This window comes from Microchirus variegatus, assembly GCF_963457635.1.
Source record: "Microchirus variegatus genome assembly, chromosome: 5".
In the NCBI taxonomy this organism is placed as follows: Eukaryota; Metazoa; Chordata; class Actinopteri; order Pleuronectiformes; family Soleidae; genus Microchirus; species Microchirus variegatus.
This window is the reverse complement of record NC_139806.1, coordinates 20,192,420-20,309,356: the sequence shown is the minus strand read 5'-3', so window position 1 is coordinate 20,309,356 and position 116,937 is coordinate 20,192,420. Positions and strand designations below refer to the sequence as shown.

Sequence of the window (116,937 nt, the reverse complement as noted above, 5' to 3'; positions counted from 1 at the left end):
ATCTCTTTAATCCAGTGTTTCTCAATCCTGGTCCTCAGGCTCCCCCGATCTGCATGTTTTAGGAGGGTCTCTGCTCTAACACATCTGATTCAAATGGTCCGTGTGTCCATTTGCTTGATAACAACCCATTCATTTGAATCAGGTGTGTTGGAACAGGGACAAACCTAAAACATGCAGATCAGAGGACCGTGGGGATTGAGGATTGGGCTTGCACACTATTGTCCTTCTTAAATTTTCTTATTCCTGTCAGCCAGATATTTGGTCAGCTCCTGCTCCAAGACCTTTTAAGATATCTCCAACTCTGGAACGTCTGGCCGGAACCGGTGTAGCCATATTGGATTGAATAGAAAGCGAAACTAAACTTTCACAGGTCACAGATTTTGTCCGATCTTCACAAAACTTGACGTACGTGATCCTTCCACCAAGCCTCACAAAAGTTTCCAGAGGGAATTTTTATTTTCGGAAGCATTTGCCCGTCACAGCCAGATGAAAGTGGCGGTGTAGCCACCAAACAGGAAGTTAGCTCATATATCAGGAACGCTTTCACGTATCGAAACCAAACTTTGTACATGAACTCGGGACTCCAATGAGGAAGTACAAGATCTGAAAAAAAAATCATAAACATTTTATGGGTATTTCACAGATTTATTTACCTGACCAAACCAAGGCAACTGCACACCTTAATCACTGCCCCTACACTATCTAACCGTTCACTGACACAAATGCAACTCTGCCTTGCCACACATCAATGGGATCATGCCATGGGGTTGTATGGGATTACAGGCAACAGGGAAGTCGAACCATGTGCTATATAAACCCAGCAAATTCAATACATTTAACAGTCATGGTGTGCACTTGTTTCATTGTGATGATAGTACAAAAGTTGATAGGAGAGTAATATTCCAATGTTTACATCTATAAAAGCATACAAATTAATATATTCATGGAAGATTATGTATTGTGTTTCTTTGCTGGGTAGGCAGCGGCCATTTTACCGAAGCTGTAACTTACTATTACCCGTACAAACATTATTAAGTTGGTTTGCATCCACTGGGTAAAACAGGCATATTTATATAACCATAGACATCCTTTCCTGTAGGGCAAGATTTGCGATTACATGTTGAACCTGTCAGTATCGAAAAAAGAAATTCATCTCACACTTTTAATGTTAATGCATTTATACACTAGGTGGCACTGTTGTGTTACATTTCACATCTAAATACGGTTAAATCATTACAATTACTGTAGATATTATGGTATACAAATATGTTCTGTGTGTCTATAAATCCAGAGGTGGAAAAAGTACAAAAATATTGTACTCAAGTAAAAGTATCAATACTTTGATGAAATATTACTCAAGTAGAAGTAAAAAGTAGTTCATTTGAAATGTACTTTAAGTAAAAGTTACTTAGTTACTTTGCGTGGGGTGTGAGGGTAGTAGAAACATGACAAGGGCTCAGAAATCCAAAACTATTTTGGAGCTCACGCGCCCGGCACGACACAGGATATTACGTCACTTTTGGCCCGCGCCCTCTATGTTCACGCGCCAGTGCTAGTGCTAATCACATCATCATTCGTCTGGTTCTGGTGTATATTTTCCCCCTGTAAGTCTTCATTGTGCTGAATTTTTAGTTTTACTCAGTAAAGGATAGGATTTATAAAGTAACTCAGTACAATACTTGAGTCAATATGTACTCAAGTAAAATACGAAATCCTGATTTTAAATTGTACTTAAAAAATACAAAATACACACAAAAAGTATTCAATAAGTAACTTGAGTAAATGTATTTAGTTACTTTCCGCCTCTGTATAAATTGAGAAACAGCTGTTTAGTTGTATGTGTTAATGTATAAAAGGTGGAGTCAGTCTAGTTCATACACTTGAGTTTACTGAGTTATGAATTTAACTTCACACTTGATGTTATAACTCATTGCCTGATCTTTCTGTCACCTGCTCTCATGAGAATCCCATCTGGTTGGATTCTCTTTTTCATGAGTTGTATGCAGACAAGTTCAGCTCTGCACTTTTCACTCTCACTCACTGCTTTCCTGCAGTCTCCAAATGTCATTAGGACTTCTCTAATATTGATTTACAGAGTATGGTCACCATTGCAGTTCTTATTTCACCTTGTGCCTGCCTCTTGTCCTTTGTTTTCAATTTGCAATTATTATACAATTATACATATTATTGCATTTATAGTATCTGTTAGTAGTATTGAAAGTGATTGTACATTGTCATTAGGCACTCACTAATGTCTATTTGAAATTGGTGGCCAAAACATGAACAAATGAAACCTTTGATGATATTTGTTGTATAATTTCTGTTCGGTTGTAAAGGCTTGATAAACCTTTCACAATCCCTTTACACTTCCACTTCAGGGATTATGAGCACTAATCTCTCCAGTGTCGTCCTCTTGGAAATAGGTCAGACATTTACGGCGCAGTGTCTTGTCTTTGACTAGGGTTAGTGTGTAATAAGCCGAGACGACAAAAGCCAGATACAAAGGCACAACTCCAAGTAGCAGGCTTTAATGCATATAAAGGTTTGGTAAGCAGGCAGTCTGACAATAAGCTCCAAACATTTTGATGTAATTGGAATGAGCTGAAAAACATTATAGTTGGGAAGGACAACTGGGTATCACATTGTAGCCGGTAATCAGGTTGATGGGAAATTAGATGAACCTGACTCAGGGCACAAGATGTGATTGTTCGTTTTATCTTCTGTACCCTTTTTTTTGGTAAACAAATCTGTTTTCACAACTCATCTGTGATTTAGTTCACACATTATGTTGCCAAGAATCATGCGTGCTGCTCTTGTGTTTCAGTTATGTACCCCAAGGTGCGTGCAAAATTGGCAAATCTCTCTCAGTGAACTGATTTCTACATATACAAGGTCTATGCCATGATATTATCTAACTGTAGGACACACACACATGCTTTATATGCCTTGACAACAACAAAAGAGAAGCAACGGCTAATTCTACACCTTGCAAATGAGAAAATCGAGTTGTGACCAAAGAAGAAATGGGCATTAAACACAAGGTCAAGCAAAACCAGTTACAGTGTGAGCAAAGGCAGATTCTATCTCAGGCTACAGGGATAAAGGACACATGAGAGTTTGAAAAGAGCAGCTGTATAGGAGCATGACAGAGCAAGACAACAGGACAAGGGCATCTATAGGAAATAGAGCGTTCAAGGATAAGCACAGATCAATACCAGCCATATAGGTGTTCCACAAAAGATAATACTGCAGTAAATTAACACTGTATCTTTAGTACACTATCAATATTGATGCGCCTCAGCACATCACGTAATTGAATTCTGCTCTCTGGAAGCTATCTCTATGGGATAAACTGTCTGATAATTTGATTTATTCTTTGACCTTTAAGTAAACTATTGCGAAAGTGACTTAATTAAAGCAGCATATCATAAATTATGGTGTATTTTTGCCGAATACTGAATTTGTGTTGGTTATATGCCTTGTCAGCTATAATAAACATTTTAAGGTGAATCATATGTTTGGCTCCAACTCCAGACTTTTTAGGGAAGACAGACAATTTGATGCATGCCATTTGCGAAACATGCCATGACGCTATAAGGCAGAGGAAACATATCTGATCCACGCTGCGTCAACCTGATTTGATGTTGCTAGAGACAGAGAACAGGAATAAAGGTCTGCTTTAAGGCTATGTCCAAACCTGGCTGTTTTTTCCTTCTTCTGTTTTGTGTGTGTGATGTTTTTATAGGCGACACTACAAAGGTTTTGTGTGAAAAGGCATGTTTGTGAAAGGGCCAAGTCCTTTTTAGAAGTCAAAAAGAGGCAACATAAATTAGAAGCATATTGCGTTACCATAACAAGTATGTGAAATAAACTTTTTTGTTGTTGTTGTTTGCTTTGCTTCAAAACGTATTACTTAAAAACAGTGCATTGAATCAAATGATGTCACATTCCATTATATCACTGCATCAATCAACCTTGTTGTGTCACAAAAGCAGTTGTTTTGTATGCATTTTTGAAGTTCTGCATCACTAGCAATGCATCAAGATGTGATATCAAATCAGCCTCGTTGATGAAAGAGCACATCCTCAGGTTACATTAACATTATGCTATTTTCACTTAAACACATTCTACTCTATCTATGCCTGCTTTTCAGACTACCTGGATGAATTATTGTGCTGCAAACAGAGAAGCTGCCTCCATTTTGTGTTAACTCCAGGACAGGTAGAAATGGACTGAAAATGATTATTGTTCTTGACTGCTTATTTTGAGCCACAACTCACTTCCAGTTCCTCTCAATTGTTGGTCTTCGTATTCTTTCACCATTGTTGTTACTTGATACTTTTTTAAAACCAAGCAAACCATTGCAGAGGAGCTAATCTGCCTTCTTTAGGTGGATGTAATACACGGTACTATACAACAGTCTTAGGCAGGAGTGGAAATTAAAAGTGCTTTCAAACACCTAAATTGCAATTGTTTATTTTATATTAATATGCAAAATGCAAAATAAACTAACATAAATAAATCTAAATCAAGAACTCCCTGGAAGAAGAAATCTTGTATCTCATAGGGACATTCCTGGCTAAATAAAAATCAAATCAATATTTCATGTTTGCCTTCAAACCAGCACCAATTACAGGTGCACTTGCACAAAGCCAGGGATTTAGTAGGATTCTAGTCAGGTGTATGATTAACCAATGAAAACAAACATGTGATGATGATCATCATTTTCACATGTGGTTAGGGAAACACAGTCGTTAAGTGAAACAGAAACAGCTGTGGAGGAGGCTTAAAACTGGGAGAGGAACAGACTCTGCTGCCAAAGGTGAAACTGTGGAAGACAGTCTCGCGTCACAGGTCGTGCACCATGGCAAGTCTGAGTAGAGCAACAATTATTCTACATCGGCAAGGTCTGTCCCAGGCAAAGTTTTCAAAGCAGACTGTGGTTTTAAGATGTGACGTTCAAGCTCTTTTGTAAGAAGCACAAAGGATCAGGCAACACTGAGGACCATAGACTAAGGGGTCGGATCAGAAAACTTAGTGTGGTTCCTTTAAACGTTTAAAGTTTGAAAATGTTAACTTTTTCTGTCCTTAAAAATAAACATGTAAATAGTCATCTTTATGCTTCAGACTTGACGAGGAGGTTGGTATAATAGGTTACTACAGCAGCTTTTAGTCTTCAAAAAACCATTGTTGAAGGGACTCTCCCACTCTCCTTGATTAAAAGACAATGCAAGGAATTGGGATGCAGATATACGCAATCTGAAAAGAGGTCTTTGTGATGCAGAGAGATCAGACCGCACAATAGAGAAATGCGTCAGTGTTTATCCCTTGATTTTTCTTTCTCTTTCAATGAAGGGAATTTAGGATTGCTGCCAGTGCACGCGAAATACAAATCAGACCAGAGACCACTTAGCTCTTGGATAATCAAACATCTCTTTAGGTGTTGCACAGATTTCAGTAGTTTATCCAAATTACAGTTAAAGATAATTGTGTTTTGTTTTATTCATGTTGCAGTTTGAAGACACATGGATTAAAATGCACGAGAATCAAATTCCTTTTGAAGGTGGCTCATCCAAAAACAACACACTGAACAGACAGAAGAATGTTCTCTGTCTACAGGACAAACAAGGCTGGAGATACGCAAATTTAACTCGGCTAAGTCTCACTTCTTGTGTGACTCACTTTGCGTATTGGAAGTTAAGAAACGTTTGGTGAATGACAGAAAATGACATTTTGTGCGATTTTAAATGAGGCGTTCATCGCCGCTTGTTTCTACACTGCATGCGATAAAATCAGCCATTGTCTGCATGACGCCGCTCACTTCTTCCTACCTACACTGACAATTTTGCCAGCTGGAAAATGAGAAAGCAGCGCTCTTTCCCTTCCCATGCACACCAGGAGCTCCTACAAATCCTGTCTCTGTCAGAATCATTGGTGACAGATGTCGACGTCTTTGATGTTGTTAAATCAGCAGCTAGAACTGCGCAGAGGGAAATGTTTGGTCTCCATGCTGTCTACCAGTTTCTTGGTAATGAGCAATGGCAGTGCTGTATATCCTCCTGAGGAGAAGCTGGTGGGTGAGGAAGAGATTTGGGATGTAGCTTCCTCTGAGTGGCCTTGTAGTCAGAAGAACTGTCCTTGAACCACATGGGGAAAGAAGCAGAAGCATCTGTGTTTAACAGCGTCTGACTTCAAGTGACTTTAAACAAGGGTTACCACATCCCCTCCAACTCCTAAACTGATATAAGTGCCGACAGGAGTTAATAAGACATTACATGAATTTTACATTTTAAGTGAATTCACTGTACCTCTTGATTGTGCATATATTCAAACATGAAGTTTTGCCACCTGCTTGAAGTGAAAATTTGTCCACTTAGTTTTACATTTTATATTCCTTTCTTTTTGCTATTCAGATCCCATGTGAAGGAATGCTAAACGAGTAAACGTTTCTGTTAAAAGTTTCTGTTAACAAGGAAACCTTTTCAATCAACTACACACATTTTGTGTAAATAGAAAATTGCAAAAAAAAACAAAACAAAAACTGAATTGCTCACTGAACTCAACCTCGGGGATTACCAAATGATCATTCAAAGAAAAACAGGAATACCCACGACACAATCGTGTAATGTCTATTCCTCCTGAATCCACAGACAGATCATTATACCACATTGAAAGCATTTCCTTATTGCCTGAATGTCAGCATTAAATCTTCCATACAGAGCATTGTCTGCACCGTGGTGGAAATCATCTAGCGCTGATAATCAGTGAGGGTCAACAGTGGAACTGGAGTGGGAGTGCATGGGTGGCAACAGGGCAGGTGTTGGCTCCAGATCCACAGGATCTTCTCACACAGTGCTGCTCCCGAGGGTGCAAAAAGGACTCCAAATCTGTAGTAGCTGCTGCTTATCAAGGGAAGGAAGTAATCTGGGAGCTGCTTCCCCACATTGTGTTATTGTTCCCTCTAGTGAGAGGAGGCTGTATTAGTCAGCAGGAGATGCTTAGGGGGACGTCACAAAGAAAGTTTATTTGTGCTTTTGAGGAATATCAGCTCATAGGAAACAAACAGGAAGGAGGAACGTGTGAGATTATGCCACAGGTTGTTACCACAGAAACTGACACTCTTGTTCCTGTTGAAAATCTCTAGGTGATTTTTTTGATTTTTTTTAATCCCTAACTATAAGTGATTGTCCCGCCAACTGAAATCCATTTAACAGCTGAGTTGTGTAGCTGCATAGCAAGAGGCCCGTCCTTTCACTTTCTCTGGCAAACATTAGTGCCAAAAAAAAATGCCAACTTGGTAGAGGAACAGAGGATGTTCTTTTTTCATTTATTGGATGGATAACTGCACAGTGGGCTTCCCTGTTAACAAAACACTGGCATTTTTTTTTTTTTTACCAGATATCATATTGCCACACTACTACACCTCCACCTCCCGGTCCATAGATATATATGCAAGCATGAAAACAGTTGATGATTCAATAGTTAACTTAACAGTAAAGCTTGGAGAACCACACTTTACAAAGATCCAAGGAGGAGCTGTTAACAGGTTGAATGATGAGGACCTTATTAATGCCCTCCTGTTAATGACATCCAGTTACACAGCAGCGTGGCCAAAAGGCATTCAGTGAGTTGAAAGCTTGACACTTCCAAATTCAGCCAATCAGCCAGAAGACTCTGGGGAATTTATCAGTTCAGTCTTGGAGAGGACTAAATCACTTCACGATGCCCTTAGATTCTCAAACTGTAGTGATGCTATTTTAAAGCCACTCTTTTGTTGATGCTTTTATCATCTCGCCAAGACCTCCCAATATTCTCCAGTGTTGCGTTAGCAAACCAAATGACATCTGTGTAGATTCCTATAGGCCATAGTGTGAATTGACCGTTTGTTTGGTCAAACATAGCCTTTGCTCATGAACAAGGCACACCTTTGTTACCCTCTGTAGCATCATGTTCCAGAGACACCATCTTCAAATCCTTTTATCTACACTGTTTTTAGACATGAACTTGGTAAAATGTGGCTGAACACTTGCCCTCTGCCTTGCAGAAAATTTATCCTCATTGCTGCTTTAAGACATGCACTGATGCCCAAAAATCCATCCATCTTGTACTGGTTTATCCTCCACATGAGGGTCACGGGGAACTAATTGTTCAGAGGGGCTGTGGGTGAGAATGTTTGAACTGTCAAAACATTGCGCTGGAGATTTTCTGGGATTTCTCCTGCCAGCTCCTGATTCACATTACAGATAACGTCTGAATCAGTCCATGTGAGAACACAGCAGGATATTACACAGCGATTGAGTGGATGAGCGTCCGACTGCATCCTTGAGCCAGATTCTGTTTCTCACCTGGATGCTGTAGAAATGTTACTGCTGCTGTACAACCCAGACAATCTCCTGCTGTATTCATCACATAAGTCTCAAAAACTCAAGAAAAGGTTCCAGACATCAATTTCCCAGACATTTTCAACAAAAAGTCAGTTACCGATATAAGTTGGGTGTGTTAACAAAATTCAATGCATAACACAATTTACTTTCAATTGGCAAAGTTAATTAAAAATGCATGGAGTCTCATAGTTTACTCTGTGAAATCAATCAGCATGTAAAAATATAATGAATAGCCACCAGGGGGTGACTCTGATAGTTGTAAAAAGAAGTGTAGGTGAACCTTGTTGTAGTTTGTATTCTATGACTTCAAACTTCATATAAAGTGCAAAGGAAACTAATACAAACAAGGCAGTCGGAGATGGCAGACTTCACCCCATTCACGCAACAAGCCTCTGGCGGCCTCTGTTGATCATATTGGCAAGTGCAAGTGTGGAAGCACAAATAAACAAACAGAGCCACTAAAAACAGTGATACATGCAAGTAACAACAGAGAGCCTCGCACATCAACCCTCTCTACAGCTAGCCCAAACACATAAAGCAGCCACAGCTTTGCTTTGCCCAGAGGCTTAATGGGGTTACAGGGGTGCAGTTGTCAAGCAATTAGTTTGAATGTCACACCACTCGATGCAGATCAGATGTACAGCCCCTCCTGCAATCACAGCAGCACTCATTTGCCAAATGATCTTTGCTAATTTCAAGTTGCAGAGAACAAGGTTAGAAATCTGCAACTGGCGTGGACATAAAATACCCCGACTGTTTTGGTCCACCTTTGCCTCTTTGAATGAGAGCAGGTCAGAATATAAATATCACAAAGTGTTATTACAAAATCCCTGATATTTGAAAAGGTCAATTCTAGATTTCATATTGAAACCACTGAAGGGATGCTGGGTCTCTCTCCTGAGCCAGAGCAATGGAAGAACCTGCAACCGTTTTTTTTTTAAAGTGCGTTTTCCAAGCAAACCGCCTATTGTGAGGAATGAAAGCTTTTGAGGCAACTTGGGTGTAAGGCCCCTTGAATAAAAGGGGATCAAAATGTGTGAGCAGAATGCTGCTCCAGACCTCTATGCTAATGTGAGAGAGCTCTGCCAAGAGGCTGTTGCAGCAGCTCAGAGTTTGAATATGCAGAATGAAGCCTCAATCCATAAACATTTGTCATTCACCTCCCAAAGACCACTTTTTACAATTTCACATAATTAGTGCATACAAGTTTTTCAGCTACACAAAGGGCTTTTGAAATGAAGCACCTTTCTCTCAAGTTAAAACGCTTTTCTTGGTCACATTTCATTGATGACAGTCTGTCAAAATCAAACCTTGCCATTAAGAAAACAAGTGGTCACTCTCACTAAAAAAATGCAAAGAGGGGCTATCCATGTAATCTTTGCCGACATGACAGCTTTGATTATAAATCTCTTGAATGGGTCTTAAAGAGGGTTTACTTCAAGTTACACAAAAGGTCTGAAAGGACGAGAAAGCTCTCACGGACAAAGTCAATCAATGGCAAAACCTGAATCTTGATCTCTAATGATAAAATTATACACATTATGCCTGCAGTGTAGATGTGCACATACACACTCCGCTCCTTGGAACATTTTGTTCTGAGGCTTAAGCAGCTGTCGTCTACAAATCACAGCCTATCAGGCATGAGGCCAGTCATTGTGACAGACTTTTGCCAAGTTCGAAACACGCCTCCAAGACTGGACTGATTGGCTTGTTTTCTTGTGTAAAGCCAGATATGTTTTGTTGCATCCTGTTGTATAGCTTGTTAGCTCTGTCCACCATCATGCAAGTTGTCACGTTTGTCACTTCTTAATTTACTTCCATCAAGTTTGTGAAAAGCATAACTCAAAAAAAGGTAAAGGACAGTTTTTGATGACATTTTCTGCAGATGTTTTGTTACAGATTTGGCCACAGATCCAGATTCAGGTTTAAAAACAAAACAAATTCACTGCAGGTTTACTTTGGATTGACACTGTTGGTAACAGAGGAGCTTAAGGGTTGGTCCTCCCTTTTTCTAGTTTGCAGATGTTTTAGTGTCTGGAGAAAAATATAGTTTAAGCTATTCCTGCCTAAAAAAAACAAACAAAAAAAAACGTATTCAGCTCCTTCCCAAAAAATGGCGGAATGATATCACTAAATCAATCAAAAACTTAGGGAGGGTTTGAGCACATTCACAAACGTTAAGCTGATCTTGTTCTTTTGTATCGAGGCAACAGATAAAACATTATCGTGTTTTCTTATGTAACAATATTGGAGCTTGCCAACCATAGCATTACAGACCCAAACAAACCACAAACCACTCAATTTGATTACATGGTCTCTGCACAAAAGTCACCACATCTTTATCACACTCAACTTGATTTCCTCCAGGTTCTACGGCTTCCTACCGCAGTCCAAATAAATGCAGAGGTTAGTTTGGACACTCTGAATTGGCTGTAGGTGTGAGTGTGAGAGTGAATGGTTTTCTCTGTGATGGACTGGTGACCTGTCCAGGGTGTACCCTGCCTGTCACCCTGCTTACCACCCTGTGTGAGCTGGGATTGGCACCAGTGGCCACACAGGCCTCATCTGGATTTTTTCTATGAGGCCACCAACGGGGAGAGGCACATAATCAGTTAAGCCATTTGCTGGAAGATGAAAGTGGTTCTCTCACAATGATGGAGCAATAGGTGGCAGGCCTCATTGGTGCAGCCTGGCGAGGACGGACCCTTTCATGTGTGAATCAGCCCCCCTAGATGACACTCAATGGCCAGGGAGTGTGTCTGGGTCAGTGGTTCTAGAGCCAGAGGCATCCAGAAACTGCAGGAGAGGGCAGAGGGAGAGGGGCCAGGCTCTAGGAGGCTGCCTAATTTATTAGAAAGGAAAGCATCATTGACTAAATACAATAATCTGTTTTTATTCATAATTCTTAATTGAGTCAAACTTTTCAACATGTATAAAATGTACAATCAGCACGTGTATACTGTGTAAACAAAAAAGAAATGACATATATTTTTTTGGTTGCGGGTTGTTGTCCAAACTTCCAGCAAGTATGTTTGCCACGTCTCTATTTAACATATGTACATAAATGATGTGGCTCCAAGGAGTTTCTCTCATTCATTTCCATAGGAACATTTTCTGCAGTTCCTCATGGTTTTCATAGGCATGGATAGCAAACTAAATAGCACACCATTCTCAACTGAACAACAGTAATATGTAGAGCAAGTTCTAGGAGCTGTATAGAATTTGCCAGCTACCGTATGTGGGCTGATCGAAATGCACCCTGGACTTATTAGTTACCTATGAAGCACACAGAGCTCTAAGATAATCAGGAATAGATTTACTGTGTGTTTCCCACATGCAGAACCAAACAAAGTGAAGCAGCATTAAAGTTCTCTGCTCCTCACCTGTGGAACAAACTTCTTGACTACCTGAGGTCTCTCACACAGTCAGCTCATTTAAATCAGGCCTGAAAACATTATTATTTCCTGCAGCTTTTTCTTATATTCTTACATAAACATCTTAGTTATCAATTCAATCTTGTCTTTAAAATGCACTTTTTATTAGCACTTTTTATCTCTCAAGATTTTAAGCACAATTTTAATTTTATTATATCATTTTGACCTCTTGATTTTATTCTTTAATGTATTTCTATGCCCCTGTAAAGCACTTTGAGTTGCCCAGTGTATGAACGGTGCAATACAAATAAACTTGCCTTTAAGTTGTGTTTTGCAATGTGACATTCAGCAACAAAGTGATGTGAAATATAAATGCGAGTGTAAAATTCTACCACGAAGAAGCCGAAGCAGCTGTCACAGCTGAGTTTGAGCTATATTCATTCAGAGCAGGGAACAGTCGTCTGTCAGGGGGTGCAGGTCTGCAGGTCAGTGTGGAAAGAATGAAGAAACACAAACTGCTTGAATGAACCTGAATCACAGCATCACTGATGCACAGGTGCTTTCCAGGAGTGTCAAATGTATCCATGGAGGAAGTACTTAATAAATGTTTTTAATTAACTGATTCTGATTCAGTGACACTGAAAACAAGTGCTTTACAAGTCACCAGTCACTCGTTTGTCACGGCAGTTTCATGCAGCCGTGCAGTGATGACTCCGCCCACGTTGAGTAGGTACTATTTTTGGAGCTGAAAAACAAACTGTGCCGTGCCGTGGTGAGGCGAGGCGAGCTGGGACCATAGTGGAAAAGGGCCGTAAATGTTTTGTGCCTTCCACGCAGATCCACTCTGATCTGTAAGTTGTGTAACTTAAGCATAACATTTTCAGGTTTTTCGTGATGTTTTGTGGAAAGATGAATAAAATGTAAAACATAGGGGAAACATTGGAGTTCTTGTTGTTTGTAGGTTATTATGCTATTATTTTACTCGTCCAGCTCACTTGAGATCAGACTGCTATGGCTCCTGTCTTACAATGCGTTGTGACGCACCAGCTTTTCGCACAAGAAACGCAAGAAATCACAGAGCCTTGAGCAATCACACCCACACAGTATGGGTAAACTAATGTGGTCACAGAAGTGAGATATGCAATTATAGACTAATATGATGATAGTATGATATTAATATAACATTATACTCATTAACTCAGAGGAGACCATCATTTTCAAGCAACATCAGGGCAAAACAGATTGGGGGGGGAAAAAATCCACAACAACAAAACTCAATCATGAAAAACCACAAGAGTATAATTTAAAACAGTTGCAGGCTGATCGTTGGTGATTAAATAAAGGCAGAGAATGTCCAAGCAATAATAAAGATTCCAAGAAAGTGCTGTATTGATAGTGAAAGCGATATTTCCTAAATGTGTCCTGGAACAACTATCACACAGATGCCACTGGGCTGAGAGGTAAGTAGAAATATATCTCCATTCCATAGTCTGTAATTTCTAAAACAGTTAATTCACTGAGGGCTGGTGTGATGTTTAGGCCCGAGTTTTATCCAACCAGATGCCTAACCAGATAAGAGGATTGACATGTTTGTTTTTAAACTTGTGTTGTTGTGAGTTAAGTGGTCTAGACTGCCGCTAAAGCCTCCTTCTCTCCTCTGCTGCCTCCTTCTTCTGTTTTTCCTAGCCATCCAAAGAGAAACACGTGAAACAAAAGAAAGGATTAACCATCATTTTTTAACCAACTTAAGTGACCACTCATTGTTCCTTTCGTGAAGTGAAAGTGCACCGGTCACATTTGGCACGACAGGTTTTCTCATGGTTATAAGCAAAACGGGAGGACAGGAAACACCTCTATTGACAAAGTATTTTGTGCAAATATTAGGATAACACTCTGCTGAACTCAAAATAAGGAAGGTATGGGCTGCATGTTATTTCAACTCTGTATCCTGCCATTGTGAGATGGGATGGGATGGGGAAGGCACTGTTAAAATTACAAATCATGATTCAAATACATGGTGATACCCATTGCCCCCAACAGATCACAAGAGAGACGCTGGGCTTTGTAATCTTTGATAAATGTGATCGTTTGACGGGGTGAAAGACACTTTTTTGATCCCTGACAGCATCACGTAAATCTAAGCTTGGAAAACCTTTATGCCTTTACATACATCCACATTCAGAGGAGACTATGGCCTCACAGGTCGGTGGGGTCTGTATAGAATTCACTTTATCTCTGCTGCTATCAGGACATACCTTGCATTCACCTATGCCACACACAAAGTTCCCCCCGTCAGTCTAAAGAAGTTGCATAGCAAGAATGTTTATTATTTATCAGTGTAAAGTGAAATGGAAAAGCTCAGTCATCACCCTCCTCTTATTTTGGTCCATGATAAGCTTTCGATGTTGCATCCGAGCAAAGACCGGATGCAGAGAGAGAGTCAGTTTCCAACTGCTGAGGTGAGCTTGCTTCGTTTATTTTTTTTCTTTTCTTTTTTTTTTGCTGTTAACATGTCCACAGTAATGGAAAAGATCATGTTTATGATAGCTGACTGAGGAAAATGGAGAAGCCGACATCTGTCTACACCCTGAGAACTGATAAAAATGATACTGTGCTAGATCCTCGACAGTTGAGTTTCAAGGAAAAATAAAAAAAAAGAAGATTAGGCAGGAGAAACTTTAACTGCATGCAGGAGGTATCCTGATATGATTCATTGTGACAAATGACTGCATTTCTGTATTTACTATGTAGTGAAAACTCTGTGGACCTCCTTAATTCCACACATTGTTGGATGTTCTTCTATCAAACATGTACTGCCTTGGTCTCGTGGGAGTGTGGGTCCGTCACTAATGAAATGAGTCTGTTTTTTATTTATGCCTTCAAAGATGCCTCCCTGGGGTCAAAAACTGCCTCCCCCCTCCCGTCTATCTCTAAATATCTCTCTCGGGTGGTCAGACCAGCCTGACAGGACTCTCTTGTTTCTAGATAATGTCTGGTGCTATGAATTGCTTACGCTGACTTACTGATGATTCAATAATTGGCCTCGGACTGTGCTCGATTGTATTCCCGTGGGAGTTGTGTGGTATGTATATTTTGCCTCCACGTATCCTCAATGAGGTAAAAGATAAATTATGTACAACATACCTGCTTTTCTTCCAATCTAAGGTACTCCCCCTTCACCTTCCTAAATGACCGACTGGGGAATAAGTGCTTTTCTGGCCCCCCCCCCCCCCCTCCACCAGATGGTGTAACCATTGAAGTCCATGGTGACATTTATAGCAACAGGGTGGGGGGGCTGGCATGTGACCAAGATTGGAGTCTACTCGGATACAACACGCCACACAGTGCTAACTCCATGTGACACAGGTCAGATTGACCATCGCCTCTGAAATCAACATAATGCCCCAAACAATTTCCCCCTGAATAGGTCTATTGTTTGCTGTGGTGCAAAAACTTTAAATAGAGCAGAGCGCTTGGACTTCCTCTGCATTATACCGTTTGAATGCATCTGACTGCAAAACATGGCCAAAGATGTTTCCTAACTTTTTTTTTCCCATTTGGACAACTAAGGAATCTCACAACTCCCTGATTTTCATCCAAGTTTCAGAATACAAAAAAAATGTGTACACCGTGTTCCTGCAACACTTCACAAACTCCTGGGGGAACTTCTCTGAAACTAATTTCCTAACCTCTCGGCTGTCATTTACTGAGAATCAATCAGTTTAATCAAGGTGCATTTTTTTGTTTTATTGGAATCAAAAGCTCTGTTAAGTTGCAGCAACCGAGTCACATAAACAGGTACAAAACCAATTATAAACCTGGCCACAGTGTTAAAAAGTGTGAACAAATATAAATAATGGGAAGTGAATATAAGTTTGCTTTCAAAGGGAACCCTCAAACACTACAAGTACTACAGAAAGTAACATAACCAGTGTTACATGGTGTTCAAACACTGATTTGATGATTTTCCACACTAGTCACTCTGACTATGTTTGTAGAACCGCTTCACTTCATTTCATTATTCTATCAATGTTGCTCACGTTCATAAAAACAAGTAAACAGCTTGTAAAATATTAATTATAAATATTTTCTGTGTAAAAATGTTTCTCTTCCATCTTCCCCTGCTGCTTACACTGTTATTACATTAATCAAAGATAATAAAATTAACCATTGTAACAGAGAAACGTTGATTATCTCCCTGTGCATCTCTGCAGGTCTCTCTCTCCGAGTCCATTCAACCGCTGCAAATTTAGCTGAATCATTCCAGCGGGAGTGTTTTGTTCGGGCTCACGGGGAAATTGATTTCACTCGACTTAAGGCTGTCTGCATTTAGAGTCCAAGTGACTGGGCTTTTAAGTCGCCGACAGTTGTAATGAGACACAAGAGTGAAAGCCAGAAATCAAGGAACACGGAGCAACTGCAACAAAATCAGTGGTGGAGAAAAACAAATCTATATCATCAATGTTGTTATGACTTAAAGGCTTTTTAAGACGCACATGTGCACTGTTTAAAATCCATTCAGTGCAAACACCAGTAAATGTTGTCATTATTTCATTGTAATCTCTCTTTATCTCGCTCTCCATCTGTTTTGCTCTTCACTGGCATTAAGGCCACTGTCCACCAGAGGGCAATAATAGATTGACATTTTTTTTTTATTTCTCACACCATTCAAAAATGTTTCTCACACTCATGACATGATTGTTTGAAACATTTCTTATATAATAGGTTCTATTCCATGTTAAAAAGCTTGAAGTGATCAAGTTATCTGTAAATCTCTGTTTGTACTTCCATGCCTTCTTTTGCTCTCTCTGTTTTGTGTTTTCTCTGTTTTTGTACGCACGCACGCACGCACGCACGCACGCACGCACGCACGCACGCACGCACGCACGCACGCACACACACACACACACACTTTCCATCACTATTCTTCCTTGACCTTTAGCATGACTATAAATTACTTTTTAGTCATCTTGCCTGTTTTACTCCCACCCAGGAATGTGGAACTCCAAAAATGAAATATTTAGCAAATTGATTGTGTTTCCTGTGTAGATCATTATTGTCTATTGTTAAAATAAAAAAAACTAATAAGATATGATCACTGAGCCTTTCATCGATCCATCCATCACAAAGGTTCATTGTCTAGATGTTTGTGCATGTGATGTATCATTTTCATTCATCTCAATTTTCATTCCACCTTTTAAAGTGACATTTGTTTTGTATTTGATCTCTTTTTTTTTTTTTAAAGCAGAACTAGACCGGAAGTTCCTATTATCGCTGTTTTTTTTGGTGTGTATCTGCGTCATTACCTTGTTTATGAAGCCCTGACGGTTCGAAACAAAAAGTTCAGCCATTGCTGAGAACGTTGTGTTTTATTGTAATCTCGGGGCTCAAAGAGATCACTGAAAATCCCGTAATAGTTACGTAAGCAGCGGTTCTCCTGAACAACCGATCGTCCTGCTCCGGGCGGTAGTCCGGGCACATCCGGTTGCGTACATTGAACCGCAGAAGAAGAATAACGTCCGTTGTGGAGGTGTTTCACGAGCAACAGTGTCTTCTGACTCTGGGTCTGACTCCGGTTTAAAGTCATAAAAGGGACTGCGGCGGGATGTCGTGACGAAGCTATTTTTAAACACTGTTAAAACAATGTTTTGATAATGAGGAGCAGTGCATCCGCCGTTCCAGAGGGGGGCGCTGCGCTTCTGAGAACGGATGTGCTGGATAGTACTGGCCAATCACAAGACTCTGTCTTCTGGGGGTGAAAGTTCACTCTGAAATCTCGCAGCAGAAAAACACTGTCAGAAAAGAGGATTTCTATCGGCTAGGTTACAGCAACTAGGAGGTTTTTGACCTTCAAAACAAGTTAATATATGTAAGTAGACCTCCATAACTAACATTTATGTGCAACAGGACCACTCTATGTGACCTTTAAAGCATGTACTCGGAATCACAGATCTGACCCCTTACTTTATTTAGGTAAATACAGTAGATTAAGCTTCTTCTTTGTGTACTGACTGATTGCAAACCAATCTGTCTGATGGTGATTGGATGATCTGTGTATCATGATAATCCAACATGGTGTCATAAATAAAGAATTGTACAGCACATTGAACAGATGGATTTTCATCAATTTCCCCTACGCGCCCAAACTCCATGCAGAAAGTTCCTTGTTTTGACTGGGTCGCGAACATGGGTCTTCTTGCTGTAAAGGCAAGAGTGCCAACCACTACACCAACTGTGTGACCTCATAATCTTACCCATAATCAGTTAATCCATAACCGTAACTCAAATCTTATGAGGTTCTGCCTCATTAGGGCCAAATATTGTACTGACCAGGTCAATATTTATGCAAGAGCAGGTTCTAAATAGGTAATAAAGGCTCACACAATCACGCACACCATGCATGGACAGTCACTTACAATAGCCACAATACCTTTTTTTTTTTTTTTTTACAGTGTCTGGCGAAGGAGAAACACACAAACAACAAATCTCTTGACAAAACAGCAGGGAATCAGCACTTCAGTTCGTCAGATTCACCAACCAGCAATTTCACATGATCACAAATAGAGCCAGATTTGACAAAACACCTTTGTGAGGCAGATGTGTATGTGTCCTTCACTGTCTTTCTGCCCCACATGTAATTCTCAAGGTTCTTGATATTTTTTTATGTAGGTACTTTTCAAATCCACTCCTTCTAATAATTTCTCTATCAGTCTCTTCTGATTTAAAATAGTAATACCGATGAGGAAAGTATACAATGAAAGTCTGGAACATATTTTATTAGGCCATATGTTGCCACAGATAATGTGTTGGTAGACGACAAGTCAGTATATTCAGTCATTTGGAGACTGTGAATGTTTTCGCAAGAAATGTGTTCACCATAGAGAGACACATGTAATCATTTGTCCATTTCTGGATCCATTATCTGTGGCAATCACAGTTGACACCGGGTACGCAGAATTAAAATGTCATGCAATATGCAAAACTATGCCACTTGCTGACATGTGACATTACAGTACTGGGATCCATGTTTAGCATTTGCTGTCTCCATGCATTTATCGTGCACTATGAATCTCCATAAAGGCACTTCCATCTAAAGAAAAAAAAGCGCAGATTCAGTGGCACATTTGGGAAATGGCATCAGAGTGGCTAAAATGACTCACTCAGTTAATCACTCATTCAAATATCAGCATGATGGAGGAAAGTGTTACTTTACAGAATGTCAACTGCAATTGTATTTTTGATTTTGTCTTAAGTCCAATGTTTGGTCATTGAATGTGAAATGTACTTATAGTGTAGTGCCATAGTAACGTCCAGCTTTTTCACTTAAAGGGGAAATAAGTTGTTTATAGTGCCATCTAGAGGAGAGGCTGAAATTTACAACAAAGACCTGCTGCTCTGCTCACCCCCTCTCTTCCCTGAGCGCTACGGTATCCGCAGCTGGTCAAATGTCGTCCTCGTCGTCTTTCTCCGTGTCAGCAGATGAGGCCGTAGCAGACGAAGCGGAGAGAGAGGAGGCGGGACTTCCGCTACAAGTAAAGAGACGCTTGTTTTGTTCTCTCGCGTTTGTCCTTTCAGGCGCCGATAGAAACATGGCGTCTCGCTGCTAACAGTGGCTATGCAACCGCATGTTATTTAACATGACTTTTTGAAACACTACGAAAATGAAACAAAAACTATTATACAGCGACTAGACAATGCAGGAGCACATAATATGTATATAAAGTGGATTTTGGGTTATATAAACCCATAAATACTACATATTGTACCTTTAAGACAGTTGGCAAAGGTAAAATCTATCCCCCAAACAGCACGTTGAGACAGTAATACATGCCTTTATTACGTCTTGCCTGGATTACTGCAGCACACTGTATTTTGGAGGGCCACACGGTTGCCTTACCTTTCCAGCAAGAAGACTCGTGTTTGTGACCTGGTCAGAAGAAGGGCCTTTCTGCATGGAGTTTGTTCTCCCCGAGTGTGCATGGATTTTCTCCCGGTTCTCTCGTTTCCTCCCGATTGGACCCTCAGGGGTCTCGAACCAAATGACCTGGGGGCCAATGCCCATCTATTGTGGTCAAGAGGGGGCCGGTCTAGAGAACAAAAAGTGGCATCATATCACATGTATACTTAATAATACTATTACTATATATACTATACTATTAATAATACTATTTATGATGCAAAATGTATGTATTAATATCAAAAACAGACATTTATTTTAAATTATATTAATAATAGTGTGGACAACTGCCATTTCAGCCACTGCCATTCGCGGATCGGGCCCTAACAAGTGTATTTATATATGTAATTGAATGTTGTATGTGATACATTTAATAATGGGATAATTATGACCAAATGTCTTATTATTACTGTTATTAATAGCACTGCTAGCAAACATATATTATATTCTATCACCTCGCTGGCAGCTGTGCCTCAGCTACACACTGTGTTTAAAAGACAGTGAGGTCGTGGGCTATGTTTTCATTATAACATGATATTAAGTGTGGGGCCGCATGTAATCAATTGGGGGGGGGGTGCGCCAGTTTGAGACCCCTGCTCTAAATTGACTGTAAGTGTGATTGTGATTGTGTCTTGGTTGTTTGTCTCTATGTCTCTGTGATGGACTGGTGATCTGTCCAGGGTGTACCCCGCCTATATCGCCCCATGTCAGCTGAGATTGGCACAGTAACCCTCATGTGAAGGATAAAGCGTTGATGGATAGATATTAATTTGTCAGTCAGACTTCCCCCTCACGTCTCCAGCTTGTCCAAAACGCTGTTGCGCATCTTATAACTGGAGCACGTAAGAGGGAACACACTTTTAACACCACTTTTAGCCTCACTCCACTGGCTGCCCATGCACCCTAGAGCTAATTTTAAAATGGTTTTATTTGTTTTTAAATCCTTAAATGGTCTCTCTGAGCTGCTTCATCCGTACACTCCTGCCCGGTCTCTGAGGTTAGCTGATCAGCTTCTCCTACAGTTACCTTAAACGGAAGCTCAGAGGGGACAGAGCTTTTTCTGTTGCTGCGCTAAGACTGTGGCCCTTCACTGTCTCCTTTTAAAAACGCATCTTAAAACCCATTTTCACTTTTTGGCTTTTGACCCAGTATGAGACGTTGGTTTTACGTTGTTTATAGTTTTATTTTATGACTTCTGACTATTTTCTACCGTATTTTATTGTTGTATTGTATGTTTTAGGTCTTAGGTCTATTAGGTCTCAAGTTGTTATATTTTATTTCTTTTATTTATCTCTGATGTACAGCACTTTGCTTCAGCTGTTTGGTCAGGAAAAAGCAGACCATTCTGCAAGTATATCATCACCCACAAAGATCAGATACTATATCATACAGTATATACACAAGGCTTTTCCACACGGGTACATAGATAATGTAGAGAGAACATTCACACACAATGCTGTGTTACAAGCCAATGCTGAAGCCAAAGGTCTAACAGGTAAAATAAATAAGTATTTTATTTCCAAACAGGGCACTGGCTGATGGTCAAACAGGCCAGTGATCCTGGAGACAAGAAGGACAAATGTAAAGTGAGAATGACATGGAGGCAAATAAGAGATTAAACTACAAACGAAGGAAGAGTCTCACCAGAGCTAGAGGTTTATGTCGGTGCAGGGTTCTCTGGTCTGGTTTATACTCGCTCCTCGTGCTGTCTGTGCACCGTGTGCACAATCATGATGCTTGCGGGGGAAAACTGGCTGAGTAGATTTGTGTTTGTGAGCAGCTGTTTAGACTGGAGGGACAGGTTGTGGGGTTTTTATGGAAGTACTTCATGAAGCAACACAAGGAAATAGTTGCATGTATGATTGTACCAAACACTGTTTGAGACACAGAGCTTTCCCACATCTAGCACACTGTCTGGAAAACAAGTGATCGACTCTATGTAGTACAATTTAATACATTTTATTTGTATATCGCTTTCCATTAAAGTGCAATGAAATTGTCACAAGGCCTCCGATCTGCTAGTGTTTTTGTTTGTTAAGTCAGTTCTTGTTAGTTTATGGTTTTAAGTCACGTTAAGTTTATGTCACTTTTGTTGTTGGGTTTGGTTTCACTTCCCCTTTTATTTTGGTAACATTCAGTCTTCCTGTCGCGCTGGCACTTCCTTGACCTCGAACACCTCCCCTAATTCCCTCATGCACGTCACCTGATCCTCAGTGATCACACACACCTGCCTGTGATTCCCTCTCCCCTACATAATGTTCCCAGTTCCCTCAATCATGCGCCAGTGCGTTGTTTATGCTACCCAGAGAAGTCATTGGTCCAAGTCTATCTTGCTGAAGTTTGTTCTTGTAGCTCAGTGCTAGTTTTTGTTTTGTTCTTTTCTATTTTTGAAGACCCAGATCTCCTGCGGCATTGCTTGTTTCCTTTTGTTAGAGGAACAAATAAAACCTCTTAATTCATTCATCCTGACTCCTGTCTCGTGCGTTTGGATCCAAGCAATGTGAACACCTTCCTAATAGAAATATAGGTCAAACAAACCACTTAAGACTGTTAAACCACAGTGTACAAGTGCGTCTTCAGCTTTGATTTAACCCTTAGAACACAGAACATTTCAGCTGCATTACTCCATTACTATGTTTAACCATACAGTATATACAGAGGCTATAAGAATGTGCAAGATAGAGAGTTTTATATCCTTTTTTCAGCACAACCTAGACACCAACTATATATACACACACGAGCAAAAAAGTGCTCTAAACAGTAAAAATGTTTAGGATAGGATTGAATTTGTACGAAAAGAACAAAAGTAAACACACTCCCAGGATGTCCATATAAGGAGTTGTGTATTATTCTCACGGCCATGGGTGTGGATCATCATGTGGCACAGATCCATGCCGTATAAGCACTAAAGGTTAACAATCTCAATAGAGCCTGATATCAAGAGGAAGACTGGAAAGAAGGGCATGGGGAGAAAAGGCACGCTCACCAAACGCCTTCTCTCTGACTATTGGGACTGCCAGAAGACCACTGTACTGAGATCAATAACTGTGCCGAGACGTAAACACATAAAATATGAGGGTGCACGACCGTTTAAAATTTTACAACTGAGTAGTAGCACTAGAAAAAGCCCTATTCTGGACAGGTGAAGAAAAGCCGGCACAGCAGCCCTGACAACATAAGCATATTAACATGCTGACCATAAACCTCCAGGCTTCTCCCACTGTGTGTGCGTGCTGTTTAAATAAGGCTTTATTTTTGTTTGGTAGAAGACAGGCATGTTGATTCCTAATGAAGGGAAAGGAGAAGATAGCATTAACCCTTTAACACCAAGCGTATCACTGACGACGCGTTGGCACAAGCGCACTTTGCGTTGCCGTAGAGAGGAGAGGAGAGTTGGAAAAACGCCTGAACATTTCTGTTTCCATTTGTTTTTGTTTTTCTGTTTTTGGACATTGAGACAACAACTCAAACAAATGTTTTGTACCGTCTGGTGTTGTGTACAACTGCAGTGATTTCCTACATTTTTAGTTTTTCTTCATTATAAAGTGTTAACACACAATTTTAACATGCAGTAAATTGTAAATAGCCAGATATTGCAAGTTATTCTGGGAAAGTGGACAAAAGCACTTGGATACAGGGCATTTTCTGGGCCTTTTATGGTTAAAATAACCAAAAAATCCAGACGGACATTTTGGATATTGGGTTAGGTTTTAAAGTTTAACTTACTTTTTCTGTTAAATATCAAAATGTAGCTGCATTGGCAGTTCTGTGCATATTGGATTTTTTTTTGTCCGCCTCAGCAGCACCACACCCAGAGGCCTAGACGGAGCAATCTGATCATCTTCCTTACTGAATGACTTTACTTTATATAATATAATAATAGACACAGACAGGGTCAATGTGAGATAATTCATGTGACGTGAGAAAGGACATTTATAGAAACTTTTTTTTTTATATAAGTCTTGTTGAAAGTGTTTTAATATATGCTCCTGACATAGGCATCTGGGACTGAAGGACAAAAATAGACTGTGGTGAATTTCAAACATGGCCAGCAAAATTATAGGGAACGGTCTGAAGCAATTGGGATGGATCCGTGAAAAGGCAGGTTAAACGCAGAGCACAAAGAATTCATTATTTTCAAAGAAATCATAAAAGTGCCCTCGGGTAAACACTACAGAGCTGCAGCGTCAACATTTCGAAGAAGTGCAATAACCTTTCTAAACATGTAATCATGTACTGTGGGTATGATGTGTTATTTATTACTATTACTATAATTATTATCATCATTATTGTTATCACGTGGCTTATTTTGAACTCACAAGATAACTAAAGCAGTTGAATACAACAAACATGCTTTAAATCCGTAATATTATTTTTAAGGCGATGATACTTAATCAGCATACCAGAGCGTATAAACAGATTATATAGTATTGTTCTAATAATTCTCAGGGTGGTCCGAGATCTAGCATCCACCTGCAGTGATGTAGCAGGACACAAGCAGTATAACGTGCTTTAATTGTTTAAAAAGACAAGATTTTCTGTCATTTTGTGCATATTTCCGTAGTTATCCTTGCTATTTGGAGAGCGTTGTTGTCTTCACATTGACAGTTTTAGCAGCGTGCAGAGCACAATAATTATCTGCATTGTGAAATATATAACAGTGGGGGAAACACACAGGAGTGTGAAACACATGGGAAGTTTTCACCCTCGTTAACTGTGAGGAGGAGGGAGCGCTAATGTATTTATGAACCTGTGAAAATGGCAGCTGACGAAGTAAGAAGAAGTTGTTTGAAGTAGTTTTCATGGTGTGAGCTGGAGGAGGTACGAACAAAAAATTACATTTTCATCTTAGTGTCGCAGTGTGTGTTTACTAAACATGTTTTCAATTAGAGACATTTGCCTTTTACACTCCTGAAGGTTTCACCTGAATCGATCCATCACACATCTGTTCAGACACATGAGCTTGAGCCATCATTTTTTAATCCGTTACCTCAAATTTGACAGATGGGTCATAGCATTCAGTATTGTATCCTTTATGTAAATCAAGTGCTATTTATCAGTATAAATAATGATTCCAGGACTTATTCGAAATTACACTCTTACGCAGTGACAATAAAATGAATCATCCTAATCACTCAAGTTTTGCATTCTTGATGTTTCTTAAATGGAAAACATGTGCACAGTTGATGAGCTTACTTTCTCATGGACTGCATTGCACTTGGTGCTCGGTCATCATTAGCATCATCACCATCATCATCATCCATCTAAATTCTCTGATTTCCTCTCCAATCACTCCAAGCCCTTGGAAAGAGATGCCATCTGGACGTTCTTTTACATCGAATAAAGATATTCAAATCACCAATCAGTACGGTTTAGTTAAGATGCATTTTGTATGCAGTGCATTAAGCAATTATTTGCTTTCCCTTGTTAAAACTTAAGGATACTGAATAACTCATCATTATTGCCGCACATTAGGCTGTTGGGATACTGACTGAGCACAATGACCTAAAGGATCCACAGATAATAATTGTTTTTTAACCCTTTAACCCCGAGCGTATCGCAAACGACACATTTGCATTACCGTAATTACGTGACAGTTTCAGCTTGCACGCCAGAGCCAACATGTGGTTATTACAGTAATTTCACTCACGTTGTTGCAGGACGCTGGCGAATCAGCGTCTTTGTCACCAGAGAGGTAAAAAGTGGGAAAAACACCTGTACATAGTTTCCATTTTTTGGCCTGATTTTGGTCATTGAGACAAACATACAAATACAACAAATACAGTGTTTTTCCCTCATTTTAAGTTGGTTATTACACTATTTTAACATGCAGTAAAGTGTAAATAACCTCCAGATATTGAAAGTTATTCTGTAAAAATGGGCAAAAGCACTTACTCACAGGATATTTTCTGACTCTTTTAATAGTTAAAATAAGCAAAAGAGTCAAACATTTTGAGGCTTAGGTGTTAAAGGCTTAACCAATAATTGATTTAGTTAGCTACATTGTGTCAGGCTTTAATGGGTATTGCCATGCTTTCATTTATGTTCCATTAATTAGTTTTTTTATTTGCTATGTGTCTGTAATGCTTTTATTTTGTAACGCACTTTGGTCAACTGTGGGTTGTTGTAAAGGACTATGGAAATAAAGTACATTACATTGCATGTGCATTGAGCTATGGATACAAGGAAATAATCATTGAACATTGCCAGCGTCAAGCAACACAGTGAATTGCAATTGTTGTTGTTGTCTTTTTTTTTTTGTCCTTTCTCAATTTGCAATGTGGACCAAACAGGAAGGAATGAAGAGGATTTATTGAAAGAGTAACTGGGAAATGGAGGAGGAATGAGCAGGGAGGTGTAGCTGGTCGAGACTGAGGGACTGTGAAGAATGGCTGCATTCACTGGGCAGGTTAGATGAAGCAGGGAGAGCGGATGCTGTGGCAGGCTGGAAGTAGGTGGTCATAAAAGGGAGAGCTGGTGATCAAACAGGCAGTCTGGCCTGCTGATGACTATTGATCCTTAAGCACAGGGACGATAGATAACAATTAACTTGGACTATAACATGAGGACACTGAAGAGACCTGAAGCATTTACGACCACAGAATGTGAAGCAACTCTTGGTCTGAAAGAGAATGACAGACGACTGAATGACAAATAGGTGAGTGAATGAGTCAGGGGAATCACTCCTACATACACACTTGATGTTTTAGCAGAATCCCTGCTCATTCAGTATAAATGTGTACATTCTTGCACTGGCACAAGCCAATCAAAAGGCATTTATCCTAAAATGGGTCTATAGACCGTATAGTCCTGTTTGACATTTAACGCCAAAATGGAGGAGAGATTGATTATTGCACTCAGTAATTCATCTGTCGAGGACAACGACAGGAAATCTAGTATGTGTTCATGTGGTTGTGGAGTTTACTGTATGTCCTCTGTACCTTCTTTTGGTATTAATTCAATACAAAATGTATTTGTATAGCACCGAATCACAACATACATTATCTCTAGGCACTGTCCATAGACAACATTATAGAGAGCAGAGGAACTCAACAGTTCACACAAGCACTAGGCATCAGTGGAGAGAAAACACTCCCTTTTAACAGGAAGAGATCTCTGACAAAAAATATGCAGCCAGTTGCCTCGACCGGCTGGGTTAATTATAAGCTTTATCAAAAAGGAAAGTTTGAAGTCTAACTTTAAATACAGAGAGAGTGTCTGCCTCCTGAACTGACACTGGGAGCTGGTTCCACAGGAGAGGAGCCCTTATCTTACAGACTCTGGGAACAGCAAGTAAGCCTGCATTTTGGGACTGAAGTCATCGTTTGGATGATAACGTAAAATTAGTTATTACAGGTAAGGCGGCCTGATGATTACGTTTTTTGTACGTGATGAGGAGGATTTTAAACGAAAAATAAACATTCTAAACTGTATGGGGAGCCTGTGTAGAGACGCTAACGCTGGGGTGATCTGGTCTGTCTTTGTAATTCCTGACAGAACTCGTGCTGCAGCATTTTGAATTACATTTTTATACACTTGTTGGAACATCATGATAATAAGGAGTTACAGTAATCTAATCTAGATGTAACAAAAGCATGAACCAAGGTTATTATAGTTAACGAAAACTTCAATTGAAACAAAACAAAAACATTTTTCTTTAACTGAAATAAAATTAAAAACTAGAGTTAAAAAAAACCCTGATAACTAACTGAAACTGAATTGTGTGTTTATAAAACTAACTACAAGTGCTTAGTTTCCTCTTTTTACATTTATATCATACATAACCCTCATGGGTTCATATGAAGTGTATTTATTTTTTTCTCTGCTGGCAATTTTAAAAGGTTGTATTTTCATTCAGGGATATTTATTATTATTTATGTTATGTTCATGTGTGTTTTTAGTCTGATGGCTATTTGATTTTTACCTTTTACACTAACTGCACCCAACATCAGCAGTGCATTATTTACACTACAGTCTACTTTCTTGTAGACCAATATTTATTATCACCTTACACTAATAAAAACCAAACTAAGCATTTACAAAAAAACAAAAACTAATTAAAATGACCAAACCCACTCTAAAAAACAATTAAAAGTATGTACTAAAGTTAAAACAAAAAGTAATGAAAAATCTTTTATAACCATGACATTAACTAGTTTTTCAGTCTCCTTTAAGGTCAGAATGATACTAATTCATAATTGAGTTGAATAAAGAGTTGGACAACCTGATTTATTTAATCCGGCCTTTTTGCTGTGTGTCATCTGCATAACAATGGAAGTGTACAGTATCACCACACAACAATACAATACAATACAGATAAATGCCTAATTATGTGCTCTTAGCTCCACGAGGATCAAGCATCGGGCACATTTCCGTCCAAGCATTACAAGGAAAAGGAGCTACAGTACAGAAGTACAGAAAACATTCTTCTGAGTGACATGTGTGGCTATTAGTGAACTGCAGCCTCCTTGTAATGCTCGCACTTGCAGGAGATCAAGACAGCCGTGAGCGAGCATCCTTCGCTCAAGTCCAAATGGTGACAGAGGAGACTACAGTATTTTATTCAGGGATAAGATACACACCAGTGAAGAGTCTGAAGCAACTCGTCTTGCATGGTGTTGGCACCTTGCCCAATGGGCTGCACTTGATAAAACTTAATTTTAGTGTTTTATGCTTTTTGTTGGAGCCTGTCCTTTATTGATATAAGATCAATAAAGGACAACTCACTCACTGCCTTAGTGACAGTGGTCAGAAGTCAGCTGATGATGTTTACCTGAGGAATTCATCCTTTGCATTTGCAGTTCACATAAGACAGATCACAGGTCTTGTTTGACCTTGAAAAGGTTATCCCTGCCTTTGTTACATGGATTACATTATTGTAACTCCCTGAACGTTGGCTTGGACCAATCCTCTATCAACCGCCTTCAGCTCATTCATAACATTGCTGTTCGACTTCTCTCTGTAAGAAAAAGCGCAACCACATCATGCCAGTCTAAGGGTGCTTTCACACCACTAGTTCGATTATTTGATCCGCACCAGGCAATACAATTGTTATTATGTAACATATGACTCCAGTGTGGTCTGCTTTCACACCAGCAAACGAACCAAAATTGGCCCGATTGACGTTTCATATATCTTCCGGTAGAAAAGCGCCACTTTTACGATTTTTTACTCACTATGGAGCAACACGTTCGCACATTGCTACTTGCTCTGATCTTCGTTTATTACATTCTCTGTATTGGCCATTTTTTGGCAAAATATCCAATTTGAGAATGAGTCGCGGCTGCGTCTGGAGAACAATCTGCTGATGCACTAGAGTCGGCGAAGACGTATAGCGCGTCATTTCAGGCAGAGGAGACGCGCTATTTTCATGAATGTGACGAAGATTGCTCCAAAGACCTACAAGGTAGGCTATGTCCATGGCATTTACTGCAGAATATGATTTGGAACCGAGTTCGCGTTCTCACCTACTCACCAGAGTCTGACATTTGGTGCGGAGTCAAGCGGACCGAGACCACCTCTTTTTAGCGGTCTCGGCCCGCTTGATTAGGTGCGGACCCGAGTGCGATTGATGCTTTCACACCAACGAAAACAAAAAACGAACTAGAGTTTTTGGTTCGAATGGATCGTTTGGTGCGCACCAACTGCTGTTGGTGTGAAAGCACCCTTAGCTTCCCTCCACTGGCTCCCGGTCTGTGGTTCATATGGATTTCAAACTTTCTATTAATTGTTTTTAAAGCCTTCAATGGTATGGCCCCTCTGTATCTTTCTGAGCTCCTGCATCGCCGCGCCCCAACCAGAGCCTTAAGATCCTCTGACCAACTGCTGCTGAAGGTTCCTAAAAATCAGACTAAAATCTCGAGGTGACAGGGCATTTGCCTGCGTCTGCTCCCAGACTCTGGAACAGTCTACCCCTCAATATTAGAACCTCCCAGACCCTAGAGACCTTTAAATCCTCCTATAAAACCCACTTCTTCTCTCTGGCGTTTCTTAAATGAGCACATGTTTTTTGTTTTTACTTATTACTGTAATTTTATTGTGTTTATTCTCATCTATTTATGTATTTTTGAATGTAACCTGTGTCCCCTTCTGTACAGCACTGCTGTCCTTTCAAAGGTGCTCTAGAAATACAGTTTGGGTTGAGTTGAGGTGGGAGTCAACAGAGGAGACTGTAGTAGTTCAGGTTATGATCTGTTCATTCATCAGCATTAACGAATGATTAATACATGAATAATGTTTGGTGCTCACAATTAAACAAGAGATGCAAAGAAAAAGCAAACACAGCAAGTTCATTTAAACTAGAAGGCTGACAAAATAAACAAACTCTCTGCACTGTGACCATCAGAATGTTTGAATGTGGAACAATGCAATTATTTATAAAGTGTCACAGTTTCAACTATAACATTTATCATTGTCTGTTTGATCTTGATCACTAACTCTCCTGTCATTTCAGACCCTGTCACTCACTCCTCCTGCCACTCCCAGTCACCTGATCTACTCCACCCCTGTCACACCCCTGACCCTCGTCAGCTAATCACTCTGCTCCCATACCGGCCCAATTCCCCTTGTCCTCTGCCAAATTGTCCAGCTTCAAACCCTAGTAGTCCAGCGTTATACTCTCTCTGCCTTGATGTAACCTGAACCTGCTTATGACCCCTGGACCTTCCCGTTTGCCTGCCCCATTATCGGATTTGTTTTCCTAGTGGACTGATTTCCTGGTTTTGATACCTGCCTGTCGTCTTCTTGTCTGCTTTGTTTGCCACCGGACTGACTTCCTGGTTTGAACTTTGTTGAATAAACTCGACCTGCTATTTCTGAACTGCTCTGTCTCCATCTGGTGTGTCGTGCTATTGGGTTCTCGGCTGCCATTTTGTGAAGGCCTGACATAAAGTCAGTCTGACATTTGATCAGCCACAACTTCAAGGTACAGTCAGCATTATTTATCAATGGTGAGGTTTGACTAAGCAGATTGTATTGGCTGTTCCACTAAAGTGGGTAAAAGTCCTTTTTGTTGGAGGATCCCCAACAACATCCTATGCTGCAATGAAAGTGTCTAAGGTTGCATTCACACCAGCCCTTCTAAATCAAATCCTAGTTTGTTTTCTGGGAAAGTTTGTTGGTGTGAATTGGTTGGTGGGGAGGTGTGAATGTACAACCAAACTCTGATGCGCACGAAAGAAGCAAACTCTGATCCGCCTTAAAATGTAGGTCTCAATTCTCTTCAAGTGAACCAAATGCAGGAACTGGACTACAATACAGACCATTGTGGGTAAAAACAACCAGAGCATACACGAGTGTAGAACGATAGCCGGGAGAAATGGCTGAGCCCATCGTTGCAGCGGATGTGTCGTATGTTCACATAAAACGATAGGATTTGATGCAGCTCCACATTTTGCTCTTCTGTGCAGGAAACAGAAGTTGTCCTACATTAACCAACAGATGAGCGAGTTTTTTGTTCTTTGTCGTCTTTTCTTTTTGATGCAGGGCCACCTAAGGCGAGGAAGGGAATACGTTATTCAAAAAGTTTGGTTTGTTTCAATAAAATGCGAGAAAGTGTGAAAACAAACTCGGACCGGCTGAATGCCGCAATCCCCAATTGAACACAAAGTCCCCAAATTAGTCTAGTCAAGTCTTGCGGACTATTAGGTGTGAAAACGACCTAAATCAGAGTTGGACAATTAACACAATGGAGAGAGTTTGAGATGCAGAAACTCTCTGAGGTCATCTGTGGCATATTCAGTACAGAGAGTTGTGATATTAACATGAACTCAACAATCTTGGAAAGTACAGCTTAAACATACTGAGTTAAGGGAGCATTTTGATAATCTGTTCACCTCTCTTCACATCTGCTCTATGGTAAACAAAGCAGCATTATGTGACAGATAAATGCGTATGAACAGTGCTGTTGTCATAGCCTCAGCCACATTTGTAAACCATGGTCCCTCATGGGTATAGTAGAAGGAATGCAGGCTTCTGGTGATTGGTCATTTGTCAAAAATGTTGATTACTCAATGTGAGACATGCAAACTGATTATACATGGTCAGAGGTGGCTGCCTCCAGTGATCTCATTTGAAAAGAGAGATAATTAAATGCATCATAAACACCATCATTCTCTCCAAGGACTGCGATAACAATGGATTTGTAATTGCTTGACACCAGTCAGTCTTCCATTTATGCATTCACCACTGTTCATTCAACTGCAAGTTTGAAGTTTCAACAGTATTTTAACAAGGGCATGTAAATGCAAAAAAAAGATGTATACATCACGATATAAGCTTTCACGGGTGAACATTGAAGGCCATTAAGGGCATCACACATTTTTTTTCAGGGAAAATGATCTTCAGTCAAACCACACTTTAAATCTAAATTTCACACGTTGCTCACCAGTGTTTATTATTGTTGAAAAAAACTCTTGGATTTTTTCGGGCCCATATAGGAACATCAAATTAGTGAGTTGAAGACAAGAATATTACACAAACAGGATAACCCGATAGTAATCAAGGGCAACAATAACAGGAGGGGAGTGAGAGATACTAATACATGTCAAAAGTGTTAGTGTGGATTTGTGGATTATGTGCTGTATCTAAATATGACTACACATTTTTTCTACAACAAAATCCCTGGCTGATAATTGTTTTTGTTGTTGTTTTTTTGTAGGTGGATGAAAATACTTGAAGTTAATGTCATGTTCTGAATGATTAAACTTATTACTCTTGCTTTTCTGCAGGATAGGTACTCACTGGTGGAAACTTGAGTGTGGAGCAATTGGTCTAACTGACTCAGCAAGAGTCAAACAAAAGATTTACTGTACTACATCAACCAGTCATTCCTTTATTTATTTTAAAATTGTGTTCATTGTAAACTAAAAAGAATCAGTTTCAAAGTGCAAGTGTGGATGTATGTTATATATGTACACATTTGTGCATTCGTAAAATGATACTATTTGGAGAATTTTGCTTTAATGAAGTTGATTCTTCAGATTACTTGTATTTTTTTTTCAGCCCCTGTGGGACGGATATCACTCAACCTTAAAAGGCATAAATTACATCCTGATTTCCTACATTTCCACTCCCACCACAACCTTTTGAGTGAACAGATGATCTTATCAAAGCTTATTAGCATATTAATTAGATATGAAGCTGATAGAGAAGTGAAAGGCACAGCTTCCGAACATTTTTTCTCTGGGGGTTGAAAAGATTTTCACTTTCTCTTTAGATATCTGCATAGATTGTACTTTAGGTCCTCAGAGTATTTTTTCCCTTGAAGGACAATCGCAAAAGAAATTCATTATGCCTCTTCCCTCATGGCCTCATCTGGCTATGACAATGAAACCGAGCCAACTGTGTTATAATAATAATAATAATGAAAACAAACAAACAAGCAGTGGACAAATAGAGATTTGAAACTGTTTCATAAACATCATTCCCTCTGCCAAACATTTACATAAAGTCTGCAAACTGTCTGGAAAATTGTCTTTTCACACCATATTCTCACATAACTCTATACTTGGGGGAGTTAGAGGAACAATTCCAGAAAATATATGCAGCTCAGCTCAGTTTTCACATACAGGACCTCTCCACAGTATCAGCTAAAATGCTGACTTCAGAACACATCTGAAAAGCACCATTTACACCTCATCTGCATAAACTTGCCACAGTGTAGTCTTTGTTTATTTCAAAATGCTCTCTTATTATGATGAGACTGCTGTTCTCTGTGTGATTGAAACACCTGCAAATGCATGGAATTTGGATTTTAAGCAGTGAAAACAAAAGGAAATTCCAGCACCCGGAAAGTGCTAACGTCTGTGGTGATTCCTGTGCTGTCACGAGTGGAAAGTACCTGAGGGCACATTTTGGGAATTTTATGAAGCAATTGAATATTTATCTTTCCCTCGCTGAGGTTTTTATTTGTGTGTATATGTTTGCTCTGTTTGAAACAGTGGAGTTAATAGTAAAGTCAATTTTAATCTTCACTTCATATTCAGTGATTCAGATCAAAGAAAATGAGCCGAGCGTGTAACTGCTCCCTCCGTCCATGCCCCACAGAACAGATTTTCAGAAAATGTATGCACATTCAAAAGACATCCCAGAATACGTCACTTAAAAGCTTCTACTCTTGGCCTCAGGTTAGTTTATAATCCACATTTGTGGCAAAGCTTTAAGTGCACAAGATTAGTGTTATAGAGTCACCTCCGGTTTTTGCGCCAGATCTACTCCACGTGACTAACCTCCACATAATTTAATCCAGAGAAAAGTATCAGATGGACACGTCATCTCTTCATGACACAAAAGCTGATTAGCAAGTCTCTTGTGATTGTTGTATACCAGACTAGATTAAGTGTACATTCCTAATTGAATTTCCAACCTGAGTTGTTACTCTGCATACAAAATTGAGATTGGAGATTGGAGATTTCAAGGGCAATGCTCATCGAGCCTCATTTGAATACAAATGATCCTAACATGTATGATCACACAAATGACACGGTAAACGCGGTCTCTGCATTGTACACAATGACAGGGGCAGCAAACATGGTCTCTCCTCCATGGAAGGTTGACTACATCAGAGTAGGCTGCTGGTATAGAAAAGGCAGCGAGGAAAGATCCGCCTACCGCTCAACCCTGTCATATTCGTAGTATTGTCTACACCAGTGCCATAAACATAAGGCTGCTTGCCAAGCTAAATGTTAAGTGTAAATAGCAGCTTGCCTACTGGCAGAGAAAGCATGCTCCATTCATCAGAAACATCAGGCAAGGCTGCATATCCCATCTTTCAGATAAAGGTAAAACCTAAATTAGTAAAGAGAATCAATATTTTTAAATTAAATCCTGCTGTTGCACAGCTCTGATTACGGACAATAATTAGATTTGTGGTATGGTGTGATTAAAGGTTTAACATGGATTCCAGTAAGCCAATTTTCCCAGTAAGTCGTGTTTACGTGAACGGTTTGGATAATGTCCAGAAAGACGTACAAAGCCACATAGTACACAGTAATTGAAATGTATCTCTCTCTCTCTCTCTATATATATATATATATATAAAAAGAAAAGTGTTTTCCAGTTCGATTTGTTTTCTTCTGCTGTGATTTTTACATATTGTGCCACAATTTCATTTTGATCTCCACAAGCATTATTGACCACAACACTCTTGTGGGGGCAACCAATTTGTCTTTTCTCACTGCCACTTGTCTGCTACCAGGAAATCACAGACCAGTCTTAAAATCAATTTCCATACAAACAAATATCTCAAATGACAAACATTTTTTGTTTGAATCGTCACTTGAAGGGTCAGCTTTGTGGGTGTGCGCGTGCAGCTGCACACGGCTTCCTGATTACCTGCTCCTGCCAGATCTTCTACACACTTAAGACTCATCACCAATCCCCATAATCATCGCTCACTAGCTTCAGAATAAAAACCTCCCTCCCCCATCTTTGCCCAGAACATTCAATCACTTCTCTGGCAATGTTACATTTCTTGAGATGCTCTTCCAGTCAGTTTCTTGAGCTTAATTTATTACCTGAGGAGTTTCAGGGGAACCTGTTTGTCTCAGACAATATCCTGCACCATCCAGCCAGGTTTTTGTCCGCTTGCCCTTTTTGGAGAAACAATCTGGGAAAGTGTCCGCCTGACCCACTCTCCAACAAATCAACTCACCCCGCTTACCTCAGCTCCAGACTATGCTCTGAACTCCAGTCTGCTGGTTTGTATAGATAACCTTTATAATGGAAGCTCTATAACTCCATCTGAGTCTGTGCTTTGTGCCTCAGAGTCCAGTTACATGAACAAACATAACAGAAGCTACAGAACCTGCAAACAGTAATGTTTACATTTTAATGTTGGTTTTATAAAGGAGGATTGTCAGTGATTGCTGGTGCTGAGTGAACAATACTCACGTGTGTTACCTTTAGATTACAGTTTAGTAACTCAGATTTCATGAGCATTGTGACTGTCACATGTACAGTACATCTGTCTGGATCAACACTGACGGCACCATCACATTGTAACATGTATGACATTGAAATGGCAGTGCTGAAGTTTGCATGGATGGGAATATTTCGCCCCTAATTATACTTCTTTGAACATGAACACACTCACCATGTTCCTGCAACATGGCGTTTAACCTTTGCCATACATCATATTTGCAAAGTTAAATGCCATTTCACCTCATTTTTTTTCTGCAGGCACCTTTGTGACCTGTTACGGCCAAAGCTGACGAAATATGCTTATTCTACATTGCTTCCATCAACACAAAATGTTTCCTATTTTTTATATTCAATTCATCTTTGTTAGTATGTCCCCAAATGAATTATGCAAAATTGTCTCCATTTCCTATTCTTTCTGTCGCTATCAATTCAGTATTCTCATAGGGGATATTACAAATGCATAGGCTTTTCTCAGTTTGTTAATCCAGGAGTTAAACACGGATACACCAATATTGGGACTATTTTCTGCTACACACTGCTGGAGTTTTTGTCCAACTTAATTGTTCTGCTTCAGAAACTGGGGCACATTAATGTATTTGATACAAAGTGATGGCACTGTAGCAGGAAAAGGAAGCAAATTGCAAAAATCTGATTTTTCCAGTTGCACTATTGTGAGCATCTTTGATTTGGAAGGTTCTACCATGAGATTTACTGAAACCAGGTTAATGTCAGCATCTCTATGTGTGGTCAGTGCATCACGAAAGGACTTAATCTTGAGGTGGCATGGATAAATGTAGTTCTGAAAGAGATTATACAAATGGGAAAATGTGGTAGGAAGGGCAGTGGATAACATAAATGAGGAATTCAGTATTTAATGTAGCAGATTAACTCAAAGATAAACATTTTGTACTCAGTCACAGAAGTCTATTGGTAGACATAGGAAAGAAAATGATGAAAGCCGATGTGATAAATATCCAATTAATACTTTTTTTTTCTTTCTGCGCCGTCGTCTTTGTATGCTTTATTAAAGGAACTTCATTTAATTCAATGTGGCTGAAGAGGACCTGTGGTTGCAAATTGAACATCTTTCTTTATGCTGCTCCCGACAGATCCCAGTGGGTATTTCAGGTTTAGCTTGGTGTTAAGCTGTGGAGGTTTTTGTAGGGATAAGACCATGAAATCACAAGTCTTTACAAGTATATGTGGGAACTATTGAGTTGCTGACAAAGTGGAGTTTAATCATCTACCCTTTTATATGTCGTCTGCAGACTTCTCTCAAGGAGAAGTGCCGTACGAAACTTTAGGTAGATTAGAGGAATGACAGCTGAGTGCTAATGGACCAAGGCTCAACCACAGAGAGGGGAGAAAGCAGGGAGACGGACAGTTTTAAGGATGAGAGTGACACACAATTGACGTCTTGGGAAAACAAAAGTATTTTGTGCATGTCAAAGCCGAGGTGTGTTGCAAAGGGAAATGGCAAACACTGGAGTGCTTGCTTGCATTTAAACAATGGTCATGAGCAGTGTAGCATCTAATATTTGCAGACAGAATACTACACAGGTGGTACTTTATTATGGATAGCAGCTGGTTTCCACGTGTGATCTTACTACCTTAAGCACTTGAGCACGGTATGCATGGAAAATACGATGAACACATGTTTTGTTTACTTGATAAACGATGTCATTGCTGTGTTTGGTTAAGCTCCTTTGCAAAGATCTGGCTCTTTTGAAGCTTTGTTCATCAGCATCTTCAATATAATATGATATAATATAATATTATAATGTAATTTGTCTCTGAACTCAAATGTATAGCTCATTTTTCATACTAATCTCTTTGTGACTGGATCATGAACTTCTCGTACTTTGTACATGGCATGTGGCAGATAAATAAGGCTCATTTCAGGACAAGGATATCATGGAGATTAAGCTCTTTGGAATTAAGCACATCCATTTATTACAAATGAAATATTCAGTTATAATCACATTTAAAACTTAGTCACACACGCCTTGAATTAATTAACTAAGGAGGAAGTAATAGACAATACTTTTTCTATTTCTGTTTGTCTAGTGTTTATAGTGTTTTTTAGAGTCTGAAGCGGGGCAAAAAGTAGATTAATGGGGGATTTATTCTATAGGTCGTAGGTTAGGTAAAGGTCTGCAAATAACCTGCTTTTGTATCCAGGAGGGCAAATTATATGAAATTATTACATCACAGTGTTTTACCATTGAATAAAACATGGCCCACTTCAATTTCCTACATTACATGCTAAATCCTAGACGTAAAATGCATCGGGGATTAGCTCTGTAGCTTTATCTTTATCTTGAGAAATGGGAGAACAGGAAATTAAAGTGTAACGTTAACATACACATACATTAATCACATTAATACGTCTGAATAACATATGAGATGCAATGGTTGTGAAAAAAAAAAAATAAAAAATTCTTCCTCTTCCTCTAAATCATTGACGCTCCATGTTAAAGCAATCTCTTGGAAGGTGCTGCTGTCCAATATTCATATTTTTAATTACAAGTCAGCTGCACTGGCGACTCACAGCTGTGAACTGCAGTTGCAAGATTGTTCAATTACAAATCCAAGCAGAGGGCCAAAGATTGTGTTTCCTGTCCTGGAGATAAATCAGTGGTAGCAGTGAGAGGCAAGAAGGGTATGACGATAAGAAGGAAGATGATGAGCATTCTTCACATAGGTTCAGTCATTCTGAGAAGTAATTATTTTGCTCTTTGGTGCCATTACCTGCCCATCATGAAATTCTTGGTACTGGGCTCATCTTAGTATTAAACACATGATGTAACAGTTGTGAGTCCCATAATGAGTAAAGGCTGTCATTATGTTTTTCTACTCCCCACATCATCCTTCATTAACTATGCATGTAATATTGTATGCCCTTGTTTGTTTGTGCTTGTTTGTGTGAAGCAAAACAAGTGATAGAAAACAGGATGTGATAAATAGCAGTTGAAAATGAAAACCTTCAGAGGGGCAATACTTACCCTGCACATGGTCTGTCATGTTAAAGGGACACTGTGTAGTATTTATGGGTTAGGGTTTATATGACCCAAAATCCACTTTTGTATACATATTATGTGCTCCTGCATTGTCTAGTCGCTGTATAATATTCTTTGTTTCATTTTCATAGTGTTTCAAAAAGTCATGTAAAATAACATGGTCGCGGGCCGCTGTTGCATTGCCACGACGCCATGTTTCTACAGGAGCCTGTATAGACAAACACGAGAGAACAAATCAAGCGTCGCTTTACTTGTAGCGGAAGTCCCGCCTCCACTCCACAAACTGCCCTGACTTTGTTTTAGTGACTGGTAAAACACTTGTTTTCAGTGTAACTGAATCATTAGAATCAATTAATTAAAAATATTTGTTCAGTACTTCCTGCCTGACCCAGGCAAAAACTGCGTCTGGACACAGTCACTGGACTGAGATACAAGGGCAGAGTTTGTGATGCGTCTCGCCATTCTCGTGATCGCAGGTTTTCAGCAGTGCTGTCGTGAAATACACCAGACTCCTGTGTTAAATTATGAGATTTTAGACATTTTCGTGGTAATTGTTCGAGATGGAAATTCGTTCTGCTGCTGGTGAAGAATGAAATAAAGACTTCTGCCGATTTTCTTTTCTTTGCAAATAAAAGGTCAATCAACACATTGGTCTAAATTTAAGAAATACCCAGAGTATGGGGAGACCTAAACATTTATACCTGAGGAATACCCCTTTCACATCCCTTTGTCAGTCGGCCCCTACAGGGAGTGCTTTCACACCCTTTTGTCTATTGCAGGTATCGGTGCCGACCTCCCAGAGATATCCTGCAGGATGCTGTATTTAGGTGCAAAGTTGAATCTAGACATCATTATTTGAATACACAAATAATACGTGGTATCATGTGCTGAAACAATTGGTGTTGGGCAGCTATAGTAGTTGAAACAAAGAAATTGATTTAACCATGACAAGATCAACCCACATTTTCAGGATTGTTAAGTCAGTTAGGCATTGTTCGCTTTGATTCTTGTGCCTCTTCCTGTTACCAATAGGTGGACGGCAGTCTGACAACATCACGCATAGTATCGGCTCCGCTCGCTTGAAAACCTCACCTGAGCAGGTAGTATGAGATACCATACCATTATTGCTAACTATCATGCCATGTCGATTATTCCGTTTGTTGACCTTGATCTTTGAACGGTCAGCTCTTCATCTGAAGACACGCTTACAAGTAATTTCCCCTCCATGGTTGGTGAAAAGCAGTCACACGGAGCAGTGTGTTTGATTCAGTGATCTACAATTATAGCAGTGCAGTACTCGAGCTACATTTATCTGTCTAAACCCGACACCGAGCGCTCTGGCGGCTAACGCCACACATTCCCGTTATGAAACACAACCAAGACAAAGCCATTTGGACAGGAAGCTGCACTGTTCAAATTCATAGACATGTATAATTGACAGCAAAGGCAATTGTCATGACCCCTGTGTTTCTCCAGGCACTTTTTGTTTAAACATCATTATATTTGGACTTGTTGGTGTTTTTCTTCCGTTTTCTTCAACCATGGGTTTTTAGTTCTTTGCTTTCCTTGTTTCTTGTTTTATTTTGTACTTCTTCCTAGTGTGCGTGCCTTCCTGTCCTGTCTGCTCTGTCCGAATGTGATTCACCTGTGTCTTATTAGTTTCACCTGTGTTTGATTATCCCTGCCTCCCCTCTGTATTTAGTCTCTGAGCTCCCCCGTGTCTCTGTCAATTCATTGTGTTCAGTCCTTTCACTCTGTTGGTTCTGTGCATCCTGGCATCTGTTCAGTTTGTCCTGTTTGAGTTTATTTTGTCTCCCTGTGTTTCTGCTCTTTGTGTTTGAGCGCTCAAAGGTGTTTTCCTCTTTGAGTTTTGCTCCATACCATCCCCCAATGCTTTGGATTGTTTTTGCCTGTTTCATGTTTTTGTTTTATTAAAGAGTCTTTTGTTCATTTTGCAATTCACTTCACTTCGGTCATAATTTTGTGAAACATGACAGAAATAATTATGTCAGGCAACTCATCTCTTCGCCGGCTGATTTCATAAAAAGTGAAGGTGGTGTCGCCTATAGCTGTTGTGCCCTCGGATGCCAAAACAGTCAGGGACAAGTGAGGCAAGCGCATTTTACAGGATCACCAAAGATCCAGAGGGACATGGGGGTGAATCACTGCCAGAAAACTTGCTCAAAGTGAGCATAGAAGATCAAAAGCTTATCAAACTTCCTCTTTTTAACATTCATATTGCATATACATTATGTTTGGAAACTCTGATTATTATGTTAGTTCAAGACAACTTATATAGTGTCAAATTTTGCAAATACTCACATTACCGTTAGCCATTATCAACATGTCATGATGATGATGATGATGAAGTTATTGTGATGTGGGGCAGCCTTGTGTATATTTATGTGTGTTGTTGTCAGTGTATAGTACACAGTATATAGGAGAGCATGCAGAGGAGGACAACCTTCCCAGTGATCTTCGGAAGCGAAGAAACAGCCATCATGTCAGTGTATTGTATACTGTATATATTGAAGATGCAAGTAATCTATTAGATATTTTTCAAGTAACACTATAGTGGTCCTTTCTCTGCTTGCCTGCTGTGAGGCACAACACAAGGTGCTGCAAACCAGCATGAGGATACGATGCTCCCTGCTATCACATCATGCTGTGAAAATGTGATTGTTCACCTCTAAGACGGTGTGGTAGCAGCTTCTGTTATGTGAGGAAGAGCTTCAGGAGGCTCTAATGAGTCCTGATATCTTACACTTACAGATGTGTGCATGGAAACATAGGATCCTAATGAAACATGTCGGGGGCGGCGGTGACTCAGTGGGAGAGCGAGTTGTCTTTCAACTCGAAGGTTGTGGGTTCGATTCCTGGCTCCCCTAGTCTACAAGCCGATGTGTCCTTGGGCAAGACACTTAACCCCACGTTGCTCCTGAAAAATGTATGAAAGTGTGAGTGAATGGGTGAATGGAAAACTGTAGTGTAAAGCAGCTTTGAGTGGTCATCAAGACTGGAAAAGTGCTACATAAATACAAAACCATTTACCATTTCAAACACTAGTGTGCACATCATTGTTTCATGTGCGATTCAGAGCAATATATATACCAATGCATAGATTGTGCATCAAATATCGAATTAAAACTGGATCTGAGAAAAGCTTGGATAAGGAGAACGAGAAAACAAGTGCAAAGTATCTGATTTAGATGGTCTCGTTCATGGATAGATAGATAGATAGATAGATAGATAGATAGATAGATAGATAGATAGATAGATAGATAGATAGATACTGTTTGTGCATGTGTGTTTTTGTTAAAAGTGTTGCAGGTATTGATTGACATTTACAGTTGCCAAAATGTGCTTCCCTCTCTGCCATGGAGATCACAATAAATAGCAGCTCAACATGGACAGTCATGGCATCATCATCTCTGTGGACCTTTTGCCACAATCTTCAACTACATCTACAGATATAATCAATGAACTGACCAATGCAGGACCCCGTGAGCCTGTCAGTAAATGGCAAAATGTTCAGTGGATGCACAACTGGTGCATGCATCTATAAATGGTGGGTGAGTCATCAAACAGTTGAACCTGTGGAACAATGATAGGATATAACATGAGATCAATGAACAATAACAAAAGGCAAACACAACTTGTATTATTATTAATGTTATTATTATTATTGTTCAAAAGAAAAACCTCTCCACATATGTCAATTATACAGGTGAGTTTCTGATTCATTTTTTATTACTTCCATTGTAAAGAACATTTACCTTATTATATAAATGGCTTTGTTTTCTCTATTCTTTCCCCCCCCAACCAAACCGGCCTTATCTTCTGTGCCAAAAATCCAATAATAGGACATGTTAAAAAAGGACCATGATTGACTGCAGGATGAAATGTCTGTGTTGGGGGCATATTACACATCCCTGAGGGACAAGATTCAGCACTATATGTCCTTTTCTGCATTCTGTTCACAAAGCCTCTTTCTCTGACATGAACTTGACATCTCAGGGGAAGCTAAAGTGGGGGAAACTGAGAAATGTTGTGCCTGTGGTACCTACAGTGCATTCTAAACAGCACAGGGCAGATGCCACAGTATCTGAATCCAATATATGGCCTGTGTTTATGGTTAAAAATCTAACTCCTGATTGTCTTAACTATAATGTCACCACTGATGGAGATGACTTACACTTTTTCATTCAGGTCTCAGACTCCAATCACATTGATATTTTCTGGTCTGATCTTGCTCATAAATACAATAGCAGCCACGAAAACCAGGTTGAAAGAGGGACTATGGTACAGCTATCATAGGCCTGAAGAGATGCAGTGCTTCAATGAAATACCACAAACAATCCCATCCTGATATACTGCACATTACACTGAGTCCCAGATAAAATGCCAAAAAAGTTCACCTTTGAAAAAAAAAAAATCTAAAGATGGTATTTGAGTAAAATATATATTTTTTCCTATTTAGCGTAGAGGACTGTTATTAATATCATATAAGAAATATAAAAAAATGCGGTTAGAATATACACTACCTGGCCCCAAAAAAGCCCTTTATTGTAGGTAGTCTTGGCATTTGGTCAGGTCTAGGTTCAGCAACATTGTTTGGCCAAAGAATGAGGTCAGTCCACTACCTTAATATACTGAATGACCAGATTATTCTATCAATTGATTTTTTCTTCCCTGATGGCACGGGCATATTCCAAAATGACAATGGCAGGATTCATCAGTCTCCAATTGTGAAAGAGTGAGCACGAGACATAATTTTCACACATGGATTGGCCACCACAGAGTCCAGACCTTAACCCCATTGAGAGTCTTTGGGATGTGCTGGAGAAGGCTTTGCACAGTGGTGCTCTTCCATCATCAATATAAGGGCACTTTCACACCTATAGTTCGAAAAATGTTACAATGTAGCAAACAGAAGTGGGTATGGTTTGCTTTCACAACTGCATGGTTCTAAACGAACCAAAATGGACCGTGAAGACCATCGGCACCGGAAACAGACTTAGGGTGCTTATCACACCTATAGTTTTGACATAGTTTTGGTCCACACCACACAAAAATGTTACAATTTTGCAAACAGATGTGGGTACGGTTTGCTTTCACATCTACATAGTTCTAAACGAACCAAAATAGACCGCGAAGACCATCGGCACCGGAACCGGACTAACCCCCCGATTTCCACCGGGCTCGTCACCGCCATGGAACGTAAGCGCCACAGTCACCGGAGCTGATCGCTGCCACTCTACTCAATGTGAGCATTTCCCCCGGGCACGCCGCAGCTTCTTGTCTGAAAACGGCTGGCTCGCAAGGCTGCGCTGAAAATCCGGGATGTACGGGGTTATCCCGTATCTCATACCCATAATGCATTAAACTAGACCGTTTCGTCCCATTTGGTTTTGTTGCTGTCACACCAGAGTGACGGTACCAAAGTAGGGTAGATAAAGCGGTCAGAGACCACCCCTTCAGGCAGGTCTCGGACCGGTTGTATTGGTGCGCACCAAAGAACCAAGATTACATTCACACCTACGCAAACGAACCGAACCACAGCATGCCAAAATGCTGTAGGTGTGAAAGCACCCTAACCCCCGATTTCCACGGGCACCTTCACCTCCGTGGAACGTAAGCCGCAGTCACCAGAGCTGATCGCCTTCACCCCTTCAGGCAGGTCTAGGACCTGTTGATTTGTGCACCGAAGTACCGAGATAACATGCACACCTACGCAAACGAACCAAGGGACCAAACACGTTTGGTAGGGACCAAATGCTGTAGGTGTGAAAGCACCCTAAGATCTTGGTGAAAAATTTATGCAACACTGGACAGAAATAAATCTTGTGACATTGCAGAAGCTTATCGAAACAGCGCCACTACGAATGAGTGCCATAAGCAAAGCTAAAGGTTATTGGAGTGTGTGACCCTTTTGTTAGGTGGCAACTTTTTTTTGGCAAGGCAGGGTGTATCTGCCATTACCTTCTTGTCTAAGATGTCAAACACACAGTTTTCATACATTTCTTTAGGACTCATGGATTTGATCGGGATTTGGATTATTTTAATATCTTAGAGTGCAGATTATATAGTATTCTGAAAATAGGCTGCAGTGCATGTGCAACGTTTTGGACATTTTGAGACTCTTTCAAAAATACATTGAAAAACAGCATATAATAAAAGACAAGTAATAATTTGTCACACTAAATTAGAATAAGAAGAATAAAGGTTGTTTGAAAGGAGTTTACTTATCCGGCTTGTTCTGTGTTACATATATCAATGGAGAACATTGATAACAAAAACACTGCAGAGAAGATTTTTTTCCGGGTACAGTGCCAGTAGGTGACAAAGGCAATGATGTGAGTAGATCTGTGTGGAAGTGTTAAACTCTGATCAGTTGGCACCGTTTATTCCACTTCTCTCAGAAATCCTATCTAGATTTTGCATCACTCTGTCCCATGTCTTCAAATTCATGACATGCTTTCCTCATCATCCGGCAGTTTGTAACACAAGTATCACATACCTTATGATTCAAATTGCTATAATCCCTAAGCTTCCTTCAATCACTTCTTCATTAGAAGCATGTAGTAAATCCAGATGATGTCAAAAGTGAGTCCCAGTCAAGGCAGAGTGAGATTAGATTTCCGTAGTTATTATTTTTTGTAGTTTTTTTTTAGCAGGTCTTCACTAAATTGATTCTGTTATTGACGTCCAATACATGATGTATAACATAAAGGCAACTCCCTATTCATATCCATATATCAACACAAGCCAACACATAAGTATTATCCTCTCACTCCCCATTGTTTTTAAATCATACTTAGTCACAATAGCACTGGTCAATTCTGGATGCGGAAAAAAAATAATGCAATAATTGGCCTTTTCCATCATCTTCCAACTGTGTTTTGATTTTATGCTGCAGGGCATGAGTCTGCAAACAGCAAGGCACGCTGAAAGAAGTTCATTACCTTGCTGTGAAAGGTGGAGGTGGCATCCTGTCGCCTGTGGCTCTTATCTTACCAGCTCAATGGCTGCACCTCCCTGAGAATGAAAAATGAATGTTTGTTTAGTAAACACATTTTTGATCTATGATAGATAGCGGCGAGGTCTCTGACAACAAATTACTGTGACTATTCCATAATAAAAGCCGTCTTGTCTTTGCCAGTTTTAATGTCTCGCTCTATGGATGGGTTAATTATATAATATGAACACATTTTTGGAATTGTTTATACATAAAAAAAAGTAATTTGTGCACACATAGAGGGCACTTGGTGACTTTTGTTCAATTTGGGTTTTGGTTTTATTGCATTTTTACCATTTTAAACACATTTGCACATTGCATGTTTGCACATTAAAACATTTAAAAATATTTGCACTGACAGAAAGCTTTCTTTTGGCATGCTTGGCTTGTGGCAGGTGCTGTGTCGGCCACTCAGCTCCTCCTGAAAAAGAACGGAAAACAGAATGTGTGCAGATATGTGATTGAATCATAATGATGTGAGTCACTGGATTCTTTGATTACCTAAATATGTGTGAATATGTGTGCTAGTGCTGCAGTTAACTAATGTTAAAATTTGGCAAGACACTCACCTCTTCTTCCTTTGTGTGCTGCAGGGTATTCATGTAAAAGTTTCCCTAAGGGAAAAGCACTTATTCATGGCTCAGGGACAGACCAAGCTGTGAGAGGGGGATGTATTTTTTATCGTAATTGGGAATATGTGGTTTGGGTTATTTTAATAAATAATTAAACAACAATATGAAAAAGGCACTCTTGTCTTTGAAGCAAGAAGACACGGGTTCGAGCCCCGGTTGGGCCTTTCTTCATGGAGTTTGCATGTTCTCCCTGTGTGCGTGGGTTTTCTCTGGATTCTCCAGCTTCCACCCACAGTCCAAAAACATGCAATATGAGGATTAGCTAAATTCTTCTTCTCTTTGGCTCGACTCTACTTTTATATTCCATTAGGCATAGTACCTGGTACCTAGTGCTTTATATGGGTACCTGCTCTGGCAAGGTTCCAAGTGAGCTGAGCCGACACTACAATGTGATGTCAGCAGACTGCCGGCCTCTGATTGGTCAAAGAGTGACGTCAAGATCACAACATCCGACGCGAGAATCGAACCAGCCATTTTTAAAAAGTGGCAAGAGAATTACATGGAGCATACATGGCGGCTCGCGACAAAAATAGACTGTGTTCTGTCGACAAGGTGTAGACGTTCCTGTGGTTGGCGGCTGATGAGAGGATCCCATGTGTTTGTGTCGTCGAGGAGGTAGTATGAAATAATAGAAAAACAACGTGCCTGAGACCCAAACCAAGTAGAGTGGAGTCGAGTAATGCTAGAACTGTACATGGAAAATTAAGCACTGTTTAGGTTTAAGTAGATTGACTGTAGATTTAAGTGGATTCTGATTTCAGTAGAAAGGAGAATTAATGTACGTATTTATGCAGTTACAAATCTGTTAAAGGGAAAACATGAAGAGAAGTCTAATCCATCATGGTGTCATGGTGATGCTTGCCAGTCACTGTTCACTAATGATAACGCAATCTTCTGTGCAACCATTTCTCCAGATCATAACACCGCCCTGCAGAGAAATGAAGAAAGCTGATTATGTAGCACTGACGACTTGCTGAGACGATATCCTGAGCTGAGTCCCCGTCTGCATGGGGCCTGTCTGTGGAGTTTCTCTGCTATTAACTCATAATGATGTATTGCCATAATTACATGCTTACTCACACCTGTGGCTGAGGTCTTCTGGAAACAAACTTGATCTTCAATGAAATGAATGCAGCACTCTTGCCTTTGCAGCAAGAAGACCCAGGTTTGTGACCTGGTCGGAAAAAGGGTCTTTCTGCATGGAGTGTGCATGTTCTCCTTGTGTGTGTGGGTTTTCTCCGGGTTCCCCATTGCACTGGAGCCTTATTTATGTCTCTGATGTATAATTACAGTAAGTGGCTATCACAGCTCCAATGACAGTTGGATAGAAATTGTTTTTCATTCTATTTATCCTGGATTTGATGGCCCTGTGCTGCCTGCCTGAAAGTAGTGGCTCAAACAGCGAATGACCAGGATGGAGTGACTCCTTTAGGATGATGTTGGCTCTCCTGAGGCAGTGAGAACCGTGGATGGCCTCCAGTGTGGTTAGGGGGCAACTGGTGAGCTTCTCAGCCATTTTGGTGACCCTCTGGAGCTCTTTCCTGTGAGCCATCTTGCAGCTGGAAAACCACGCACAGAGGCACTAGGTGAGGATGCTCTCCATGGTGGAGTGGTAGAGGGACACAAGCAGTCTCTGGTCAATGTTATTCCTTCTGAGGATTCTCAGAAAGTGGAGTATTTGCTGTGCTTTCCTGACCAACAGTGTGGTGTTCCTGTCCCAGGTCAGGTTCTCCTCAATGTGTGGAAGTCTGTGACCCTTTCCACACAGGTCCCACCAATGGAAATAGACTGAATGTATGTTTTGTTTTTCCTGAAATCCATGATTAGCAGATGTGTTCAGGAGCAGTTACACTGTTAGCTGCTCCACCTCATCCGAGTAAGCGGACTCATCTCCTCCTGTGATGCATCCCACCACTGTGGCATCATCCACATACTTAATGAAGGTGTAGCTGACATGGATGCTGGTACAGCAGCATCTTGTCAAAACAGTGACCTTCCATTAGGCAGTGCTCGTTTTCAGGTGATTTCACAAAGGCATTGGGGTAATGTCAGTCTAAAATGTAATATTTTGATGGAGCTCATGAAAAGAATGAGCCTCTGGGAAATAAAGTGGCTGCTCTCAACATATTCCTTCAACCTACAGTGAGTGTCTGACATGCTAGTTCACAGAAGTGGCTCACAGTGACACTTTTCATCAACTCCAGCCTGGGAGGTATTGTTTAAGAAATTACATTCCTTTTGATAAGGGAATATTTTCATGTCTTCCCTGGCAGAGCGCCGCACCTCATCAAAGAAAAACTAAGGAGACTTTTACAAAAACAACAAATTGCACATGGCTATGAAATTAGAAAGCACTCTGTAAATGAAACAACGCTTGATTTGCACTGCTAGCTATGCTTTCTAAACTACATCAAGTGATAATTTCATACACAAAATTACCTTTGTTTCTCCCACAGGGGGGAGCAGTCTCTGAGACATTTTTTTCCAGTGTTGTGTTTAATGAATGTGTTCCACAATTTTGTGGAAAGCATCCATTAAACACAACACACACACACACACACACACACACACACACACACACACACACACACACGTATATATATATATATATATATATATATAACGTATGTTATATTTAAAATGTATGCATTACAGCTTGGTGAAGAAGGAGCTGAGCCAAAAGGCGAAGCTCTCAATTTACCGGTCCATCTACGCTCCTATCCTCACCTATGGTCACAAGCTGTGGGTAGTGACCGAAAGAACGAGATCGCGGATACAAGCGGCCAAAATGGGTTTCCTCCGCAGGGTGTCTGGGTTCTCCCTAGTCTGGGCTCTCCCTAGTCTCTCCAGCGAGTCCTGCCTTCCCCGGGGCCTCCTCCCAGTGTGACGTGCCCGGGAACACCTCACCAGGGAGGCGTCCAGGAGCCACCTCATCTGGCTTCTGTCAATGCGGAGGAGCGAGCTTCTCACCCTATCTCTATTATGTCTCTCGGTTGGCCTGGGAACACCTCGGGATACCCCAGAGGAGCTGGACGAAGTGGCCGGGGAAAGGGAAGTCTAGAATTCTCTGCTTAAGCTACTACCCACGCGACCCGACCTTGGATAAGCGGTAGATGATGGATGGGTGGATGGATTACAGCTTTAATTATAATACAATTTAATTTCAGAAGGCGGTTGGATTCACTCCTGTTTCAACATATTTATCAAGTTTTATTATTTGCTTTTTCACCACCCTCGGTTTCTGGACACCAGGGGGTATTTTTGCATGACTTATTATGCAACTTTACCCATAAAATGTATAGTATCACAAGGGTTTATTATCTCATGTCTTTATGTCTGACTTTCTATAATCCCTGAGCTGTAGGGGATACATAAAACCAAAAACACTCTGCTAAATACCTCCTCTGGGCTACTGGCCAAAAAAGTTTTCTTTAAAAAAAACCTCCACACAGAATAAGTTTCAGGGATACACTGACAGGGATGCAATGTAACCTTTGGTTCTTAATGACATATTAGCTATTACTATACTTTATATTACTACTACTATAACTATTTTGTTGGCCACACGGTTGGTGTAGTGGTTCGCACTCTTGCTTTTGCAACAAGGATACACAGGTGTGTGACCTGGTCAGAACAAAGGCCTTTCTCCACAGAGTTTGCTTGTTCTCCTTGTGTTATCCAGTTTCCTCCCAAAGTCCAAAACATGCACTTTTTGGGAAACATGGAGATTAGGCATATTGGACACTCTAAATTCAGTGTGAGTGTGTATGGTTGTTTTTCTTTATGTGGCCTTGTGATGGACTGGTGAACCCGGCCTTTCGCCCTATGTCAGCTGGGATTGGCATCAGCGACCCACATGTAGAGGATAAAGGGGTAGAAGATGAATGAATGAATGAAGACCTGCTGCACGTGCCTGAATACCACTCCTGTTGCTCAGATCAGAGCCTGATTGCAAATAGCAATCTGTGTCGTCTACAAGCCTGATAGTGTGATAAGATTTATTTCAGCTCCAACGACAAAGGCTTTAGACTAAACTGCAGTTGCTTGTTTGTTGTTGGTGTTTCATATCAGTTGGCATTCACCACTGTTGCGTTAAGCCCAATTTATACTTCCGCGTAAAGTGCTCTGCGTAGGTTACGCAGAGCCTCTGCGTTGACGCAGAGACTGTCGAAGAGCCTCTGCGTCGTCTCCGACTGCACAAAATATTTTTTAAGTGTCCGTCACTCCGTCAAGGGACAACGGAGACGGCAAGAGCTGCGATTGGTCCTCAGGACAGGCTGAGCTAAGCTGCTCTGTGCCGGCTCACAGTGACACCCGAGCGTCCACAGAGGCGGAGCTGATCCACGCCGATAACGCCGCTGCCAAACTATAAATACGTCATATCTTAATACACACAGCACATGTTTAGACTCTAAATGGCCAATTTCTCGCCTCAAATGATCTTAAAACTGCGTTCCGTGACACAGAAAAGTGAGAAACGGCCACTGTTTCAACAACAACAGTCTTTCTCTCTCGACGCCATTGCTCACTGTAGCCAGAAGCACAACAACCTTGCGCAGCGACCCTTACTGATCGGGCGGGAAATTGCAGCGCGTATCCGTCACCACGACGCAGAAGTATAAAGGCTCGAGTCGCCTCCTTGGTTACGCAGTCGGAATAACGCATACGCAGTCGGAGAAGTATAATGTGGCCTTTACTGGCTTCCCCTTATCTTTCCTTTACCTCTACTTGCTCTTTAAGTGCATTTGACACATCTTTCCATATCTTCACATGAGTAGACCTGTAACTGATTTCAGAGTCCCATTGCATCAATAAGCCACAGTAGCAACAGTTATTTTAGATCACCTGTTTGAGCCCCACTTTACAAACACAACACTTGCATTGTCCTTACAGCAGAACATAAATAAATCCTAGGGAAATGCATATACCCAGACTCATGACGGTATGCACACACACACACAGCAGAAGAAGCAGCTGGGTACGTACACACAAATAAACACATAATTTTCAATGCATTGCTAAATACACTCCTGAAATTGCAAGAATTTACATGTTGCACTGTTCTGATCTTAAGAAGGTTCTAAGTAGTGCTTCAAAATGCAAAAAAGAAATGGCAGTGAGACAAGACAAATTTGAGTAAGCAATTTATTGCAGACAACCATTAAACTGAAATAGGCTGTTCATCAGCTGTTCATCATCAACAGTTTAAAACCACAGCCTTTAAAAGCCTAAATCTTCACAAAAATGTGGATTCAGTGCCGTTTTCTGTCAGGTATCCACACTGTCATCACCTCCTGATGGCAAAGGGAAAAAAGCTTTCTCTTTTTGAACGCAGTCGGATTGTTGAGCTGCATCAGCAAGGCCTCTCGCAGTGTTCATATTCATACCCCAAGTGTGAGAGAGTGAGTGTGTGTGCACCACAGGAGTTCCCCCAGGTGTCCAGGTCTATAGCAGCATAACTAAAAGATGGTCCGGGTTTCCCTGAGCCAGCTCTAACCATAAGCTTTATCAAAAAGGAAAGTTCTAAGTCTAACTTTCAATACAGAGAGAGTGTCCGTCTCCCGAACTGTCATTGGGAGCTGGTTCTACAGAAGAGGAGCCTGGTAACTGAAGGCCTCCCATTCTGCTCTTACATACTCTGGGAACCACAATGAAGCCTGAATTGTGGGACCTAAGTGATCTGTTAGGGTGATAAGGTAAAACTAGGTCTTTCAGGTATGAAGGGGCCTGACCATTGAGTGCTTTGTACGTGAGGAGGAGGATTTTACATTGAATTCTAAACTGTACAGGGAGCCAGTGTAGAGAAACTAGCACTGTAGTTATATGGTCTCTCTGTCTCGTTCCTGTCAGAACTCATGCTGCAGCATTTTGAATTAACTGAAGGTTTCAAACAGACTTGTTGGAACATCCTGATAATAAAGCATTACAGTAATCTAGTCTAGATGTGACAAAAGCATGAATTAGTTTTTCAGCATCCTTTAAGGACAGAATGTTTCTAATTTTCATAATGTTCTGCAGGTGGAAGAAGGCTGTTCTGGTAAATAGTTTTATGTGTGAATCAAATGACATGTCCTGGTCAAAAACAACTCCAAGATTCCACATAGTGGAACTGGAAGCCATGGTGATGCCATCTAAAGTGACAATGTTGTCAGAGAGTTTTTCTCTCAGGTGTTTAGGGTATAATGACTTCAGTTGTTTTTTAGTTTAAAAGTAGAACGTTCAGGTCATTCAGGACTTAATGTCTCTGAGACATTCCTGGAGTTAAACAACCTGATTTATTTCATCTGGACTCATTAATAAATATAACTGTGTGTCATCTGCATAACAATGAAAGTGTGCCTTGTGCTTTCTAATAATGTTCCCTAAAGGAAGCATATATAAAGTAAAACGTATAGGCCCAAGCATGGAGCCCTGTGGAACTCCAGAATTAACTTTTGTTTGAAATGAGTCATTATCATTAACATGAACAAACTGGAATCTATCAGATAAGTACGATTTAAACCAACAGAGGGCAGTACCTGTGATCCCAAGGGTCTGCTCAAGTCTCTGCAATAGGATGTCATGATCAATTGGGGGTCAAATGCAGCACTAAGATCTAACAGGACAAGTAAAGAGACTAAACCATTATCGGAGGCCAAGAGAAGGTCGTTACTAACTTTAACTAGTGCTAGTACATGATTGATTGGCAACTGCCTTTTCTAAAATTTTAGAAACGAAGGGAAAATTAGATATAGGTCTGTAATTAGCCAAAACATCTGGGTCAAGGGTCACTTTTTTAAGGAGGGGTTTAACTACTGCCACTTTAAAAGTTTGTGACACATATCCAGTTAATAAGGATAGATTAATTCGATTTAATATAGCGCTATTAATTAAAGGACAAATATCTTTAAACAGTTTAGTGGGGTTGGGATCTAACTGACAGGTGTATTTAGTAACAGAATGTATCCATACTCTCAATGATAGAACACACACAACCAGCACTACTGGTGCAAATTATCTACATTGCAACAGCAGTACAAACATCTCAGTGTGAGCGCAGCCCTCTGTAATGATAAGCTTTGGCAAACATTGTGGGATTCCCATTTACTCACGATAATGCATGGACAGTTCCCTGCTTGTGATAATGCACCACAGTGCCACAGAGGCAGATTTACAAAGATACAGCTGACAACGGTGCTTTGAGTTAAGCAAATCACTTGTAGTACAGTTGCCAGCAAGGTCATTTACAGTGTTTTAGCAGAAAATACTTTTTGAACTGTGCGGCGAACTGGAGAGAGCACTGCACCACTCAGCTCAATTAGAGTGGAGTGGTCAAAGGTTTTCCACCAAGAAGCATGTGTCCACCATGATTTCCAAGCGTTTTATGGCACAGTGACTCAGAGGGACAGGCTGCTCCTGGCAGCAGCAGGACAAAAACTGACGAGTCAACCGCTCATGTCGTCAGCCAAATGAACTGGGACACAATGAGCGGGGCTTATCATGTGTGCCACCTGAGCAGAGCCCAGTATGTGACTGCTGAGCTGCACTGTCAAATGGCATATAAGTCTGAAGTCACCTTACTTCGCTGTGCCATGGTGCAGGAGGATATTTATTCAGCAGCTGTCATTTCTCTGAGTGCAGCAAGTAGCTCATACTATACCCTGCAGTTATGCAAAGCATTTCAGGCTGACTCATGAGATCATTTTGTCCTGTGGGGAGTCATGCTAGTGCTTCATCAAATCCTGTCCTCCATGACATGTAATGTGCGGTGTCTTTGTGTATTCTTCACAATATGTTATCACTGTAAGTGACCTTTTGTTGTATTTAGCTGATGGGTTTATTTTGTTGTGTCTCATTTATTGAATTGCTTTGAATCTAGAGGGTACGTTGGGTGCCACAAGGTGCAATTTGTGTCCCACCCCCTCCTGTTGTCTGTCGAGTAAGTTCCTTCCTGCTCTGCCCTTGCTCTGAGCCACTCCTCCATGATCTTCTGACACATCGCCAGCCTGCCGATTCTCTCCTTTGTTGTTGGGCTCAGCCAAAAAATAAAGTGAAGAACAGCTCACTTGCAGACATTATATTTCACAGAACAGGGGTGGGGAGCCATTTCAATTTGTATAACACCTCCTTTGGCGAGACACTGTCAGATGTCTTACCTGCAGCTGATTTCATCAATAGAACCTTGAATTCTCATCTGTGGTAGTGACATGCATGGCCTGTAAAGACAGTAATCCTTCATTCTCATGTACAAACCTGGCTTATTAATTTGTGTGTATTGTGTCACTTTTCTCTTTTTAAACCAAAACCTGTAAGTTCCCCGCAGCTACCTCTAGTGTATTCTTGTCACTATTTTGTACTTTGTAAATAATCTCTTCCAGACAAACTGACAATCCTGATAATTTTACAGATATTTTTGTATTCCAGGCCAAATCAATTTGTCTTATATTTGACCCAGAAGCTGGCAGTTCTCCACCTAAGCCTAACAAAAAGGTCAGTTAGACTCAAAGTATAAATTGATTTCTTTTGAAATGCTTTCATCATGTTAGTGGCAACATAACTGACACAAACTAACAAGAAGCACAAGTGGGTAATTTGATTGGTAACCATATTGAAAGCCTCTAAAAACGCAAATAAAGAGCAGTGATACTCACAAGTAACATTTTATCTCTCTCTGTATTTGATCGGTTATTCCCAGAGAGAAGCCATTTGCTTTTTATAGGAAACCTGAATTTACATTTATAAATATAACCCTGAGTCACTGTGCATCAGTTCAGAATCATCACAAGGAAACCCACATAAAATCAATTACAAACTGTGGTTGAGTTGAGTCTATGTGGGATTTGGTTTAAATGCCCTGAGGTTTCAGGATGCTCAGGCTCCTCCAGGATCTGAGGTTCAAGCTCTGGTGAATGATCTATTACGATCGCAGTAAACAAAGAGTATAGATTACTGTGAAGCATCGAGAGCACTTCATGTATCATGAAATGTCTCATAGGCAAAAGAATGCATGATATAATTTCCTACAAGTCTATACTAAACTGAAACCACAGTGATGTAGATCACACAATAGGTTAATCAAACACATTATTCATTTTCAGTTCAGTTCAGAGGAGCACAATTTTTGAGTTTTAAAATAGGCTCACATAATTCCCCAGAGAGTATGGATTAATCAGAACAATATTCACCATTACTTAGTTTAAGTATCTAAGCCTTAGACAGGAGAATGATGAATTAATTGCAACTAATCCAGAACTCCCAAATCTTCTAACCTCTCTGGACCTTTTACATGCAAAGCAGGGAAAGTCACTTCAAATTTTGAATGTACCCGAACAAAGGATGAACACAGACCTCAAACAGACCGAGCTGAAACAGAGCTGAAATTCCGACTTATTTGTCAAAGGTTTCAATCTATGGTGCAGGAGATATCACTTTTATTTTATTTCAGTCATGAACACTCTCGACATAATAAAACGAGAAAAATATAAATTGATTGCAATAAATGCAAATGAAGAGAGAGTTCCGTGCAGGAAAGCCCTGTACAAGCAAGACCACGGGAACCATTTTAAACTTTTGAGCCTGTTAAGACTCGCATCTAGAAAGGAGGAGGCTGAGGTGGTGGCAGCAAATCTTTGGTGCGGCACTAAGTTAGTGAGGGAGGAGTGTTATTTAAGTGGCCCAGCTTTGTGTGGAAGTGGCAGCTGATTACATCTGAGGTGTATGACTACAGTGTCCTGCATGAACTAATGCAAGGCCTTATTAAACAGCTATCAGCTGTTCATTACCTCGTCTCAGTACAGCAAGACACATTCAGATCTTTTTCTGTCTAAGTTCATTAATGCTGCTTTTACGGCCGCCACCCACCTTGTCATCGCCACTTAATCCTCACAGATTAATCAGCGTCATTAATCTTACCCCTCATCAGCCTCAGCAAGTCATCAACTGCCATTTCCACCAATATCTGGACTCATGAGGGATTTAACTAGCTGTTGCTCAGGGCAAAGTCTCTTGATTATAATATTCCCCCATTGAGTCGAAGCATTTATCATCACATAATAATCTGTTTAATCTTTAATCAGCAATACGGGCGAACCAATCATGTTAATTGTTGCTGGGACATTTGGACCAGAAAAGTAGGATTTTTTGCTTCTTGTATATAAACAGTATGCAAAAAAGTTAAGAGTCATGAAAATGTATTTTTCTTGCTCCATGACTCATTTCCATTTGACTACATACAAATAATAATGGTTCTCCCTACCACAGTAATTTTCGTGTGGTCAATTAGACAAATCACAATCAGTAAGGATTACAACAGGCCTCGCTCATGTCACGAGAAACACTGAAAGCAGCGGTGTCGTACAGAGTGGGTGCTGTGAGGGAATGCATTAACTTTTTGGTGTGCTATTAATAGTGTGTGTGTGTGTGTGGGGGGGGGGGGGGGGGCAATTATAGCCATTGTGCATCACAGTCAACATTCAGATGCTGGACTCTGATCTGTCTGTACATAATGTGAAAGCACAGAGTGGTAAAATGAAACAGAGTGCTACATGTGGAGGCTTGTGAAAAGGTCATGTCTTTGAATTTATCTGGTAAACAGCCAGACTTGGGCTCCTCAGCGTCTTGAGGAGACGCGTGTCAAATAAAGTTACTGGTGTGTAATTGTCATACTTGGAGGTCCAGGTTGTAAGATTAACCCTTTATCGGACAGTCGTTGAAACTGACTTGAAAATTCACACTTTCAACCCTATAGTGTCATTGCAGGGCACAGCAATACTTTTTTTTTACGTTTGTGACATCTTTAAAAATATAAAATTTTCATGTAGAAAATATCAATGACATCAATGAAGTTACAATATATGGTTCTTTGCCTGTCTTGTATTGAACAATTTCTAAAAGAAAAACATTTATATTCAGTGTTAGGGTTGAGGAACCCTAACCCTGTGACTCTGTTACTTTAACCCCTAACCCCGCTGCTGATTGGTCCGACAGCATGACCTCACTATCTGTGACACGGCTAATCTTCGCTGATTGGCTGAGTGTTATAGGTCAGATCAGAAAAGTAACTTCATTAATGACAAAATCAGACTCAAACAGCCATATTGACTGTGTGTATCTATTCCTTCTAGTTGTTTTTCATTCTACTGTACTGTAAAGTAGTTCTGATGCGTCACATGATAAAACTCTCAAATCAATCTCTTCACAAAGCTCTACTTGCATTCAAGTGGACATGGCAGTGAACTGTTAGAGAGGATAGTCGCTCTATGTGGTTTGTAGTTGTTGATTATTGTTGATATACTCGAGTAAAAAATTCAATGTGGTCGTAATGATTTTCACATTTTAAATCACAAATGGGCCCATTGAGTTAAAGGTGAACACACTCTATTTTGAGAACTCTCATTCTTTAGCCACTGAAGTTTAAAATCCATCCTTGCTGGAAAAACAAACAAAATAAAAAAGAGGCGCAGGTGTGACATTGCAAGTTAAGGCAGTCACACTGCATTCTAGCAGAATATAATTTGTTAAAGGCACCTGCCCTTATCTAAAAATAGTCCCATTGCTTAAAAAACCTATTGCACTGTGAATCACATCATGTTAGGTGTTAACTATGCTCTATGTCTACATGGACACAAGTAATTGGAATAAAAATATGCAGTGTATACAAAACCATTTTGAAAACTCTGATCAAATACAACCCATTCATTGGCTGGTAGATGCTGAGCGTCACTCAGATTGGTGTTCATATAAACAGTTGATCTGATCATGACTTCCTGGTTTGGTGCTATCACGTGTCTGATCCACGTTAACATTGGACTGATGATTTGTTAGGGTTAAGGTGTATTTGTGTTCCAAAAAAGAATGAAAGTCGCAGATATGGAAGTGGAAGAAAAGGAGAATTGCACACGACACACACAAGTGCGGAAGTGAAGCTTCTAGAAACACAACACAACACTGTGCATACTGCATGTGTACGCACACCACGCGCAACCACATGCCTCCACATAAATAATGGAACTGTAAATTCCACACAGAACAAATCATTTTGGAATGAAGAAATGTTTTCACTTGTAAACATGGCTATTGACTTCACCTGTATAAAATACTATTTTTATATATCATGACTGGTCCTTAGCCCCTGCTACCAATCAACAACAGACAAGTACAGACAGAAAATCCAGGTCTTCATATCTGACACATTCTGTTGATTTTGACACTTCTGTGACTGCTGTTGTTGTCCAACTCTTTTTTACCAGACTTGTTCAGTCCTTTTGTATGTGATGAGGGATGCTCCTGAATACAGCACTGAGTCAGGCTCCTCCCACTTGATTATTGACGATATTTCATGCACCTGTGCAATGTGTTTCTTTAACTTATGGTCTTTTGCCGGAGATGTATGGATATGCAGTAGTTTTAGCTGTTTTGTCAAGAAGTCTCCTTGCTTTGAACATTTTATCTCCCCTTTAACCTTTTGTGCCCATGTGTTTTCTGTTTAGTTGTGATGGCGAGATGAAGCTTCCTGAGGCCTTCTAACTGTATTAACTGTAAGTGATACTCTCAAAAGCTGTCTTGCCACAGTTTGTGCATGGGGATAATGACTGCCAGGGAGAAATAAACTCATTTATTCATTTAAATAATATACATTTTTCTCTTGTGAGAACACAATAATAACCCATTTAGATTATGTGTTTTTGTCATCCCTTGTTTGTAAGTGTTGTGCATGTAAGCGTTTCTTGGCTGATCCATTCTAATTGATGTGCTTTGGTTGTAGTGCACATAGCTCAGTGGACCTCCGGCTTTATGTCAATATTTGAAAAAGTCATATTATGTCAAGGGGACAATTATGTTTTCAAACTGTGGCAGTGTTAACACGGAAGAGGAAAGTGGAGGTGCTTGTGCAGATGTTGGGGAAACTTGTGTTAAGTGGTGTTTAAGTGATTCCTCTTTTTGGAAATGACTTCTCCATCTTTGGTAAAAACCCCACAGCATGTTGGTAGAGGTTTGGTAACACCAAGTGAACTGCTACACACAGCAAAGCTTCTGACCTCATCTTTGACTTCACTGACCATGAACAATACAAGCCTTGATACACACTTCATTAAATACTTATACTCGAAGCATCGGTACAGTACGTCCCATCACTACTGTTTAGTTGAGCGTCGCCTTCCAGCAAGGCAACTGACTTCCCCACATTTTGTGTGTGTGTGAAGGGTCTGGGACACTTTGTGTGGTGTTCAATGTCATGATGTTTGCTATGCAGTATTTTGGTAGTCGTTTGTTTCCCTGCAAGTGACCAAACCTTGTTAAAAACTACTGTTAATGTTTAAAGCTCACATAGAGTCTACTTACATACATGAACTTGTTTTTATGGTCAAAAACCTACCAGTTGCTGTAAACGAGCCGATAGAAATATGTCCTTATTGAAGCTCTCGTCAGCCGCGCTGTTTCAGGCAGAAATCCCAACTTCCTAACTGCCTTGTGATTGGCCAGTACCCAGAAGTGACATAATCAGCACACTCAGAAGCGCAGCTCCCCCTTCCGGAACGGTGGATGCACTGCTACTCATTATCAAAACATTGTTTTAACAATGTTTAAAAAATAGCTTCTTCACGACTCCCCGCCGCAGTCCCTTTTATGACTTTGACCCGGAGTCAGACCCAGAGTCAGAAGACACTGTCGCTCGTGAAACACCTCCAAAAAGGACGTTATTCTTCTTCTGCGGTTCAATGTACGCAACCGGATGTGCCCGGACTAGTGCCTGGAGCAGGACGATCTGCTTTTCAGGAGAACCGCTGTTTACGTAACCGGACTGGGTTTTTTTCAGAGATCTCGCTGAGCCCGAGATTACAATAAAACACAGCGTTCTCAGCAATGGCTGAACTGTTTGTTTCAAAACTTCAGGGCTTTGTAAACAAGGTAATGACGCAGATACACACTAAAAAACAGCGTTAATTGGAAATTCCGGTCTTGGTCCGCTTTAAGTAATATTTCCCTTAGTTGGTGTCCTGTTGCACCATCAGCAATTTCCTTTTCAGCTTCAGTCCAAACATGTATTTTTTTTTTAAGTTAAATTTAGTAATATTCTATTAAGTTTGAAAATGTGTCTTTCTGTGGTGGTTTGTTCTTGAACATTCAAAGTCCATTTAGGTTGCCTTGCCTTGCAGCATAGGCAGTACAGTAGTTGCAAATGCTGAGCAATGTTTCCAATGGGACATCTACAATTGGTCTCCCAACACAGGCCAGATTTCTCCAAGGCTGGAAATGGACCTAATGGACTTATCTTGACTTGTATTATGTTAGGTTATCAATAATGACAAATGATGTTATCTGCACCCCATCTTTGAGGATTGTGATGCCTTATACACTGTGGTGTAGATTAGGTGAGTCTACTAAATTGTTTACATTACCCCATATTTTACAACTCTGTGGCAGAGATTATTTTATTTAATGTATTTATTTTTTAAATCAGGCCAATATTGTAAAATGTAGGGGAGTACGGTACTTCCAAAAAAACATACTTAAGTAAAAGTAAAATTATACATATGAATTAAGTACACGTAGGCCACCAAAAACCTACTCAGTACAGTTACTGAGTAAATGTAATTCATTACTTTCCACCTCTGGGATTGAGCACAATTCCCTAAATGTACCTAATGTTGTAATCCCTTGACTGATCATGTGAATGCTGTTTACTTTCCAACAGATGCTAATTATCAGCACGTTTTAATATTATCAGTGTTAATGTCATTAATAACACTTTTTTTTACATATCTTCAGTTCATATTTATAGCCTATAACTTCCTTTCTGACTTTCCCATGTCAAGGCAGAAGACTTTCCCCCATAAACAAGCATGGCAGGTGTGAAATACTAGATTGACAAAGCCTATGGTCTTGTCAGTCCGGTTTGTCGGCTGTCACTCACACAGTGGTTGCTGCAGCCGATGGATGGATGAGCGGATGCGCATGTCTGATTGGCCAGACGCGCGCTCTCAGCAGGAGCGCTGGGCTCTCGACTTGTCGCTCAGATTCACAAGCGCAAGAACACCGCGGAGCCGAGCGCGCTGTGTCCATCTCCTCTCAGACTTGGAAAATAATCCTCTCATCATTGAACGCTCCAATCATGGACGCCACCATCTATCAGATCATTATTGGAGAGCTCGGGGACCTAAACTGCAGTTTGATTGATGCGCTTCGGGACACTTTTTTGGAAAACGCTTCATTATCTTTGGTCAGCGCTGATGGTAAGAAGAACTGAAATGTTTCCCTCATAAATCTCATACGACATTAAGATGTGTTTTATTCCTTCGTGGATAACCTAATATATGAAGTTTGGTGTTTACTTCATGTGTTTGAAAGGTTTATATTGTAATGCCACGACTGATGAGATTGGAACCTGCTGGCCACGGAGCAGCACAGGGAGCATTGTGGAGAGACCCTGTCCTGAGTACATCAACGGGGTGAAGTACAACACAACCAGTAAGACAATGAGCTATTATACATATGAATATGCCTTGTTATCCTTTGTTCCTATACCTGATCCTTTTTTTGGTAATGTTTTGTTCTGAAAAGCGTGTTGTAACAAATGCACTGGTGATTTCATATCAGGGTATAAATGTAAGGACCTATTTACTCACTTCAGTGAACATCAATATTATTACACCTCTTTTCACTGGAACAGCTGCGTCAAAATGAGCCCATGTGCTCACACAATGTGAAAATTGAAGTGCTGCTAAAATCACAGAGACCTCAGCTGCCTGTGATGTAATGTGATGTGATGTGATGTGATGTGATGGCTGGTTGTTGTTTGCTATAGTGAGTTGATAAGGTATAGAGAATTGGTGTTTTATAGCAGTTAAACTGTTGTATTACTCTTCTCCTTATTCATTTACCTGTTCTATTATTGTCATAATTATCCAAACTTGGTTGAACAATCTTTACTTTTTAAATGGCTCGTAATGAAACATTCAGTGATGTACAGGCGCTGTGGGCAATGCTCTCGGTAGTTGATTAGTTGGTTAATTTCTATCTTCAAAGATAATTCATCTGTCAATAGAACATATGAGTTTTAAAGTAAAGTTGCATATAATAATATAACTCCTATGATGTCCTCCTGCCCAGTCTAGCTTTACCGTAACCACACGTGTCGTCACTCCCAGCAGTTAGAAGTTACTGCTGTGTTCTGTAGTTCCCATTACTCCCGAATGATTTCAATAACTAAAAGATAACATAACTGTTTTATTTTGATGGTTTGAGAGAGACTGAGGGACTCAAAACCAACATCTGTGTCATTCCTCAGCCTTTTTTTTTAAAGTTGAGAAAATCACATCACAGCAACACCTTCATATTACATAACACCATGTGTTAATCATCAGGCTGATAATCTTGTTGTCACACTCTGAAATCTGAATAGCAGCATTCATTTTGCAAAGCGGTATCGGAAAAACAAAAAGAGAAACTGCTGTAAACTGAAAACCCTGCTTCAGGATGACTGTGTCTGTGAGTGCACTGGGGCTGTTATCTTTGTAATGGACTCAGGTGCAGAGTCATTATCAACTGACACACACACACACACTCACACATGCCGCCTGCCTAGTCACCTCTTACTGCATTGATTTACCCTTTGCTCTGATGCAGCCAAGTATTAGGCGAACATGTTTTGGTGTGAAAAGCAGAGTCATTTGTAATGACAGCTGATGTCCAAACCTTCCCATCATCTGTTGTCACACGTCTGGATCAATAATATATTTTTTGACGGGCAGGGGATATGACACGTGATGGGACTGCAGCAAATGAATCATTTGGTAAAATTGATCTGTAGCTGAGTAATAGGAGGCTTGCCACATTCATTTGTAGTAAAGCAATGGCATTATGCTGAAGGTTGTTTTTTTTAATGCATTTTTTAGTTGTATCTCTAAATGCCTTCTTCTTGATCGGTCATTAAGGAAGTCACACTATTAAAATAAAGAAAAGCAGTTCTGAGGTGGAATGTAGATGTTAAAGGATTATTTTGGTTCCCATTTTAATTACAGAAATCTCTCTTTCCAGCACATGAGAACACAGTGGCAATGCCATGAATTTGTCTCAACAGATGGTGTGGGATGGCGGGACTATCAAAAATATTAGCATTTCTTGATTTAATATTTTGACTTACAAATTATTTTTCATTATGGAATATAAGCGTGGTTCATAAAAAAACATGATCAATCCATCATAAGTATTTCAGACTTCTACACACCATTGTGGAAGTCAGCCCTGACTGAGAGAAAACAACCATTTTTTTTTTTTTTTGCCAATTTAGAGGCTTTTATTTATGCGTCCTGATTAGAAGGCCATGAAAATAGAAAAGCCTTCTAGTTGTTTGTCACAAAAAAGAGCCTTAGTTACAAATATCGAGATGGAAACTGCAGCTTTAATGAGAAATTGACTCAAGTGTGTATCCATCATTCCAAGTTTCAGTAAATCTAAACATGTATGTCTCATCTGCAAATAGAAAAGCACTCGGAGAGTGCAGACCTCCACCAAGGCAGCTCAGACCCCCCCCCCCCCCCACGGCTCATGCATCACTTGTTCCTGGTTCCATTGCTGACATTTCCTGAAAATTCATCCAAATCTGTCCGTGACTTTTGGAGTTATGTGGCTAACTGACCTGGTCACAATAACAACAACATTTTCAAAGAGTCATACCCTGAACTGTCCGTAGCAGAGAAACCACCACCTTGAATGTTGGATATTTCCATGTCAGCAAAGTATTAATTGGAATTTGACTGAACGAGACAGATAAAATGCATCTCCTCAGCCCGAGTTCTCTAACCAGCTGTTTGCTGCTGCTGAGGTTTTAACAGATAATTGCCTCTTTTTAAGCAAATACCTCCAGTATTACAACGTGTATTTTTCAGGGCCAAGGAAGTTCAACTGATTTCCCTTGCTTCTCGATCCACTCACAACACTTATATTTACCATTTGCCCCTTTTTCTTGATATTTAAGGAAAAAGAGTTGAAATGAAGGCTGACGGAATTCGATTTCACTGGAGGACAATGACACAGATAAATAGTGGAAATTAAAAAGCCTGCACTGTTGTTACTAAAAATGATAGATTCATTACAGATAGAAGTGGCAGAATTGTGAGTCCACTGAGTAAAATTATGGATGTAGTTTCAAGTGTGCTGTGTGGCAGACTAAGTGTGATTACTCACAAAGCAAAGAAGATAATTAATATCAGAGAGACCTCAATTATGGTGGCTTTGCATGTTCTGTGCTGGAATCTCAATGTACAAGACTATGCCTATTACTCCACACTGACATACTTCACAAATATATATAATATAATAATATATATAACTCTCGAATGCACTCAATATACAACTTCTCTCAATAACATAAACAATATCAGGAATGGTGGTTTGATAACGTCATCAAGCAACATGGAATCATTGCAATTTTTGTCCAGGGAGAACTCTGGTGACAGCAGACGGCAATGAGTAGTTGTGATCCATTAATAAACGCACACAATGTCATTAAATACTCATGTTTTGGGACGGTGACTCTGTGTTCTGAGCCCATTATGAGCACAGACAGATTCATATCCGACAGATGACCTGGAGCAATCTCTCGCCATCTCTGCAATACTTTACCAACGCTGACACGTGTTTTATTGCGATTACTGTCCAAATCTTTAGTAGAGCAGCTATAGGTGAACTGCCCTGATGTCTCCTCTCATAGATTCCCACAGATTCATAGATCCTACATTTACAACAACAATTAACAAAATAGACATATCTAAGATCTAAGAGAACATATAACTATTTAATCCTCATGATTCATTGTTACATGCTATATTTAATGTGCAGATGCCTTGCATAAAGCTACACAGCTCTATTTGGCTGACGCATGAAAGCAGGATTCTCTGGCAAAGTAGAATCACGTCTATATCAACTTTCTGTTGTCACCCATTTCTGGCATTTGAACTCCATATTTGTTTCTAAATAAAAATAATTAAAGCATTATTATTTTCTAAAGACTCACATGAGACTGACTCACATGAGAGACTGGAGAAAAACAACTGGTATTGTTAGATAATGCAGAACATTTCAGCACAGACTTAACCCTATAATGCCTGACCTTACAAATAATGGACAGTCAATTTTTTTATTATTTTTTTTTTATTTGAAGTCTTTATTTGGCCTTTTAATAAAATGTAAAAAAACCAACAACATCTGCAACTTTTTCAAACTACTAGCTTTTTTCAATCTCTCTTTCAAATCAATCAATCAAATTTTATTTGTATAGTCCACAGTTTACAAAACGTAGTTTGTCTCACTGGACTTCACAGGGTTGGTAACATCCTCTGTCCTTAGACCTTCGACAAGGGTAAGGAAAAACTACCAGGGAAAAAACCCTTATAACAGGGAAAAAAAGGTAGAAACCTTAGGGAGAACCACATGTGAGGGATCCCCTCCTTGGACGGACAGACGTGCAGTAGATTTTACCCAAAACATACAATACACAATTACGAAGAATAAAAAGTAAAAAGTCTTTAAATGCCAGGATCCATCTGAATCACTGGGTTTGTCGCAGCCTGTAGCAAAGGCTGTTGTGGTCAGAGACTTGGGGATGACGGAGTTCTCTTTCCTGACCTCATGTCATTCACTGGTGGAAGCAGAACTGTAAGAGATTAAAAATCAGTTAGAAATGTGCTACCCAGAGGTTGCGCTAGACTTTTTTGTTGTCTGTCATTTTGACTGACAGGGTCATAAAAATCCTGTCATAAGCTATTTTTACCGGTCACTTTAATTTTTAAAATGATAATAAATATTCAATTGCATTTAATTTTAATACATTTTTAATTAATATTCAGTCCAAAAAAGCTGAACAAATAATCCACACCGTGGATACACACATCAAGCAGAATATGAAGAATATGTAGCTTTTTCACTTTATCCCTCTTTTTTCACCTCTTTTATCAACATCGTTATTGGGCTTTTTAAAGAAACTTCTGACACTGAATTTTTTCTTCTTTTCTACTTTTCTTCTTCTACAAGAGCCAATTACTGTAATATGCTCTTCGCCACCAAGTGGTCAGGGGTGTGAATTGCAATCTGTCAAAATGACGGATGGCCCTCAGATTTTTACGTCGCCGTTTTAAAAAAACGGTCAATGACGGAAAATATTCGGTTAACGCGACCCCTGGTGCTACCTGTAGTTTTAAGGGCTACATGTCATGGGGGGACATCGGGTAAGTGGTGAGGGATTAGAAATCGAGGACGGGGTAGAGAAAGTGCGGCTCGTGCAAAGTCTGTGTGCTCATTCTCAGTGCATGATGGGAAATTCCCCCAGCAGTCTAAGCCTATGGCAGCATAAGTTAGACTATTCTAATCAGGACATACCTGATCTAGTTTTCAGTATAGGCTATGTTAAAGGCGGAGACAGAGTCAAACTGTCTGACTGAAAGTGGGAATTTCACAGGAGAGGAGCCTGGTAGCTAAATGTTCTACCACCGATTCTATTTTTTTTTTTTTTAGGAATAACCAGTAGACCTGAGTTCAGGGAGCGGAGCGGTCTATTGGGTTGATATAAAGTGACTAAATCACAAATATAAGACGGTGCTTGATTATTTAGGGCCTTGTATGCGAGTAGAAGTATTTTAAAATCTATTCTACTTTTCACTGGGAGCCAGTGTAGGGAAGCCAAGACAGGAGTTATATGATCACATCTTCTGGTTCCAGTCAGTATGCGTGCTGCTGCATTCAGGACAAGTTGAAGGCTTCTCAAGGACTTACTAGGACATCCTGACATTAAGGAGACAGTAATCCAGACTAGAGGTTATAAAGGATGGATTAGTTTCTCAGAGTCTTGTTGCGATATAATATTTCTAATTGTCTTAATGTTGGGAAGGTGGTAGAAGGCTGTTCTTCATATTTGATTAATGTGTTCATCTAGTGATAAATCCTGGTCAAACAGGACTCCTAGGTTCCTTACTGTAGTGCAAGGGACTGGGGTGTTACTGCCTAGGTTTATAGCTCCACTTGAAAGTGGTGCTCTTATGTATTTTGGCCCTAGGATCATGACCTCAGTTTTTTCTGTGTTAAGAATCAGAAGGTTCTGGGTTATCCATGTGTGTATGTTTATAAGACAATCCTGGAGTTTAATTGAGGGGTTTGGGTCGTCCTTTTCTTTGCGAGAACGCAGTTCCTGTCCTTGTTCAGGCAGAGGTGGACATTGCATTTTTTACAGAACACATGAAAAGTGAAAAGTGAGGAGTTGGACATCTAAAATATAGGTTGATCAATTGTGAGTCAAATTATTTCTTCTAAACATCACATTTCAATTTGTATTATGCACTATGGTAGACATAATGCATATTGCACCAAGAAGCAATGTACAATGACAAGTGAGGGATTTACCACTAAATTATACCTGTTGACATTTTCTGCACGTTTTTACAATAAAGTATCACATTCTATAAAACAAGGTTTTGGAATTGATAGCTCTCAGAAATGTATGTATGAAATATGATGGCATGAAGAATAGACTTTTTGTTAGTGGATTAGAGCCACAGTGGTGTATGATGTATGATGTATACATATTTGTGGTCCAACAGTTCATATCTGCAAACCTCACAGTCATATATGGACTACTAACCATCTAAAAGGATAAATGACCATTTGCCGTTGACATAATGAGGAACATTGATGGGTTAAAGGACAGAGAAGCCAGCTTGTTTTCATCAACAACTACGGTGGCATTTTGTCTCTCAGAGAATGGTTGAGGATTTGAGGTGTTGGTGAAAATAAGTGAGCTTTTTCCATCCTTTAGCCTTTAACTGTTCCTCATTATATCAACACTCCAGGACGTCTCCCGCCAGGGTTGCTGTTTCACCACGTTCCCAGACTTTATGTTAAGATAAAAATGTCTCCAGCAGATATGTATATAGGGGTGGTATCAATGCGGCATTTTTGGGTAATTACTTTTTCATATTCAGTTTCCTAGATTCACCATTTTTTGTTTGTGCCGTCGACCAATTATAATTTTTCCTTCCTGTCCTTGGGTGGTTGATCTTATTTCTGGCAGCTATTGTGAATGTACTTAATATTTGATGGTGCCTCCTGTATGGGTGTTATATGTTTATGTATGATATTCCACTGTTAAGTCCAGTTGACCTTTTATTATACACTGTGACACTCTGAGTCTGTATTTTTAAAAAAAATCATGAAATCAGTTTGTCCTTGTTTAATTTAAATGGTATTCAGTCTATCAAATGGACTAAATTGAAGTGGAGTACTACATTATTTAGTATAATATAGGGTTTTCAGAACTCTTAATTGCACAATTGATATGTTTAATCATAGGATGCTGCATGTTATTATATATATTACATGTTAATTACATATTATAAGTGACACTGGATCCTGAGGTGACACATAATGTGACCACACATCTGCAGCCACACATAAATGAAATGTAAACAACATTACAATAGAAGTATGCTCTAACATCTCGTATACAGCTATTGGACTTTAGAGAAGGCATTTATTTATAGCTACAGCATACTGCATCACAAAATAAAAACCTAATGGAAGATTTATATATGTTATATATTAGCTTTGGTCACATAGGGTCAAATCTATGGCACTAACAGTAGATTATTTTTCTTTTTTACCCGTTGGTATATCTCAGAGCTACACATTTATTGCACAGGCTTGAATATTAGAGAAGCATATGTGCCTGGCTGGCCACTGTTGCAATAAAAGGACAATCCTTTTTCCTTTATTCTCTTCTTTTTTAACACTGGTAGACGTAAATGCATTATCTGGCTTAGCAGTATAACTTTTTCGTAACACCTTAAAAACAACTGAAATTTTATCTCAGGAAAATGTTGCAGTTCTCAATGTGATTTTCCAGGCTTAACCTGGGTAAAGGGCTATAAATTCTTTTCCATCTCTTCAAACCTATATAAATATTAATGTGTGCACGGAGTGGCTTAAGAGGTTTATGCATTTTTAAATCTTCCTGTGACCCTTTTCCATATATTTATTCACTTCTCCGGTTTACATGAAATGCTCATCACCACAGTTGGAACAGAGTTATTTAGTGTGGTTCACAGTCAATCTTTGTCTCTTCTTTATTACAATCATGTCTTGTATTTTCTGTAACGCCTCGGGTAGGACAAGATGTTCAGAGCAGTAGATGAATGTGGAGAATCAGTTTTGCAAACGCAAGCCTTGGCGACCTTAATGGGTTCTCTGTAAATGTAATCATTCAGTTAATCGCGCCTCGTCTTCGATAAACTCTCCTCACCTCTTTTGGTACACAGTCACTGTTGCAAAGGACACATCCTCTTTGCACGCTGGCTTACACTTCTCAAAGTCAGGATTACTTTTTTTCCACAACAGAGGGTATTGATTCTCTTATCAGGATTAATAAAGTCTGAGGCATATCGGTGCTGCGATTTATATCAGGTGCAGGGAGGAGAGCAGAGGGTAGCTGCTGCAGGGTTGCATATTGGGGATGTTGCTTTGACACTTAATTTCAAATCTGAGATGAGCAACAGAAACAGGCATGAAAAAGAACAACAAAGTGGATTGTGAGTCTTTTTAAGAAGATGTGTGCATCTTGGGTTTTTGATTATGTGTGAGGGGAAAACACCTGCATAAAGATCTTTTCCCTGAGCAAACAACTTTTTTTTTAGAAATTGTACGGTGTATTAGAAAATATCTAGTCAAATGAGTGCAAAAGCAGAGCAAACTGTACCCAGTAAAATTGATATAATGTAGAATGGCAGGAGGTATAATTGTGTAACTGCCTGAAGATGATCGGGATATTTATAGCCAAGCAGTGCAAAAGAAATCTCTCCACTTGTCACTGTAAAATTAGCATATTCTAATGACTCAACAATGTTTTCTAATGACGTTTAATTCAAGTCTAAGTTTCTGTAATACTGCTTTGTGTCCTTTTTATCAGTTCTCACATTAACAGCCTCACAGACGTTAACCCAGTTATAGATTCTTATGAAATACAATAGATTGCCCTTAAATAGCAGTGAGAATGGCGTGTTAATGCTTACATAGATTATACAGTAACTAGGCATTTAGAAAACACACTATAATCATAGTAATACACTTTATTTTCTATAGCACCTTTCATAGTATTGCAGCTCAGAGTGCTTCACAATAAAAGGAAAATAAAATTTGAAAGAAACAGTCATGCAAATACAACAATAAAACATGACACAGGGTGGAATGAAAAGGATAGATAAAAAGATTTTGAGGTTTTAAGTCATCTTTTAAAAATATCTAGTGAACTGGCTTCCCTGATATCTAAGACATCCCCTTTTTTCACATCTCATGTCCCTTGTCCAGTGTGTCCAGCACGCTCTTCTTAGGGCTAATCTAGCTTCGTCCTCCCCCCTCAAACTGAATCCTGAAAGCACCTCTCCTGCAGTGTAACCTTTGATCTGCTTCTCCATAAGACCAAGCAAGAGTTTAGACAGTCAACAAATTCAGGTCAGCATTTGTGGCAAACATTTCACTAGCCGCTGCACACTAAGTCCCCCTGGGGGTCCAATCAGCACCAGTCTCCACTGACTGCACTCACCACCGCTGCCTCAGCATCCACACATGCAGTACTCAGCTGCAGCACAATAGCTCGGCACACACTTCGTTAAGCCACCAGATAATACACACAATTAGTTGATTACAATCAGGAGCTCTTGGGGTATTTCAATTATTTAACTTGCCGTCACACACATAAGGTCTGAATGGTTTCTCTTGTCTTATTTTTTCCTCATCTTACGAAAATTGTTGATAAAAAAAAAAAAAAAATCTAATCATTCTGTGCTCTGAAATACTGCGAGCATGTCCACTGGAGAAGCCAAACAGGATCGCAGCAGGAAAGTAATCGTGAACACGTTGGTATCAGACCTCCTATTCAAGAAACATGTAGAGAAGCAATGTTCACCTGCGTTGAGGTGCTGATATGCCTGATTTAATCAGTTCTATCTTGTGTAAATCCTGTCCCACACTAGAGGATTCTCAGATGTGGTTTGATTTTAATAAAACGTGGGAAACCACTGAAACTTTTTATTAAGTTCATCAGCTGATCAGCTTTTGATCAGCTGATGAACAGCCTATTTCAGTTCAATGGTTGTTTGCAATAAATTGCTTACTATTTTTTTTTTTTTTTGTCTCACTCCCATTTCTTCTGTTTGCATTTGAAGCACTACTTAGAACCTTCTTAAGAGGTGTAAATTCTTGCAATATTTTCAACTGGTCTTAAAATGTTGATCAGGAGTATTTATATATATAAGCAGAGCTGGAGGTGGACTGTCGTCACCATCAGTTAAAGGGGAAATAAGTAGTTTATAGTGCCATCTAGAGGAGAGGCTGAAATTTACAACAAAGACCTGCTGCTCTGCTCACCCCCTCCCTTCCCTGAGCGCTACGGTATCCGCAGCTGGTCAAATGTCGTCCTCGTCGTCTTTCTCCGTGTCAGCAGATGAGGTTCGTGAGGCGAGGGAGAGGGCGAGCTACCGCGGCCGTAGCAGACAAAGCGGTTGTAGTGGAGGCGGGACTTCAGCTACAAGTAAAGAGACGCATGTTTTGTTCTCTCGCGTTTGTCCTTACAGGCTCCGGTAGAAACATGGCGTCTCGCTGCTAACAGTGGCTATGCAACCGCGACCATGTTATTTTACATGACTTTTTGAAACACTACGAAAATGAAACAAAAACTATTATACAGCGACTAGACAATGCAGGAGCACATAATATGTATAAAAAAGTGGATTTTGGGTTATATAAACCCAGCTGTGTGTGCAATGTTTAGTGCTGAGAAACGTAAAAAAAAAACGTGGATGAAGTCATGGCTGGGGAAATGGAATCAACTTGGCTTGTTAAACTTGTTTTCAAAGTTTAATGTGGAGTTCTGCTCACGCCCCCAATCACTGTTCTTTAAAAACACTGGAATCCTTCCAGATTTGACTCAAATATTCACTAACTAAACTCTATGATTTCCTGTTTGCATTTGAAAAGTCAAAGGACAAGGTCACGGTTGCCTCACAACACGTTTTGGCTTTTATGAACATTAAAGCTCCCATAGAGTGGTCCTATCACACATATATGTGAGTTATGGAGGTCTACTTACTAGGGCATTAACAGAAAAGCGACCCCTGAGAGGGATCGACAAGTCGCCGGAGAGCGGGCGCAAAGAGGCTCACTCCGCTCCAGCTACCGAACTCCGTGTGTATTGCGCAACCCCTCAACTTCCAACGATGGAGAATCCACTGCAGTGGTGGGCCCGCAACCAGGCCGACTCCTACTTGGCTGTTCCAGCCACCAGCACCCCCAGCAAAAGGGTGTTTTCTCTGGCCGGGAATACCATCATCCGACAGCTCGCAAGCCTTCATCCAGCACATGTGGATACAAGGATACTCTAATCTTTTCTCTTCACATTAAAAAAACCTGCAGCGCAAGTGCGCCAGGACTGTGAAAGAGGAATATGAGGGCGACTCCGAATAGGGTTACTTTGCTGTCAAGCAAGTGTGTTTTCATTTTTCTGTTATATTTCGTTATGAAATGCCCTCATTGCGAAAATGCGCTCTTTTGTTAACATTGTTACCATGTTTTCTTTTATTCTTATGTCTTTGAGAATGCATGTTGATTCTTGTTTTTCGAAAGTGCACTTTACTGTACTTGTTAATATTACAGAGAATTAATAAAAGTTGCTCATTGTTGGACAGCTGAGTTCCTCCTCTGTATCAATGTGATGACGTCATCAAACGACTTGTCGACTCGACTTCGACTTTATTGACAGATAAGTCGACCTGAGAAAAACTGAAGTAATTAATGCCCTACTACTTACATACATTAACTTGTTTTTATGGTCAAAAACTTCCTAATTGCTGGAAACAAGCCCAAATCTCTCCTCATTGAAGCTCTTGTCAGCCGCTCTGTTTCAGACTGAAATCTCACACCCAGAGGACAGACTGTGTTGTTATTGGCCAGCCAGCGTAGAGCCTTCTCAACTGTCTTGTGATTGGCCAATACCTGGAAGTGACGTAATCAGCACACCAGCTCTCAGAAGCGCAACTCCCCCCTCTGGAACGGTAGACGCACTGCTACTCATTATCAAAACATTGTTTTAACAGTGTTTAAAAATGGCTATGTCACGACTCACCGCCGCAGTCCCTTTTATGCATTTGACCCGAAGTCAGACACAAAGTCAGAAGACACTGTCGTAAGCCAAACACCTGCACAACGGACGTTCTTCTTCTTCTGCGGCACAATGTACGAAACCGGATATGCCCGGACCTGGAGGATCCACTGTTCAGGAGAAATGCTGTTTACATTACCGGACCGGATTTTTTCAGAAATCTCGCTGAGCCCGAGATTACAATACATCACAGTGTTCTCAGCAATGAACTGTTTATTTCGGATCTTCAGAGCTTCATAAAGGAGGTAATGACGCAGATACAAACCAAAAAAACAGCATTTATTGGAACTTCCGTTCTTGGTCCGCTTTAAATTTCAATTTGAATGAAGAAGCACATCTTACATTAGACTGGAAAAAATTGCGTAGATGGAGAATGCATGGGTCGGTGAAGACAGTACTTTTGTTTATTTGATGACAAACAAAAATAATTTCAATATTTTTAGCAACAAGAGTTGCAAAAATAAAAAAAAGTATTTAGTATCTCTAAAATCTATAAATGTCTGTTCATCAAATATCGCTTGACAGGCTACAAACTTGGCTGGCGACTCACTTAGAGCACCGGTGTGTGCAGTACCGTACTGTTTACATAACAGATTCAGAAGAACCAAGCTTCATGTTTCATGAAGGCCGATGATTGATTATTGGATCCGTGCTCTCTGGGATTTACGATGTGTGTACACCTGGCTCGACTGGGCGCTCTGCACTACGGTGCTATCTTGTAACAGTCACAGGGTGAATACAAATGAATTGATTGGTTCTGGTGACATTTCTTTGATGTGCTTCTGATTTGACCGTATGGGTATGATTCTTACTTGTGTAATGTTCTCATTATCCAGCCCCACATCGCTTCAGGATTATTGGATTTCTCCTCACACACTGACTTGACTACAGCAGTGAGGTAAGGAGTCAGAGTTTTACAGCACACCTCCAAATTGGTGACCTACAGCAGGGGTTTCTAGGACAGTGCCCATTTTGTATTATAATAATGCTTGCTGTGTTAGGACATTCTAATAAAAGACCCAATACAGTATGTCAGATACCTCACAGTGACTCACCTGCCATTTAATTAGGTACAATGGAAGAAAAACAAGTGCAGTTTGCAACAGGATTGTAATAAATCCAGTTTTCTCTACTGTTTTATTTTTGTAGTCATTTTGTGGGCTACATTTAATGTGTGTAGCTGTTGAACTTGTTTATACTGAGAGATGTTACTGACGTTGTGTTAATCGCCTTCTTCAGAAGGTTAATTATACTTCAGAACACACTTAATTAACTCCACACAGGGGCCATAAACACATGGCGACAAGTTCAGGAGAATCCACTAAAGTATATAGTTTTTAATTGTATTGACTTTTTATCTATACAGAACCAGCATTTTGGGAGCACTGAAATGCTATTTTTGAAAAACAGCTCCCAGAATAACAGAATCACCACACTTCGATACGTAGATTACGTTCAGAGTCCCAGCTCTCTTTTTTTTTGGTCTATTCACTTTGGGATAACTTGTATTGTCTTTCCCTCGTCGTCCTGGCTTAGTTGTATTCTGTGATTGTGTACATTGTAATGTATATGTTTTTGATGTATTCCTGTAACAGCACCACAAAAAGGCCTGGCATGTGTACTACATGTGTTTAGAGTCATGTTAGGGGAGGTTGTGTGGCTGAAGACATTCTTAAACAATGCAGTGCTTGTGGAAAACTTTGTGGAAAACTTTTTCGTAAAAACAGCAAAGAGATAGATTGTATGAGTAAAGTACTGTTTGCATGTGGATAAAGACACAGCCTTCCAAAAAAAAAATATTTAAATTAAATCAATACCCTTTTCACATACAGTATATTCCATGAAAACTGAACATTATAGTATTACAAACATTATTGAAGGTCTGCAATTAATTAATGCATTAAACAGCAGTGGTCTACCTTTTTATTTAACTGCTAACTTTTTTTTTTCATTGTGTCACATGTCAGTGTTTCTCCTGAAGAACATGACTCAAACCTTTAAAGCGGTATGAATTTATCGTATCACTGGAGTAATAAGCATTTTAGAAAGTCACACGCAAGGACAATCTAAGACATTATTAACAAGTCCATCAATTTTAATTCAAAACATTTTCATAGCACATACATGGCAAATAATAGAGAGTAGAGCAATACCAAAGTTCTATGACGCATGGTTTGGTGTTACATATGACAGCAGTACTTACTCTCCTCATTAATAATTCTAATATAGCATATTATGCTCTAGTGGAGATAAAATAGAAACAAAACATCTGTCTGGTTGTGCTCCGGGACGCGTTTGCTTCAGGGTACCGTGCATAATCTGTTGCATGCAACTGCTGCGATAAGCCATTTTCAAAGCTCACTGGTTGAAGGGCTGATGAGAAAGTCGAAAAAAGCAGACTCACAGACCAGGATTTCTTTATTTATGAGGATTCCATGTTTGTTGTGAGAGCATGAACACAAACAAGGCATATAAAGAGACACAGGTGTGAGTAAAAGATCGGCCAGCATCCTCTGGCTCTGTTGGCCTGTCTGCATCAGTGCTCATTGCTCAAGGCACAAAGAGGTTCATTGGTCCCTGATTAACAAGAGGAGATGGACTGAGAGTTACCTTGACTCACAATCATTGCAATTCATGGTGTGATGCATTTCTTTACAAGTACATTCCAGAATTGTAAAATAAATCCTTATAAATCAGCTGAGGTTTCTTCTCATTGAGCACCGTGACACTTTTTCTAAATTTCTATTATTTGAAGACATATTATTCAAAATAAACTTTTAATCATTTTAATACTTATATTTGGGACTGGAGGCCCTATGAGTAGTAGTGTGAAAAAAGATGACTCATAAATGTTTTTGTGGTCCACCTCATATAAAGTACAGTACACAATGAGACATACCAGGAATTGTTGTCTAGCGGAGCTCCGCTTTGTCCCTAAAAAACACAAGAGTGCAGGCGAAAGCAATAGTATCCAGAAAAGCGGATTGTGTACTTCCACTTTTCCGGATACTGTTGCCTTCGCCTGCACTCTTGTGTTCTCAAGTGTTCTATTCTTGGCTCCACAGTGCAGCACAGAGTCCGACACAAACTTCCAGCCTCAGAGGATTTATGTGTAAAGTTGCATAAAGTACTACGCTACAAATTAAACAACAAACAAAGAAACAGGCAATTTAAAAAAAAGAAATAATGAAAGAAAAGTGTATTCATTCATGGCATGCATGCACACAATCAGACCTCATATTCACACATTTTTTTTTTTTTTTTTTAAATAACTGTGTAGCTGTTCAGAACAACTGTCAGCAGCACACATACAACAGTGACAAATTCTCCCAGTTTCACAAGTTTCCAAGGGGACTCTGTCAGCTGAAGTGGTGAGCGCTAGTTTTTCTGAAATGTTGTGGGCCAAAGTGATCACTTAATTAATCTCGAAAATATTGAACCGAATTAAAATAATTGTTTCATGAAATTAGCCGGGCCTTTGTTGAAGAGAGAATTGAGACTTATCAACCACGTTGAAACACAAAATTTGTGTAATGCAGAGCATATGGTCCATCTATAATTGTAATTGTAATATTAGTAATATTAGGAACATTAGTAAAGTTTTGTAATTGTAATATTAGGAACATTAGCTGAAAACTGTCTCTTTTGTCTTCATAAGGAAATTAGTCTTCGACTCGAGAGTTCTTCCAGTTACAGTGAAATGAACAACATAAACACAAAATGACATCAGCTGTACCAAATCAAATCTCTGAAAATTTACGCTAAATCTGTTTTGCACGGACAAATATTGGACACATCGTGTGGCAAAAACATCATACTGTAAAATACTATTGCACAACCTCTCAAGCTGCCTTATTTAAAACGGATGAGGAACGTTGGTAGGAATAGAAATTCCATAGACATCCAAACATAACATTTAAAATGTATCCCATTAAATTATCCTACAGCAAATTTAAGCAAATATATGAAAAATAAACACTTTCATCTCAGGTTTTTAACGTTTAACCAGAGCATATTTGATTCACAAACATCATTAGTACAATTTTGCCTGGGGGCCTGAGTGAGTAATGCATTAAAATATGCATTAAAACACATCACATACATACATTATGTTAGGACACATTACATAATTTATGAAATTTAATGAACCATCTCAAGAGTAATGCAATTGCCAATCACATTGATTCCCCATCTCGCTTCTGTAGGGGAATGTATAAATCATCTCTACATGTGAGACTGACATGTTTAAGATGCGTCAAATACCGCTGAAGATGCTCAACCAAAGCTCTGCATCTCCACTTCATTCTTATCTGAGCGTGGAGCTGCAGTTTGAGCTGCAGTCGGGCTCAGCGAGATCTCTGAAAAAACCCAGTCCGGATTACGTAAACACCGGTTCTCCGGAGCAGCAGATCGTCCTGCTCCGGGCACTAGTCCGGGCACATCCGGTTGCGTACATTGAACCGCAGAAGAAGAATAACGTCCGTTGTGGAGGTGTTTCACGAGCGACAGTGTCTTCTGACTCTGGGTCTGACTCCGGGTCAAAGTCATAAAAGGGACTGCGGCGGGGAGTCGTGACGAAGCCCTTTTTAAACATTGTTAAAACAATGTTTTGATAATGAGTAGCAGTGCATCCACCGTTCCAGAGGGGGGAGCTGTGCTTCTGAGAGCGCTTCTCAGGAACAGCGTCAGAAAAGACAGATTTCTATTGGCTCGTTTAAAGCAACTAGGAGGTTTTTGACCATAAAAAACAAGTTAATGTATGTAAGTAGACCTCCATAACTAACATATATGTGCAACAGGACCACTCTATGTGAGCTTTAAACAACATTTTGTTCAAGTGCAGAAAATCCCCTTATTTTTATTTGCATTTTAAATTGGTGTATTTGAGGTAATGCAGGTATTGTTTTTAGTCCGTGTAGTATGTGATATACCAGAGAGCACTGGACTTCATTTTGCCTTGGAAAGGATCAGCACCACTGACAAAACATCTCACAAAGCAAATGTGACACGTCAAGACCGTGGTTTAGCTGCCATGTTGTATTTGATAAAAATTGAGTTGGGCTGAAAAAAAGTTGCTTTTCATCTCTGAGATTTTGGCATATTAGTGTTGACAGGTTGGATTCAGCTGAGACTGTTTTACGATTGAAACGACTGGTTATCTGGGTCATGAAGATGTGGGTTTTTTTTTGGAAAGTGTAGGCAGTTTTATCACGTCTTTCCATGACAGAGGGAACATCTTCTGTCATATTATGTGTCATTTAAGTCTGCATCTCCCAAAGGTGTGTCCTGGTATTGAGGGCAATCATAGTTTAAGGGCATCCCCTTCAGCCAAATAATAATTTGAGGAAACGTGCCGGGGGAGAAAAAATGTTTTCATTTGCCCTTTTGAAAAGGACAAGTTTTCATTAAAGCCAGAAAGGGCAAGGGCGGTGACTTACACAAAAAAACATGTATAAAAACAAAAGAATAGAAATAAGATGCTAGCTGAAAAGTAATTTGAAACATCATGGAAATTCAAAAATATAAACTTAGTTACACAGTATTCCAGATAAATATACATGGTTCAGTCCTTCTGTTGCTCTCACCAGCTTCAGGGTAAATATGGGATACACACAGTAGGTGAAGTCTCATTTAAGGCACTTATCAAAGGTACTAAACAAATCGTGAAACTAAATTAAAGTGAAGCCGTATGTGGACAACAGACAAAATAGCCCCTTTCATTCTTAAGATGAATAAATACATTTGTTGAACAGTTGTCGCTATAGTGCAAGGTGTAATCAGCAGCCAATACATCACAATCATAAAGAGAAAGAACACACAACTCAGAACACAAATGAGAAAAAGTTGTATATTGTAAACAGCACACAAGTGGAAGAAGTCTATAATAAAGAAAAAGAGATATTAAGTTGGAATGAGGAGGAGGAAACTGTTCAAACATCAATCAAACACTCACACTCACTCACTGATTGTCTCCCACTTAATGGAGACAAACAACCATTTACTCTCACACTGCAGGAGGAAAACAAACTCCACACAGCTCTTGGTCTAACTGGGATTCAAACTGGTCGACCTTCTTGCTATGAGGCAACAACGTTAGCCACTGTTCTACCTTGTGACCCAGATATAGTCACCATCATTATAATACCATAACCATTATTCAGGCTCTTTTCTTAATATCCTAAACATGAAATGTAACGTTGACACCTGTTCAATTTTCAGAGGGAATAATAAGAACAGGGAAATAATAATAATAATATTTTGTCTCAAAAAATTACCAACTCACCCTCTGAGGCTGAGGAGTAGCCCTTTGGCATGTGTTTGCTGAAAGCTCATTGTGATGGTGTATTTGTTGTTGTTGTTGTTGTTTTTACCGGTGGAAAGGTCCTTTGTGCACTTAACATCACTCACAGATCCAAGTTGCTTTTCGCCTCAGGTAGAAAGACTTGTTAAGAAGGCCACATACTACTAAAGTGTTCCTCTCTTTTGGTTCTGCGACAGATGCTTTTAGGACCATGCTCAATAACGACGTTTGACAAATAGCCTGATGTTCTTCTGTCCCTCTCACTTCATCCACATACTGTGATGAAAATTCAATTTTGGGACAAGATTAGTTTGTTTGTTTTGTTTTGTTTCTTTAGTGTCTTTGTTGAATCAGTGTCCTTAGTCATTTAGAATTTCATATTCCTGCCATGATTTAGAATAATGAAGTTGGTCCTATGAGAGTGGAAAAATGGCTTCTCATAATGATAACATACTTAATATACTATACATCTTCATAGAACCTTGGGCCATTTTCCATTACCCACCATCAACTAGATCAAGTATGTGCATAAATCACAGCAGGTTGGTCTAGTTACTCTGTTTGTCATTTCGCCCATTTGTTCAGACTCCAAGACAAGTGCATCCTTCATGTTATGGACGATGTGCTCCCTTGTCTCAATCTCATGACATTATTCATTCCCTTGAAGAAATGTGTGTTTCTAGTTGTCAATAAAAATGGCTGGTCAGACTCGGGAATTGTGTGTCTGACTGCATCATAAGAGAATGTGGTGTGAATAATGGAAGAGCTCACTCTGTGTATTTGCTGTCCATCACTTCTAAAGTGTCAGTCTGATTGTATGCTTTAGGACCTTAAGTGAGACTCAGATGTGTAGGGTTTTTGGTGATCTGAGTGAAAACAACACTCGACCTTCAGGGGCTTTATTTTCAGGTGGAAAATATGGACTGGTCTTTTTTCACCATTGCTTGATAGAAAAGTTTTGCTTTAAAACACGACAGATACAGAATGGGAGTAATTTGCTTCACACATAGTTTTTATCCCCAGTGGATAGCAACTCAAGTGACACCACCTCACTCAATGTGTCAATGATGTGTGCCTTCACTGCCCCTTACTTTATCTAAGTTAAAGGGGAAATAAGTAGTTTATAGTGCCATCTAGAGGAGAGGCTGAAATTTACAACAAAGACCTGCTGCTCTGCTCACCCCCTCCCTTCCCTGAGCGCTACAGTATCCGCAGCTGGTCAAATGTCGTCCTCGTCGTCTTTCTCCGTGTCAGCAGATGAGGTTCGTGAGGTGAGGGAGAGGGCGAGCTACCGCGGCCGTAGCAGACGAGGCGGAGAGAGTGGAGGCGGGACTTCCGCTACAAGTAAAGAGACGCTTGATTTGTTCTCTCGCGTTTGTCCTTACAGGCTCCGGTAGAAACATGGCGTCTCGCTGCTAACAGTGGCTATGCAACCGCGGTCCGCGGTCATGTTATTTAACATGACTTTTTGAAACACTACGAAAATGAAACAAAAACTATTATACAGCGACTAGACAATGCAGGAGCACATACTACGTATAAAAAAGTGGATTTTGGGTTATATAAACCCATAAATACTACATATTGTACCTTTAAGGAAAAGTGGTCAACAAAACATGTGATGTTTTTAAGCTTTTAAGCGATTTCATGACCAGTTTAGCCTATAGTTTAATAAATATTTGTATTTTAAAAAAGTAAAAGTTATGACATTTTAATCATGGTTTTACTCACTCAGTGTAATCTTTCAAAAACAGTTGTCATTATTTACACATAATAATCTTCATGTTGTCAGGTTTGATCTGTGTTTCCCTTGTCACCTGCCCTCATGTCCTGATGTGCCCTCATATTTCCATATATATAATTTAGCAGCTTTGCTCTAGTTCCTGCTGCCCAAATAAAATGTCAAACTGAAATGAGCAATGAGATCCCGATGCTGTAATGGTATGGCCTACTTTACTCCGCCTGCTTGGCTCAAATTCAATTTCATGCACGTTGAAGGAAACACTGCTTCAGCTGGCTCAGCTGTATAGGACACGCATGAGCTGTTGTGATCACTTGACTCTGAGATATTAAAGTCTTTGATTTCGTCCGAAAGTATGTCATATCCTGTTAATTTTGTTGTTGTTGTTTTGAGGGTTCATCCAATCAGATAAAAGTCTTCTGTTATAAAAGCAAGAAAGAACAATGACGAGCTATAAAGCACCAGAGAAAGAAAGGCAGGCTTGCACAACCTTTAAGGGAAGTAAAAAAGCTTGTACTGGTCTCACATCGACAGTCAGGAATAAAAGAAGCTGGTCAAGCTCGGCAGAATTTATTACTAATTTGATTCACAATTAATAGCTGAAGCTTTATTTTCTCAAAGCACATTTTATACATTTACCATTCAGTAAAACTTTATGCTATAAATTGGCTATTTTCTTCATCAACTAACTTGCCTCTCCAGTGTTGTAATATCTGTTAAGTCTAATTTGTTGGATTGTTTACATGTTCATGATTGTGCTTCCAAAAAAGCAAGAGGATTGGCAGTGCAGGCTGTGGAGGAGGTGAGCAACGTTGGCACATAGTGTTCCAGCTGAGAATTGCACATTTTTCCATCACCTCAAGTGCAATTTACACCAGTGGAGTGTGGTCAGTGTTAGTTCGCCAACAATATTATTAGCACGTCCTCCCATTTCCACACTTGACAGAGGCTGATTCATTAAATTTCTTTCTCTTATTTTAACCATGTGAATATAACACACCCTTGTGAGAAAGCGAGAGAAGAATAGCTACATTTTGCATAAATGCACAGATGGTTAGCGGGGAATCTGCTCCCCACCAGTGACTTGAATTAGTCCTGCCTCAGTGGAATAGCTCACAACATGTTCCCTCTCCTCATTTCTGCACCGTCTCAGCCGGACAAACCCAGTGTTTTCCTGGAGAGAACTTAATCAGGGAAACACCTTGTGTTGCCTCGGGGATATTAACTCTTCCATTAGCAATTCCATAAAGGGGCAGTTTTGTATCAATTGTGATGGGGTTTTTTTTATGCATATATATTATTCATGTTAATGACTTGATCTTAAAAGGTTGCTTTAAAAAAGGTCTTTGAAAAAAAAAATGTAAATAAATAAATAAAAATCAAGAACATCAAGTCATGTGGCCATTTTCAGCTTGACTCGCCCTGCGTGGCATGGCGCGGTTTAGTTTGGTTTTCCTCTACAAACATAGTACCCACTCAGTGTGGGCGGAGTCATCACTGCACGGCTGCATGAAACTGCCGTCAGTTCGTTTTACATGTGACACACACAAACAAAATTAATGACTAGTGACTTGTAAAGCAGTTGTTTTCAGTGTAACTCACTCAGAATTCACTCATTCAGTGAATTAAAACTGTTTTGTTCAGTAATTTCTCCATCTTTTTAACTGCATTGTCCGGCTTGATTCTTGTGTCGGACGTCTCTTCTTGTGACGGCACTCTGAACAATCGATAGTATCGCCTCGTATCGTTTGGAACCTCGTCAGAGCAGGTACTAAAGATGACCTAGAACCAGGTACTTGTGGAAACGCAACGTAACTGTGCCGTGCTGAGGTGAGTTGAGCTGGTGTAAATAGGCCAATAGTGTGTTGTGTAGGGGTCTTTATTTGCTTCCATTGCTACCCTCATGCCAAATTTCCAGATTTCCTGTATGTAAAGCGAAGAATAGAAATATCTCATCTGATTATGTCACTCCACAGAAAAGTCATCAAATCATGTAAAATTCCACACAATTATCCGCTGACAATGTACACATACAGACCTACATGCTTTAGTGGGGCCAAAGTCCAGTGTTTTTACAGAATATAAACATGAATACACTTCAGTATCAGAATTCCTGTTTGACAAACACAGAGACAAGTGACTTTGGTCCCCACTGAGTCCACGTCACCCGGAGGAATTTTGTTCTGTCCTCTCCTAATGCACCACCACGCAAACATTTGTACAGACAAAAGTCTGCAAATGTCACTGTTCATCAGTGTTTGCGCAGACTATTAACACAAACAGAAGTGACGTTCACCTTGGGACCAAAGCAGGTAATGTTCGTCATACAAGTGCTTTGAGTTTGATACTCGTGTAAACTCTGTCAAAGATCACTGTTCATCAGGGTTTGTACAGAATGTTAATGTAAAAAAACATGTAGAGAAGTGAGATTTTAATAATTTTGGTGGCAGTTAAACGACATACGAAGCACATACACAGAGATATTTGAGCTCTCTTTCTCTCCCTCTTTCTCTGTCAGTGGTATCTGCAGCATCACTGCAACATCTTCTTTCTATTCTTCTCTACTTCATTTCCTCATCTTTAGGAATTTTAAAGAAAGCGACAGAGCTATTCTGTGTGGGTTTTTTTTGCATCAGATTAAGACACTTTTCTAAGACATCACAGCTGTAGCAAACCAAAGGCAGTGTTGTAGTGTAGGAGCATGTGCAGTTAGTCAGGTTAACTGCTGTTAACGTGTGTCCTCCAGTGCATCATCGACAGAACAGAATCTTGAACAGAAGATTCAAAACTGGACCTTTGATTTATTTTTAGTGTGGACTTCATTTGGACTTCCAGGTTCCTGATTTGGTTTGAGTGAATTTTTGTCTTGGTGTTTACTGGTGTTGTGTTTTTGTCCTAGTTAGCTTTTGTGGATTTCCTGCTTTATTTTGACACATCCCGTTTCCTTTGATACTCAACTCTTGTCTTGTCATGTCACTTCATCACTCCCTGGTCTTTGTCTGCTTTACCTTCTTTCAGATTACTTGCCCCGACCTAATAAGTTAGCACTTCTCTCTTCCCAGTGCATATATACTGACACTTTTTCCTTTGTGCTCTGTCAGATTCTCTGTTTTGGTGCCTGTGTTGCTGTTTTGCTCCTTGTGTCTTGTTTCCCAGTGGTTTTGATCCCTAGAAGTGTTTTATGTTACTTTACCCCTGTGCCCTTTTGTTTTGCTTTGTTCTTTTATTTTTGCTTTAGTCTGCCTTTGCTTTCTACACTGAATATAGTTTTTGCTTGCACTCACCTGTGAGTTGTCCTGCACTTGGGTCCTATATCACAAACCGTGACCAAACTGTCTTCATTCTTTACTCCATAATTATTTGCTCCACAATTTTTTTTCACTTGTTCTCAGCTTCTATTTTCTAACATAATAATGTGAGAAAGATGAGAATCTTTGCATTTACTTTACAGGGACTTTTTGGTTTGCTGGTTTACTGGACTCACTTCAGCCTGATTTCCTGCCGATTAAATCTAGTTGGACATAATTGCACCTTTATAATTACATAGAAAGTACTTTCTATACCTTCTTCTAGGAATTGTAGATCAATGAAGCACAAATCACATAAACGTTATAGTATTCTTGGTATAATCAATAATGCCAAGTCTCATTCACTGTAGTAATGGGATTGGCAGTTCATTTGAGTATACTAAATCACTTGAATCAGTTCATTAAAATGATTTGTTTGAAAGATTTGTTCACCGAATCATTCAGTGCTAAGCAGGAGCCCAGTGCCCTGCTACGTGACTCACCTCCTCCCTGAGTGCAGTACATTCGCGCGTGAGTGAGTGACAAGCGGACGAGATTCACGTCCTCAGCCACAGTTCACCAGCTCTCAGTTCGTTCGCGAGACTCATGTCCACAGCCACAGTTCACCAGTTCTCTATGTGTCAGTTCGTTCGCGAAATTCACGTCCACAGCGAAAGTTCACCAGCTCTCAGTTCGTTCGCGAGATTCACGTCCTCAGCCACAGTTCACCAGCTCTCAGTTCGTTCGCGAGATTCACGTCCTCAGCCACAGTTCACCAGCTCTCAGTTCGTTCGCGAGATTCACGTCCTCAGCCACAGTTCACCAGCTCTCAGTTCGTTCGCGAGATTCACGTCCTCAGCCACAGTTCACCAGTTCTCTATGTGTCAGTTTGTTCGCGAAATTCACGTCCACAGCGAAAGTTCACCAGCTCTCAGTTCGTTTGCGAGATTCACGTCCACAGCCACAGTTCACCAGCTCTCTTTGTCAGAATAACAGCAGCACGGCAGACAGTTCTTCTTACTAATTATTAGGTCAACTGAACTAAGAAAGGAACGAATCAGTACATGAAGTGATCCCAGTCAGTTCGTTCACTCAAATGATTCGTACCTTCGAACGAATCACTCCTGACCGACACAACACTAATTCATTGAAAGCACAGACCTCTGCCAATGCAGCTCTGTTTCCCACAGCTGTTTACAACTGGTTGTTTTTAGTAAACACATGGACACTGAACATGCTTTGGAGATTACCTTTTGAATTGAACATTGCCAAGTAATAAACCACACACCAAATAATCCGTTTGATGTGCATCCTTTGTCATAAATACTGGCTAGCAGATAAAACGGTTTTTAAATCTTTCTTTTTTAAAGGGACACTGTGTAGTATTTATGGGTTTATATAACCCAAAATCCACTTTTTAATACATATAATGTAGGGCTGTCAAAAGATAAAACATTTTAATCAGATTAATCACAGGGTAGCTGTGGATTAATCACGATTAATCACGATTAATTAGCATTCGTAAATATGCCAACAAAATTCTAATTTTCTCTTTATATTGTTGTAGGAACGGAGAGATTAATAAAGTATGTGAAAATATAAATGTAAAGAACAATAAAATACTGTAAATAACTTGTAAAAACCTATACAAACTTAGTAAAAAATAAACATTACATTGTAAAAAAAAAAGACAATATAAATAAATAGAAAAAATAAAATGCTGCAAATAACTTTTAAAAAACTATACATTGCACTGTAAATAACTCACATTATAAACAAAATATAAAGTATAGAAGTTAAATAGTTTTCTTGTGGTACTAAACCCACAGCAGGAAATTCCTCATCAGCACTTTGAAGCACTGCTTCTACTAGTTAGCGTTAGCATCAGCTAGCATTCTGACGCTAATGTTAGCTGCTGTCTGTGTCCCCGTTAGTTAGACAGTGACTGTTAATGTTATGATTATATCATTATCTGCGCCAGCAGCGTTACTTACAACTGTGTCTTTCTTTCTTTTTTCTTCATCCTCTCTTTTTTCTTCCTCTTCTAACTTCCTGAATGATAACTCCTCTTCATTTTCCTTCAGCTTCACACAGGTTAACGTGAGGAGACGTGGGGTGGTTTAGGGAGGTTTCCTACTGAGATGTCATTGCAAATCAACCATTGTTGTTTAAGGGAGACGGGGATGTGGCTGGTCACTGGTGCATTTAGGCTCCGAGTGTCGGGAGCCCCCCTATCGGCTCAGGGCCCCAAGCAGTTGCCCGCCGCCTTGCCTGTTCATAAACTGCACGTCTACCCGTAGCGCGATGAAAGTGAGAAAGTGCGTTAATGCGTTAAAAAAATTAACGCGTTAATTCCACAAATTAATCATCCTGCGTTAACGCGTTAGTTTTGACAATATAATGTGCTCCTGCATTGTCTAGTCGCTATATAATATTTTTTGTTTCATTTTCGTAGTGTTTCAAAAAGTCATGTAAAATAACATGACCGCGGACCGCGGTTGCATAGCCACTGTTAGCAGCGAGACACCATGTTTCTACCGGAGCCTGTAAGGACAAACGCGAGAGAACAAAACAAGCGTCGCTTTACTTGTAGCGGAAGTCCCGCCTCCACTCTCTCCGCTTCGATCTCACGAACCTCATCTGCTGACACGGAGAAAGACAACGAGGACGACATTTGACCGGCTGCGGATACCGTAGCGCTCAGGGAAGGGAGGGGGTGAGCAGAGCAGCAGTGCTTTGTTGTAAATGTCAGCCTCTCCTCTAGATGTCACTTTAAACTACTTACTTCACCTTTAACAAAACTGGCAAAAGTTACTATAAAATAACTGATGAAATGTCAGGATTGTATCAAAGAGCAGAGAAAATAAGTGATATACTGATTTTTGTCACGGACATGGCAATTCAAGAAGTTGTTAATATCAGTGTTTTGTAAGTGATTTAGCTCTTATATGTATCCTGAATCCCTTTAATCAAACCCATCATTGTGTCAAAGACGGCTTGAATCAAGAGTTGTTTGTTCTGTTCTTGTATTCGACCACCTTATCAAAGTTATATCAAATATTGTGTGAGGAGCACAGCTTTGAAAATCCATTACTTCTTGTCAGCACAATCTTTGGAGTGCAGTGACTCTCGGTGTTAATGTTCATACCACGATGAGCTGTCTTCACATGGGAGCCTAGACTACACAACACAAAGATATTTGTATTAATACAAGACAAACTGTGCGTTTCAGGCCACACAATGGTGCACATGACTAGCACTGTTGCCTCACAGCAAGAAGATTGCTGGTTTGCATCCCTGTTTGGGCCTTTCTGTTTGGACTTTGTGTGTGTGTGTGGGTTTTCTCTGGAAAACCCTCAAACAGTTTCCTCCAGTTTCCCTCCCGCTGTCCAGAAACATGCAGAGATTGATTGCACACTCTAAAGTGACTGTGAGTGTGAGAATGAATGTGTTTTATAGTGTGTACCCTGCCTTTTGCCCTGTGTCAGCTGGGATTGGCTCAGGACCCTCATGTGAGATAAAGATAAAGTGGTAGATAACGAATGGATGAAAACTGTTTTAGAGTAAATTGCAATTTACTGTTTTACTGCTTCTCAAGGGATATACTTGGCACTCATTCTTATGCTCTAGTGAGTACACCACTCTGCTCTAAACTAAACTGTTCTGACTCAAATGCCTGAGAACTAGGCTTTTCCCTCTTCAGCAACTCTAGCCATAATATAATGGGCTACTTATTGCTGTACGTTAAATAAAATGCATAGTTCAATCGTGTTGCCATAATATTGATTTAAATGCAGAGGACCTTTCTCTGCAAACCACTGGAGTTTATGTTGTGGATGGATGCTCTTGCATGCAAATCTTACACATAGATGGGAAATCATTGGTATTATGTTCATAGTCTTGTGGGCGAAGGAATAACATTTTTGGTAAGTTCATCTATCTCACTCTTGTGAAAATGATATCTCAAAATGGACTTGAGGGAATTTCTTTGGTACAAACTGGAGGACTGCATTTGGTCCCATGAGATCCCACAGAATCCAATACAACACTTGGGTCATAACAGCTAACTGCTGCAAAAAATTGAAATAATAATAATAATTTCAGTGAATCCTATTGAGGAAGAATGGAGTGCAAGTGTGATGTTGAAAATAAAGTTCAAGCAGGAAAATATGCAAGTCTGACATATGGAGAGACCTTGATTCTCAACGTTGGTGTTGTGACCCCACAGTCAAAGTCAGAACTATCCATCTGTGCTCAGACAAACAAAACAACAAAATAATTGTATAATGTGAAATCGGCTTCATGCGCAAAACTTCAGCCACGCCACTGAGATATGAGCAGCGAGTGAGTTTGCTGTGGTAAGAAACAGAGATGATTTCAACAACAAGTCTCATGGTGTAGCTCCTCCTGTCAATCCAACAGCAGCACAGTCAGCTGGGAAACAAACTGCATCAGTACCAGCAGAGCATCGAGCTCCAAACACACAGCAAAATATCAGCTCGACTTTTTGAAATATGAACTGACTTGACGCAAAAACGTGATTTTTTTGATATATTTTGATATGCTTTGGATCATATAGCACACATTTAATTCAGCTAATATGAGCTGTGCTGAGTTCCTCTGATATGCTGTTTCATTTAAAGATGCTTTTTTATTTATAGCTGGCTTTTTTTTATTTTGTAGAGTATATTGGTTAATACCAGGTAATGTGTCAGTAGTCTCAAAACAAATTCTGCTCAAACAGCTATTCTGATTGTGCACAGCAATGCAAGGAGAAAGAAAGTCACAGAATGCACCAGACTCAGACTCCCGCAGACTTGGTATCTTCCATGAACACATTTAGCAAGGATTCCTTTGGACAGCTGTCGGACTGTCAGACACAAGTGGGAGCAGGCAGTTGTTTGTGAGAAATGTTAACGGGCGCAGGCAACAGCAGGATTAAGAATATAGTCCCACAGATGACTATACTACAAACACTCAGTTGGATTCCAGAAAGAGCTGATTACTTTGATGGTCAAAGGTCAAGTTTGCTGTAAAGTGAAACACTTTTTTGCATGTTTGACTGTGACATCTCAGGAACAACTTATGTATGTTAAACTGAAACTGCTTGGTCAGTGAAAGGCAAAAGCAACTGCTGGGTGATAATTCTACTTACTGCATATTCTATGTTTGTGTGTAATGCTTTATGTTTTATGTATTTTAGGTGTATATTATGTTTGTCGGGTAACAATTGAAGTTGGGGTTAATGTGACATACATTAGTACACATCACAAGCCTTGACCTCTGGTAATAGTGTTTATTAAAATAACAATATAGCAATATTTACTAAATCTTCAAATATTCATATTGATTTGAAAACTATATCTAACAGTGAAGACATCTGACAGCAACATAATGAATTATTTTTCTTAGTTTTCTAAAATCCAAACACATGATATCTTAACAGCAGAGTGACCATGAGAAGAGATGGAAAAAACACTGACATATTGTTGTCAACTTGTTTTTCGGTGTTAAAGAGCCATTCAAGCACTGTCGGGACCTGCAAAATGAAAAAGTTTGGTTCAAAGTTGATTATGGAAATCGAATGTAAACTGACAGAGTAGGAGGATTTGCATTTCCCCACCAAATAAAATATTGCTGTTGCTAAATTGTTATTCAGTGTGTGACTCATGCAGAAATAGTGCTTAGCTTTGAACTAAGCTCTGGAGAAATTTCATGGATGTTTTAGCTCAGCACCTACATGGCAAAACTGCCTAAACCCGTATGCTAAGTATTTTTAAGCTTTAAACAATGGTACATTACACTTTTTTTCAGCCTTGTTCCTATCTCTTGTCTTACAGGGAGTGCTTATAGGGAATGCTTGGAAAATGGGATGTGGGCGTTGAAGAGCAATTACTCCAATTGTGAACCTATTTTGGAGGAGAAGGTTAGTGTGACGACGCAGGAGCGCTCTTGCCATGTTTTTTATTCTCTGCACAATCCGCCAATCATCCTACATAAAGGCTCATCATATTCTCACATCCTTGCGCTATAATGGCACACAGGGAAAGCCAATCACTGCACAATGCATTTTTTAAACACTGTAAATGTTTGTTTCCAGATGAATTAACATACACACGAGTACAGTCTTGCTTGTGCCCCTGTTAGCAAAGCCTGAGGGCACAGAGTAGAAAAGTGATGCATTGTGAAATGAGTTTTAGCCTGATTAGCTCATATCATGTCTCCTGATCGCGTGTATTTCTGGGTCTCGCTCTATATTCTCAGATCATTTTAAGCCACATCTGAAGTGTGTCAAAGACAATAGTGTTCTCTCTCGACACAGTGCATCCTTGATAGAGGAGATGGTTTTTGTCTTCATGTAGATTTGTGCAGTCCTTGCCTATTTCCTCTGTTCTCTTTTCCATCTGTACACAAAATGACTCAAATGTTGTCTTTCCAGAGAAAATATCCAGTGCATTATAAAATAGCACTGATCATCAACTACCTAGGCCACTGTATCTCTGTTGGAGCTCTGGTCGTGGCCTTCATTCTCTTCCTGTGCTTAAGGCAAGTACAGAAATAGTACCACTCTAAATGTGTTCAGTAGTCATTGAAGAAAATCATGGAAATCTATTTAACAATTTTGGATTGTTTATCATTAACTCACATAGATCAAATAATTAGATTGGGTACTCAGGCTAAGATGGGCATAATGTGTATTTCACAACACTTCATATCTAATTTAATGTTCTGCTTTAACATTACACATACGCACGCATGCACACGGTCATACACTATACCAGGGCAGAAGGACCACCCTCAGCTGTGCTGTATAATAAGGTTTCCTTGCTATACGCCTTCTGACAGCAAACATTGATTTTTTTTCTTAGTAATTACTTTTCATTAGATTTTATGGTGCAACATCTATCTCAAGTTTACCCCATGCTAGTTTATTTACTTCAGCATGGGAAAATGACTGATCGTCAGTCTAACCTAAATCCATTGAAACAGTGACAAATTGAATTATATAACTTGTAGTAGCTCTTCAAAGAAGAGTATATTAAGTATGCCCATGAGTCATGAGGCCACTTAATCCAGTTTGTAAGAAAATGTGTAAATGTAAAAAAACAAATCACATAAATTAATATGTGCTGTGACAAAAGAAAACAACATTGTTTAGTTGAACGACATGTCACACATTCTGTATACATGTCAGGTCAGGATTTTCATTCATCTCTGACAACGCATCACAAGTGCACTATGCATTACTGTAGTTATGCAATGTTTTGTGCTATCGGAAAATATTCCAAACAGTTTTTGCAAGTTGCGCGTCAAAGCATGTCGTTATTACTGTAATTTCACTAGAGTCAGCATCTCTGTCGCTAGAGAGGAGAGGATGGGAAGAACACCTCTACATAGTTTCCATGTTCTGGACTGTTTTTACACATTGAGACAAAGAAACATTGAGAGACTCGAAACATTGTTCTTGTAAATATGCTTTGTACTGTTCAAATTAAACACACACAATCTGTTGTTCAGGTACAATGGCAGTGTTTTTTCTAAATAAATCTTGTTAAAACAGTATTTTAACATGCAGTAAATTGTAATTAACTGATACTGAAAATGATTCTGGAAAAATTGGCCAAAAATAGTCTGGACATTTTGAGGTTTTGGTGTTAAAGCGGACCTAGACGGAAGTTCAAATTAACGCTGTTTTTTTAGTGTGTATCTGCGTCATTACCTTGTTTAAGAAGCCCTGAAGTTTCAAAACAAACAGTTCAGCCATTGCTGAGAACGCTGTGTTGTATTGGAATCTCGGGCTCACCGAGATCTCTGAAAAAACCCGGTCCGGTTACGTAAACAACGGTTCTACTCAACAGCAGATCGTCCTGCTCCGGGCACTAGTCCGGGCACATCCAGTTGCGTACATTGAACCGCAGAAGAACAATAACGTCCGTTGTGGAGGTGTTTCACGAGCGACAGTCTGTCTTCTGGGTGTGAGATTTCAGTCCAAAACAGCGCTGCTGACGAGAGCTTCAGTGAGGAGAGATTTCTCCTAATTTCGGCTAATTTACAGCAACTAGGAGGTTTTTGACCATAAAAACAAGTTAATGTATGTAAGTAGACCTCCATAACTCACACATATGTGCGATAGGACCACTCTATGGGAGCTTTAATAATAACTGACTAAATGTTTACCTATGTAAATAACATGATGACTCACATGACAGGCACTGATGTGAACAAAGTAGAACATGCCCGATGTGTCTCTCTCTTTCTTCTCTCTTCCTCTTCTTCTCACACACAACACTTTGACCCAGTTGTCAGTCAAGCCGGCCATCGGCAACACTGGGAGGATTCACTCGGCGTCACTGCCTCAGTGGGCATCAAAACATACAGAAGGTTTTACCGGCAGACAGGAGACCTCAGCATAACATCTGCCCTCTCTTGTCACTCCAGTGTGCATGAGCGCGTACCGTCTGCATATCCAGTGCAGGCAGTAATCAAACCCTATAAACAATAGCCCTTGGTCTACTGCGCTCCTTGGATTTGCAGTTTTCTGTCGTTGTCTCTTTTACATTTGTCTCCTGTTAGAAAAAGACAGTCAAGCACCTAATCATGAACATAATAATGTCAGCTCATTGTCAGACAAAGACAGCAACACATGTTATTGTCACATGTCGTCCCTAACAAGCCTTGTGAATATTATACAGACTATGTCTGCTTGTTATTCAATGGGATGGAATGGTTTAGTGCAGGGTTTCTCAATCCTGATCCTGGGGACCCACTGCCCTGCATGTTTTAGATGTTTCCCTTCGTCAGCAAGCACCGCAGAAGCCTGATAACAACTGTTTATTTGAATTGGGTGTATCTAAAACATGCAGAGCAGTGAGTCTCCAGGACCACGATGGAGAAACCCTTGTCTAGTGAATTTGACCAAATCTAACTCTGTTATGCACAACACAGGGCTTGCATCAGTCATCTAAAATCTCAGGTTACTGTGATCACTGTTGATGAGAGTGATGGTGAAATGTCTCTTCACTTTGTTGTTTAGGAGCATACGGTGTCTTCGAAACATCATCCACTGGAATTTGATCACCACCTTCATACTGAGGAACGTCATGTGGTTTTTGCTTCAGCTGATTGATCACAACATTCACGAGAGCAACGAGGTAGCGGCACACATGGACTGTGCTATGGACTGTTGAAATGTGGCATTAGTAAAAGTGAGAATATAGAAAGATGATGGATAGATGTGTTTCTGTTTAATGACTTCTGCTTCTTGTCCCTGTCTTGCTCTTTTCAGCCTTGGTGTCGATTAATTACCACAATATATAACTACTTTGTGGTGACAAACTTTTTTTGGATGTTTGTCGAAGGATGTTACCTTCACACGGCCATTGTAATGACGTATTCAACCGATAAGCTCAGAAAGTGGGTCTTCCTTTTCATCGGGTGGTGTGAGTATGTTCTTGCCAATGTTATGTTCAAATTAATGTTAAAAGCTAATGCTATGATGTTTTCATCCTATGTCTGTTATTAAAGTGCTTGTTAAAAGACTTATGTCAGTAATAGTTTGACATTTCATTTGATACTCTCATCTATTTATCATCATCTAATCTCTATTTGTCTGTGTAATAAGAAGAATGATATAGATGTATACTTCCATACTAGGAAATGGCTCCAAACTTTAAATCAGATGTTTCCTGTTAAAATTGATTCTTCAGTTTACATTAAATTCATGAAAAACAGCAATATACTGTTCACTGTAAAGCAGAGCAAGTTAAACTCTTTTTTTGAGTTTCTAAACAAAATATTTTTGACTGCATAAAATGTATCAGAGCTGAAACACCTTAAATTAGTTTGACATGTGTTTTTTTTTTGTTTTTTTTTAAATTACAATTTAACCAGAATGACTGATTGAGTCAACTTGGATGTCTTTGTTACCAGAGCTTAAACACTTTGACACACAGTTGACTTTATCAGTCATTTTAATTGAAGTGTTATACAGTCATACATGTAACACTAACTCAAATCTCTGGTTCAAAATAATTTGAGTTTCTAAAAACGTGTTTGGGATTACAGTGTGAACACTGAATGAATACACTTACAAAGCTTGGACTTGGCAAGACTCTTTTATATTAAAACTAGTCTGTGAAACAGTATTTTTCTCTGACATTTCTCTCAAATTACACCGGTTACCTCCATGTGCTCAAATGTCAGCATACAAGTGAAGGCTGCTCAGCAATAACTTTATTGCTGTTCAGCAATAACTTTACTGCTGAACAGAGCAGCAATAAAGTGTGAAAAATATCACTTTTGTGCTTGAATTTGCAGTGATAGGAAAAAAAAAAAAGCTTTGACCATTTCTAAACCCCGCTACATCAAAATCCCTTCCTAACTCCATCAGAAAAAAGGAAGCTTGAGCGACAGATATTCTATGTCCAGGCAGCAAAGATTGCCATCAAAAATAGATACTTTACCAAAATGACAAATGACCTTCAAGGACACAAGAATGAAATAAGAGTTGATATGATACAGCGCTATCGGCTGTATTCGCTCAAAAAATAAGACGAAATGATCTACCTACCTAACAAATGATAAGATGTGATGCAGGGGTATAATTTCTTTGATAAATTATGAATTATATATATTTATAGATACCAGGGCATAGATATTATACCCCTGCATCATATCCTCATCTAGCTGTTATCCTTTGTTACAGGTAGATGAGACACTGCCATCTGTAATCTATAATTTATATATCCCTACAGCTAAAGAAACAGGAAATACAATATGATTATGTCAAATGCACTAGCTCAAACATTAAGAATATGAATTGTATTCATGTAAATGAAAGATAATGAGTCATTTAATTAGTGAATTTATTTGGTTTGTTTTTATATGACTGCTGCATTCAGGAAACGGATGCTGTATTCGGACTGAGAAGCAATTTAATTGGACTTCACTCATAATGACAGGATTACAGATTGAGAGAAGTGATGGCTGGAATCAAAACATGTTTAGACCTGTGTTCTTAATGTCAACTGTGGGAATTGTTACATTGGGTTAATTGTCTGAAAGCTGACCATATCTGTCACCTTATGTGTGTACTTTAGTCACAAGTCATTTAGCGGTCGGTAAGACGGAGAGTCTAGGCACAGCTACTTCGTTTTAAAGGTGTTCTTTGACCTGCAGTGCTCTCGGCTACTGCATTACGAAAGCACATCACCCTTTTAACTTCTGTCAGTCTGGACGTGCAGCAGAAAGGTTCTGACACAGCACAGCTTCTAAACACTGCAGAAATGCAGACCACACACATGTGAAAACAATCCATTGTATATTCATGCAATAGACACAATGTTTTTTTTTTTCTCTAAACCACAATTGATCTTCAAGTCAGACTTGATTAAATGAACTCTCCACAATCAAGTGAGTGGCCGCCTTTCTCTCTAAAGCGAGACCCATGACCTAATGACCTAAAGCTCATTATGACATTATGAAGCATTCAAGGTTCAAGGGTAGAGTAGAGTAGGCAAAGTAAGAGAATAGTGGTCCCTTGCAGGCAGGCAGATTATGAGGAGCAGACAAAGGACACATTCCTAAAATCGGCAGAGAGCACGGACGTGAAAAGAATAATGGAAAATCTGTCAGGGAATCAGAGGGAACGGCCCAATTTAAAGGTGCGTTCAGACCAAACACAAAGCAAATTTTCTTGTCACAATACTCCTCCGCAAAAAACGACAACCTGCCATTCTCTTCCAAATAAGGGGGTACAGGATCAGTTGTGTTTTCCCTTACAATTTGTGCCCGTTGTCAACCTTGGCTGAAGCCCTTTCCGTCACCCAGTCATGCTATGAATAGCAAATTGTATAGAAACGCTCATGTATCCTCCATTTCTGCCTCGACATCAAGATGCCAGACGTTATTGAATCTCGTTGAGTGTCGATGTGCTTTCATGATCACGTTACACGCTGTAGATTAAACCATTTAACTAAAGTGGATGTAGTCAATTATGCAAATTCCGCATGTCTTTTCAACCATTTGACACTTTCTAATTAACCATGTGCAAAAATGTACTTTGCATTTGTTCTGAGCACACTATAAATTGACCTAGCTTAAGGTTGTTCTAGGTACTTTACATTTTTTCTCTGAATTGTGTTGTATGTATTGGCTTTTTTTCCCCTTCACAGGTATCCCATTCCCTATCATAGTAGCCTGGGCCATTGGAAAGCTGTATTATGAAAATGAACAGTATGTATTCAAATCTACGGTCAAGTTTTCCTAAACTGTACGACGTGATTAGAGGCGAATGAGTCTTTATTATCTTCTGTCAACAGATGCTGGTTTGGCAAAGAACCTGGAAAATATATGGATTACATTTATCAAGGACCAGTTATTCTTGTGCTCCTGGTAAGCGCAACACACTGTGCATTTACCCCCGCTCATTATTTTCACATTATCTAACAGAACCTTTTGTTGCTACTACCATCAGATTAATCACAAATGTCTCCGCTTATGTGTGTGAACTGATGGAGAAAACAAAACCTGTGCCCTGAAATGAAAATGGTTTTATAATGAAACCCATTTCCATCCTACAACCAGGTTGAGAGATGGAATAAATCTTTCAGATGGGGTCAGGCTTTTTACACGTGTACATCCTGAATATAAAAATCTATATCCAATCAAATGTATCTAGTGGGGGTCATGTGAACACTATCATGTAGTCATACCGTGAGCGGCTCTGACTTGTGATGTCTCTCTCTCAGCATTTTATCAGCCAACTGTTCTCAGGGGGAATTTGTATTCCACTGAAAAAATGACTGAACCAGGGTTGATAATTAATTATTGTTTTGTTTTTTTCAGATAAACTTTGTTTTCCTCTTCAACATAGTAAGAATTCTTATGACAAAACTCAGAGCGTCGACTACTTCTGAAACGATACAGTACAGGTGAGTAGAATCATACATGTTCATGTGACACTCCTCCCTCCCTCCCTCCCTCCCTCCCTCCCTTCCATCCGTCTGTCTGTCTGCTCCTTCAAAGAACGACATGCAGCGATTTACAAAATGCATTTTTAGCATCAAAGTAAACCATTTCCAAATCAGACTAATCCAATACTTCATAATTGGTGTCACAGTGAAAATGTTGACTTAATTACACACAAATCAATGATCTTAATCCTTAAATATTTTTATGCGAGGAGGGTATTTTGGGGATGAAATAATCCAATAATAATCAAATCACTGGTGTGCAGTGTAATACGAAAAGTAACAATTTGCAGTTATTGCTTGTGTGTGAAAAAACACCAATTTCTTTATTGCAAATAATGTACAAATTCTTTCTTGTCTTTTCCACTTATTCTTCACTTGTAATATCAGTTTCCAACAAACTCAATGCAAAGATGGACAAATTAAAGTTGCATTTCAAAATCAAAGGTAAACATTGAATTGATTGTGTTTCAGCGTCCATCAAAGCAGACACTTAAGGACTTTGGACAAACAAAAGAAATGCTACTGTGCTACAATTTCTCAAAGTCTAGACAAACAAATTGGTCTGAGTGAGCACAAGGTATAGTAACAGTGCTTGCATGCAAGAGGCCATTTCATTTAGTGCCATCAGTGATCTTTAGAGGTGGAAAAGCTCTCATGTGTCTGACAGGACTGAGTAATGGCAGACATTTGCTGTGTGCTTGTGAGAGGTGAGCTGTGCGCCGCTCTACTTTATGTTGTCACGCTGTGCATCTGACCGCAAAAACTGTGAATTTGATTTCTCGCCTTTTTAAAAGGTGTGTCAAGCGTGTTTTGCTCCTGAAGGGATTATTTTGGGATTATGTGGTGTTTACAGCTTTTGCAATTTGGGTTTTTTGGGTAGATGTTGTATGGTATGGTTGTTGGGGGGGGACAGCAGAGAAAAATCTGCCTGATTCCATGCAGCATCCTCTCAATCAAACTGCATGCAAATGCTGGATAAAGCAGGTTAGAAAAAAAAGATGAATGGTCGCTGGATGGCAGATATGCTGAGAGTGACACAGATTTAATTAGGCGAGTCAAGAATAGGAACATTGGAAATTGTTGTCTCAAACTGGAAGGAACAATAGCTGCTGTTTTTTAGCACAATTGTATGAATGAAAGCAAAGCAAGGAAGTGGATTTGACAAAGAGAAATGGGGTACTAACATAAACATGATTAAAACTGCACAGTGTGCAGCTTCTGTCCCCCCTGGGGAATTTGAAATGCAGCTTCTGAAACCTTTCATGACCACATTTTCAGTCGTACCTATGCCTTACATGTACACTGTCACTGTTGCCTCCCATCAGTCTGGATGTCAAAGAAGTCAGTTCCTGTGTGCAGTGTGGGAATGTCACGAAGCAACACGAGATTCAAAACACCACTGTTCTTGAAAAAAAAACACAAAAAAAACATTATTTTGAAATGATGCACTTCACCTTTAACAATTGCAGAATTAGTTTGAGAGATGATGTCAAATATAATGTGTATTATTCTAATGTATATTTTGTGTAACCTGGTGGCAATGTGTGTGTGTGTTGTCTCATGTTTTGTCAGCTGGGATCAGATCATTTGTAAAGTTGCTTTTACTTAAAGGTCCCATATTATGCAAAATCAATTTTTTTTTTAATTTTTTTTTTTTTTTTTTTTAAGAGATACTACTAAACAGAGCGTTCTGAACAGGGCTGTTTTGGCAGGTGTGGTGATTGAACTGCTGTGGTGCTTCATCCTTATGGTATTTTGACCAAAGCATGTCACAGACATGTTCATTAGGACACCAGGGAACTAGGTTCACTTGGAGAAATAGGGTATAAGACCTTCAAGTGTTTTTTTTAGAAGTACTGTTCTTGGCTACATTGGTGAATTGACACCAATTAAGGTCCCTGAGTGACCTTTGACCCATTTTAACTGATACATGTATGTGTTTACATAATTTTATTTTGTCAGCACTTTAATTTGTAAAGGTTTGCCTTTAGTTAAAAACAAGGTGAGATTTGTGTCCTCTTGTCCTTTTTGCACGACACAAGAAAAAACAACCTTGTTAAAAAGTAATGAAGTAACTTTTACTCCAAGAACATTTGACGCAAGCTTCTTTTTTACTTTAACTTCAGTACAATTCTAGACCAGTATTTTAACTTTCACTTGCAATAGAATATGTCGGTACTTTTTCCACCTCTGGCTAGGACTGACTCCAGCTCCTCAATGAACGTCAAATTATAAGTAGTAAGCGAATGATAACCTGCATCATGCCTTGTCAGAAATCCATGCAGAACTGTAAGAATCAAAATCATTTGATTCAATCCCTGCTCTATCAGTCATTGTATAAATAATGCTCCGTCTTTGTCTTTACAGAAAGGCGGTGAAGGCAACACTGGTCTTACTTCCTCTGCTGGGCATCACCTACATGCTGTTTTTCGTGAATCCGGGGGAGGACGACATCTCGCAAATCATTTTCATCTATTTCAACTCCTTTTTACAGTCTTTTCAGGTGGTAATACGGATAATGATGCACTTTGATGCTGGCCTAGAAAATGTGCACATGCACTGTCGTTGTTGTGACCAGTGTGAATCATACTGATTTCATACTGATTCCATTCCACTGCTGAGTCATGTCACTTCTTTCAGGAGGACTGTGCAGGTTATGAGTGGGAAGATTATTTGAACGAGTATCCCTGGCTGTGCTCACGCATTGGATGGCCCTCCTGCCTCATATTTAGTGCTCTGAGCTGTCAGGATTTACAGAGGCATGTGGGCATGTTTACTGCTGCCCCTGCAACCCCAACCCCCTTTTTAATCTTTCTATCTCATGTGCTTAAAGACTGAGTAGGAGGAAAAGTGGATTTTAAGAAGAGTTCCCTGTAAGTTAAGTTAAGAAATGTACTTTGCATGACAAGGTGTAAGAAGGCATAATTATTTGGGGCTTTGGGCACAACTTGGGAGGCACAGTCAGGATATTAGGAGGTTGTTGGTTTGATTCCCGGCTCATCCACTGTGCTGTGAAGTGTGAACTGCGTCAATGTCAGGCACACACTGTAAAGTGTCTCCAGTCGAAGACAGACACGAAAAGTGCTGTATTAATACAGACCATTTACCATCTGAATCCTCTTAAGTCTAATTAAGGTGCAATTACCCAACGTTGGCACATTTATTACTTCTAACCTATTCTGTACATCTGTTCGGCAGGGGTTCTTCGTGTCAGTGTTTTATTGCTTTCTAAATGGAGAGGTAAGTCACTGGAGTTTTGCAAAAGGTGATCAGTGTTTCACGATTTGCGTTCAATTACCAAATGCATCTCTTGGTATAATATACCAAGATAGTCATACCATATTATGATCTCAATAAAAACCCATACAAATGTATGGGTGAGTATGAGTGAGGATGAGTATGTGCTGAAGTTTTCCCCAACTAACCTCCTTGTCACAATTAAAGTTTCAATTATTAGCAGAGGAGCTTTTAAAAGAGAGAGCACTAAATTTAAAAGTGGGTGTTCATTAAAACACACACGTCGTTCTGGAGTTGGCTTTTTGCAATGTGACCAAACATCCCAGAGGAAGCCCTGTGTTTTTCTTCTAATTAAAATGAAGCATAATTAATTGCTGGATATTCAGTCGCTTGAAAATCACCAGTATCATTAAATGATTACACATTTGTAACTGAAAATGAAGGACTCTTGGAACTTTCTCTCCCAGCCCTCGAGTAATTGAAACTCGGTGAAGGAGAGGTCTTTAATTTGATGTGGGACCATGAAGTTAAATCGGTATTTGAATTGGTAAAAGTGATTGTGTGGTTCTAAGAGAGAGGTTGCTGCTTACATGCAATGAGTTTTGAATTGTACATTGTTATGTAGTGTGTTTTTCAGTATATTTATCTGATTCTCTATTAAGATTTAAAGTTTAATACATTACATTTGGTACAATGATCAATGTAAAAGCATGTTTAGCGAGGTCAAAAAGTTGTAGCATTACATCCTTTCTACACATTGTGATGTAGTGGCAGTGAGTGCACTAACACTGTTCTCCATGTTTAAGGTACGTTCGGCTGTAAGGAAACGGTGGCACCGCTGGCAAGACAACCACGCACTTAGAGTGCGAGTTGCACGAGCAATGTCCATCCCCACGTCTCCAACCAGGATCAGCTTCCACAGCATCAAACAGACCACAGCCGTGTGACGGGGGGGGGAGTGATTTAAAGAAGAGACTGATTTCACGGTGACACAATGTCACTAAAGAACCAGGATATGAACCTAAACTATACTTTAACTGCACATGAAGTAAGATGAAGTCATCGTATAGCTTCCCTTGAGTTTTTTCTCGAGATTGCCCTAAAGAAGCCAACTAGTGGAGACCAAATTGTGGTAAAAGTGACAAATCATCAACGAGTCATATGATCCGATTTCCGATTTTATATTGTCGCTTTACTGCCTGCTTAGTGGAACAAGATATTCCTGGCAGGTTTTGAAGCGACTATATACGTCTTCTATACTAAACCAAGAAGCACTTACTGTATGTGGCCCTGTGATGGACTGGTGAACTGTCCAGGGTGTATCTCGCCTATCGCCCTATGTCAGCTAAGATAGGCACAGTACCCCCCCCCCCGTGAATAAAGTGGTAGATGGATGATTGATAAAATCATCACAAAAAAATGTAAGTTCTTGCCCAAATGAGTAGAGATTTATTTTATGTTATACAGTATGTGTGATGCATGCCATGCACGGCTTTATCATCAACTAAGCTCCTTGCAGCGTTGTTGTAATCAGTGTCATAACGACAGTTATACGGTTAATGACCTTCCTTGTCCAATGACAAACAAAAAGACTTTTGCTTTCTACAAAAGGACAAAGAGGATTTTAAAAAAGTCTGATTTGTGATGCATTAATCTCAAAATACCAAACTTTCAGCAAAGCATGCACGAGTGACCTTCAACCCAACCCAGTCACCAGGCCCGTGTTCTGTACACTGTAAAAAGAGATTTGAGAAAATTCAACATTTTAAGGCACCTTACTGCAATCAATTTGTGAATGAGAACAAAAGATCTCTAGTTTTTAAAAAAGTTCCATCAACTAATATTTTTTTGTTAGACAAAGTTGTAAGTTTGTAAGTTAGAGTTGTGTCAACTCAAAATTCTGTTTTCAAACAGTTTGGCTAACTAATCTTGTTCAGATGATTTAAAACAATTTTTTAGAATTTTGAGTTGTAGTTGACAACTCTTACTTACAGGTGTGTCTAACAAAATAATATTAGTTGATGGAACTTTAAAAAACTTGAGATCTTTTGTTGGGCTGTAGATTCAAAAATTGATTGCAGTAAGTTGCCTTAAAATTTTGAGTTTTCCCCATTTTTTTTTTTTTACAGTGTACAAATGAATGTGTGCATTTTAACATAATGTTTTGCCAGCTTGTGGCACTTTTGGCTGAAACAAGGTTTAGGAATAAAAAGCACATGGTTAGGGCCAGGAAAAGATCATGGGTTTTCCCTCATATTATCCACAAAAACACTACATTTCTTGGTGGAAAAAAAGAAGATAAACCTCCATTATCATGTCCTCGTAGCACTGCAAAATGAAATCTATAATAACGGAACGTGCCATAGCATTAAAACAGAGTGTTGGGATGATAGTGTTAAAACATGCCAGGGTGACACTGTGACATTTGGTCTCAACCTGTGTTTTGCTGCTTGGTGAACCACCACCAAGCTCACGTTCTTTGTGTCAGAATTATGCCTCAAATACTCAAGTACTATGTCACTTTATAACAATTTTCCAAGATCCAAATGGAAATGCATGTGTTTCCCACGGTTGGCAGAAAAGCAAGTTTTTTTTTTTCTGGGAGGCTGGAATCGTCTCATGTAACTCTTGTCAAGAATGTAAATAAACAAAAAATAATGAGCCATTTTGAAATTAATCATCTCGTTTTAGGTGATTTTTGTTTTGTATTATTTTTGAAAAAATATCAAATTATGTCAAATTTCTGTGAGCTCTGTGATCTGTGAAGTATTTTTAAGTGTTGTACAGAACATTGAAACTTCCATCAGGCTCTGTTTGAAAACGTACTTTCCATATTTTGTATTTTGTAAACTTTGGACTGCTGGTAAATGTGGATCATGTGATTTTAATTGTAAATATTTTAATTTCCTATTCCATTGTCATGGCCTCATCATAATTCCAAAAAGTACACCATTAAATAATTGTGGGATATTTTGATACATAACAAATTATAAATCATGTATTTAAACTCACCAAAGAGACAAACCACACTACACAAAAATATGTACATTTTATTGTCCGCATATTTATTGTTTTCACACTTTATAGAACATATCGTGATGTTATTTTCTACACCGTTTAGTCTATATTATTAAATGTATTTAATGCAATGGTATGTGAGTATACATTTGACCAACTGATATTATTGAAAACGTTATTTCAGCCATGTTGCCTTACAAAAGGAAATGCATTTTATTTGTAAAACTCCAATGTCCCTCTAAATAGTGTATCATTGTGTTATTGATATATATTTGTACATGCACATGTGAAAGGAAATGTATTGATTTAAAGTAAAATGAAAACATTGTTTTGGCTCTTTGGGTTTTTCAGGTTAAAGGTCTCATATTGTTTAAAGGATGCAATTTGACATTTGCCACATATTGCTGTAACTGATTTGTTTGGGTGAATCATTTGCTATTTAAACCTCTCATCTACATCTACAAGCACTCTATGATATAAACAGCAATGACTCCATCAAGTAATTAACTTGTCACTGGCACTGTGGCATGTAAACATATATATTTTTATATATTTTTTTTTTTTTAAAGATAGAAGAACAGATGTCGTGAGAGCAGTGCTCAGTTATATAATATGAAAGTAGATTCAGTTTCAGCCTGGGCTGGAGTGAAGTGGAGCAGAAACTACTGCCTGTACCCAGAACCCCCGGGACACGATGAGTTATTTATCCCCAAACAATTAACCAAGACTTTGATGCAGCCTAATAAAGGCATGTTGTGACAATTAATGCCTTGACTAGAGGAAGAGAGATTACAGTAGAGGAGATGTTGTGTAGTGGACCAATGCCAGAAGCAAGCAGCATCTGCTCTTTATCGTGGATTGTTTGCCCTGAGCCCCCGTGTGCCTATGGAGAACTGCATTTCACCAGCCATTACCTCAGCTAAAAATAAATAACTGGCATGACAGCCTGGGGCTACCACTGTAGTCCTAATGCTTTGTTACTGTATATATAATGTAGAATGAAGAGGTGTATTTCATAACATTAGGAGTTTCAGAAAAGGATAAACCAGCTGTGTATGTTTCTGTGGAGGTTTATCTTTTGACTGTGGACATAAGAACATTCAAAATGTAGAATATAGCACTATTTTTGTGCTATGCGGTTTCATATAAACTTTATCAAACAGTACTGTCTGTGTATCCCTCAGTGTATTTTTAAGGATATTAGGACCTGTCGTGCAATTAACTTGTTTATTGGTAATTTTGCCAAAGAAACATTTTCTTTTTATTGAGCAGCCAGTATGGTGGTAGTATGGTGGGCTGCTTTGGAGCTGGAACTCATAACAGACAACATAAAGTTCTTATCTCAGTCTTTAGTCCTATATAGATAGGAAAAGTAAATGTTGAACACACTATCTGTGTGATTAATCAAATAATCCAAGCCAAAGCAAAGGAGGATATTTTATTTGGGTTTTATATTGCATTTCCCATAAGAATAAATCACTCTGAACTATGGTAGAATATTAAAATGCACTTAAACTGAAACAGCATTACTCTTTACCTGGAATCACACCGAGGTAATGATTTCATTATGATGCAGTCGGTTCACTGAATTACTGAACCTCTGCAGTTGAGTCAAAATATCAAGCAACTGGCGCCATTCTGGACATCCATTGGGAAATTGGCCGTTGCACAAAGAATGGTGGAATATATTGCCTGGAGCTCAGGCTGGAAGTGGGGAGCTGACTGACAAAGATTAGGTGGTGTGATGAAGGTCAGCCAAGCCAAGCAGAGGATCTTAAAATGCTATTTGTGGTGAAGGTGAAGGTCATATTAGTGTTGTTGAATTAAAATGGCATGGTGAAATTGTTTCCACATTATCCTTTAACAAGCTGGTGGGTCAGTCATTATAAAGTCATGATGTGCAGCTTAAAAGTACTCCCTGAGATATGAAATGGGTATTAGATGAAGGGATGTGCCGCTAATATATTTGGTGAATGGTTTCTACAGGGTAAACATCGCTTCATGTAGCCTAATGAACAAGTTATTATATAGTTCACTTTAGTGGAAAAGGATGATTTTACCCCAATTTGAGGGGAAATAAATTGGGGCAAACAGGAGCAGTTTTCGATAAGTAAACAAAAAAAAAAACGTAGTCATTTAGACTCTACTACTACTCTGAATCAACCATGCAACAACACAAGTCCACCACAATCAGGTTCACTTGCACAGAGTCAGGGATTCTGTAGATTAACATCAAGTGTATCATCGAATAATTATACCAAACAGGTGTTAATGATCATTGTTTTCACATGTAGGTTGAAACACAGTCATTAAGTGAAACAGAAACAGCTGTGTGGGAGGCTTGAGTCTGGCTGAGGAACAGCAGACTCTGCCACAAACGTGAGGTTGTCACAGGTCGTATTCCATGACAAGACTGAGAACAGCAACAAGACACACGGTTCTTATACTTCATCAGCAAAGCTCTGCCATAGGCAAAGATTTAAAAGCAGTCTGGGGTTTCAATATGTGCTTTTCAGGCTCTTTTGAAAAAGCACAAAGAGAGTGGTCGGCCAGGTAAACTTAGTGTGGCAGATGAACGATACATCATCACTTTCCTTCCAAATCCATCAGCTCAGAACTTGCACAAACCTTTTGGACCGAGGTAAACCTAATCAACTGTCCGGCAATGTCTGACCAGAAGGGGTTTTCATGGAATTACGGTCAAACAGCCAACATGAAGACAAGACCAAGTGACGAGAAGTACAATAATGACTGTTTGTTGAAGCGTGGTGGAAGTTCCTTGCGAGTTTGAACTCTATTTTCCGCAAATGGAGTTGGGGAATTGGATTAATGGTATGCCCCACACTGAGCCCTGATCTCAGCGTCATCGAGTGTGTCTGGGATTACATGAAGAGAAGAATTTAAGCCAGCCTGCATCCATGGAAGTTCTCCAAAGACGTTTGGAACAGCCTACCTGCCGGGTAAGTTCCTTCAAAAACTTTTTCTCAAAGAATGTATGCTGATTTAAAGGTAAAGTGTGGCCACACCAAATATTGAGAAATAAGCAGAGGTGGAAAAAAGTACTAAAATATTGTTCTCAAGTAAAAGAGCCAATACTTTGATGAATTATTACTCAAGTAGAAGTAAAAGTAGTCATCTGAGAAAATACTCAAGTAGAAGTAAAAAGTAGTTCATTTGAAATGTACTTTAAGTAAAAGTTACTTTGCGTGGGGTGTGAGGGTAGTAGAAATATGACAAGGGCTCAGAAATCCCAAACTATTTTGGAGCTCACGCGTCCGGCGAGTGGATATTTTGTCACTTTTGTCGCGCGCCCTCTTTGTTCACGTGCCAGTGCTGGTGATAATCACATCATCATTTGTCTGGTTCTGCTGTATATTTTCCCCCCTGTAGGTCTTCATTGTGCTTTTTTATTTTTACTCAGTAATGGATATGATTTATAAAGTAACTAAGTACAATACTTGAGTCAATATGTACTCGAGTAAAATACGAAATCCTGATTTTAAATTGTACTTAAAAAATACAAAATACACAAAAAAAGTATTTAATACAGTAACTTGAGTACATGTATTTGGTTACTTTCCACCTCTGGAAATAAGAAATAAACAGTTAGTGGTGTAGTGAATGAGTCAAACACCACAACAAAGTGAAATGATTCTTCACTTCTTGAGTAATGACATAGAATTACTTGAGTGACAGCTCTCTCTGCTGGCCAAAGAGATGAAATACACATTTCTCCACTTGATATTGAGTGGAAATGGTTGAGAAATGTTATCTTTTTCTCATGCTCTTGAGTTGTTTTTGATGCAATCACAGAGGTCAGATTTTTTTTTTATTAATAATTTCTTGCCATTGAGAACAAGCATTGTTACATAAACATCTATATGGGATAATAAACGTGGGGTCACAAGATCACTTTAAAGCATCTTCAACCACTTTAGCTAGTAACAAAATAATTATAAAAAAGTAACTGATAAAATAAAGAAAATGAGTGTAGCACAGGTAAAGGGTAATTACATGTAAACTTACATGTACATACAACCTATGTCAAAGTTTATTGATGTAGGTTTTTATGTTTATGATAACATTCAAAAAAGTTTTCCTTAAGATGTAGATATTTTAAAGACACTTTTGCCTCTCCTTGTTTTCAAATTTCAGCCATCCAGCAGCGCTCACACATTTGCTGTTTCTGCAAAGGTTTTGTTGACAGTGTGTTCTGGCAGTTACATGAGCCACGATGACATGTAATGGAAAGTGCACTTATTTTTATTTTTCCTTTTTTATTTTTTTCCTGCATCACTGCAAACGCTTTCCCATGGAGAATACAGACAACTGACCGAGGCTATACTGTAGCATTGTTTATGAAAAAGACAACTCCATATCATTTATTGTATTTATTTATTTGCATGACCTATAATTAACACCAGGATGTGCCATGTGTGCACTGCATCAACACAGTCAAAAAAAAGGTTGACATATTGATGAGTGATATAGATCAGTTCATGAAGTGTGGAAATGAGAAATATACAGATAGGAGCAAATGGGATTTACAGTAATTTACTTTCTTCAGTCAAAAATCTTGATTTTCAGTTGACAACTAATTCCTTGCTCACTCATTGATTTGATATAAGGCAGGAGTGACATAGCACCAGAATGACAATAAGGTCAAAAAAACAAACACATGTTTTTAAGATGCCATAATGTATTTTACAAAAGCTTCATAGTTAATGCACCCGTTAGCATCCTCTTGGTTTTGCATTAGCTGCTCCACCTCACCCTCCCTCATCTTCTCACCTGTGGTCCATGAGGAAGAAACCAGGGATAATGTCAGTTTAGTTTGTAGTTCTACACAGCAGCTTTGTAAAACACATTTGAGGTAACTGTACTCAACTTACCAAGTGTTGCCAGAACGTGCCTGAGCTCAGCTCCCATGACTGTGCCATTCCCTTCCTTGTCAAATACCCTCAGACCCTCCACAAAGTCCTCAAAAGTTCCACGATCCTTGGCTCTGCAAATGTGTTGGTGGATGGGAAGAAACTGCTCAAAGTCCAGCATCTTTGTCTGCATGTCTGTGGAAATGGAAATAATGAAAAGGGCAAAATCTGAACAAATCTTCACCCTTAAACAAGTGTTAACATTTATTTCAACCTTTCTCTATATACGTAGCTGCTTTAAATAAGTGATAAACCAATGCCAAATTGTTGCTGCCTTGTTTTGCTCTTTGACTGTCATTTTTTGTTGCTGTTAACGTGGTTGTCCAATTGCATGTGCGATGCTGCAACTTGAACCTGTTTTGGCTTGCTTTAACTTGGTCTAACTTTTTTTTTAAACTCTCTTTATTAATTTTCTGACACTTTAAACAATACAGTACAGACATAAAAACCTCACATACGTACACTCTTACCAATACACAAGACAAGGGGGGTATACACATATACTGTAAAAACTTTAAAAAAATATAAAATAAATGAAAATAAAATAAAAAATTGAATGAAGACAAATTAAGTTTGAAAATACAATGAAATATTAATATATATATATATATATATATATTTATTTATACGCTGTATATGTATATAATTGCATGAGGTAAAGCAAAGAAATTAAAAACCAAACAAAGAAATTAATAGATTTGGATGCTCGAGATCCGTATTCCCAAACCACGGGTTGGAGTGTCCTTCTAGCTCTTGCCAGCCAACTGTGCATTATGAGTAAAATGATCTAAAAATGGTTGCCAGATACTGTAAAATTTTCCTTCCTGTTTTTTCAATGTTAATTTTATTTTTTCCAGCTCTAAGTATTTCATCACTTCTGCCATAAGGTTTGCATGGGTTGGAGCTGCTTTCTGTTTCCAATTAAGTAATATTAATCTGCGTGCCAGTGAGCTGACAAAAGACACCATATTATGCTCAGCACTGTTTTTAGCTATAGACAAGTCAATGACTCCTGGAGTTGCCACAAGAGGATCTGCATTTATAGGTCTGTGAAAAATCTTCGACAAAGTCTGAAAGATATTGTTCCAAACTTGGTCTAACTTAAACTGATATCATGCAGATAAAGGGGCAGAGACTCAGTAAACTAATGTGCCTACTACTGACCTTCAGGCTTGGGCTTTCCAAGGACATGCATGATCTCTGCATTGGTAGGATTCTGGCCCAAAGCCCTGATAAGGTCACCACATTGGGCATACGTTATTTTCATCTCACTGGTTGGAGTCCTGTCAAACAGTTGGAAAGCATCCTTGAAATCTGTGATGAAAAACAAAAGCAGGTTGTTCCTTTCACATTAAATTGAGTGAATTGATGCATGCAGAATCTTTGAGGTGGGGCCTTGAAGATGCTGTCTGTATTGTCATGATGCACCTTGATATGCCTAGTATAACAGGCTCCTCTATTACACACAGAAAGACAAACTCTAAGGACTCTGATTTGACTTGAGCTTCCTTTCAAAGGCGGTCACTTAGATGGGTGTGTTAACTTCAACATAAAAGCACATCCCTATAAACCACATGTCATTATCAGCTGTTGTTGAACATTACTCATGCACTGATGGAGAGCCTGATCACACAAATAATTTGTTGCCACTATAATTAGCGCAACAGCCGTCCATGCAACACGAAAGCCAAAATTAAAAAAAACAATACCAGCAACGACAACCTTACCCTCAATTTGCTCAGGGGTGAATTCCAGCTGAAAAGAGACAAAGCAAACAGTGCAGTTTGATGGTGCTGCTCACTCAGGAAGCTCAAGAGGATGATGATTACAATTGACAGAAGAGGAAATCAATACATTGAATTCATGATTGAACCTTGACTTTGCCCTCATCGCCGTCGCACCAGCAGATCGAGTGACAGGCTGCGTCTGTTCTTCTCGTACATTATTTATCAGTGACCTTGAATCAAACATCCGCGGGCTTACTGCTACTGTCAGAGTCATTAGTGTTTATTTTTGGATACAATATGTGTCAAAGAATCTTCGGTACTGTAGGTGAATATGCATATGCATGTGTTCAATATAAATTATAATAATGAGCACCGACAGCCTAACAAAATTAATTTTGTTCATTTTTAAATAAGTTGTATATATGATTTAGGGTTACTGTAATAGTATGACGGTTTACTTTGTGTCACAAACTGCTGTGCACTCCCATTTAATGTGTTATTCTACGTCTAAAAACTATCATTCACATTATTCTGAATACCCATGATAAATGTTGACTATTTATACTCCATGTATTTCTTGGCTTCGCCATCAGGAAATGCCCTCCTTTTTTTGTCTAAAGTCTGGATGTCTTCAAACATCATCCCAACTACGAATCTTTGTAAAAATATTATCCAAACACTTATCTAAGCACACTTGAAGATGGATGACTATGAATCTAATTATCTATATTTTTCTTCCTCTTGGTTTTTCCAACCATTTTTACCCTCAGAGGAATAACGTGGGTGGTCCGCCATTCACTGACATGATGAAAGTGATATATTGTGGCTTTAACCGCTCTCCATTGTAACGCGGTGGCTCGTCCGACAAGAAAAACATTTATCCATTGAGAAGGTGCCAAGTCAGCAGAATATCTTTCCACTACATGTGGTATCAGCTTGTTCGCCTCTGATCTTCAACAAAATGTACAGCTTCCTGAGCTAGATATTACAATTTACAGATATTCTGTAAATCTGTATCACAGATATTAAAGTTGTTCAAATAGCCAGAATGACTGAATGGATGTCCAATCCCGTTTTCGCTGGTTAGGTTTAGGTCACATCTCTAATGATCTTTAAACAGTGGTTATCTACATCATCCCTCCCAGAAAAATTCATAAAAAACAATAACAAAATATAAATTATAATTTTAATTCAATATTCAGTCTAATTAATAATCCATCATTCAGAGGATTAAAACATTTTCCAATTTGTAATTTTGGCATAATATTGCTGTTTACCGTCACTGTTGTGGCATCAAACTGCGGGGTCTTGGGACGCTCAGGCTCCGGTGGTTTTGGGGCCACTGGCGCAGCAGGTTTGGGCTCTTCCTTCTTCTTAGGGGCCATTGTGAGATGAGACAGAAGGAAAGTACTAGCAGAGCAGAGGGATCCAGCACACTGCAGCTGAAGGTGACCCTTTTAGAGGCTGGGTCCCTTTATCCACTGTCCACAGGTGTCATCTTCAACCCCAGCCCCCTTCCATGCCCAACCAGACTGCCAACAATAGGGGGAGACTATAAAAGGATGTGACTTTGAGCTTCTATTTAAGACAAAGTCTTTTGTGAGTGATACATCATACAATACAAACTATATCATCTCATATGCTGAGCCTGGAGCCTTCTGCTAATTGGGCTATTTCCATCAACATAAGTGTGACCCAGAGTGACCCTGCCTTATCTCCGACTGTTGACCTTGTTCACTCAACTGTGGTGGCTATTAGCGAGGAGGGGCTAAACAGCATGGTGATTGCTGGGCAAGAGGTGTAGTGAAGTTGTTTAAATTATGATGTCAGAATGCTGTGTGATGAACTGCAATTATCCCTGATTATTATTCAATTTTGCAATCAATGGGTGACACTAAGTACCACTTTGTGAATCCTCACAGCCGAGTGGAGACATTGTGGCAGTCAGGGTGATGTCTTCGGGGTTCGCTATGTGTGTTATAACATCATAAGTGTAAATAACTCAAACAAAATGAATGTGCAAATTCATTTTGAGTGAACTTGCACAGTCTTGCTTGGCACATTCAGAGTTTAGATGTTTGCTCAAAAGCCTTTGGTTTACAATAATATACTGCTTACAATATGTAGTATTTATGGGTTTATATAACCCAAAATCCACTTTTTTATACATATTATGTGCTCCTGCATTGTCTAGTCGCTGTATAATAGTTTTTGTTTCATTTTCGTAGTGTTTCAAAAAGTCATGTTAAATAACATGACCGCGGACCGCGGTTGCATAGCCACCGTTAGCAGCGAGACGCCATGTTTCTACCGGAGCCTGTAAGGACAAACGCGAGAGAACAAAACAAGCGTCTCTTTACTTGTAGCGGAAGTCCCGCCTCCACTCTCTCCGCTTCGTCTGCTACGGCCGCGGTAGCTCGCCCTCTCCCTCGCCTCACGAACCTCATCTGCTGACACGGAGAAAGACAACGAGGACGACATGCTGCGGATACCGTAGCGCTCAGGGAAGGGAGGGGGTGAGGAGAGCAGCAGGTCTTTGTTGTAAATTTCAGCCTCTCCTCTAGATGGCACTATAAACTACTTATTTCCCCTTTAATCCTTTAATCTGTTTGGACATCTTGCACGCACATATAGTTTGCCATGCTCACACCCAACATATGTCTCCAGAAATATGACTATAGATGGAGTTTAACATTCATTGTTTGTTTGCTTGAAGAATGAAGAAGCCTTTCGGGGATGAAAAGTGAATATTTTTTGCCATGAAAGTGTTGGTAGCATGTGGTGTAACAACAAAATATGCACAAATATACCAAAGACGGTGATGCTAATCTCATCACAGTAAGGCACTCATTCAGATGTCTTCACAATATGTAAGACCGGAGTCAGAATTATCATTATCATGATAAACAAGTCCTTTTTTCAGCCCACAGTCCTGCTGAAAAGATATGGTTGAATGGTTTGCAATTTTCCTCCGCATGCTTTGTGGTTGTGCTGTTATTTTTGTTTTGGAGGGTGGGCGGTGGGGTACAGTGGGTATGGATTGAAAAGGACATTTTGATTTGTGTCCTGGGTACAGTGCAATCTGTTTTGATTGTATATGTTTCTTCAAATGTGGGGATGAAAGATGACTTATGCATGAATGAATAAGGTAAAAGAAAATTGAAGATACAACTGAACTGTCCTAGCTGATAATAAATTGCAGTATTATGCACATATTTTATCATTTAATATACACATTTTTTTAATATATTCTTTATCCTGATTTTTTTTTTAGCTGATGTTCAATTTGCAGTCATGTATAATCTCATGGACTTTATTTTATCCTTTTGTCTTTACACTGAAAGATATTACAGGACAGCTGTCAGGGGCTTGTATTTAAAGCGGAGGCTCTCATGTAACAAAAGCTTCGGCCAAACAAGCCAGTGGCAAATGGTGAGATTTGGCAAATCCATTGTCGGAAGGAACGTCCTTAATGGCCGTCGTCATGATTTGTTGGGCTGGCAGAGCTGCGTGATAAACATTCCACTTTTATTGAGAACAAGCAGCCCGTCTTTTGATAATTATATGAGTTTGAAAGTTTCCTATTCAAAAGTGAGCAATAGTCATCATGATACAAAACTATTTATGTTAAACATTTAAATTAAATCACCAAATAATCTAACTGTTAAATGTGATGATCCCAGAAACAATACAGTCTTTGGAGCCAGATGTTCTAGAAGATCATTAGAAGACTTTTTTGATGTCATAACAGATTAACACTGTTCAGTGAGAGGACACTAAACGATAATGAAGATCAAAAGATGCAAATCCTTTAAAAACCATTAAGAGAAACACACAAAGGGAAAATTATACCGCTTGTGCTCACTATGGTCTGGACAGAGAGATGATGGGACAGCATAGCATAAAATAATCAGCAGATTAGTGCGAGCTGCATGAATAAGAAGTCATTTGTTCCTCATTATTTTCAAACAGAACATGAGTGAAGTTGTCAGTGTCTGGCTGCCGTAGCCTACATAGATACACAGACGGATACAGCGAATGTCAGACTGATTATAAATGGATTCAGCTCCACATAGCTCAGATCCGCCCCTTGTTCAGATCCCACCAGGTGATTGCCAATGACAGGCCGCAGCAACAGTTTACAACATGACCAACGTCAAACAGTCAAGCTCTCCAAACATGCAGGACCTGTCCAGTTTGCTATTTTGGTCTTCGTCTGTTGTCTCCTGCTATGTACCTTGGACAGGCTCCAATCAGAGTACAATGCCAATTGTCACTTGGGCTCATCATATGACCTTCAGTAAAGCTGTGGGCTTTTCTTTTTTTTTAACTACACGGTGCTTTAATAGCCTGGATAAAAGCAAGACTTTTAATGAACCCTTCTAAAATCATAGTGCGATTCAGAAACGATACAGAATGTGCATGGAAATGACAGAAAAAAACACCAGTTGAGATAATTTAGCATCTGAATCGTCACTTACATGCAGACTGACTCTTGAATTAGTGCTGTAAAGGTGTAAAATACTGTCACGGATGATCCAGAAAATATTATTCTAAAGTAGAGGAGGCAGATGATGAAACGGAGAAAAGCTGGGAAAGAAAATGAACACCTTAAATGTGTTCACACATCATAATACTCACTGTTATCCATGAAGCAGCTTATATTTTTATGTGTGGATGTGCACATCCGTGTTGACTTTGATCTAGTAGTATGTTTGCTAAATGAAATGCTTAAAACATACGAGTCGATAAGTGATAAACCTTAACCTGTTCCAAATGTTTGTGTCAGCGTGTTTGTCAGTTGAATGCTAATAAATATGATATATTGCATTGGTTTTTACTTTTAAATTATTTCTAAATTAAATTTACCTTTTACATTGACATTTGCATACATCTAAAAAGTTCGGATTTAAAGCTGCAGTGCGTAATCTTTAGAGGGTTGTTATTCATCCTTGCACTGAAAATGGACTCGATCAAGCAAATAGATTACACCTGACTGAAGGAGCTTTCGTGTGTATACAGCAGCAGCGCCAGGAAGAGGATTTTTTTTTTATCCCAGCAAACTGCTGAATGACCTTTTTTTAGCAGTAGAATTAACCTCTGAAACCATTCGTGGGCGCTTCTTTGTGTTGTCAGTCGTTCTCCAACATGTTTGCAGTCGTCTCACTTTACTAGCACAATGTTGCCGTTGGCTCCGTCTCTCTTGACATAAAACAAATTACTTCCTGTGTGCAGTGCAGGAATGTCGCCAGGTTCCACAAGATCTAAACACTGCTCCACTCAGAAACAGAGAGAGAGTCGCGTGGCGCTGATAGGCTTAATCAGCACTGTGTGAACTCAGTTGACTCGAGGTTTAATGGAACAGACATTTGTTGATATTTACAAGTTAGTCACTACAGTTTAAATCTCTGTATAAGAATTTGAGTTTCTCAGGTGATCAGTGTTTACATATATTTGGGTATTTCCTGGTGCATGAGACAAATCTGACGATTGGGATCTGACGATTGGAATCTGACGATTGGAATCTGACGATTGGAGTCTGACCATATTTGGATACAGATGTTCTGAATTTAAAACCTGTCAGTCATTTTGGCAATCCGGTGCATTTGCAGCAGGTTCCAGTCTTGGCTCAGCCCTTTTATTTACACTTAGATTGCTTTAAACAGCAGTGTTGAATGTGTGTAGCTGCATCAACAGACTGAAACTCCCCAATGGCTCTCTATTACCTCTCTGCGGAGCCGTGGCGACACATGCTCCACTGTCATTTACCAGCATTCAGGATATAGTGTGTCTGTGCCAATGCTAATACCAATAGGTGCACTGTAAACCCGAAGACTACTACTAACTCAAAAGTATTGTGAAAACAGCAATCAAAATCCGCTATAAAGTCAACCCAACTTTAAATTACTAAGTGTTCCTAACGAGGAATGTAGTTATAATTTCGTGCTACTTTTTTTGTCTGAGTGAGCATCACTATCTTACTCAAAACCTTTGAATGCTCGGATGCGTGCAACGTAATGACGTCAGTGCGTCACTACGTTGGCGGGACCGAACGAGGCAAAATCAAACCAACATGGCGGTCCTGAAGCGAGGGGACTGCAACGGTTGCTGAAGTTAAGAAAACTTGTAAGTATGGGGGTTAATTCTTCTAAAACTCGCCTGCATGTTGTTAAATTGCATAAATGCCACAACGAAATCGTAGTTTGTGTTTGTCTGCGTTTTTTTTTGTAAACATTCACC

At 39.5% G+C, this 116,937-nt stretch overlaps 2 protein-coding genes across 2 annotated transcripts; one reads left to right on the top strand and one right to left on the bottom strand.

Annotated features, from left to right (window-relative positions):
• Positions 1 to 61,397: 61,397 nt before the first annotated feature.
• Positions 61,398 to 101,968, top strand: LOC310927718 (corticotropin-releasing factor receptor 2; the record flags this gene model as incomplete). Its single annotated transcript, XM_083890094.1, has 12 exons — positions 61,398 to 61,518; positions 61,634 to 61,753; positions 90,651 to 90,736; positions 91,250 to 91,356; positions 93,845 to 93,962; positions 94,097 to 94,250; positions 96,984 to 97,044; positions 97,131 to 97,203; positions 97,657 to 97,742; positions 100,152 to 100,287; positions 100,983 to 101,024; positions 101,828 to 101,968. The coding sequence occupies 12 exons, from the start codon at positions 61,398 to 61,400 to the stop codon at positions 101,966 to 101,968; spliced, it is 1,245 nt and encodes a 414-aa protein (XP_083746220.1).
• A 6,447-nt stretch (positions 101,969 to 108,415) lies between these two features.
• On the bottom strand, positions 108,416 to 112,198 carry myl13 (myosin, light chain 13). Its single transcript, XM_083890497.1, has 5 exons — positions 111,975 to 112,198; positions 110,698 to 110,725; positions 110,135 to 110,284; positions 108,932 to 109,105; positions 108,416 to 108,830 (listed from the first exon to the last, which is right to left on the bottom strand). Exons 1-5 carry the CDS (start codon positions 112,080 to 112,082, stop codon positions 108,724 to 108,726), a joined length of 567 nt encoding a protein of 188 aa, XP_083746623.1. The 5' UTR covers positions 112,083 to 112,198; the 3' UTR covers positions 108,416 to 108,723.
• Between the last annotated feature and the right edge of the window lie 4,739 nt (positions 112,199 to 116,937).

Coding starts and splice junctions, on each gene's coding strand:
- myl13 (XM_083890497.1), bottom strand. CDS start 112,082: ATGGCCCCTAAGAAGAAGGAAGAGCCCAAACCTGCTGCGCCAGTGGCC. Junction 110,726..111,974: donor TTGATGCCACAACAGTGACG/GTAAACAGCAAT, acceptor GTCTCTTTTCAG/CTGGAATTCACCCCTGAGCA. Junction 110,285..110,697: donor CACCCCTGAGCAAATTGAGG/GTAAGGTTGTCG, acceptor TTTTCATCACAG/ATTTCAAGGATGCTTTCCAA.